Source organism: Lepus europaeus, chromosome 5 (assembly GCF_033115175.1).
Source record: "Lepus europaeus isolate LE1 chromosome 5, mLepTim1.pri, whole genome shotgun sequence".
In the NCBI taxonomy this organism is placed as follows: domain Eukaryota; kingdom Metazoa; phylum Chordata; class Mammalia; order Lagomorpha; family Leporidae; genus Lepus; species Lepus europaeus.
In genome coordinates, this window is record NC_084831.1 from 40,857 (window position 1) to 162,752 (window position 121,896).

At 65.5% G+C, this 121,896-nt stretch overlaps 9 protein-coding genes and 2 long non-coding RNA genes across 24 annotated transcripts; 5 read left to right on the top strand and 6 right to left on the bottom strand.

Annotated features, from left to right (window-relative positions):
- Positions 1-6,795: 6,795 nt before the first annotated feature.
- Positions 6,796-10,588, bottom strand: LOC133759333 (uncharacterized). The gene is made up of 3 exons (XR_009865886.1): positions 8,346-10,588; positions 7,879-7,936; positions 6,796-7,581 (listed from the first exon to the last, which is right to left on the bottom strand). It is a non-coding gene; the product is annotated as an uncharacterized LOC133759333 (long non-coding RNA).
- Positions 10,589-14,618: 4,030 nt separating this feature from the next.
- SAMD11 (sterile alpha motif domain containing 11) lies at positions 14,619-28,747 on the top strand. Of its 2 annotated transcripts, XM_062190232.1 has the most exons (14): positions 14,619-15,150; positions 15,902-15,993; positions 18,425-18,606; positions 18,985-19,035; positions 22,235-22,356; positions 24,624-24,713; positions 24,789-24,923; positions 26,159-26,321; positions 26,941-27,056; positions 27,185-27,263; positions 27,346-27,842; positions 27,986-28,110; positions 28,314-28,424; positions 28,505-28,747. In XM_062190232.1, the coding sequence occupies exons 1-14, from the start codon at positions 14,634-14,636 to the stop codon at positions 28,745-28,747; spliced, it is 2,523 nt and encodes an 840-aa protein (XP_062046216.1). In that variant the 5' UTR covers positions 14,619-14,633. The 2 variants fall into 2 exon arrangements, with proteins under 2 accessions (XP_062046216.1, XP_062046217.1); XM_062190233.1 differs by lacking the exon at positions 14,619-15,150 and adding an exon at positions 15,295-15,394 and having other exon boundaries at positions 24,624-24,923.
- Positions 28,748-28,834: 87 nt separating this feature from the next.
- Positions 28,835-41,201, bottom strand: NOC2L (NOC2 like nucleolar associated transcriptional repressor). 2 transcript variants are annotated; one of them, XM_062190235.1, is made up of 19 exons: positions 40,916-41,201; positions 40,638-40,793; positions 39,378-39,549; positions 39,171-39,299; positions 38,485-38,605; positions 38,318-38,408; positions 37,235-37,313; positions 37,046-37,156; positions 36,577-36,690; positions 35,916-36,104; positions 35,597-35,736; positions 34,686-34,797; positions 33,700-33,813; positions 33,425-33,526; positions 30,751-30,894; positions 30,537-30,650; positions 29,872-30,010; positions 29,554-29,652; positions 28,835-29,291 (listed from the first exon to the last, which is right to left on the bottom strand). In XM_062190235.1, the coding sequence occupies exons 1-19, from the start codon at positions 41,113-41,115 to the stop codon at positions 29,185-29,187; spliced, it is 2,433 nt and encodes an 810-aa protein (XP_062046219.1). In that variant the 5' UTR covers positions 41,116-41,201; the 3' UTR covers positions 28,835-29,184. The 2 variants fall into 2 exon arrangements, with proteins under 2 accessions (XP_062046219.1, XP_062046218.1); XM_062190234.1 differs by having other exon boundaries at positions 29,884-30,010; positions 40,916-41,130.
- Positions 41,202-41,778: 577 nt separating this feature from the next.
- On the top strand, positions 41,779-45,964 carry KLHL17 (kelch like family member 17). Its single transcript, XM_062190236.1, has 12 exons — positions 41,779-41,885; positions 42,015-42,247; positions 42,392-42,513; positions 42,594-42,815; positions 42,961-43,077; positions 43,235-43,448; positions 43,557-43,701; positions 43,779-43,946; positions 44,219-44,307; positions 44,401-44,474; positions 44,611-44,792; positions 44,868-45,964. Exons 1-12 carry the CDS (start codon positions 41,779-41,781, stop codon positions 45,094-45,096), a joined length of 1,902 nt encoding a protein of 633 aa, XP_062046220.1. The 3' UTR covers positions 45,097-45,964.
- A 52-nt stretch (positions 45,965-46,016) lies between these two features.
- PLEKHN1 (pleckstrin homology domain containing N1) lies at positions 46,017-52,673 on the top strand. Of its 3 annotated transcripts, none has more exons than XM_062190237.1 (15): positions 46,017-46,099; positions 46,174-46,258; positions 48,506-48,652; positions 48,740-48,820; positions 48,871-48,967; positions 49,066-49,193; positions 49,270-49,401; positions 49,589-49,669; positions 50,226-50,301; positions 50,441-50,589; positions 51,002-51,157; positions 51,240-51,365; positions 51,525-51,734; positions 51,932-51,980; positions 52,063-52,673. In XM_062190237.1, exons 1-15 carry the CDS (start codon positions 46,017-46,019, stop codon positions 52,182-52,184), a joined length of 1,722 nt encoding a protein of 573 aa, XP_062046221.1. In that variant the 3' UTR covers positions 52,185-52,673. The 3 variants fall into 3 exon arrangements, with proteins under 3 accessions (XP_062046221.1, XP_062046223.1, XP_062046224.1); XM_062190239.1 differs by having other exon boundaries at positions 48,895-48,967; XM_062190240.1 differs by lacking the exon at positions 51,002-51,157.
- Positions 52,633-57,216, bottom strand: PERM1 (PPARGC1 and ESRR induced regulator, muscle 1). The gene is made up of 4 exons (XM_062193049.1): positions 56,019-57,216; positions 54,357-55,361; positions 53,684-53,809; positions 52,633-53,513 (listed from the first exon to the last, which is right to left on the bottom strand). Exons 1-4 carry the CDS (start codon positions 57,214-57,216, stop codon positions 53,368-53,370), a joined length of 2,475 nt encoding a protein of 824 aa, XP_062049033.1. The 3' UTR covers positions 52,633-53,367.
- Positions 57,217-73,443: 16,227 nt separating this feature from the next.
- Positions 73,444-77,723, top strand: ISG15 (ISG15 ubiquitin like modifier). Of its 2 annotated transcripts, XM_062190243.1 has the most exons (3): positions 73,444-73,552; positions 73,757-74,254; positions 77,634-77,723. In XM_062190243.1, the coding sequence occupies exons 1-2, from the start codon at positions 73,550-73,552 to the stop codon at positions 74,246-74,248; spliced, it is 495 nt and encodes a 164-aa protein (XP_062046227.1). In that variant the 5' UTR covers positions 73,444-73,549; the 3' UTR covers positions 74,249-74,254; positions 77,634-77,723. The 2 variants fall into 2 exon arrangements, with proteins under 2 accessions (XP_062046227.1, XP_062046226.1); XM_062190242.1 differs by lacking the exon at positions 77,634-77,723 and having other exon boundaries at positions 73,757-74,269.
- Positions 75,872-102,438, top strand: AGRN (agrin). The gene is made up of 36 exons (XM_062190241.1): positions 75,872-76,091; positions 77,634-77,892; positions 85,950-85,997; positions 90,023-90,238; positions 90,388-90,612; positions 90,698-90,922; positions 91,008-91,214; positions 92,093-92,311; positions 92,382-92,576; positions 92,667-92,867; positions 92,948-93,096; positions 93,174-93,279; positions 93,735-93,851; positions 93,933-94,097; positions 94,183-94,326; positions 94,415-94,539; positions 94,612-94,717; positions 94,825-95,160; positions 95,246-95,383; positions 95,787-95,914; positions 96,005-96,119; positions 96,207-96,326; positions 96,401-96,730; positions 96,842-97,034; positions 97,178-97,393; positions 97,509-97,726; positions 97,814-97,948; positions 98,182-98,278; positions 98,358-98,522; positions 98,634-98,745; positions 99,180-99,296; positions 99,376-99,568; positions 99,655-99,742; positions 100,589-100,813; positions 101,084-101,187; positions 101,397-102,438. Exons 1-36 carry the CDS (start codon positions 75,885-75,887, stop codon positions 101,552-101,554), a joined length of 6,102 nt encoding a protein of 2,033 aa, XP_062046225.1. The 5' UTR covers positions 75,872-75,884; the 3' UTR covers positions 101,555-102,438.
- Positions 102,439-105,941: 3,503 nt separating this feature from the next.
- RNF223 (ring finger protein 223) lies at positions 105,942-108,117 on the bottom strand. The gene is made up of 2 exons (XM_062190244.1): positions 107,897-108,117; positions 105,942-107,009 (listed from the first exon to the last, which is right to left on the bottom strand). The coding sequence occupies exons 1-2, from the start codon at positions 108,107-108,109 to the stop codon at positions 106,278-106,280; spliced, it is 945 nt and encodes a 314-aa protein (XP_062046228.1). The 5' UTR covers positions 108,110-108,117; the 3' UTR covers positions 105,942-106,277.
- Positions 108,118-108,119: 2 nt separating this feature from the next.
- Positions 108,120-119,697, bottom strand: C5H1orf159 (chromosome 5 C1orf159 homolog). Of its 9 annotated transcripts, XR_009865887.1 has the most exons (11): positions 118,224-118,614; positions 117,545-117,693; positions 115,963-116,085; positions 115,772-115,868; positions 113,915-113,990; positions 113,322-113,417; positions 112,130-112,264; positions 111,540-111,565; positions 111,408-111,438; positions 110,708-110,858; positions 108,120-110,590 (listed from the first exon to the last, which is right to left on the bottom strand). XR_009865887.1 is itself a non-coding variant. In XM_062190250.1 (10 exons), exons 4-10 carry the CDS (start codon positions 115,841-115,843, stop codon positions 110,764-110,766), a joined length of 531 nt encoding a protein of 176 aa, XP_062046234.1. In that variant the 5' UTR covers positions 115,844-115,868; positions 115,963-116,085; positions 117,545-117,693; positions 118,224-118,614; the 3' UTR covers positions 108,120-110,763. The 9 variants fall into 9 exon arrangements, 8 of the variants coding, with proteins under 8 accessions (XP_062046234.1, XP_062046233.1, XP_062046230.1 ...); XM_062190250.1 differs by having other exon boundaries at positions 108,120-110,858; XM_062190249.1 differs by lacking the exon at positions 111,540-111,565 and having other exon boundaries at positions 110,508-110,590; positions 118,224-118,619.
- Positions 119,698-120,629: 932 nt separating this feature from the next.
- LOC133760533 (uncharacterized) lies at positions 120,630-121,607 on the bottom strand. Its single transcript, XR_009865990.1, has 2 exons — positions 121,551-121,607; positions 120,630-120,856 (listed from the first exon to the last, which is right to left on the bottom strand). It is a non-coding gene; the product is annotated as an uncharacterized LOC133760533 (long non-coding RNA).
- Between the last annotated feature and the right edge of the window lie 289 nt (positions 121,608-121,896).

Here is a 121,896-nt window from a genome sequence, read left to right on the forward strand (position 1 = left end):
GCCCAGAGGTGCAGGAGAACAGGCCTCAGACCCGCTCTGTCACCTGCCCGCTGCCACCTGAGATTAGGCCTGTGAAATTCCGGGTCCTGTGTGCTGCTGGCCCCAAGAGCCCCCACACCAGGGAGGAGGGGCTGTGTGGGCTACTCGTCTGTCTCCCTGGGCTCAAAACACTGTGCCTGGCACCGAGGCGGCTGGTGATGGCTGAGCTGAACCAGGGAGGACTAATGAGTGTGTGTGGCCCTGCAGGCGGCAGAGCCTGGAGTTAACGAGTTAGGAAATGACAGGTCGAGCAGCGCTGTGCGTGAGGCCAAGGAGAAACAGCAGGACGGCTGCCAGTAGTTCCAGGCCCCAGGGAGGACAAAGGCACACAGGGAGCAGCTAGCTGTGGGGCAGGGGAGGGCTCCTCAGAGACAGCACAACTGCGTCCTGGGCACAAGCTTCTGCCCCTCAGGACAGTGCCTGGCAGGGAAGGAGGCCACAGTATGGGAGTGACCCTGGGCTGCCCGCTCCTCTGAGGTGGCCGGAGGCAGCACTCCCAGCATGGCTTTCCAGAGCTCTTCACTGCTCTTGGCTGCACTGAGGGTGGCTGGCATTTTGGATGGGGGCCTCTTCCCAGGTACTCTCTGGGAAGAGTTTTGCCTGGGGGGCAAAAAGTGTCCCACCAGGGCCTTCCAATAAGAGAAACACAACCAGCTTAAGACCAATCATGAGAAGGACCGGCCTAGAACCAGGAGGACCAACCAGGAACCAGGAAGACCAACCTAGAACCAGGAGGACTGACCAAGAACCAGGAGGACTGACTTGGAACCAAGAGGACCTACCAGGAACCAGGAGGACTGACCTAGAACCAGGAGGACCAACCAGGAACCAGGAGGACCGACCTGGAACCAGGAGGACTGACCTGGAACCAGGAAGCCCAATCTAGAACCAGGAGGACTGACCTGGAACCAGGAGTACTGACTAAGAACAAGGGGTATGCCTTCATGCCCCTGCTCTATCTGTCCACTGCCCCCAGTCCTGCTCTGGGTACCATTCCTGACCCTCCTGCCAGTCCATCTGCACAGCTGAGAGCTGAGGCCTGAGTCCCTTTGACCATCTGAACCAGACCATGCCTGTCCCAGGCTACACCTTTGGCCACAGCACTAGTCCTGGACAGCTCCCTCAGGCCCTGTGTCAACAACACCCTCTCCTTGAGTGCCTGGACATCTGAGCTAAGACCTGAGACCACCTGCTTCAGACGACATCTGCTCTAAGCCACAGACAGATGCCTCCAGCCCTGCTCGTCTCTCCTGTGCACCTGTCCCAGCTGTGTGCCCTGCGGGGCACCTGCATGTGCTCGCCCTGCAGCCCACAAGTGCTCTTCCAGGGAATACAGCATCGGCCTCACCCTGCACTGGGGTTTCTCCAGGACTCAGTTTGCTCTCCCATGGCAGCACCCACGACCAGGGTGGAGCCATCCCTGAGGACGGAGGGATCCCGCTCCAGGGCCCACAGGGCCAGCTACCCTAGGTAAGAGCTTGGTGTACTGTAGGCCACCCGACCCTGGTCCTCCGGCTCCTGCAGTAGTAGCCTCAGGTCAGCTTAGAGTCCTGGAGATAGTGGCCAGCCTGGCAGTGCTGCAGGGAGCCATGGCTCACAGGCCCTGCCGCGGGGCCCCCTCTGACTCCCTTCCCTGGGCCAGCATTCAGGATGTCAGAGTAGTGGAGGCAGCTGGCAGATGATACAGCTGCGGGTTTGTTATTCGAAGCCATGCATCACTCAGAAAGCACTGGGGAGGACCCCTCTGTGCCAAGACCTGTCCCTGGTGTAGGGACCCCGTGAGCACACGTGTGCAGACAGGAGTTCAGCTGCAGCAAAGTAGCCAGACTTACCCTGCCAGAAACAGCAGGGGAGAGGTGAGAGGGAGCCCAGGGAGGTGATTTCCGGCTGTGGTGCAGAGAAGGGGCCCCTAGGGGAGGGTACAGAGTGGGAATCTGGGGATACCCAGGCAGGGAGCGCAGCATGGAGTAAACTCAGGGTCCATAGAGCCCAGGCCAGCCCATGCTGTGCAGGTGACAGGAGAGGCCAGGAAAGACTCAACCGAGAGGATAGGAAGAGCCGTGGCCAGAGCCCGTGCAGGGCCATGCAAGGTGTGCATTGACCTGCCAGGCCGGAGAGCCTGGGCCCACGGGCAAAGCTCTGCAGGGGTCAGTCCTCCCAGCAAGGTCACAGGCTGGACCTGGAAGGGCCAATCCAAGGGTCTTCACGAAGCCAGGGCATCCACTTGGTCAAAAGTCACCAGGGGTGCAGAGTAGCAGATGTGACTTGTAACAAGAAGGAAAACCAGTTGATCGACGCTGGCCCAGCAGTGAGGTGGACAGGACAGTGAGTGGATGGGGACACAAAGGGGCCCGGTACCACCGCATCCAGATGTTCAGAAGCGAAGCACATGTGGCACTGAGACGTGTCTGTGGTGGGGGGCTCTGGCGGCCCCACGCTGTGGGAGGCCACGGCAGCCGGGTACCTGGTGCTCAGGAGATGCCCAACAAACACTGGTTTTGTCTCATTGAATTCTCACTCCCAAGGCCACAGGCACAGGAAGTGCTGCGTGCAGAGCCCAGCCATGGCTCGTCATCCTCACAAACTCGAGGTTGGATTGGGGTTAGCGACGGTCTCCCCAGGGAGCAAAAGCTGCGTCTGGGAGGCCCCGAGAGAAGTTGGGTCCATTGACGCCAGCATCCTGCCGGCGTCTTCTCCCCTCCCAGTGTCCACCCTTGCCTCGGCCCCGGGGGACCGGCTCAGGCAGGCTGGGGACCCTGCTCAAGGGGCTCATTCTTGTAATTCCCACAACTGCCCTAATCACCATCCTGATTGGAGTCCTCTGGGTCTGTGGGCTTGGGGTTCAGCCCCCACCTCCACAGACCTTGGCAGCTCCACTGGGGGTGCAGACAAAAAGCCCAGGAGCACAGCGCAGGCAGCTGCACAGACCTCAGAAGGCTCCCGGCTGCCCCAGCCCAGACACGCCCACCCCCGCCAAGGCACCAGTGTCTCCTGGGCACCAGCCCTGCCTTGGAACAGTTTGCTGGCTGCCCCCTTGCCAAGTCAAGAGCCAGGTCCTGGCACAAGACGACAGAGAAGCCATTCCTGCAGGTGCACACTGGGCACAGGTGCTCTGGATCCCCTGACAGGGGCTCCGGCACGGGGACATTGTCTCACTCAGATGCCACCTCTGCTTCTGACCTGGCCAGGGGTTTGCGGGGCCTTGGAGAGTGGACATGTTGCTGTGTTGAGGACGAGCACGGCTGCCCTGCTCGAGCAGGTGCGGTGGCCAGGGTGTGAGGGAGCCTTCAGACAGGGGTTGGCTTTGCTTTCAGAGACGGCCTGCACCTCAGAGACAGGGCTTAAAGCCCCAAAGCTTCCTGGTTTTGTGTTGGACCAGGGGCTCACTGCAGCCAGCAACCCTGGGCTGGACCCGGAGGGGTCATACCCGGAGGGCTTAGGGGGCCCTACCCTGAGTGTCCCTGACCAGCGGTGGCTGAGAGCCAGGCCAAGGCGGGTGGCGGGGTCTCCGCCAGCTCCTGCCGGGCCCTGGCAGCATGAGCGATGGCGGGCCGAGCGATAAGAAACTAATAATTTATGTTTCCAGCTCCACAGCCGGCGCCGAGGGAGGGCTGAGCCACAGCCTCTCCCTCACTGGTGCGGCCGCAATCTTTTATTGCACAAATTATTAACGACCAGAGAATGAATGACTCTGTAATCAGATCAGGGCTGCCAGCACTTTTTATTTCGTTTATTTGTATAAATTCTGAAGTCGGGGTCTGCCCTGAGCTCAGAATGCCAGCCTTGTGCTGGCAGGATGCCCAGGGAGCCCCTTGATGGAGCAGACCCACCCTCCAGGACCCCAGAGGGTGACAACGACAGAGGGCTCGGGCGAGGTCTGAGCTGGAAGCTGTGGTTGGATGCGGACCCACAGCAGTCCTGTCCAGCGGCGGCCCTGGAACCAGGGTCACAGCTCTGCCTTTCAGTTGCTCAGGGACAGCTCCTGCCTATTCCAGAGCAAGGCTAGGGACAGGGAGAGAACGCACAGCCCCCCTCTGCTAACTCAGCTCCCCAGAGCCCAGCCCAGCCCCAGCCCCAGCCCCACGTGGCTCCCCTGTGGCCCCGGCTCCACTCTTACCTGCCCCCCTTCCTGTCCTGAGGCAGAGCTGGGCCATCCCCTCCCTGGGGTCTGGGGTCTCAGGCTGCGAGGCTTTCTGTGGTGGCGCCGCAGGGTGAGCCTGCCTGTGGTCCCCTCATGAGCCACTTTTAATCTCATTAACCTCTCGCTATGCTACAGAGCATAAATCCAGACTTGGAGATCTTATGTCCATCATAAATTGGGCTGGCAGACTTCCGATCAACGAGATAAAGCTGTCTCCTGTGAGGTGGGTGTTTTATTGGTCTTGGCCTCAGAGCTGCAGGCGGGGTGGGGGTTGGGGAGGGGCCTCTGCTCTGGAACCCTCCTGTGCTGCTCAGGGAGGCCAGATGGGGCCCAGAGCCCCAAGTGCCTCCTGTCATCACAGGCAGGACCCTAACCATGGGCTGCATCAATGCCAGATGCCCAGAGCACCCACTCCCCGAGAGAGCAGCCAGGATGGGCACCTGATACAGTGTGGTCAGGGCAGAGCCCACCCGTGTCCACCTGCAGGGGGCAATGGCCATGCCTGGGAGCAGGGAGCCACTGGGCTGGAGGAAGGGGGGTGCAGAGGGGAGGGGGCTCAGGCCTTGGGCTTAGAGCAGGGACCTCATCTAGCTCCACCTGCCAGTGGAGATGCCCCCCAGAGATGCCAGAGGAGGAGCCAGGAGCTCCTAGCAGCCACCAACCCAGAACTGGCCCTGCCTGCCACTTCCTGCAGGCTGCTTTCTGCAGAAATTCTGCCTGCTGGGGGTGGGCATTTGGCCTGGTGCTTGAGAAGCCTGAGTCCTACATCAAGTGCCTGGGTTCGATTCCTGGCTCTGGCTCCTGACTCCAAATTCCTGCTAATGCAGACCCTCCAAGGCAGCCCCGATGGTTCAGCGGGGTGTGTTCCTGGACGCAGCTCCTGTCTCCCAGCTTCAGCCTGGTCCAGCCCCAGCTGTTACAGACATTTGGGGAAGGGAAACAGTGTCTCTCTCTACCCCTCAAATAAATTAAAAATGTTTTTAAAAATTCAGCCCAAGGGGCCAGTGCCATGGCTCATTTGGTTAATCCTCCGCCTGTGGCACCAGCATCCCATATGGGCACCGGGTTCTAGTCCCGGTTGCTCCTCTTCCAGTCTAGCTCTCTGCTGTGGCCTTGGAAGGCAGTGGAGGATGGCCCAAGTGCTTGGGCCCTGCACCCACATGGGAGACCAGGAAGAAGAACCTGGCTCCTGGCTTCGGATCGGTGCAGCGCTGGCCGTAGCAGCCATTTGGGGGGTGAATCAACAGAAGGAAGACCTTTGTCTCTCTCTCTGTGTGTCTATAACTCTACCTCTCAAATAAATAAATAAAATCTTAAAAAAAAAAATTCAGCCTGGGGCCGGTGCTGTGGCATAGCAGGTAAAGCCGCCTGCAGTGCCAGCATCCCATACGGGTGCCGGTTCGAGTCCTGGCTGCTCCACTTCTGATCCAGCTCTCTGCTATGCCCTGGGAAAGCAATAGAAGATGTCCCAAGTCCTTGAGCCCCTGTACCCGTGTGGGAGACCCGGAAGAAGCTCCTGGCTCCTGGCTTTGGATCAGCGCAGCTCCGGCCATTGTGGCCAATAGGGGATTGAACAAGAGGATGGAAGACCTCTCTCTCTCTCTCTCTCTCTCTCTCTCTCTCTCTCTCTCTCTCTCTTCTCTCTCTGCCTCTCCTCTCTCTGTGTAATGCTTTCAAATAAATAAATCTTAAATCTTAAAAAAAAATAAGAAGAAGAAGGCTCAAGTCCTTGGGCCCCTGCACCCACATGGGAGACCTGGAAGAAGCTCCTGGCTCCTGGCTTCAGATCGGCGCAGCTCTGGCCATTGCAGTCATCTGGGGAGTGAACCAGCGGATAAAAGACCTTTGTCTCTCTGTCTCTGTCTCTGTCTCTCTCTCTCTGCTTCTGTCTCTCTGTAACTCTGCTTCTCAAATAAGTAAATAAATCTTTTTTTTTTTTTTAATTCAGCCTGGCTGGCACCGTGGCACGCTAGATTAATCCTCTGCCTGCGGCGCTGGCATCCATATGGACACCGGTTCTAGTTCCAGTTGCTCCTCGTCCAGTCCAGCTCTCTGCTATGGCCTGGGAAAGCAGTAGAAGATGGCCCAAGTGCTTGGGCCCCTGCACACACGTAGGAGACCAGGAAGAAGCACCTGGCTCCTGGCTTCAGATCAGTGCAGCTCTGGCCGTTGCGGCCATTTGGGGAGTGAACCAATGGAAGGAAGACCTTTCTTTTTTTTTTCTTTTTTTTTTTTTTTTTTTTTTTTTGACAGGCAGACTGGACAGTGAGAGAGAGACAGAGAGAAAGGTCTTCCTTTTGCCGTTGGTTCTCCCTCCAATGGCCGCCGCGGTAGGCGCGCTGCCGCCGGCGCACCGCGCTGATCCGATGGCAGGAGCCAGGTGCTTCTCCTGGTCTCCCATGGGGTGCAGGGCCCAAGCACTTGGGCCATCCTCCACTGCACTCCCTGGCCACAGCAGAGAGCTGGCCTGGAAGAGGGGCAACCGGGACAGGACCGGTGCCCCAACCGGGACTAGAACCCAGTGTGCCGGCGCCGCAAGGCGGAGGATTAGCCTAGTGAGCCGAGGCGCCGGCTAAGGAAGACCTTTCTCTCTCTTTCTCTCTCTCTCTCACTATCAATAACTCTACCTGTCAAATAAATAAATAAAATCTTTTTTAAAAAATTCAGTCTGCTGTCAACACTACCCAATACCTGCAGCTCACCTCTGTCTGACCAGCCCTGAGGCAGAGGGTCCCCAGCAGGAGAAGGGGCACCCAGGGAGGTTTGCTGAGCCCTCAGTAGGTGGTAGCAGGACCCACGTCCCCACCAGGTGCAGCGGGCATAGCACCTGGGCCTCTGGTACTTTTAGAAGTCACAAAAATATCTTAGGTTCAAATTTCCTTAACATCAGAAGAAAAAAAGTATGTAATAATAGTGAATCTGGTATGGATGACATTTTTCTTTATATCAATACAGTTGCAAAATATGATTCAGATTTTCAACTGAGTCAGAAATACCACAGGAGTAATAAGGCCCTGGGCAGCTGCAGGACGCGACACTGGGGGTGGAGCTTTTCGGAGGGGAACCACGCAGCTGTGTGGGCCCTGGGAGGTGCAGGAGGACCAAACCCAGACCTCGGAGCAGAGGTGGGGCCTCGCTGCTCCCCCAAGGAGCCCCTGGACTCAGGTTGGTCACATGGGCCCATCAGGAGGGTGGCCCAGGCACTGGACGATGTGGCAAACTCTGGGGGCATCCTAGAAACAATGGGTGTGAGTGAGCTGGGTTACATCACTGGGAGTGGGGTTTCTAAGAGGCTTGCTGTGGGGGGGACTTAACATGGTGACAGGAGACACAGACGGTTGGCTTGGGTAGGGAGCCTGGGGATGGGGAGATGGACACGCACGGCAGGCTGCAGACACGATCTGTAAAGGAGACCACAGAAATGCACACAGAGAAGTGTGCTCATGCACCCCACTGTCCAGCCACTCCGCATGTCGGTCAGCTTCCTGCCACTGCAGAGAAACGTGGCCACTCTGAAGGGAGTCTACTTTGCTCACAGTTCTGGAGGCTCAAAGTGCAGGCACAAGGGCCTCTGGGACCCTAACCCATCACAGCAGAGTGTGCACGCCCGTCACCTCTCCTGATAGAGCCCCCAGGAGTCTACCATGGGACTCTATCCCAACAACCCAATCCAATCAAATCACTTCCCAAAACCTCACCTTTAAATTCCATAGTTGGATTAAGTTTCCCCCTTCTTGGTACCGTTAACATAAGACTCTGGGGACAAAAATTCTGCATGAGTTCAGGGGCACAAATATTCAAATCATAGCATCCATCCATCATCCACCATCCATCCATCAATCATCTGCCATCCATCCATCTACCCATCCAGCATCCATCTGTCTACCCATCCACCCACCCATCATCTCCCATCCACCCATCCATCCATCCAACCACTCATCAACTCACTCACCCACCCATCCTCTACCCACTCATCCATTCACCATCTATCTATCCATCTACCCACCCATCATTTCCACCCATCCATCCATCTACCCATCATCTACCCACTCACCCACCCATCCACCCACCCACTCACCCACCCATCATCCACCCATTCATCTTCATCCATCCACCCACCTACCCACCCATCCATCATCTTCCACCCATCCATCTACCCACTCACCCATTCTTCTGCATCCATCCATCATCTGTCATTCGTCTACCCACCCACCTACTCAGCCAGTCTGTGTTTGAGGGTCATTCAAGCAAAAGCAGATCCTGAAGAAGGGAATGGGAAAGGAGGCACTGGGGGGCTGAGCTGAAAGGGCATGTGACCACCAGAGCAGTTCACTTAATATGCAGCAAGCACTTAGTACTGAGTCCTACGAAAAATCCCAATGTACCTGGGATGGAATAGAGCAGAAAGAGGAAGCAGGCCATCAGCATCCAGCAGCACCCGGCAAGCTGGCTGAGGACCATGCTCCAAGCGGAAATGTGATGATCCAGCCCACGTGCTGGTTTTGCCCTTAGCACTTAGGAATCAACCTGTCACATCTCTGTGGCCCAGGGGCTTGGGAGGCTGCACACACCACCCCTGCCCCTCAGATATAACTACCCAGCTGCTCCAATGAGACAGACTACAGCAAGGCTAGTCAGTCCAGGAAGGCCCCTGTCTGAGCAGAGCATCCAACTCCTCCAAGAGCTAAAAATACCTTCAGTCCAGCCTCTCTTGCTGGCTGCCTCGGCTTCCACACCTCAGGGGCTTGCAAGCAGTCCGCCTGGTTCCTTATCTGAAAGCAGGAAGCCCCCGGGGCCAATCAGGGGCTCCTGCACACCTTGGGGAAAGCACCAGGTTGTGACGGAGTGTACAGCCCTGTCCCTGCCTGTGGTAAATTTAGGCCCAGCCTCCACACAGGGCTCTGTGGGGGTCTCAGCAAACCCCAGGCTGCCTGGCTGTGGCCCATCCCCTTGTGCAGCCATGCCCCAGGCCACAGTGTGGGGGTTCTGTTCTCAGCTAACAATATCCCAGGCACAGCAGAGAAGAGAGGGTGTTCCCCTGGGAGAGCTGTCAGCCACAGAGACACAGGGACTCTGACACCCAGACAACAGTGACACCACCCACAAAGGACCTGTGCACCCTGAAAGCATGGCACCGACTCGACCTGAGCCAGGGAACGGGCCCACTGGCAGTGGGCGATTGGCACTCGGCCTTGGTCAGGGTCAGGCTTAGTCTGGGACCTTGGAAAGCCAGTCTGAGACTGGATAGACTTGTGGCAAGAAACAGTTTACTGACCCCAAGCTTGCTGACCCTAAAAATACCTGCCTTGACCAAGAAATCCCTGCCAGCCTCCAAGGGACCCCTCAGTGGAGTCTCAATCCCATTCCTCTTCTCAGAGCTGTGCCGATGCCAACCACGTAGTAGAGCCTGTGTGCACTGTGTGGGTGCAAGTCTCATTCCATCAAGAATTAATGGGAACCCAACTGGGGTTCACTTCAGTCTCTTCAAGCAGATCCCACCAAGGCCCCTGACAACAGGGCTGGGGCTCACAGCTGTGTGGGGGGCAGCGTGTCCCACGGCATGCACCTGTGTGTGCACTGCCAGGCTGTGCTGTGCATCCACGCGTCCTCGCTGCTGCTGTGTCACGTGCTGTGTGCTGCTCCCACACGGCCACGCTGGGGCCAGGGCTGTGCACCTGCAGGCTCCCTGGGGCTGGGCCACCAGCTTCATCTTACACATCCAGGGACACAGCCCAGCAGGGAGTCACCAGGCAACGCTGGCTGTTTTTTCTTTGTCCTGAGGCTCCACACCCTTGCCGAGGCCTGACCTCTGCCCCCCAGAGCCCCAGAGAACAAGACTGCTCCACGGATCCTCAGTGCAGCTCAGAGAACATGCCAGGAGGCCTCAGGTCCTCAACACCTGGATGCTGATGCTCAGAGGCCACAGCACGGGCCAGGGTCCGGTCCCTGTGCAGGCATGGCCCCCAGCCACGTGGAGTCCAACACAGGGACGTCAGCATCGCTCCTGAGTTGCCAGCACTGTCCTAGAAACACGGCAGCCATGGCATTTGGCAGCCTTACCGCTCAGCTTGGGCACCACCAGGGGACTCCCTGTGCCGAGCAAGAGGAGACCTGTGGTCTAAGAAGCTTCTGGAGCTGGGAGAGTGTGCAGAGTCTGCTGGGGAAAATGCTAGGAGCCACAAGGCCGGCTTGGCTGAGAATGGCCAGCAAGCCCAAGAGCCCTCTGTGACATGGGGTCCCCAGATTGCATGGGGGTGGTCGGTCCCCTGGTGTAGCCCTCACACACTGACCACTGAGCACCAGCGGGGCCAGGCACATGGGCGTTGGTGGGTGAACAAGAGCTCACAGGCAGCGTGCACCCCAGCAGCAGACGCACAGCCACTTCTGGAGTCCACTGGAAACCCCTATGCAGCCTGAGACTCTCCCTGTGGCTACCTGACCCCACCCAGACTTTTCCCCCCACCCCACCCCCCAGTGCCAGGTCCTGTCAGCAAGGTTTGCTCTGCATCCCACCTGGACGCCTCTCTCCTCTTTCAGTGTCCACCTGGTGTCCCTGGGCAGGAGCCTTCCTGTGCTCATGCTCCCCTTGGTGAGGGATGAGGGCAGGAGCTGACTTCTGTAGCAAAGTCCAGCCTGGCCTCGCAGGACTGTCTGGTGACCTGCGGTCCCGCTGCCTGCCGTTCTGCCCAGGCTGAGGCAAGGAAGCTCAGAGTGGGCGTGTGACAACACAGCTGGGACCAGCCCTCACCTAGGGTACCTGGGATCTGTGCTGGGGCTGTGGCCAAGGCAGGAGGAAGGGGCACACACGTGAGCTCACAGCCTTCCCCTGCAGGCCACCCCTGGAATGTGGGGGTGGGTGGCCCTGAGTGCTGGGCGCTGGCTGTGCGGCCTTCCTGGAGTGGGTGCAAGGATAGTGAGGTGCATGGAGTGAGGACCACCGGGGTCCTCCATTGACTCCTCCACATCCACCCCCAGGGCAGCAGGGGCGTCTGCGTGCATTCTTGGCCCAGGGAGAGCAAGGGCTGAAGCCACGTGCACCTGTTTGCTGGACTGGCTCGGAGGGAAGTCCTCATGTTGGGCCCCTGCACTGCAGGCCCGCTGAGCTGTGCATGCGTCCAGATGGGCACGCGTGTGTCACTGAGCTGTGTGTGTCCAGATGGGCACGCGTGTGTCACTGAGCTGTGTGTGTCCAGATGGGCACGTGTGTGTCACTGAGCTGTGCATGTGTCCAGGTGGGCATGTGTGTGTCGCTGAGCTGTGTGTGTCCAGATGGGCACGCGTGTGTCGCTGAGCTGTGCATGTGTCCAGGTGGGCATGTGTGTGTCGCTGAGCTGTGTGTGTCCAGATGGGCACGTGTGTGTCACTGAGCTGTGTGTGTCCAGATGGGCACGTGTGTGTCACTGAGCTGTGCATGTGTCCAGGTGGGCATATGTGTGTCGCTGAGCTGTGTGTGTCCAGATGGGCACGCGTGTGTCGCTGAGCTGTGCATGTGTCCAGGTGGGCATGTGTGTGTCGCTGAGCTGTGTGTGTCCAGATGGGCACGCGTGTGTCACTGAGCTGTGTGTGTCCAGATGGGCACGTGTGTGTCACTGAGCTGTGCATGTGTCCAGGTGGGCATGTGTGTGTCGCTGAGCTGTGCATGTGTCCAGGTGGGCATGTGTGTGTCGCTGAGCTGTGTGTGTCCAGATGGGCACGCGTGTGTCACTGAGCTGTGTGTGTCCAGATGGGCACGTGTGTGTCACTGAGCTGTGCATGTGTCCAGGTGGGCATATGTGTGTCGCTGAGCTGTGTGTGTCCAGATGGGCACGCGTGTGTCGCTGAGCTGTGCATGTGTCCAGGTGGGCATGTGTGTGTCGCTGAGCTGTGTGTGTCCAGATGGGCACACGTGTGTCGCTGAGCTGTGCATGTGTCCAGGTGGGCATGTGTGTGTCGCTGAGCTGTGCATGGTGGGTTACATGTCAGCATCACAGCACAGGTCTGCATGGGATTACCTGGCAGGTGCCCACTGGAACCCCAACACACGTGTGTCTCAGACCAGGCCTACTGCATCCTGGACTTTGGCTCCTTTGGGAGGCACAGGTTAAGCTCAGTGGACAGACCGGCCCCAGAAACACCTTCCCGTCTCCTAATGCCAGCTCCTAGTCGGCAAAGGCCAGGGGGTCCAGCAGTGCAGTCCTGGCTGGTCTGATCAGACATTCCTGGAGGTTCTGGCCACTTTGCAGGAATGTGTGAGGGGCTCCAGCTGGTTTACCACTGGGATCTGGGTCTGCATGGTGCTGTCTGTGCATGCGTGGGAAGGTACTTGCTGGGGGCCGGGGGCTGCCGCGGGGCAGGCAGGCTGAGGGGCAGCTCCACCTGTGCTCTCAGGGGCCAGCGTCCTCTGCTCCTCTGTCCAAGTCCGGCATGGAGGGGGCAGTCTGCTGGGGGGAGTGGGCGGGTCAAGGCCGGCGCGCCTGGGCAGGGGGCAGCAGGCTGGCCTCGCGCTCCCCCAGGACGTCTCGGGTCACCGTCTATGCAGCGCGCACCGCCCCGCGGTTATTTATGACCCCTCCCCCCCTCCCTGGCGGCAGCGGCGGCTCCGGCCTGAGCCCGGCGGCGGAGGGCTCCGAGCGGGGGGGACCGCGAGCAGCGACGGCGCGGCGCCAAGACCAGCGGTGGGCCAATTCGGTCCACACAGCCTGCTAACATGCAGGCCAATTCTAGGGTTAAACCCCCGGGGAAATTCTAGGATTAAACTCTGCCATTCCCCCCCCCCCCTTCTGCCCTTCTGAGAAATGCCAGAAAGTGTGGGCCCCAGGCTGCAGGGGTTGGGGAAGAGGGGGCGGGCAGGTCCCACAGGCAGGAGACCTGGGCCCTTGGGCAGAGGGTCCACTTCCTCTAGAGAGGTGCAGCCAGCAGCAAGAGGGGCATGAGTGAGCCCCGCTCTGCCCCCTCCCCAGTGCTGTGGACAAGTGGCCACACAGGCCTTCCACCCGGCCTCTGGTCAGCTCTGACCACTGGTTCCCACACCTCCTGGGAGGAGCAACCATGGGAACCTCACACCTGAGAGCCGATGGCAGCAGTGGTGTGGTGAAGGCGTGCGGGAGCTTGCTGGCTGTCACATGTGGGGTCATGCACGGTCTCCGCTGACCACAGATGCTCCAGGAGTAGCCCCAAGGGAAGCAGCATGGGAGAGGGAGCAGGCAGGCATTTGGGCTCTGGTTCCTGCACTGAGGGGAGGTGGGCAGTGCCTGCCCGTGAGGAGCAGCAGAGTGGACACCATGATCAGCTTCCTGGTCACCAATGGCCACTTCATGTAAAGTGGGTGCTGCTGTCTGGGGCTGGGTGGGGGCTGCCTCCTCACTCCAAGCTCCTCCCTTGAAGAAGGTGCTGGTACCAACAGGCTGCAGTTGGCCCAGCTCAGCCCCTGGGGCCCAGTGAGGCTGGAGGTGTGATGGGGTGGGCACAGCCAGGGGTGCACCCCAGGGCACCAGGGGTTCGCAGAACAAAACGTGCTGGCGCCACTTCAGGGACCCCTCCCACCTCTCGGTCCCACCTGTCACTGGAGTGTGCCCCCCCCCCCCCCGTGCAGCAGCCTTTACCTGGCTGTGAGTAGGGGAGGTGCCAGGTGCAGGGTGAGGGGCAGCGGCCTCAGGAGAGGTCCCTCACACGGGACCAGATGCCTCTCAACCCGAAGACCACAAAAGGCCCTCCCCAGCACCCAGGCTCCCGCCCACGCCCACCGGGGAGGTGCCCCCCCTTCCCCGGCCCCACAGCCAGAAGTTTCTAGCTAGTGGGTGCCCGTGTGGAGTCCAGCTGCCCCCAGCAGCGACCCTGGCCACGAGGGGCATCCGTGCGCTCACTCGGGTCCGCCCTGCTCCCGCCCTCGCCCGCCAGGAATGGGGCCGGGGGTGTCGCGCCGCGCCCCCGCCCGCGGGAACCCGGTCGGCCGTCACGCGCCCCCCGCGGGAGCCCGCGCCCGCCCGCCGCGCCGGGGCCGTTTAAATGGGCCAAGTTGTGGCGGCGGCGGCGGCGGCGGGAGTCTCCGAGTCCCCGCCCGGCGGGCGCGCGCCAGTGGACGCGGGGGCGCGGCGGGCGTGTGGGGCGGGGCGGGGCGAGGCGGGGGCTCGGGACCCCCAACAGGGCGGGAGCAGGGCCGGCGACTCCGGGACTCTCCACTGCCCGGCGCGCCAGGCCTCGGGCTAGCGAGCGGGCGCAGGTGGCCGGGACGCGGGACCCCGGGCGCCCCGCTGAGCCCCAGCGCCCCGGAGGCGGCGGCGCTGGGCGAGTCGGCTCCCGCAGCCCGATGTCTCGCCGGCCGGCCGCGCAGTAGTACGGGGCGTCGGGGCGCGGGGACAGGCAGCGTGGGTCCGCCGGCCGTGGCGACCCAACTCCGGCCCCGGCCCCGGCCCCAGCCCCGGCCGGCGTAAGTTGCGCCGGAGGCGGAGAGCCAGGCTCGCGGCCGGCGCGGGCCATGCCGGCGGTCAAGAAGGAGCTCCCGGGCCGCGAGGACCTCGCCCTAGCCCTGGCCACCTTTCACCCGGCGCTGGCCGCCCTGCCGCTGCCGCCGCTGCCTGGCTACCTGGCGCCGCTGCCCGCCGCCGCCGCCCTGCCCCCGGCCGCCTCGCTGCCCGCCCCGACCACCGGCTACGAGGCGCTGCTGGCCCCGCCGCTCCGCCCTTCGCGCGCCTACCTCAGCCTGCACGAGGCCGCCCCGCACCTCCACCTGCCCCGGGACCCGCTGGCCCTCGAGCGCCTGGCGGCCCCCGCGGCCGCGGCGCCGGACTTCCAGCCGCTGCTGGACAACGGCGAGCCCTGCATCGAGGTCGAGTGCGGCGCGAACCGCGCGCTGCTCTACGTGCGCAAGCTGTGCCAGGGCAGCAAGGGCCCGTCCATCCGCCACCGCGGCGAGTGGCTCACGCCCAACGAGTTCCAGTTCGTCAGCGGCCGTGAGACGGCCAAGGACTGGAAGCGCAGCATCCGCCACAAAGGTGCGGGGAGGGCGCGGGCCGCCCGCTCGCGCGCGCTCCCTGGGGACCCGCGGCCGCGACCCGGAGGGGGCGCTGCAGCCCCGGGGCCGCCCTCGCCCCGCCCTCGCGCGGATGCCGGGGTGGACGCGGGCGCAGTGCCCCGGGGCTGCGGACGACTGCCGGCCGGCCGCCCCTCCGCGTGTTCCCCTGCGAGGTTCCTGGGCATCGAGGCCCAGAGGAAGTTTGCGGGAACTCGGGAGCGCAGGTGGGAGGCGGGCAGGAAGGGATGCGGAGCCGCGGGTTACCGCGGGAACGGAGGGGCGTGTGCGCGGGGGAAGCTGTGAGAGCAGGTGCGGGCCGCGCGTTGTGCGCGCGCCTGCGGGAGTATGCGGGCGCCTGGCTCCCAGAGCGTGACCCGGGAGCGCTTGGAAAGTTGGGGCCCGTGCTCACTGCTCCGCCGCCGGGTTCCCGCGGCTCCGCTCACCTGCGCCCCAGCCCGACCGACCTCCTCCGCCCCGCTCCGGGCTCCAGCGCGGCCGGCCTGGAGAGGGTGGAGCGCGGGAGGAGGGGCTCGGAGGCGGCCTCCCCACACGGGGGAGGTGCTCGCCCCGCACTGGAGTTTCAGAGCCCGCGGGTGGCGTCCGGGAGGGCGCGGCGGGCGCGGAAGTTAGAAGGAGGCGGTGTGGGAGGCTCTGTGTGAACGCCCCGCAGCAGCCGGAGGCTCCGCTGCCTGCCCGCCGCCCGCTCACCGGCGCCGCCGCTCGCCTCGCAGGGAAAAGTCTGAAGACGCTTATGTCCAAGGGGATCCTGCAGGTGCACCCTCCGATCTGCGACTGTCCGGGCTGCCGCATCTCCTCCCCGGTGGTAAGACGCCGGCGACGCTCGGGGGCCTGGGTGTGTGTGTGGGGGGGGAGTTCCTGGGAGGGGCCGGCGGGGGAGGGGCTGGGCATTGTGCTCCCAGAGGGGGCGGGAAGCCGGTGCGTGGCCCCTGTCTGGCTGGCTGGGTAGTGGACCCTGCCTGCTCTGCGACCTCTCCCCCTGTCCCCGGGGCAGTTCGGGTTTCACCGCCTCCCCGGGTGGTGTCCTTGGAGCCGGCATCTGGTCCCAGGGTGTGATTGTCCTCTGGCCAGGGTTTGCCTTCCAGGTGGTGCCAGGATGGGGGTGAGTGATGTGTCTGTGGGTGCTGGGCCTGGTACCCCCCACAAGGGCTGGGGTAACCCAGTGTACTGTGGACACAGAGCCTCCTGGGTGTGGGGTCTTTGCATTGTGGGCCTTCAGAGTGCAGAGAATTGGAGTTGTGGGCTGGCTCCGCCTCCTACTGGGGGCAGACAACCCGTGCACATTGTCTCTGGCCTGGGGAGCATGCGGCATTGGGCTGCTGACTTCTGGGCAGGTGTGCGTGGCCCTGGGCAGCCAGGCTGGGCAGACTGGTCTGAGAGTTTCTTCGGGGAGGGGGCAGGATCTGTGCCCTCCCAGGAGGTGAGGGAGGCCCCCCTTGGCTTGCCTACTCTGGACTGGCAGTGAGGGGTGCTGTCTGGGTTCCTCATGGCAGCCTAGGAAGCCACGGACATGAAGAGAGGCTCTCAGACATTTGGCACATTGGTTGGGCACGCCCACACCCAGTCTGACGCTAACAGCCTCGCACACACTGGAGTTCACGCGAGCTCATGACATACACAGGCGCGGCCCTGTGCCCTGGCTGTTCGATGGCTGTGCTGGAGCTGTCACCACCCCTGCCTGGGCCAAGCTCCCTCTCCACTGGAGAAGGGTCCTGTGGGTTCTCATGAGCAAATCATGGGGAAGGAGACGGTGCAGGGCCTGCAGAGGCCCTGGCGCTTGGTCTGCAGCGGGCGGGACTTCCCAGCACAGCATGCTCTGCAGGCCGCTGACTGACAGGCAGAGGCCCGGGCACAGGCAGCCCTCCCACCTGCCGCCTGGCTGTGCCCTGCTGTCACTGGATATCTGGGGCCTCGGCCCTGGCAGGGCCTCAGGAGTGGACACTGGGGCTGTAGGCCTCAGGCTGTGCTGCTCTACCCCACCTGCACCAGTGCTGCTGGCCCTGTCTCCCTGAGCATTGCAGATAGAGAAATACAGGGGCTCCTCAGGCGGGCCCAGTGGGTTCTCGAGGCATGGGGGGGGGAGGCCATGGCTCCTGGACCCTGGAGAGAGGACTACAGCTTCCAGGTTCTCAGACCCTGGAGTGGGGAGTGGGGGGCAGGCCCACCTGGAGGTGATGGACGTTCTAAGTCGCAAGTGCCTTTCACCTGGAGGTCAGCACAGCGGCCACCCCAGCTGACTTCTGAGAGTGGTGTATACTAGCTCAGGTGGCGCTGTGGGGGATGGCGAGCCCCTCCCTGCCACCCCCTCCTCAAGCTCATGGGTGTGGTGAGAAGAAAGGGGTCCCAGGAGGCCCCAGTGACGGAACGGAGGAGACGGATTTAGGTGCTGCCAAGGCCTGTGCTGCCTGCCCGAGCCAGCAGCCCACTAGCGAGTAGGGAAGCGCTGTTATGTGTCTGCTGTGTCTGCACCTGGGCTCTGAGCTGTGCAGCTCTGTTCCTCCTAGCTCAAGGCACCCCAGCTGTCTGCACTCACCCAGCGAGGGCAGGGGACAGGGAGAAAAAACCCACCCACCACAGCCTGAGGGGCAAAGGGTCTGGGTCAGGTGACCTGGGGGGGCCCTGTGACTGGCAGAGGTTCAGCAGGTTCAGTTACCAGTCTGCCCAGGCCCTGGGATGGCCTGAGCTGGGCCCTGCAGGGTTTTCGCAAAAGAGGGGAGGGACTTTGTCCACGTGGGAGTGGACTTGGGTGTTCACACAGAAGGCTGGGGTCGTCAGACTGGCACTCACTGAGACAGCTGTGGGCTGAATGGACATCCACCAGGGGCAGCCCTCAGAACATATGCCCAGGGCTTTCTGAGGCTGCGCAGGTGGGGCTGCCTCACGTGTGAGCCCAGAGAGTGGGCCACACCCGTCCTTCCGGCTGGGCCCTCAGCCACAGGCCCCCTGCATCTTGACCCAGCCCGGGTAGGGTGGGGCAGGGAGGAGCTGGGCCCAGCTGGGTGTCTGCAGGGGTCCAGACCGATGCCTTGTCTCTGGCCATCTGTGGCTCCTGATCAGGAGGTGAGTCCTCCAGGCTTGAGGGTCCCCCCACTGCGGGTAGGGGTGGTGGGAACAGCAGTCAAGGACTGCTGCACACCTGAGCCCTGCGGGGGGCCACACCTGGGGTGTGGGCCAGGGCCAAGGCCCAGGAGGCCATGTCTGTGCAGCCCATCCCCCCTCTCCTCCCACCCACCCAGAACCGGGGACGGTTGGCAGACAAGAGAACGGTTGCCCTAACACCCACACGGGTCCTCAAGAAGGAACGGAACCCCAGTTTCTCCGCCAGCGATGGTGACAGTGATGGGAGTGGCCCAGCCTGTGGGCGGCGGCCAGGCTTGAAGCAGGAGGATGACCCCCACATTCATATCATGAAGAGAAGGTACTCACACCAAGGCTTGGGTGGGACACACTCCCTCCCCTCCTTCCACCGTGCAGTGGTCACTTGGCAGCAGCAGCCCCTGGGGCCTGCACCACCTGGTTGGATGCCCCGCTCCTCCAAGCCAGTGGCTGCTGTAGACGTCACTCTGATCTGGTCCCCACCTGGCCAGCGCAGCGCCGGCAGCTGGAGTTCTGCTTCCCCAGCAGAGGGGCTGCAGCGCCTGCCTCAGCAGAGCTCAGCTCTGAGTGGAGCAGGAGGGCAGTGTCTCAGCATTGTCCTTGCTGGTGCCCCATGCCCGCCCTAGAGACAGGTCCCACCCACCTGTTGTCCAGCTGTCAGTCCTGGAGCCCAGGCTGACTCCTCCTCCTCTCTCTGTAGAGTCCACACCCACTGGGACGTGAACATCTCCTTCCGAGAAACATCCTGCAGGTAGGCGTCCCCAGCCTGGGCTGTGCTGCTCACCCACTCGGGAACAGCAGGCAGCTGGCCGAGCCCCCTCCGGGCTGGGAGTGTGCTGGACGCTCCAGGGTCTCAGTCATTTCGACTGGGTGGTTGCAAGCACTGTAGCAGCACAGGCCCGAGCTGGAGCCAGCCTGGCCCTGGAGCTGGACACGTGCCCTGTCCTGCACGGGACTGGCTATTTCAGCCGTCTGCCCAAAGCCGTGGTCTCCCCTCCAGAAGGTGAGAGTGGTGACGTGTGAGTGAGGAGTTGACAGGTGTGTAGCAGTTCACGAGGGAAAGGCCATGTTTGGAATGAGGGAGGGGGCGTGGCTGGTTCACCTGGATGCTCGAGGGCCTTGGTGCTGGGCTGTTGGACATCGTCCTCCAGGCGAGGGGCTGCTAGGAGCTCCTTAGCAAGGGAGTGACCAGCTTGTTTAGGAGGCATGCGAGTCCCAGGCCCCAGAGGGGCAGGGGTCGGTCAGTCTCCCGCAGAGCCCAGCTGAGGCTTCTGGTCAGTGGGGTCCTGTCTCTCCCCGTGGCCTCCAGGTGAACACAGCAAGGACCCACAGGCAGGCAGTGGGCGCCTGGCAGCAGGACCAGCTCTCTGCGATGCCGGCTATGAGGGGCCAGGTCCTCCTCCTGGCTGTACACCAGATGTGTTATTATTTATGTCTCTGAGGTCGTCTGGATCCTGGAGCCAAATTACAATAAAAACATCTTTAAACTTATTTCCACCTCATTTTGGAGTTGCCAGCTCAACTGATCATTTTTATGAACTGTCATGAACATTGATGACATTTTATGGGCCTTTTACTTGGGATGCTACAGGATAAATTGGTTGGCAAGGTCTGTAGGGAAAGCCAGGGGCCATTCTGCTCCCGGAAAGCTGCTCCTGTCCCGGCCTGGAGTGTGAGGGTGGCACTGATGGCCGGAAGCAGGGCCTGTGGCAGCCTAGGAAGAGGCCAGGCCTGGAGGGATTTGGGCCTTGGTCCTGCGTGCTGGCAGGGGCATGGCTTGCAGGCCTCAGAGGAGCTGGCTGACGGGTGGCATGGGGCCCCCTGCCTGGCTCTGTCCCCCACCTGGCTCTGCAGGAGCTGCCTGTCTGTGCCTCCTTCTTGTGCCCCACAGAGCCTAGCAGGTGTTCCCTGCAGCTGTAGTTGGCAGGTGGGGAAGTGGCCCCCTCCTGGGGTGCTTAGGTGGCAGGGACTGGGCAAGGGCCGCGCTGAGGGAGCCCAGGGTAGGGATGCCCGTAGGGAGTGGGGTCTCTGCCCCTCCTCCCTCCGCTTCCCCAAGGGGCCTCCTGCCATTGTCCTCCTGTTCCCCCCTTTCCCTGCACCGCCTCCCCCACAGCCTCCCCGACAGGACCTTGTGTGTGTCGGGCACAGAGGCTGTTTCACGGCTGCAAGAACCTACTGCTGGATGCCTGGGACGTCCCAACCTGGTGTGTGACAGTTTACTTTGTGGATGTTATTTGTCTATTTGTTTATTTACTTATATATATAAGAAAGACTGAGAGAGTCAGATGGACAGAGATCTCCCATATACTGGATCGTTCCCCAAATGCTTGCAACAGCCAGGGCTGGGCCAGGGGAAAGCTGGGAGCCAGGAGCTCCATCCAGGTCCCCGAGCACTTGGGCCGTCACTGCTGCCTCCCAAGGTGCACGTTAGCAGGAGGCTGGAGTTGGGAGTAGGAGCTGGGACTCATGCCCAGGCGCTCCGGCCCGGATGCATCCTGACCCGCTGCACCACCATGCCTTCCCCTTTGTGGCTCTTTGAGTAAAGCCAGAGAGTGACCAGGTGACCAGAATAGGTTTCAGGACCAGGCCTTCTTGGGGCCCAAGGAGCAGACTCCCAAGATGGAAGCCAAAATGTGGAGGAGCCGGTCGCCTGCACAGTGCCATGGCCCCGAGTGCCCACGCAGTAGGTGGCAGAGCCCCTGGTGTGGGGGTGGCTGCTGTGGACAGAGAGGATGGACGGATGGGCTGCCCCCAGGATCTCAGAGGGGCCGGTTCCCCTCCTGCAGACCCTGGGCACAGTGGGAGGCGGTTTGTGCAGGGGTCTCTGGCAGGCATGGGCCTGCTTCCAGGCCCCCTCAGCCCCCTCCACCTGCTGAGGACAGCACTTCTGGCTCCAGCTTCCCCGCAGGGACGAGACTCCTGCCAATTAATCCCGTAAAGGACTTACCCCCACCTGACGTCCTGCTGCACGGGGGCTGTCTTTCCCGAGGAGGTGGGGGTGGGGAGCAAGGGTACATCTGGGTTTCCTCCAAGACACAGGAGCCCAGCCCGGATGGAGTCTTTGGTGCTGAAACTGATCTGCTTAGGGGCCAGCCCTGGATTAGCCCAGCTCCAGCCAGTCCCAGCCAGGGGGGCTGGGGGCTATTTAATGAGGTTTAGGGTCGGTGCCCAGGTCACTGATGGAGGCTCCACCGGGCCACTAGTGTCACTCAGGAGGCCGCTGCGTTACAGGTGGGCAGGGGCGGGCGTGTGCAAGGGAGGGGTGTCTGTGTGATGGGTGAGACACCGGCCCTGCTGCTCCTGGGTCCCTGACCCTGTGGCACCCTTCTCTGCTGCCCGGGGTTGCCCACAGAACCCCCAGAGGGAGGCAGGTGGCCGCAGCTTCCTCCTTCCTCTCTCTGGAGAGTCTGTGGAAGAAAATCTGGGACAAGAGTTCAGTGCACATTCATTGCTTCCCTGGGGCTGGCTGTTGAGCGCCCATCTGGCCCCACACACCCTGGCCCACGCGCAGCGCGGCGGGCTGAAGGACCTTGGTCTGCACTGTTTGCTTATCTGAGGGGACTGCAGATTCCACTCGCTGTTGCTGAGGAGCCGGCAGCACGCAGGGGACACAGTCCTCTCTGGACCTGTCCCGTGGGGGTGACCCCCATCCCCACCCCCGTGCAGGTTCCCCTCTGCCTGGTGGGCGCCTGGCAAGGAACGGGGCTACAGCTGTTCCCTCTGCAGAGTTCCGTTCAGACAGGCCACCCAGCTCTGCACACACCCTCTGGGGGCAGTGGTGGGGTTTGTGTACACGGTTTGTGCCCCCTTGCTTTGGTCTTCTCCATGGTTGCGCATTCGTGTGGCATCACAGAGGACCCACGTGGCACTGCCTGCTCGCCCGGCCAGGCTGTCTGTCCACACTGGCCCCGGCGGCGCTCAGGAACTCTGCTTCCCGTCTTGCTCTGCAGCCAGGACAGCCTTCCTGCCCTGCTATCCAGCGTGCATCGCAGCCGCCACCTCGTTATGCCGGAGCACCAGAGCCGCTGTGAATTCCAGAGAGGCAGTGTGGAGATTGGCCTGGGACCCGCAGGTGAGGAGCCTGCCCTGCCCGAGTAAGTGCTCAGAAGCCCTGGCTGCCCTGGCCGGCTGCCAGAGAGGCCTGCAGAGGAGGCGGGAGGTGTGAGGCCGGCTGTCCCCTGGGGCCCCATGTGATGGTAATTGTGTTAATCCCAGCCAGCCAGCCCGGCAGGCAGGAGGCTCTGCCCTAGCTGCTGTTGGGGTGGCTTTGGAATTGCGGCTGCCTCCTCACAGGGGCTCAGAAATGCCCCACCCCCACCCCTAGAAAGGCTCATGTGGGCAGGAGTGTGTTCACCCCCATGCACCAACCCCAGAGTTTGCCAGCTCCAGTCCTGCTCCTCCAGGCTCCCAGGAGGGAAGGGGCCTGTCCCCAGAGAGGGGATTGCAGCCCGGACCTTGAGGGTGGGCAGGGGGTACTAGCCCAGGAGCTCGCAGGGAGGGGCACAGCTCAGCTCCAGCTGGATGCAGGGCAGGAAAGGCGCTGGGGAGCTGGACTCGGAGACCCTGGGCTGGGCTGTTGCTGACAGGAAGGCGGGGTGGAGGCCCAGCACCCCCACAGGACGCCTGAGCACCCCCACCAGGGTCCCCATGTGGGTCTTTGTGGGTGGAGCCGTCTTGAGGCGGGTGAGCAGGCCGGCTGATAAAATGTAATTGCCCCATCGATCAGCCAGAACCAGGAGGGCCCCACATGATTGAGATATTCTGTGCCGCAGGCCCTCCCCTGCCGCCCGCACACAGGGAAACCTACTCAGGTGCACAGCACGTGCCCGTGTGTGCACAGACGTGTGCGGCTGCTCCCAGCTGGGGGCTGCATGCTCCATGCTGCAGACACACGTCATCCACACACATGTCACCCTGCAGTGCTCACACGCGCATGCCCCATGTCAATCCCATGCCTGAGGCTTCAGTCCTGGCCCCGCCCCAACACTGATGCCCTGGGCAGGTGGGGCTGGCAGGGTCCTGACGCCACTCCTCAGCAGTGCATCTGCCGTTGGGTGCACGTGTGCGAGAGCACTGTGGCCTCCTCATGGAGCCAGCCGGGGGGCTGTGCCTCACTTGGGTCCTCTCCGTCCCCCAGTGTCACCTCTTCCAAGCTGTGCCTTCCTCGGGCTTTCTAGGAACAGAGAGGAAGCCCCCAACCCCCAGTAGAAGGTCTAGGGGGAACGTCCACTGTGGAGAAAGGGAAACAGATTGTGGCAAACTGAGCTGTCTGGACCCTGCAGGTTGTGCGTGTGTCCAGGTTCCCGCAGCAAGCTTGGGGCACGGCCCCTCCTGCCCGCGGGGCTCTGACGCCTGAGGCCGAGGGACTGACACCGGCTTCCTCAGGGCCCCTGTGCAGCTCATGCCACCTCCACCTCAGCTGGCTCCATATGCCCTGAGCTGCCGATGGGGTGGGGTCCCTGTCTTTGGGGCAGTGCCTGAGGCTGGGGTCGGGGGCCAGTGGCAGTGAGGTGGCTGAGATCAATAAGTTATTAGCACCATTCTGTCAGCTGTAATGTGCAGATTGATCGGGCTCTCACGGCAGCAGCGCTTCCCCAGCCTGATAAAAATGACAGATTAAGGGAATAAGAAGGAGGAATTAGGTTCTGGGGCTGATGGCAGGGCTTCCGGAGGGGGCCCAGGTTTGGAAGCCCCACCCTGCCGAGACCTCCTAGTGGGCTCGGGTCACACAGGGCTGCCCCTCACCCCACCCACTCAGAGGCCTCCTGAGGGTCGGGTGCTGGAGGTCAGACACCCAGACCCTGGGCACAGGGGGTTAGGAGCAAGCTGGGCTGTGGTCTTGGATGTTGGATGTATGACCTGAGACCTGGGGCAGGGCCTTGTGGCCAGGCAGGCTGGGGCTGTGCGGGCTGGGAGGCTGCTCAGGCTCCCTGCAGAGTTTGGAGTCTGGCTGAGCAGTGAGCAGGTATGTGACAGCCAAGGCCAAGTACTGGCTCTGGCAGGACCAAACAGAGAGGGATTTTGGTCTCATAGGGGCCTCAGGGTGCAGGCAATCGGGGTGTGAGCAGTACTTTCTTCCTTGCCTCTCCAGCAGGCCCTGAGCAGGGCTCGCTGATTTGCCCAAGATCCTGGAAGGGCTGGCTGGGGACAGCAGGGCACCTGTGGGGCCCTGAGCTTCTGCCTGGAATTCCTGGGACTCCCCTCAGTTCTGCAAGGGCACCCCAGGGCCCAGGGCAGGGCCCTCTTGCTGTGGCACCCTGAGTAAAGGTGGGCACCACTCAGGCTGAGCCAGGTCCCGCCCAGCCCAAGCCACAGGTGGGGCCACTCTGCCCATCACAGGTGACCTGTTGGGCAAGAGGCTGGGCCGCTCCCCGTACGCCAGCAGTGACTGCTCCGCGGAGAAGAAGGCCCGAAGCGAGTCCCCTCCAGGTGGGAGCCTGACCCGGAGGCGGGGCACAGGTCACTGGGAGAGGCAAGGGCTCCTCACCTCGCTCCCCTGCACAGAGGCCCTGCTGCTGCCGGACCTGGGGCCCAGTATGGCCCCCGAGGACCACTACCGCCGGCTCGTGTCAGCCCTGAGCGAGGCTGGCGCCTGCGAGGACCCTCAGCGGCTGTACCACCTGGGCCTCCCCAGCCACGGTATGTGTCCTGCCCAGGAGGGATCCTCGCAGCCCCCAACACCCATGGGTGCTGGGCAGGGGCCGGCTGTGTGGATGATGGGGTGGGAGGCCGGACCACCTAGGGGTCTGTTTTATTCCTGGGGAGTCCAGGAAGTGCAGAGACAGAGCACAGTGTGGCCGTGGACTGTGGCCCCCAGTGTGAGACTGGGCAGAATCCACACCAGGAAGCCCAGAGAGGCAGCACTGGGCTGCGGTGGTCTGGCCGCTGCGGCCCCAAGGGTTCCCAAAGAAGCCCCAGCTGGAGGGGGGCTGCCTGGCCCCTCCGTGCTGTGGCGACCCCCAGGACGCACCGTGTCCAGCGCCCCAGCGCCGGCTGGCGGTGGGGAGGGGGCAGGAGTGCCTCTCCTTTCACAAGGCGCCGTCCCCCAGGGCAGCTCAGGCACCAAGAGCCTGAATAATTCACCAAATGTTAATAATTTAAAAATCTTCCTTTTTAATTGCTCTGCCTGCCCTGCCTGGGGCCGGCTCGCTGGCCCGTGCGGGGGAGGGGGCGAGGCCGCCGGGGAGCTGCGCGCCGAGCGGGCTGTCAATCTCCGTCCGCGCCGCCGCCCCCGCCGCGGAGCCGACGGTAAATAACCGCGGCCGCCGGGCGGGGGCCCCGCTGGGATCGGCGCGGGCAGCCGCGCCGGCCGGGCTCCGCGGGCTGGCAGCCGGCCCAGGGCAGGACCCACCTCCGCTCTCCGGGTAATTAATTTATAAACAGAGGCGGCGGCGGAGCCTCGGCAGGCGGGGACTGCGGGGGGGCTCGGCGGGTCGTGCTGGGCCGCGTTGTGACCGCGCCTGTTTGTGTGGGCTCGGGGGGGGGGGGGGGCATGGAGGGTTGCCCGCGCCCCAGGCCCGCACCGCGCCCGCCTATGTAGGCGGAACCCCCACGCTGCAGGCCCAGTGCTCGGCCTCAGCGCCCCCTTCATGTCCGGGCAGCCTTGGTCTGCTCGCCTCCTGACCCCAGCTATCGGGCACCGCCTGGCTCCTGTGCGGGGGTGGAAGTGCGGGCTTCCCCTGCCACCTCGCTGTGGTCACCCACGCTCCCGGGCCCTTCCCACGCCGGCCTCTGGAGCCCCGCCAACGTCTCCTCTGCCCTACAGCGCAACCGGCGCCCCCTCTTTTCTCCTTGGGGTCCCTGGGCCACGGATGGGGGAATCCTGGGAGGCCCTGCCTCTGGCCTCTGGGTCACTGCTGTCCCCCCCCCACAAGATCTCCTGAGGGTTCGGCAGGAGGTGGCAGCTGCCGCGTTGAGGAGCCCCAGCGGCCTGGAAGTCCACCTGCCGTCATCCCCAGCAGGCCAGCGCCGGAAGCAGGGCCTGGCCCAGCACCGCGACGGCGCTGCTCCAGCTGCTGCCCTGTCCTTCTCCGAGAGGTACTGGGGTGGGGCTGCCGCCTCTGACTTCCGCGCCGGCAGGCGCCCCGTGACTCCTGTGCCAAGCCCGGCTCGGCTGTTGGCAGGGGGCAGCGAGCAGGGACGGGATGCCCAGGGGAGGGGAGGGCAGCGCCCTAGGCGGGAGGGTCAGGGTTGGCTCTGGTTTCCCAGTGCAGCGACTGGGCACCCTCGCCCCCGCCGCGACCTCGGTCGGGAAGAGGTGCTGGGCTGACCGGGGCACCCGCAGAGAGGCTGCGGGGAATGGCTCCCAGCCTGGGGACCTCCACGTAAGTCGGGGCTCGCAGACGGCGAAGCCGTTCACGGCACAGACCCCTGAGCCGCTACCTCCCGCCGCCCCCATCGCGGCTAATCGCGCACGGGCCCGCGGGGGTCGGAGCAGGCGGGCGGCGGCGGTAATTACTGCAGCAGCCGCCTCCCGCCCGCCGGGCCAGCGCCTCCGCGCCGCCGCCGAGATTAATTGGCGCCGCCGGCGGGGGCGGGGGCGGGGAGCGACCCGGAGCCGCCACGAGCTGCGCTCTGCCTGCCCGCGGGGCCAGCAATTAGCGGAGGCGGCGGCGGCGGGCGGGGGCGCGCGCCGCTGACCCGGCTACGTCCACAGGGAGCTGTCGCAACCGCCCCCCCTGCTGTCGCCCCAGAATGCCCCTCACATCGCCCTGGGCCCCCACATCCGGCCTCCCTTCTTGGGGGTGCCCTCGGCTCTGTGCCAGACCCCAGGTGAGGAGCGCGCGCGGTCCCCTATGTTTACCCGATCCCGCGTCCACCCTGGGAGGGTGTGGAACCCGAGGGTCCGAGTGGCGCCGAGGACGCGCTCCCACGGCCCTAACCCTAACCCTGCCCACTAGGCTACGGCTTCCTACCCCCCGCCCAGGCCGAGGTGCTCGCCCGGCAGCAGGAGCTTCTGCGAAAGCAGAGCCTGGCCCGGTAGGTACTGCCGCGGCCGGCCGACGGGTGGGTGGCGGCCCGGCTGCCCCGGATGACCCCCGCTGTGTGTTCTCGCGGCCAGACTGGAGATGTCTGCGGAACTGCTTCGCCACAAGGAGCTGGAGAGCACGCACCGGCCACAGCTGCTGGCGCCCGAGGCCGCGCTGCGCGCCCCCGACAGCGCCGACGAGCTGCAGCGGCGTGGAGCCCTGCTGGTGCTGAAGCACAGCGCGGCGCCGCTGCTGGCCCTGCCGCCCCAAGGGCCCCCGGGACCCGGCCCCCCAACCCCGCCCCGGGACCCGGCTCGCCGAGCACCCCGGAAGGCAGGTTCGGGCTCCGCTGATCCCAGGCCCAGTGAGTCCAAAGACACCACAGGGTCTGGACTCTGGGCTCAAGATGGGTCAGAGGACGAGCCCCCGAAGGACTCCGATGGAGAGGACCAGGAGGTGGCAGCCGCTGGAGCCCAGGGCTCCACCCCAGGCCAAGCCCCAGGCGCAAGGATTGGAGCAGAGAAGGGGCTTCTCTCAGGGTCCTCGCTGCCCCCTCCATTACCCCTGGGCTTCCCCTACTTCCACACAGGTGGGCACCTTACATCTCAGCCGGGATGGCCCTGGGAGAAGTGGTCTAAGCAGCAGTCTGTGTGTAAACAGCCCAGCAGACTGGCTGGGGTTGGGTGTGGGAGTCAGCAGGACCCCCAGTAACACCACACACCCCTGACCCAGGTGCTGTGGGGGGGCTCTTCGCTGATGGGGATGAAGCCACAGCCCCTGAGGACGTCAGCAAGTGGACGGTGGACGATGTGTGCAGCTTCGTGGGGGGCCTGTCTGGCTGCGGAGAGTATGCCAGGGTGAGGGGGAGCCCCGGGGAGGGGGTGGGGCAGTGCCAGCGGCTAGTCTCTGGAGTGGAAGGTTTGAGGTAAGCCCCCTCCCCTCACCACACGTGGTGCACCTGGCCTGTCTCCACCCCCAAGCCCGCTGCAGGGGAGTGGCCCTTCTTGGTTCTGCCAGGCTGGGCGGAGTAGCAGGTTCTGAGCCTGCTCCCCACTCCCAGGTCTTCAAAGAACAAGGCATAGACGGGGAGACCTTGCCACTGCTGACCGAGGAGCATCTGCTGACCACCATGGGGCTGAAGCTGGGGCCCGCCCTCAAAATCCGGGCCCAGGTGAGCACAGCTGGGCCACATGGGGCAGCCCTGCAGGCTCCTTCCTGGCAGGTGCCCCATCCAGGCCCCTGTCTCTGCAGGTGGCCAGGCGCCTGGGCAGAGTCTTCTACATGGCCAGCTTCCCAATGGCCCTGCCGCTGCAGCCGCCAACCCTGCGGGGGCCCGAGCTGGAACTTGCCACAGGAGAGCAGCCTCTGTCCCCAGCAGCCACCTCCCCTTACGGGGGCACCCAGCCCTCCGCCAGCCGAGACTCACCCAGGCAGGAGAACGGCTCTGGGGCTTTGCTCCCTGGAGCCCCAGACCCCACCCAGCCTCTGTGCTGAGCAGGGGGAGGTGGGGCCACTCAAACTCCCCAGCGCCAACCCCTTCCCCCACCTATTTCTCTTGCTTTTGGACGAAAACACACAGAATCAGAAGAAAGGAGCATGTTTCCGAACACTTTCTGTGGTGCCTGCAGAGCCTGGCGCTGAAGCCTGGCTGGGTCTGCAGATGAACCAAAGACAGAGGTCGACCGGAGCAGGTGACGCCTCCCTCTGGAGCTGGCACTGTCCCCGGAGATTCCCGACCTCAGGGTCAGCTTCCTCCACGAGGCTGAGGGGCAGCAGGCAGACTGCTCGGTGCTGGTCCCTTCCCCCAAGTCCCCACCGGGTCTGCACAGCGCTTGGCCTGCTTAGTCTGTTGTGCTATGAAAATAAAGCCCTGTGTACGACATGCTGCCTCCCTGTGCAGAGATGTGCCAGGGCCTCAGGGCTCTGGACCCTCAGTCGTCCTCAGAGAGCTGCAGCTCCTCTAGGTGGTCTTCAGGCCCCTGGGCCAGCAGCCACAGCTCCCCTGGGGCCAGCCCCGCAGCTACATCTGGGCCTCCATCTGCAAGGAGAGACCCAGGCCACATAAATTCTGCTTTATCAGGAAGAAGCCAGTCTTGGAGGTTACTCATCACTAATTAATCACAGCACTAATTAATTTATCAGGGCTGCTGCCAGAGCCAGTGAGCACACAGCAGCTGGCCTGGCATCCCCAGGGAGGGGCGTGGGCCTGGCTGAGAGCTGCCCTCCCCAGCCCAGCCCCGGAGTCCCTGACAGCTTTGTGCTCAGGCAGCCACAGCCCCTCCTACCCAAGGACCACTCACCCTCCGAGCTGCCGCTGCCCTCATCGTCCTGGTCTCCATCCTCACTCTCGTCCTTGTCCTCACCCTCACCCTGCAGGGCTCTCAGGGACACCAATGTCTCTGCAGGCCAAGGAAAAGAGTCCACGTGTGAATCTGCTCCCAGGAACACCAGCAAAGTGGGGGCAGCTGAAGCAGGAGTGTGGGCTGGGCTCACGGCCGGGCTGGATCCCGATCCCCACCCCCACCGCTGTGCTGTCAGTGGCTGAGGAGGCAAAGGCATGCAGAGGGGCCCAACTTGTTTACTGGACACGGACTTGCTGGCCATACAGCTGCACACACCGTGGGCCCCACCTCTCTCTGGGTCCTGGGCGTCGTCTTCACTGTCCAAGTCAAAGAGGTCTTTAAATTCCATCCTGTCCTCATGCTTCCTGTCTCCCACCTTCCGCCGTTTGACCTCTGGGAAGTTCAGGTCCTCCAGCTGGACACCAAAACCAGAGCCACAGGCTGGGGCGGGGGCAGCCCCAAGTCTCTCAGTCCTGGCCCGAGGGTGGACAGCAGCTGCCAGGCCTTGCTCAAGCCCCTGGCCTTGCTCTTCTTCTCCCCCTCCTCTCTCAGGCCTTGCCCCCATACACCCCCCTCACCAGCACCCTGCCTAGCCGCAGTGGACACGGGTGTGTTCCTCTCAGCACAAGGCTGTCCCCAGCCCACCTGCAGTTGGTCCAGGTGAAAGGCAAAGCCCTCCCTGCCCTCTTGTGGCCACAGGCTGACTCGGTGACAGTGTCAGTCCAGCCAGTCCACTCAGCAGAAGCCCCCAGTCCACCAGGTCTGAGAGGGAGTGGCCCCCAGTCTGAGGCTCTGGGTAGTTAACTGTGTGTGATTTCTAGCACCCCACCAGCCCAGGTAATGGAGCCTCGAGGGACCCCAATTTCTCCCCAGCCACCCCTGCCCTTTCCCAACCTCATGGTCACAACCAGCTGGCCAGATCCGAGTCCAGCCCTGCATACCCGCTCCTTGCCACTGATCTCCAGCTGTATCTCACGGTCCCTCAGCTTGCGCCAATGGCTGTAGTACTTGGTCAGTGGGGTCCCCTCTTCCCGCATCTGCTTCTCCCAGGCATCCTACAGGAGGGCGAGTGCAGGGTCAGGGAAACCCCCAAGCCCCGGCCACACTTCAGGCAGCACCACCTCCCAGGGCCCCCGAGGCTGGCTCCCAGCTGACCACTGCGTGGGGGCTGGACACGCCGAAGGAGACGCGCTGGCGGCGGCTGCAGACGTGCTCTGCGTTCTCCTGCAGCTTCTCCAGCAGCTGGCGCACCTGCCGGCAGTAGTTGGCCACCTTGCATTCCCGGAGGAAGGACTTCAGCTGTAGGAGAGAGAGAGGCTCAGCCACGTCCAGGCACAGGGCTGTCCTGCACCAAGACTGGCCCGGGGGATTCTGCTGCCACTCGCGATGCTGGCACTAACGATCCAGCTCCCAACTGACATGCCTGGAAAATCAGCGAATCATGGCCCAAGTGCTTGGGCCCCCACCACCACATGGAGAATCAATGCAGTTCCTGCCCCCCCGGCTCTGCCTGGCCTATCCCTAACCCTAGGCCTGGTCTATGCCTGGCATAACCCTATCCCTACCCCTGGCCTACACCTGGCCTAACCCTAACCCTAAGCCTGGCCTACCCCTGGCCTACACCTGGCCTAACCCTAACCCTACGCCTAGCCTACCCCTGGCCACTGCAGCCACTTGGGGAGCGAACCAGCGGGTGGAAGACCTGTGTCTCTTTTCTGTCATCCTGCCTTTCAGATAAATAAAATGTATATTTAAGGAAAAAAGATCAGCCTAGGACCCATGGAAAACCATGCTGTTGTCCACCCAAGTGTGTGTGGGAGGAGGGCCAGCAAGGGCAGCCCGGGCGAAACTGAGCCTCGCTCTAGGCCAAATACTGCCGTTACCAAGCTAAACAAAACTTTAGCTCATGGCCGGCGCCGCAGCTCAATAGGCTAATCCTCCATCTGCGGTGCTGGCACCCAGGGTTCTAGTCCCGGTCGGGGTGCCGGATTCTGTCCTGGTTGCTCTTCTTTCAGTCCAGCTCTCTGCTGTGGCCCGGGAGTGCAGTGGAGGATGGTCCAAGTGCTTGGGCCCTGCACCTGCATGGGAGACCAGGAGAAGCACCTGGCTCCTGGCTTCGGATCAGCACGGTGCGCCGGCTGCAGCGCACTGACCGTAGCGGCCATTGGAGGGTAAACCAACGGAAAAGGAAGACCTTTCTCTGTCTCTAACTCTGCCTGTCAAAAAAACAAAACAAAACAAAAACTTTAGCTCATGGCGCTTCTACACCTGCCCCTGGACCTGGAGAACAAGTCGCTAGACCTTGCTCATGTGTAATCGCCTTTCACAGACAGAAACATCAACAGGAAACACACAACCTGCAAAGCCTAAAATATTTACTGTTTGCCTCTGCATCAAAAATGTCTGCTGACCGACGGAGCCTTGAGTCCCAAAACACAGGTGTCCTGACTACTGGGCAACACAGGCCAGGAGGACACAGGCGTGCGTGTGCACAGCTCCATGAGCCTGAGAACAGGTGAGCTGAGCCAGGTGCAGCTCAGGCATGAGCTCTGACTTGCTGAGCCGACTCCACCCACCACAGCCACGAGGTCCACACCCCACCTCAAGACGAGAACATGGGGCCGTCAGAAAGAAGGGCCCCGCCGGCGCCGCGGCTCACTAGGCTAATCCTCCGCCTTGCGGCGCCGGCACACCGGGTTCTAGTCCCGGTCGGGGCACCGATCCTGTCCCGGTTGCCCCTCTTCCAGGCCAGCTCTCTGCTGTGGCCAGGGAGTGCAGTGGAGGATGGCCCAAGTGCTTGGGCCCTGCACCCCATGGGAGACCAGGAGAAGCACCTGGCTCCTGCCATCGGATCAGCGCGGTGCGCCGGCCACAGCGCGCCTACCGCGGCGGCCATGGGAGGGTGAACCAACGGCAAAAGGAAGACCTTTCTCTCTGTCTCTCTCTCACTGTCCAGTCTGCCTGTCAAAAAAAAAAAAAAAGAAAGAAAGAAGGGCCCCAATTCCGCCTAAAGTGAGGCTGACTCAATCCACAGTGGGGCTGGCTGGGCTTCCCGAGCCTGCCCACCTTCTCTCTCACACCAGGAACACAAGGGGCAGGCGGGCATCGTGTGCAATGGGTTAAGCCATCGACATCTACATCCACTGAGCGCCAGCTGAGTCTGCTGCTCCACTTCCAATCCAGCTCCCTGCTCATGCACCTAGGAGAGTGCTTGGGCCCCTGTACCCTCATGGGAGATCCAGACGGAGTTCAGGCTGCTGGCTTTGGCTTCTCCTGGCCATTGTAGTCATTTGGGAAGCGAACCAGCAGATGTTAAGATGTCGGTCTGTCTCTCTCTCTTCCTCTCCCCATTCTCCCCCACCCCCCAACCTCTAACTCTGGCTTTCAAATACACCTTAAAACAAAACAAAACAAAAACCACTAGCAGAGTCATGGAGTCAGAGGAGTGGGCAGCCCAAGCCAGGGTCATGGGGGCTGGCTCACTCCATCCCAGTACCCAGGGAGGAGCCAGCACGTTCCTGGGACCCTCAGCAACTCACCAAGCCCCAGAGTCCCTTAGTGGTCACAGCCTACCCACAATTCCTCCAGGAGGGGTCACTCCCCTCCCCCGTGGTCTCAGGGTGGAGTGTCCAGCTGCCCAGCAACATCAGTGTGGGAGCCCCAAGCTGGCCAGGCTGTGCTGCTGGCCCTGTGAGGCTGGGCCAAGGTCACCTCCCGCTTTGGCCCCTGAGCATGAGAGCAGCTGAGCTGTTACACACTAGATGGTCAGCTATGAAGTGGGGTGCCAGGGGTCTGGGCAGAGGCAGGGCCAGCAGGCAGCAGCACACACCTGCAGGACAGCCGGCAGCACCAGCTCAGGGAAGGCGATGCTGTGGGCGTGGCTGTGCAGGTGCTCCAGGGTGAGGTCACACAGCTGCTCCACCAGGCCATCCTACGGCACAAGAGAGGAGGGGGACGTGGCTTCTCAGGACATTCCCATCTCGGGCTGACAGACAGGAGCCCCAGGAAGTGGCCCACAGCTTCCCAGAAGCTACCATCAGCCTCAGGCAGCTGGGAGGGACGAACCCCTAGGGCCTCACCCTGGACACCCAGAGACAGCCTCACCCGGTATGCCTTCTCCTGCAGGTTGATGTTCGACAGCTTCAGGATCACGGAGAAGTTGATAGGCCTGGAGCTCATGCGGCCTGGCCTCCGATTGAAGTCAACCTGCTGGAAAACCTGCCCCAAGAGGAAGCTGTGTCGCCAACCCCAGCCATATGCTGGTCCTCAGGCCTGCACCCACGCCTCAGGCCCGCACCCTGCCTGAGACCCGCACCTGGGCCTCAGACCCATACCCTTCCTCAGGCCTGTGTGGAGCTCATGTGAACCCTGGGACCTGCACCCAGGCCTCAGACCCATCTGGAGGTCAGGGACAAGCAGCCTGGCACAGCCGCACGGCCGTCCAGCATCTGCCCTGGGTTCCCACTGCCATTGCAGCCTCCCTTTCTAGCGATAACAGAGGCCTGGTCGTGGGGTTCGTGGCTGCAGCCTGGGCTGTAGCAACAGAGGACAGAGCATGGTCTCTGATGAGGGCCCAGGCAGCTTCCTCTCTACATCCTCCACAGAAACCACAGCCGAGCGCCAGGCCGTGGCCTGAGAGCGCAGATCAGCAGCCTAGCCTGACCCTTCCCCAACCCCCAGGAAGCCGTCACTCAGGGTCCTGGGCAGGTGAACCTGGGAGAGCAGGCTGGGGGGTGCCACGCAGGAGCGCAGCTGCCAACAGCTAAGCCACAGATTCACACCCAGGCAGTGACTGATCACCAGGGGTGCCCAGGCTGGCTGGAGGCTGGCTCCCCAGACCTCCCTGCAGGCAGACACAGAGGAGCAGGCTGTGCCCTAAGTGCTGCGGGGAGCCAAGCACATTTCAGGACGAGGACTTCCAGAGCAGGGCCGAGACGGAGGGTGCAGGCCGTGCAGCCAGGGCGGCAGACGGGGTCTCTGCAGAACTGCCACTCGGGGGCCTTGGGGGAGGCGGAGCTTGTCTGGTCTGACTGCACACCACACCCCTTTCCCTGAGTGGCAGGTGTGTACACACGGCCCCGGGCACTCACCTCGAGGATGAAGGGCAGCACTGGGACAAAGGTGCCCGTGTGCTCCGACAGCAGCGTCAGGGCGCGTACGCAGTGCATGCGCAGGGGGTAGAAGCGGGCAGTGGGCACCAGTCTGGGGGACAGAAAGGAACAATAAGCAGAGGCCCCACACAGCCTGACTCCTGGCCCAGAGGGGGCCTCCAGTACTTCTGTCAAAACTAAGACACAGCCCCATGGGCTGGCACCGTGGCACACGAAGCTTCTGCCTGCAGTGCCAGTATCCCATATAGGTGCTGGTTCGTGTCCCGGCTGCTCCACTTCCCAACCAGCTCTCTGCTATGGCCTGGGAAAGCAGTAGAGAATGGCCCAAGTCCTTGGGCTCCTGCACCCATGTGGGAGACCTGGATGAGCTCCTGGCTCCTGGCTTTGGATTGGCACAGCTCTGGCCATTGCAGGAATGAACCAGCGTATTGAAGACATTTCTCTCTGTCTCTCCCTCTCTCTGTAACTCTGCCTCTCAAGTGAGTAAATACAATCTTTAAATAAAAAGAGGGGGAGGGCAGCACCAGAGTCCCCCAAACACAGCAGAGCCTGATTCAAGCCCCAGCGCCAAGGACACACCTCCCCACTCTGCCACTCCTACACGGGCTACTCCCTCCTGCCTCCCTTCCCAGCCCTGAGAAGCCAGGGCTCAGGAGGACAGAGACGCCCCCTCCTGGCCAGAGGGACACACAGGCTGCTGCTCCAGCCTCCTGGTTGCAGCCTCCCAGGCCCTGCCCAAACCATACACTCTGGCCCATAAACCCCACAAAGCTCACTCGGGCCTAGCACCAGTGTGCTGGCCCCATGGCTAAGCCACCTGTGTTGGGGGGGAACCCCGGCCCGTCCTCCTCTCTGCCCTCGGGACAGCCCCACTGGCCCGAAAGACTCACTTGATACAGCCGATGATGACCTGGGAGAGGGGATAGACCAAAGGCTGGAGGGCTTCACCAAGGCCACTGGAGCTGAGCACACGGCACCACAGGTAGAGGCAGTGCACGTACTGCCAGTTGTACACAGACTGGTACGTGTCCTGCTTGGAGACAATGACACCCCCTCAGCAGGGCAGCCCCACACTGCCAAGGCAGCAGCCACACAGGGCATCTCTACCTCGCACAGGGGTCCCAGGCAGCAGCAGCCCCACCCACGGCCCCATGAACACAAAGGCCAGCCCCCACCCAGGACCCCCATAGGCAAATTCCTGGCCTGTACCTTCCTGCGTGTGGTCATGGCGTTGCGCAGGTGGATGGCGAGCTGGCGGATGTACAGGAAGGCCAGCTGGTAAGCCAGGCCAGGGTCCAGGGCCAGCAGCTCGGTCAGCGTGCGCTGCATGAAGGTGATGAGCGGCAGGCTGCCGGGAGACGTGAACCTGCAGTTCCTCACATACGTGAGGTACATGTGCTGCGGAGAGACCCTGGTCAGATGCCAGCCCACACATGGGCCCAGGTAGGGACCACTGCCTGGCGAGAGCCCAACACACGTGTGCCCTCCAGCCTCGGTCGGGTAGCCTGGCGTGCACCGTGAGGAGTGGTCTCGGGGAAGCGGGCAAGGAGAGGAGGCCCTGCACAGGCTGGGCTGTGCGGGGGGCCCTGCGGGTCTCATGCACTGGAGGAGCCCTGGCTCGGACCCCGACTGCGATCCCGCTCTGTGCCCGACACCCTTACCCGCTGAGAGCTGCACAGCAGACAGCTGGCCGACGCCCGAGCAGCCCCAAGGCTCCTCCATCCCTGCCCCAACTTCTCAGTGAGCAGCCAGGATCCAGGGGCCTGTCCTGCCCCAAGCCACAGTGGGACCCAGCAAGGGGCATGGATTGCAAAGGCAGCAGCCGCAGCCCTCGAGCAGACCCCCCCCCACGGACTCTGGCCTGCCTTACCTTGAGCACTGGGCTCAGGAACGGGTCCTTCTTGTGGCGGCACACCCTCAGCAGGACCAGGAAGGCCAGCACACGCAGGGACTCCTCACCCGTGCTCCACAGCACCACCATCCTCTGGGGGCAGGAGGTGTCAGGTGGCCCCCAGAGCCAGCACCAGAGCTGGGCCCCTGCTGCCAGACAGCCCTTCCCCGACCCTTCCCAGAATCTCAGAGAGGCTGGGCCTCAGGTTGGCCAGAGAGAAGCCAAGACACACGACCCCACATGGGCCTTGGGCGGGCAGGGCTCCTCCACCTGCAGAGCCTGTGTGGGCGGGGGGACCGTGTGGGGTGTGTGTGGGGGGTTGTCAGGGCTCTGCAGGGGTGAGGCGTGCATGGACAGGGCTCTATGGGGCCATGTGGGGGCAGGGGTGGGTGGACAGGGCTCTGCAGGGCCATGGGGCCATGTGGGACAGGGGCAGGCAGGCCCCCACCTTGAGCAGCATGCGGCACTGCTTGGGGAAGGTCAGGAAGTAGGGCACCAGGCCACTGACGTGCTGCAGCACCGCCGCTGTCACCGTCGCTTCCGCCAGGCAGGTCGCCAGCTGGGGAGGCGGAAGGGGACAGTGAGGCCCACACACGCCCAGGCCCGGGACCCAGGAAAAGCCAGGGGCGCTGGGCACCTGCACGACGGAGCTCAAGTAGACCTTCACGTCCATGCGGAGCTTACCCCACAGCGGGCTGCTGGATGGCTGCAGAGTCCTGCAGGGAACACCCCCGTCAGCACAAGGCCCCGGAGCTCAGCCCGTGGCGGCCTTGGCGAGCCCACACCTCGGCCCACACCCACGACACACGGGCAGACAGGGCCTCTGAAGTGTGGCCAGGGAATGGAGACCAACCACACCGCGCACTCTCGAGCCCTGTGGGACCCCTGCCCTGGGGGCCTCTTTCCGATGCAGCCTCTTCTGCGGTCCCTTTGCCCCACCCCCACCAGATCAGACACCCCAGCTCTGCAGGGGCCCTTGAGGGTGCTACCCGCAGCTGTGAGCTGCTGTCCTCCGGCCCAGGGAAGCAAGCAGATGAGCCTGAGTTTCTTGGGGCAGACAGTACCCACAGACTGTGCCACATGAAATCCGTGGAAACACATGGGGGACGAGGGCAGAGGCCCCCCCCCCCCGTCTCTCCAGTGGCCAACACTATTTCCAGGGGCCTGAAAGGATCCCCCAGAGGCTGCACCGAGCTCTACAGCCCAGCCACCCCCTCACAGTGACTGCTGCCCACTCAACTCCTTGTCCCTCTGTGTCCCCTGCACAAGGTCACACCCTGCTGACGGCCACTGGGGTCCAACCACTACCAGATGCTCCCAACTCCTGGCTGCTGCTGTACCCCAAAGCCCCCGGAGAACTCTCGTCCTCCCCTGCGAAGCCCCTGCTACTGTGTGGCCGCACACCCCCAGCCCACACACCCTACTCTCCCAGGGCCATGGCCAAGCCTCTACCCTCTCCACCTTCCACTGCCACTCCCGCGCTGGCACCAAGGCCCCTTGCACCTGTGCCGGCCTCTGGGACAGGCCGGCACGAGCAACACGCAGCGTGGAAAACTTACGCTGTGACCTGGGAACACCTGACAGAGTTGAGCACATGCCACCCCCTTTGGGAAACGCAGGGAAAGGAGAGGGTAGGGTCACCCCAGCCGACCCGAATGCCTCTTCCAGGGGTCCCTCATGCCAACGCCCCGCCCCCAGCACGTGCCCCTTTCCTGCTCACCTGCTTCTGTCCCTGGGTGCCCTCCCGAACAGCAGCTTCTGCAGACAGCCACAGAGGTCTCGGATGCAGAAGGTGACCAGGGCGTTGAACACTGCAACAAGAGGGACCCAGACGTCACAGCAGGACGGGGGTGACAGCACCCGGCCCGGGGACCCTGCCCAGCTTACCAGCACTGTCTGTGACCCGGAACCTGCTGCCCTCGACAGCTTCCTGGTCACCTTGAGTGGTGGCCACTGCTGCCCGGAACGCCTGCACCACTTGGCGGAACAGCTTCGGAGTGAGGTGTTGCTGGGGGAGGACATGGAGGACGATGGGCAGCCGGCCTGCAGACCCTGCTCTGGGAGCAGCCCCCCACCCACAGCCAGCTCCTCGTGAAGTGCCAGCAGGCCAGTGTGGCTGGAGCGCCCCAGAGCTCGTGTCCAGAAGCAGAGCCCTCAAAGGCGTGGGTGAACGGGGTCTGGAGGTGCTAACGGGTTAGAAGCGGTCACAGGCAGCTTTGTAGAGGTCTGGGTTAGCACGCTCCTGCCACCCAGGCCACACCCCCCCAGCACCAGCACTGACTGTGTCCCCGCACCCAGAGCCGAGAGCCAGCAGCCTTCTTCCTGCCTGAGACGCTGTCACAGCAACAGAAGCCATCTGAGGCCACCCAGGGAACGGACCCTGGGCACAGGGGCCCCGATAAACAGCGAGGGCAAAGGCAGAGCCCCTGGACCCACCGGGCGGGGGGGGGGGGGGGTCGTAGCCACGAGAAGACTGCGCTGAATGGAACTGAGTGGTCGACTTGGGGCCTCAAGCGAGGCCAGGCAGGCTGCTCAGGGACCCCCGCTGCCCCCCACCCAGTGCCGCTCCTCACCTTTGCTGCCTGCTTCCATCTCTCAACCAGGGCGAGGGTCACAGGGACAGAGCCCTCCTCCCCCTGCGGGCCCCTGGAGGGCCCACCCCCGTCGTCTTCCTCTTCTGCCTCGTCCTCACCGCTCGCTTCCTGCAGTCAGAGGGCCAGGCTGGGGCAGAGCAGAGACACAGGCGCCCCCACCCCAGCCTGGGTCTGCCTGGGCCTCACCTCCAGCCTGTCGGGCAGAGAGTGGGACAGCTCCACCTCGTCCTCGCTGTCCGAGTCGCTGAAGTCCAGCAGGCTCCGGTCGTTTTCCTGTAGGAACTTGTAGAACTCGGGGTCTCTGCTCTCCAGGCGAGACAACTGCTCCTTGTGCTCGGAGGCCCGGCCTCTCCCCCTCCTGAGAGGGTGGTGGTCAGTGGGTCCAGGCGAGACCCCCAGCAGGGGCAGGGTGGGGCCCCTCATCCCCCACACCTGCCCCTGGAGCAACCACGCAGACAGCACCCTAGGAAGTCAGTTTTCAGGGCGCAGACACAGGGTCCCGGGCACTGCTTCAACACGGACACCTCAAGCCCAATGCACGAACACCAAATGCCGCCCCAGGCAGGCTGTGCTGACCTGGGACGTGAGCAACTTCTCCCTCGCAGGGTTCAGGCGACAGGCTGCCCACCACACCCCCTGCACCCCGTTCTCAGCGTCCCGCCTCCCATGAGCCCCAGGACAGGGGCCCGGTCCCAGGTCCAGGCTCCTCCCACAGACACTCGCCTCCACGCTGCCATCCCCACCATCCGCCCTCCTCCCACAGCCACACGGGGTTTGGGGGCGACGCGCGCGGGGAGGGGGCGGCACTGGGGACGCCAGCGTCCCACGTCTGCTCCCTGCTGACGGCCCAAGTGCTTGGACCCCGCACCGCGTGGGAGACCCAGATGGAGCTCCGGCCTCCTTGATCGGCCCAGACAAGCCTGCTGCAGCCACTTGGGGAGTGGACCAGCGGATGGAAAATCTCTCCCTCCCTCCCTCTCTTGCCCCAGCGCTCGGATGAGTGGCAGAAAGAAAGAAAGAAAGCGGAGAAAAGCAGCAGGGGCAGGACGCCCGACGCTGCCTCCACCGCCCGCTGTCTTCCCTCTCGTGGCTGCCGCTTCTCCCTCCCACCGGCCAGCCGCCACCATCAGCCTGAGACGCAGACGCCTGCCCGCTGCAGAAGAGGCCTGCCGTGGAGGGAGGCCGGGGTCGGGACCTCGAGGCGGTGCAGCAGCCTTGGGGCGGAGAGGATGGGGATGGGGACCCCGGGACGGAGCAGCGTCCTCGGGGCGGAGCGGGCCGGGGGTCGCGACCCCGGGCCGGGGCAGCGTCCTCGGGGCGGAGCGGGCCGGGGGTCGGGACCCCGGGCCGGGGCGGAGCGGACTTGGGGTCGGGACCCCGGGCCGGGGCAGCGGCCTCGGGGCGGAGCGGGCCGGGGCGAAGGGGGCTCTGCGCGCACGCCCTCACCTGACAGTGTTACCGCCGGCTGCACCCAGGCTCCGGGCAGCTCCGCGCACCTCCCGCGTCTCGGCTTCCAGCGCAGCTTCGGGCTCTGACTCCGACTCCGACTCCGCATCGAAGCCGGAAGCCAGGAACTCGTCCACCGTCAGCTCTGCCAACCGCCTGCAGGCGACGCTGCCGTCACCGCTCGACCCCAGCCGGGCTCGCCCCATCCCTGCCGTGCCGGCACCGCCAAGGGGAGGAAGCAGCGCTCCCTCGCGCGGGAGGCCGAACAGTCTCCTCATCTCTTACGACTTCGCGACGCGGCCATGACACCGGCCCGCCGCGTGCGCCCGACTTCCGGTCCCAGAAGGCCGTGCGCCGGACGCACTTCCTCCGGACGGCCCCGCCCCAGGCCCGGCCCCGCCCTCGCCCCGCCCCGAGGGCGGCTCTGTGGTTCTCGGTCCACGACACCGGTGGCCCTTGAGTGGGAGGGCGCGTTCATGCCGCGCGCCTGGGGCCGGACTCCGACGGCCGCTCGCGGTTGCTTGTCCTCCTCCGTGGGGGCGCGGCGCCCTGCGAAGGACGACGGCGGAGACCCCCATGCAAAGAGCGCCTACACATCAATAGCAAACGAGGGCCGGGCGTGGACGAGCGCAGCGCGGGGCACCGGCGCAAAGCGCCTTGTGCCCTCGGGGTCCCTGACGGCCAAGCCCCCGTGGCGACTCTCCGGGCGCCCCTGCCCACGCAAGCGCAGAGCGCGGGGCTGCGCGCGGGCGTCCCCTCCTCCCCGTCGGTGCGGGCTGCGCCGGGGCCGTGACGCGGAAGCAGGGAGGCTGGGAAGCGGCCCAGACAGGACCCCGCTCGGGCGCGCCCCCGAGGCTGCGGAGCGGGTGGGATCGGGGGCAGGCAGGCAAGTGGGGACCCTCGGCTCCCCGCAGGGGCGCCCAAGCGGGGCTGCAGCCCGGGGCGCTTCCAGGAGGAGGCGGCGACCCCGGTCCCTTCCCCGGGTCCCTGACGCCGCCGGGAACGCCGCGGCGGGGCGGGCGGCGCCGAGAAACAGCGGCTGCGGGCGCTCGGGCGGCGGCGGCGGGCGACGCGGGGCCGGCAGCCCTCCGGCCGGCGGTGCCTCTCAGCGCGCGTCCTCCGCGGTCCGGCGGCCGAATCCATGCAGCCGCGCAGCGAGCGCCCGGCCGGCAGGACGCAGAGTCCGGAGCACGGCAGCCCAGGGCCCGCGCCCGAGGCGCCGCCGCCCCCGCCGCCCCCGCCGCCGGCGTGAGTAGGGGTCGCGGCCGCGGGCCGAGGGAGCGAGGGTCGCGGGCTGCATGGACTCGCGGCGACCTTGAGCCGGGGCTCCGGGCGGCCCCCCGCGCCCGGCGCTGACCCGGTCCTGCCCGCCCGCAGCCCCGAGGCGGAGCGCGCGCGGCCCCGGCAGCCCCGGCCCGCCGCCCCCATGGAGGGCCACAGCGTCGCGCACAACTCCAAGCGCCACTACCACGACGCCTTCGTCGCCATGAGCCGCATGCGGCAGCGCGGGCTGCTGTGCGACGTGGTGCTGCGCGTGGCGGCCACAGAGATCCGCGCGCACAAGGTGGTGCTGGCCTCGTGCAGCCCCTACTTCCACGCCATGTTCACGAGCAAGTACCGCAGGGGCGGCGCGGGCTCCCCGGGCTGTGCGGGACCCGCAGGGCTTCGAGGGATGAGCGGGCTCCTGGGGCTGTGTGGGCTCCTGCGGGGAATGTGTGGGGCTCCCGCGCGCCCCTGACCCACCATCCCCACAGACGAGATGAGCGAGAGCCGCCAGACGCACGTGACGCTGCACGACATTGACCCGCAGGCACTGGACCAGCTAGTGCAGTTCGCCTACACGGCCGAGATCGTGGTGGGCGAGGGCAACGTGCAGGTGAGGGCCTCTGGCCGCGACCACCGCGGCCCCCCCCCCCCCCGCTCCGGGCCTCCCCAGCTCCTCTCCCCGCCCCGCAGACGCTGCTCCCGGCCGCCAGCCTTCTGCAACTCAATGGCGTGCGGGACGCCTGCTGCAAGTTCCTGCTGAGCCAGCTGGACCCCTCCAACTGCCTGGGCATCCGGGGCTTCGCGGATGCGCACGCCTGCGGCGAGCTGCTGCGCGCTGCCCACAGCTACGTGCTGCAGCACTTCGCGGACGTGGCCAAGACGGAGGAGTTCATGCTGCTACCGCTGAAACAGGTGCGGGGACCCCGTCCTGCCAGGGCCTCCATGCGGGGCCGCTCCTGCCCCTGCACCCCCTCCCCAACCCGCTGACACCCCCCGCCCCTCCAGGCCTCCCTGGGCCCGCGAAACGCTTGGCAACCTGAGGTCTGGGCGCCCCCAGGTGCTGGAGCTGGTCTCCAGCGACAGCCTGAATGTACCCTCGGAGGAGGACGTGTACCGCGCCGTGCTGAGCTGGGTGAAGCACGACGTGGACGCGAGGCGGCAGCACGTGCCCCGGGTGAGGCTCCCACAGCGTGGCCCAGCCGCATGTCCAGGCCCTGGGTGGGGAGCGCCCTGCACCTGTCCCAAGAGTCCGTGGGGGGGGGGGGACATGTCTCAGCTCTGCCCAGGGTCCTGCCTGACCCTGGTGCCCCCACCCCCACCCCGCTTTCCAGCTGATGAAGTGTGTGCGGCTGCCCCTGCTGAGCCGAGACTTCCTGCTGGGCCACGTGGACGCGGAGAGCCTGGTGAGGCACCACCCCGACTGCAAGGACCTGATCATCGAGGCCCTCAAGTTCCACCTGCTGCCCGAGCAGAGGGGTGTCCTGGGCACCAGCCGGACACGGCCCCGGCGCTGCGAGGGCGCCGGGCCTGTGCTCTTTGCTGTGGGTATGCCGTCCCTGCCCATGTCCACCCCGGGGCCCCAAGCATGCACCGTACCCCGCCGCCCCCCACGCTCTTCGCTGCACTGGAGCCATGTCACCACCCCTTCCTCAGGAGGCGGGAGCCTGTTTGCCATCCACGGGGACTGTGAGGCCTACGACACTCGCACTGATCGCTGGCACGTGGTGGCCTCCATGTCTACGCGCCGGGCCCGGGTGGGAGTGGCTGCCGTTGGGAACCGGCTGTACGCCGTGGGCGGGTGAGTACGGGGCCAGCCTCGGGTCAGGGCTCGGCACCGGCCCGCGTGGCCTTGACCCGTACCCGGCCCCTCCCCAGCTATGACGGGACCTCAGACCTGGCCACTGTGGAGTCGTACGACCCCGTGACCAACACGTGGCAACCCGAGGTGTCCATGGGCACGAGGCGGAGCTGCCTGGGCGTGGCCACCCTGCACGGGCTCCTGTATGCGGCAGGTGGCTATGACGGAGCCTCCTGCCTCAACAGGTAGTGGCTGAGGTGGGGGTGGGGGCCCCTGGCTTTCAGGCTGCCAAGGTGAGGCTGCCTCTGCCCAGGGGAACAAGAAGGGATTCCCAAGGCCTTTCCCACCACCTAGGGGTTGAGCACAGGTGCACGCCCGGCCAGACCCAGTGGCTGTGCCCCCCGGTGGTTTCTATGTGTTAGCTCAGGTGGAAAGCTGGGAGCCATGCAGAGGGAGAGCAGGTCCCAGGTGGGCCCGCCGGCTCTGCCGAGGGTCAGCGGTGCTCTGGCGCCCACAGTGCCGAGCGCTACGACCCCCTGACCGGAACATGGACGTCCATTGCTGCCATGAGCACTCGGAGGCGCTACGTGCGTGTGGCCACTCTCGGTGGGTGACAGGGCCCCTGTGTGCTGTGCCTACCCCCTGCCCCCCAGACCCCCACACCCAGCAGGAGCACCAAGGTCCATTGGCTTCCTGCAGATGGGAACCTGTATGCCGTGGGCGGTTACGACAGCTCGTCACACCTGGCCACCGTGGAGAAGTATGAGCCCCAGGTGCATAGCGCACCCCTGACACAGCTGCCCCGCCCAGTGTCCCCCAGCAGTTCCCTCCCCTGTCTGGCAGAGATGCCAGGGAGGGGCGGGCTGCCCAGGGAGAGTCTGCCTCCAGCAGGTGCTGTCCCCGCCCCAGGTGAACGCCTGGACCCCCGTGGCCTCCATGCTGAGCAGGCGCAGCTCGGCCGGCGTGGCTGTGCTGGAGGGGGCCCTGTACGTGGCAGGGGGCAACGACGGCACCAGCTGCCTCAACTCAGTAGAGAGGTACAGCCCCAAGGCCGCAGCCTGGGAGAGTGTGGCACCCATGAGCATCCGCAGGTGGGTCTGCGGGCCAGGGTCGGTGGTCAGGGCTCACCCTGTGCTGCCCCGGGGCTAACCCCCCGCCACCCCCAGGAGCACGCATGACCTGGTGGCCATGGACGGCTGGCTGTACGCCGTAGGGGGCAACGACGGCAGCTCCAGCCTCAACTCCATCGAGAAGTACAACCCCCGGGCCAACAAGTGGGTGGCCACGTCCTGCATGTTCACCCGGCGCAGCAGTGTGGGCGTGGCCGTGCTGGAGCTGCTCAACTTCCCGCCCCCATCCTCACCCACGCTGTCTGTGTCCTCCACCAGCCTCTGAGCCCCGGCGCCCCCGCACAGAGGCCTCCCATGTGCCTTATGTCCCCTCTCCCGGCCCCCCTGCGTTGTCTGTCCGTGTCTCGGTGTTTATCTCTGTGTGTGCTGGTTATTTATTGGTTTATTATTTATTTGCGGTTGAGCGATTTGTTTACTTTTAAAGCGTCACCGTCCTTTGGGTCTGGGGACCGAACCACCCTGGGTGACCTGAGAGCCTGTGCTGGGGGGAGGGCCAACCCTGGCCTGCTCTGCACACCGCCTGCTCCTGGCCCTGGGGTGCCGTCCCCATGTCCTGGGTCTCGTGCCAGGCTGGGCACACAGATCCTACACAGCAATACGGCCGATGTGGACAATAAACATGTTTCTGGGGCTCCATGGGCTTGTGGCTGAGTGTCCATCCCTGGCCCCTTCTGTCCCCATGTCCTGCTCTGTGGGTGGGGTGCAGTGGGCTGTGAGGCCCCAGTGGCTGCCCATACCCAGGCCTGGGTGCAGCTGCCTGCGCAGGGTGGGCCCCAGCTCACCCTTAGGTCCTGGGCACCTTTGAGATCTGGGTTGCAGCCTGGGGTTGGAGGCGGGGGGACAGGTCCTGGTTTCCCCTCCCCCTCCTGTTGCTAGCACACCCTGGCCCTAACTCCTCTCAGCAGTGACTCAGAGACCACCTGGGTTTATGTGGAAACAGAATGTTAGGGGGCCGAGGCTGGAGGCTGAGATGAGGCCTCTCCTCTCTGGGGAGGTGGCCCCTGGCCTCACACCTGAGGCTGGCTGCAGGAGCCAAGTCCCTCCCAGAAGGGTTCCTCCCAGCCTGGCTCTCAGGTAGGGGTAGGACCGCCCGGAACCCCGCCCCCTGGGCAGGGTGGGGGCTGGAGGCTCAGGACAGAGACCAGACTCGGTGCCCTGCTCAGCCTTGGCTGGTCGCTGCCACCCATGGGGAACAGCCAGTGCGTCCCCCAGGCCCCCAGGAGGCTCCGGGCGTCCTTCTCCAGGAAGCCATCACTCAAGGGAAGCAGGTGAGAGGCGGGGCTGGGGCCCCCTGGGTCTGCGCCAGGCTGGCCTGGCTCTGAGCCCCTGGGCTTGTCCACAGGGAGGACGGCCGCAGGCAGCTGGCCAGCCTGCTTGGCGCCGGGGACAGCGCAGCCGACAGGATCTTCCACTACCTCCCTGGGCCGGTGAGCACCCCTCTGTCGCGTGTCCCCGCGTGTGGGCGACTGTGCACTGTGCCGTGCCTGGCTGGGGTCGGCCTTGGAGGGGGGCTGTGGCCCAGATCATGGTGGGGAGGGAGAGGCAGCCCCGCCCTGGGGCGCTCCGGTGCCGAAAGTCAGGAGAGCGAAACTGAGGCGGGGCTGACTCAGAGATGAGCACCCCGCAGGGGCGGGCCGTGGGCGGGGCCTCCCTGCCACTGGACCAGGGTCCTGGGACTGCAGGGCAGCTCGGGCTGGCCAGTGCCTGTGCAGGGCTTCATGTGCTGCAGGCAGCTGTCCACAGACCTGGTGGAGGGCACTGAAGCCCTCCCGCCACCCCAACCCCTGTGGGACCAAGGGCTCCTCAGCAGAAACCCCATCCCCAGGTGGCTGATGTTGGATTCAAGGAGGAACTGGGGACACGCCCACCAGGGTGGGCAGGTTCTGCCTGGTGCCTGGTTTCCCTGGCCCCCTCCCACTGCCCCTCGGAGCTGGGGAGCTTCTGCTGGCTGTGCCAGCCCTGGGTAGGGTCACCCTCTGGGCCACATCCCAGACCCCAAGTCCATCTGTCCAGACCCACGTTACACGGTCACCCCTGAGGGGCTCCCATAGCATGCGGTCCCTACTGACCCTACCTTGCCAGGTCACAGCAGCTGGACCCGGGAGGTGGGGCGCCCAGGGCGAGGGGATGAGCTCTAGGTAGTCGTAGAGCATTTTCTCCTGGCTCAGCCTCGGCTCCTGTGGTCAGCTCTGTGTCAGGCTTCGTCCCCTGTGCAGCGGGGACAGCTGTGTGGCCCTGCCCATGGATGTCCTGTTTATCACGGGTGCCATCCTGGCATGAGCTCCCACTCGACCTGGGTGCAGGAGGCCCCACCCACAGGCAGGGAGGCTGGGGAAGCTGTGTCTGGCTGTCCGCATTCCTGGGCTTGCCCAAGAGGCAGCTTAGTTTGACCAGAGCACAGCTGCTGGGCAGGTGGCCCTTGCCCACACCCAGGGGCACGTGACCCCTGTGCAGCGAACCCCTCGGCCTCCGCAGCCCCAGCCAGGGCCTAGGCCCGGGGAACACCCAGTGGAGGGCTGTGTGAGCACCACCCTCCTGCCCACCACTGGACACATGGGCCTTGGCACCCCGCACATCCTGGCCCTGTCCCAGGTCCTAGGGTCACAGCAGCCAGGAAGACAGGCAGAGTGCCCAGTTGCCATGGCGTCTGGTTGTCACGGTGCTCCCATTGCCATGGCAAGAAGCTGACGATGAGACACAGGAAGTCAGAGTGTGGCTGCCACGGAGGGGACAGTGGGAGAGGGGCTTACTGGGGTCTGCAGAAGCGGAGAGGGGCCCAGGTGGGGAGCTAGGGCTGAGTGGGCCTGTACCTGCATGGGGAGGCAGTGGGGAGGGGCACAGGTCGAGGAGAAGCCCCCCGGCCACTGCCAGGACCCCTGGCTTTGCTGAGACCTGGGGTGCCCCATGGGGAGCTGGAGCAGCGGGCACAGGCCAGCAGGGGCTGACCGGGCGGCACCCTTACTGCTGCGCCAGAGGCTTGACCAGGGCTGTGCCAGGAGTCGTCGCATCTCTGTGTTATCTGTGGGACTCTCCATGTGTGTCGTGTACCTACCCTGCACCTGTGCTGCATGAAAAGAAGGTGGATAGGGTCTGCACCTGCACACGTGCCCTTGTGCAATGTGTGTATTCCCTGTGCGTGTGTGTCCATGTGCACCTGCACGTGTGTCCCTGGGCACATGTATATGTGTGTCCTTGTGTACAGGTGCATCTTTGTACATGTATGCATGTGCGTCCCTGTGCACACACGTCCTTGTGCACATGGGGGTGTGTCCATGTGTGCATGTCTGTGCATGTGTGTTCCTGGGCACATGTGCATGTGTGTCCTCGTCCATGTGTGTGTCCCTGTGCAATATGCATGTGTGTCTTTGTGTATGTGTGTCCTTGTCCATGCATATGTTCTCATGCGCATGTGTGTCTTTGTGCAGGTATGTGCCCATGCACACGTGTGCATGTGTGTCCTTGTGCATGTGTATCCCTGGGTATGTATGTTCCTGGACATGTGTGTTTCTGGGCACATGTGCATGTGTGTCCTTGTCCGTGTACATGTCCCTGTATAATGTGCATGTGTGTCCTTGTACGTGTGTGTACGCGTGTTTTTGTGTACATGCCTGAGCTGCAGGTTAGTGCCTGTGTGTGGCCATATGTCCCCCTGCTGGGCTGCTCTGCCCCCTCAGGACACCCTCGACCCGGAGGACCAGGAAGAGAACCTGGAGCCACCCTTCCTGAGCGTGTACAAGAAGACCAGGCGGAGGGTGCCCGTGAGGGCCCTGGGCAAGGTCGTGCACTACGCAAAGGTCCAGCTGCGGTTCCAGCACAGCCAGGTGGGGGCTGGGCTGGGGGGCCGTGCCCTGGGGCCCAGATGCCTTGCAGCCGGGCCCTTCCTCAGACCTGCAGCACTGCTCTCCCAGGACACCAGCGACTGCTACCTGGAGCTGTTTCCTGCCCACCTCTACTTCCAGGCCCACGGTTCTGAAGGACTCACGTTCCAGGTGAGGGGAGCACCAGGGGAGGGGGCCGTGGCCTCTGGGAGTCCCTGCAGCCCCTCCTTCCTGTGCCCTGGCAGGGGCTGCTGCCGCTGACCGAGTTGAGTGTCTGCCCGCTCGAGGGCTCCAGAGAGCACGCATTCCAGATCACAGGTGCGGGGTGGGGTCTGGCCGGGGTCCCAGGGTCTTTCCTGCGGGTGTCTGGGGGCTCCAGGCTCAGCCCACCCAGCCTGCTCTGCCCCCTTCCCCAGGCCCCCTGCCTGCCCCGCTCCTGGTGCTCTGCCCTGGCGAGGCTGAGCGGAGCCGCTGGCTGTTCCACCTGGAGAAGCAGATGGCCCTCGCCAGGGGGCTGCCCCGCTGCCATTCCGTGCCACCTCAGGTCGGTGCCAGGAAACCCTGCACCTATTCCCCACCGCTACCCCTGCCTGGCCTACCCTAGACCTCCTTCTCCCCAGAGTCCCCCTGGGGATGAGCCCCCCTGGACACTGCACCGCCATCTGACCCGGCTGCGGACAGCGCCAGGGCCGGGACCAGCAGGTGCCCCCATCTGTGCCTCCAGGGTCAAGCTGCAGCATCTGCCCTCACAGGTGGGCAGGAGGGGACGGGAGGGTCCAGGTGGGGGCCAAACCCCCCTCATCCCTACAGGTGGACAGCAGGGGACGGGAGGGTCCAGGTGGGGGGCCCCCCTCAGCCCTACAGGTGGGCAGGAGGGGACAGGAGGGTGTGGGGTCCGAGCCCCCTCAAGGCCCAGAATCCTCTCTGGTCCCCCTGCAGGAGCAATGGGACCGGCTCCTGGTCCTGTACCCGGCGTCCCTAGCCATCTTCTCGGAGGAACCACACGGGTTTAGCTTTAAGGTAGGCCCCTCCCATCCGTGGTGGAGCCACCCAGGGAGGCGCCCGGTATGTGGGGGTGGGAGGGGGCAGCAACTCAGGAGGAACCTGTATTTCGGGGCCTGTTGGGACAGAGCGCATTGGCCCTGCCCACCGGGCCCCACTGCCCTGGTCAGTAAGTCTGGTCTTGGTTCCGGTGAGGAAAGAGGATCCTCACCTGAGTGACCCGTCTCACCCTGGAGGGTGCCCAGCCAGTGGTCTGTCATGCTGGGATGGGGCAGGGGGTGGGCTCACTCCGGGTGCCTTTGAGTGATGTCTTCCAGGTGCCTGAGGGGCATGTGTGTGTATGCATGTGTGTGTGTGTGTTTGTCCTCTGGGGCCAAAGCTTGTTGGTGGTCTGCACTCACACTCAGGGGCTGCTTGTGGCCCCGTATCACGTCCCCACGGGGTGGTGAGGCCCCACCAGGAGGCTGGGTGGGAGGGGGCAGCCTGGCCTCCTTCAGCCTCCATGCCAGGCTGAGTGCCCAGCCCGGCTCCAGAGGGCAGGATGGAGGCCCTGCCCTTAGTCACTGCCCCCCAGGGAGAGCTCCCCCTGAGCGCCATCCATATCAACCTGGAGGAGAAAGAGAAACAGATCCGCTCCTTCCTGATCGAAGGTGGGTGCTGATCTGGACCCTGCCCCTCCTGGCGGGGCCACAGGCGGGTGGCCAGAGCCTGCTGGGGCCCCGGCTCTGCTGAGCGGGCCCTGTGGGGTGCACCCGCCCTGCCAGGCTCTGGCCTTGTGTGTCCATGCAGGTCACCTCATCAACACCATCCGTGTGGCATGTGCCAGCTACGAGGATTATAGCCACTGGCTGCTCTGCCTCCGGGCAGTCTCCCGCCGGGATGGGGCTCCCCTGCTGTCTGGCCCTGAGGGTGTCCTGGGACCCCTGGGGCCTGTGCAGGTGAGAAGTCAACAGGGACCCTGCAGCCAGGTCCTGGACAGTAGTGAAAGCCAGAGGCAGAGGGTGGAACCAGACATGGGTAAGGTGGGGAGAGGGGTCGAGGCAGCTGGCTCATGTCCTCCTGCCCGGGTCACGGGGTGGCCCACGTCACAGGGGTGGCCCAGACTCACGCTCCTAATCCTCCATGAGCCCCCTACCTTCACCAGCCATACTCCACCCCCAAGGGCTTGGTGCTGTCCAGCCTGAGTGAGGACTCCAGGGGGTCAGGAACCCATGAGGCATGGGAGGGGCCTGGGTCCTCCCCCATCTGGACTGGATTCCTCTGGGGGGGAGCTTGAACTGGAGGGTGCTCTAGACATCCTCAGGGACTTGTTGGGGGGGGGTCCCACGAAACTTTGGGGAAATTTCTCAGTCTCCCCAGGACCAGGCCAACCCTGAATGCACCAGCATCGGCTGGCGGAGAGCAGAGCTGAGACGTGCAGGCAGCAGCCGGTTACCCAGGGGGAAGGCCTGGGTGGAGGGGCCGGGCCCAGGCGCACCACAGCACCTGCACCTGGACCTGAGCAAGGTCCAGTCCTACCCTGCGTCCGGCTCCCTTGCACTCTGCCTGCTGGCCACTGTCTCTCAGACTGAGGCCATCTGTCCCATAGGTGAGCAGGCTGGGCCTGGAGGGAGAGCCCCCAGTGGAGGCACCACACTCCCCACTCTATGCCGACCCCTACACGCCCCCTGCCACTTCCCACCGCAAGATCACGGATGTCCGCAGCCTTAATGAGGTCAGTCCCATGCCGGCCATGCCCACAGCCTGAGGCGGGGGAGGACGTGGGGAGCGCAAGAGTTGGAGCCTGGGCTGGACGCTGCACGTCACCCTGGGCTCTGCTGGGAGGCCGAGCAGGTCAGAGTCCACGCTCGAGTCACCCGCGCTCTCCTGGCAGTTCCTCAGTGCCGCGCGGAGTTCGCCGGGACCAGAGCCCTCCAGCCCCTTCCCCGCAGTGCCCGTGTCTGTGCCTGTCTCCGGCCCTGGCTCTGGGCTCCCCAGCTCCCATGTGCCCTCTAAGAGGGGGGTCCTGCAGCCCCGAGTCCCTCAGAGGCATCAAGGCTCCACCAAGGACCGAGGGCCACGGCCTCCAGGGTCCCCTCAGCTCGTGAGTCACAGCCCCAGCCTGGCGAGAGGAGGCCCCGGTCCCTGGGTGCTGGGGTGGAGCCGAGGCGGCCTCCTGGGGCTCTGAGCAGCAGGAGAGGGCCAAGTGGAGGAGGGGCCGCAGAGAGGCTGAGGGATGGGCAGGGAATTGCGGAGTGCCCAGCTCTGCCGGGGCCTCAGACTTGTGGTTTGGGTTCCCAGGGTTCTTCTGCCAAGGAAGACCCGCCCAGCCCCCCACCGCCTCCCCCAGGTGAGTGAGGGTCCCGCCCTGCCGAGGGTAGGCTTCAGGTGTTGCTACCCAAAGGCTGACTCATCTATGCCCTGTCCACCAGATGGCGGGCCTGAGGGCACCAGCTATGACAGCGTCTGGGACCAGGCCCCGTCTCCCTCCCACCAGAAGTGGCCCGGGCTCAGAAGGCCTGAAGCAGAGGGTGGGCTCACCCAGTGGATCTGAGACCCCCTGCAGGGACACTGCCCGCTGTTCCCAGTTCCTGGCCAGCCCCAGCCAGGGACATCTGAGCTACTCCGCCCCTCCCTCCTGCACCGATCCTGAGTCAGGCTCTGGCCCCTGAGTTCTGAAGGCTCTGCCGGGCTCTGCGGGGGAGAGGGGGCGTGTCCTGAGCGCTGTGACTGACCAGGACTCGGGGGAGGCCCTGGACTCCCTCAGCTCTGCCCCCCACGCCCAGGCTCACCTGGAGCTGGGGGGCAGTGAGGGTGAGAAGCAAGGTGGGGAAGCCCAGAGCCTTGGGGTGGGGCTGGCTGGGTCGGGGTCGGGGTTTGTGAGGTTACAGGGCATGAGGGTGGAGAGTGGGTGTGGTGTGACCTGAGGCACGAGGGGGGCTGGGCCCCAGTGTTTCCTAGGCGGGTGCTGGGGGGCTGGGGGGAGATACTGATACCATAAACCAGGAAGAAAGAGATTTATTGGTGCTCTGTTCCCTTCCAGCAGCCAGGGGTCCCTCACCGCCCTGGGCCAGGCCCCACTCAACCCCTGCTCTACCACCACGGCCCTCACCCACCTTCCCAAGCCGTCTCCAACTCATCTAGACCCTCAGCCCCAGCAAGCTGCCCCGAGGGTCCCCTGAGGCCGTCCCAGGGATCCTTCCCCCATCCAATACCATCTTTTCTGCTCGCTCTCTCTGGCTGCAGCCCAAGGTCCCTGGGGGTTCTGGGATGGGAGAGGCCTCAGAGGCCCCGGCCAGCCCAGCCCAGTGTGTGCAGGCAGAGTCCCTGGAACGCACCCATAGCAGCTTCAAAGACACGGGCCTCCCAGCCCTGCCCCTGCCAGGACCCGGGGGCCTTGCTGCTCTGCCACCTCTGCTGCCCACTGCAGGGTGCCCAGCTGAAGTTTCTTTCAGATCAGTAACTACAGGGATTTCCCCAACATGGCGTGTCTGGAACTCAGGTTTAACCGGACACCCGAGTTCCTGCTTGCTCATCTGCCCCCCCGTTCCACCCCTCAGCACCCAACTTCCAAGCTGCCTCCCTTCCAGGTGTGAGGAGCAGCCATGGCCTTGACCCCTGGCTGCACCCTTAAGGCCACTGGCCCCTCCTGGGGTCAGAGGGCAAGGACGAGGACAGCACCTTGTCCGGGCACCTGTGGTCGTCTTGTCCCCGTCTTCCTGGGATAGGGCTGGCTCCTAGGAGCTGGGGCTGTGGCCAGGGCTGGGGCTGCGGCTGGAGCTGGGGCTGTGGCCAGGGCTGGGGCTGCGGCTAGAACGCCCCTGCCCCACCTGCCGACGGAAGTAGCGGATGGCGGAGATGGTGCCGATGTTGGCCAGCAGGACTGCAAGAGGAGCACAGTCTGAGGGCCAGCTCTGGCCGGGGTCGGGGAAGGTCAGCTGCGCAGAGGCAATGGGCCAGCAAAGGCGGAGGTGAGGCCAGGGGGAACCACACCCCCCACTGCATACCCGTCCAGCTCACAGGCACAGCACCCTCTACCCCCGGCCCTCAAACCTGTTTTCCAGGCGTCTGGGGTTTGTAGATCTGAGGTCCTCACAGCCCACGTGGCAAAGGCCACAAACACTAGGCACATGTCTTTTTGGCTGAAGGTGAATGAGGTCAGGGGACCCCGGAGCTCCCCTAGGAGAGAGAAGCAACTTTCCAGGTCAGCTGCTCTGCTGAGACAGGTCTGCCCCGGACACGCCTGCCCCTGGCACTGCTCCCCAACACGTCTGCTGTGGACATGCCTGTCCTGTCCTGAGGCACGTGTGTCCTGGACACGCTTTTCTGAGTCACAGCTTCTCCAGGGTGGGTCATCACTGAGACACTGGGTGGTGACTCGGCAGTTTGGGGGAGTTGCCCTGGGTGCTCCGTTCCTGGCCTGTGGTCATCTCAGAGGGGCTGAGATGTCCTCTCCTAGAGCCTGAGCCTGAGGCTGCTAGAGGCCGGGGCAGCAGGCCGTTATAGACCAACCCCCCGAGCAGCCACAGTGCCGGCCCTGGGCTCCCGCCTGAGTCCAGCAAGCAGCAGCAGCTGGTCCTTCCTTCCCGACCCGGCTCCAAGGCCCTCCCACTGGCGGAAGACCCAGGGCCTTGCTCTGGCCCTCCCCGGTGGCCTCCTGGCTGAGCTCCCTGGACAGGGTGTTCCCGGGATCTGGACGGGGCTGTGGGGCCCCAGCAACACGCACCTGCCTGCCGGACCACCAGGCTGAGCTGCTCCGCTGCTCCAGGGCTGGGCTTTGGAGGGGGCCCAGGCCTCAGTTCCCAGGGGGCCAACCTGGGGGGCTCCAAAGTGTGTGGCTGAAGCAGAGTAGACGGCCCCAGCATATCCCCACATCTGTCCTCTCCAAAGAAGTGTTCATAGGCCTCGGGGATGGACATTGGCACAGGGCTTCCAGGGGGCGGGGCTGGCACAGGCTCGGCCTTCGGGGCCGGGGCTGCCGGGGAGCCCTGCAGGGATTTTGGCCTCTGGCTGCCGCAGTCCCGGAAGAAGAACTCACACATGTCTGGCCACTGGGCCTGGGCCAGAGCCTGGCTGTCCACTGCCTCCTCCTCCGCACCTTCATCCCCCTCCTCGATGGTGTCACAGAAGAAGAACTCGTAGGCTTCCGGGAGAGTCACCGCAAAACCCATCCCAGGCCCCGAGCCTCCCGGGGAGGAGGGGGCAGGGGGCGGCAGGTGCTTGAGGATCCGAGGCTGGGGGGGGTGGGTCCCAACGGCCGCAGCGTCCCAGGTCCCTGGCCCCCGGCGGCCCTCAGCCGCGGTCCTGGCGACTGGCGAGCGTAGGCTCAAGACCCCTCTGGACCCTGGCTCCTCAGGGCTGGGTGTGGCCACAGAGAACCGCACCTTCTTCCTCCTGGGGCCTGGAGCAGACCCCAGGGAGGGCCCCCCCGAGTGCTGTCCAGGAGCCTCTGCCGAGGGCGCCCCTGTGACCTGCTCCCTGACAGCACCCCCCATCTGCTGCCCGGCCTGGGGAGCGGGGGCTGGGGATGGTGCTGCAGCGTTTGCCCTGGGAGCATCTGCAGAAACACCCATGTACGACTCCACCTCGGAAACAGAGTGAGGTGGAGCAGTTGGCGACGCTGCCACCAAGGCAGGTGTAGGTAAATCCTCTGGCTTGACCACAAGGCGAGCTGTAGGCAGGTCCATATCCAGTTTAGACTCGGATGCGGGTGTAGACCCAGCCATGTCAGGTTGAGTCTCGGATGTGGGTGTAGACCCAGCCATGTCAGGTTGAGGCTCAGAGGCGGGTATAGACCCAGGCACGTAAGGTTGAGTCTTGGATGCAGGTGTAGACCCAGCCATGTCAGGTTGAGGCTCAGAGGTGGGTGTAGACCCAGCCACATCAGGTTGAGTCTTGGATGTGGATGTAGACCCAGCCATGTTGGGTTGAGTCTTGGATGCAGGTGTAGACCCAGCCACGTCGGGTTGAGGCTCAGAGGTGGGTGTAGACCCAGCCATGTTAAGTTGAGTCTTGGATGCGGGTATAGACCCAGCCATGTTGAGTTGAGGCTCAGAGGTGGGTGTAGACCCAGCCATGTTAAGTTGAGTCTTGGATGCAGGTGTAGACCCAGCCACGTCAGGTTGAGGCTCAGAGGCGGGTGTAGACCCAGCCACATCAGGTTGAGTCTTGGATGCAGGTGTAGACCCAGCCATGTCGAGTTGAGGCTCAGAGGTGGGTGTAGACCCAGCCATGTTAAGTTGAGTCTTGGATGCGGGTGTAGACCCAGCCACGTCAGGTTGAGGCTCAGAGGCGGGTGTAGACCCAGCCACATCAGGTTGAGTCTTGGATGCAGGTGTAGACCCAGCCATGTTGGGTTGAGTCTTGGATGCAGGTGTAGACCCAGCCATGTCGAGTTGAGGCTCAGAGGTGGGTGTAGACCCAGCCATGTTAAGTTGAGTCTTGGATGCGGGTGTAGACCCAGCCACGTCAGGTTGAGGCTCAGAGGCGGGTGTAGACCCAGCCACATCAGGTTGAGTCTTGGATGCAGGTGTAGACCCAGCCATGTTGGGTTGAGTCTTGGATGCAGGTGTAGACCCAGCCATGTCGAGTTGAGGCTCAGAGGTGGGTGTAGACCCAGCCATGTTGAGTTGAGGCTCAGAGGCGGGTGTAGACAGAGTGACATCTGGCTTCGACATTGCAATGTCTGCGTGGACCTCTTTGACAGGTGTGGACGATGGACACAGCTCAGTCCTGACGGGGGCCCTCAATGGGCCTGCAGGGCCCTCCAGCACACAGTCTGGTGCCGGCAGCATCGAGTCCGGCTCTCGCCGCGTGCTTAGCTCAGGAACTCCTCTGGAGTCTGTCTGCAGCCGGTCCTGCCCGGCTCCTGCTGTCAACGCTGCTGTCCCCGCCCTGAGCCCCTTCCCCTTGGGCCCAGCCAGGCCAAGACCTTCGTCCAGGCTGGCTTCAGTGAGCGGCAGGGAACTCAGCTGGGCAGCACCTGGGCCCAGGGTTCCCATGCGCCCACCCCCCTTGGCACCCATGGTGCGCCTCTTCTTTCGGCCAGGGCTCCGGGGTGGGGGTCCAGGGCTGTCTGGGGGTCTCTGCAGGGTAGTGCTGCATCCAGCCGATTCTGGATTCCTTGGGGGCTCGCCAGGGGGGCCAGGGACCGGGCCCTGCAAAAGTCTCTGCATCTCGTGTCCTGACGCTGGCCCCGGCAGGGATGAGCACTGTCCGGGAGCAGTGGCGCCGGAGCCGAGGGGCGGCCAAGCTCTTGACCGTGCGGACGTGCCGAGTGTCTGCTGACTGGGCCCTGGAGCCAGGGCAGGCTCGCACAGAGACCTGCTGACCAGCCACCGACTTGCCACGTCGTCTTCCTCCTCACAGCCCTGCCAACAGCTCCCCGCTGGAGCCAACTGCCCAGAGAGGAGGGGCAGGGGCCCCGGGGGACTGCTGCCACTGCTGTCCCCTTGGTCAATGTCACTGGACAAGAGCTCGTCTCCAGAGGCCAGGCTGGCCTGCAGAAGGCCACATTCATCGGCAGTGGCTGAGAACTCAGCCCAGTCCTGGTCACTCAGCTGGACGCTGTACTGGAAGTTCTCCATGTCGCATCAGCAGAGGTGTGCCAGGGGCGGCAGCCCCTGGGGCCGGGAGGGGGCTGAGGCCGCCCCGCCTGCCCCTGGGGGCTCCATCCCCCACCTGAAAGGAAGCAGAGCTGAGTCCCCAGGCTTGCCTGCTGGCTTCCGCCCAACTCTTTCCCTATTCCCAGCAATGGTGGCCTGCTGCCCGCCCCTGAGGTCAGGGGTCGCACACGAACAGAGCACGCTCAGAAGAGGACTTTCATCCCTAGCTTTTGCTGCCAGAGGTGTGTTCCCCGCCTCCCTCCCTCCATGTCCCCCTGGACCTTACAGGACAGAGCCGGTCTCAGGGACTGCCACCGGAGGCCGGTTCCCTTGCATGGGCTCCCCAGGCATGCCCAAGAACAGCTGGCCACAGGGAGGGGTGCAGTGTCCAGCAGGTGACCAGCCCTCCGTGACCTTGCAGCAGCCTTGGCAGGGACAAGCTGACCAGATGGCCCCTGTGCCAGGCTCCCTCTGAGCTCACTGAGGTTACGCTTGGTCTGGCAGGAACCAGCACCGGGGTCGGCGGGAAAGGCCTGCGCCAGAGACCATGGAGCAAGGAATGACCCTGCAACCTGGGCCAGGCCTGCCCAGCTGTGCACTGCCCCTTTCTTGCCCCTGTCCATGAGTTGGGCCCCCTGCAGGGGCTGCCCTTTGGCTTTTGGTCACCCACCACTCCCCAGGAAGTCGGAGATCACTCGAGACAGTCCAGGGGATTCCGGAGGCCCCTGGCCCTCAGAGGCCTAGGGGAGGGGCTTTCCATTCCGGGGTGCCCTGGGAAGAAACGCGCAGCTGATGGTGTCCTACCTGGGTGGGCGGCTGGCTGGTGCAGTGGAGCCGGGTGTCTGAGACGTCCCAGGGCGGCATGGTGCTGGGCTCCACCCCCACGGCCAAAAATACCTCGGCCTTGTGGCCACATGGGCCACGTGCCAGAGCCAGGGTGCAGGCCACAAATAGATGGCATTTGAGGGGCCTCCGGCTGAGTGAGGGACGTCCTCCCGGCACAGGGCCAGGCTAAGGTCAGCACAGACATCCAGCAGAGGACACAGCAGGCACCAGCAGCACAGCCTCCTGTGCCCTGGGGTCACTCCAGGCCTCCCCACCTCACCCCACCCCAGCCCTGGAACGTCCCTGCCCTGCTGACCAGGGCCCTGGGCGGGGTGGGGGAGGGGAGGGAGCCTTTCTCCCTGGAGACTGGGGGTCTTGGCGCGAGGCCCCCTCAAGCCCCTCTGCCCGCCTGCTGATGGGATCTGGAGCTTCCTCCTTGCAGAAGCTCTGCACAGGATCGCAAGTCAGTTCAGGGCAGGGCTGGGTCCCCAAGCGGCAGAGTGGGCCCCTGCCCCCACCCCCACCCTCAGCATCCTGGCCTGGGGCTCACAAGGCCCAAGCAGGGCCCAAGCTCAGAGCAAGAGGCCAGCTCAGGGGTGTGGGGGATGGGGTGGCAGCAGGCAGTGAGCACCCAACAAGGGGATTGGAAGGGTGCTTTGCTGAGGAGGGGCCAGCAGGGGGAGGCCGTGGGGTAGAAGCTTACAGCTGCCACGGCATGACCCACCCCAAGGTCAAGTCCACCCCACAGCTGCCTGCAAGCAGCCAGCTTGGCCTGGCCTGGAAGCCGCACAAACAGAATGGAACCCATGAGGCCATGTGCATCTGTGCCCCTCACTCCTACCTCTCTGCCGGGGCTACCCTGTTGTGGATGCTGTGGCCTTCTCATTCCACCACAGACGCCCTCCAGTGGACACTATATGGACACCCTCCAGTGGACACTATGTGGACACCCTGTGGTGGGCGTTATGTGGACGCCCTCTAGTGGGTGCTGCGTGAACACTATGTGGACACCCTGCGGTGGACATTATGTGGATGCCCTCCGGTGGACGCCCTCCTGTGGACGCTACGTAGATGCCCTTCAGTGGACACTCTGTGGTGGACACTATGTGACGCCCTCCAGTGGACGCCCTGCAGTGGGCTCTGCCTGGCTGCACTGTGTTCCATTGACGAGGACAGAGGGGTCTGTGACAAGACTGCAGCTGTGTCTGGCGGTGCTGGGGTGCTGGGGTGCTGGGTGAGCCTTGATGCTGCCTGGGGTTTTCCCAGGGGTGAGCTCTGATCAGAGGCCCTGGGCTTGAGACCCGGCTGTGGCTCCGGACTCCCCTGCTAATGCAGACCCGAGGAGGCAGCACCGATGGCTCAAGGAATGGTCCTTGTGCCCACATGGGAGTCCTGTACCGAGTTCCTGGATTCTGGCTGCAATCCTGGCCCAGCCCTCACCATTGTGGGCATCTGGGGAGTGAACCCGTGGATGAAAGCTCATGCGCTCTTTCCCTGCTCTCAAAGAAAAAAAAAAAAAAAGCCAAAAAAGTCCCTGAGGCCAGGCTGTGGCGCAGAGGGCAAAGCCCCCCAGACAGGCCTTAGCTCAGGGCCTGGCTGCTCCACTTCCAACCCAGCCCCCTGCCGTGGCATGGGAGAGCAGCGGAGGAGCGGAAGTGCCCAAGTGCCTGAGACCCGGATGGACTCCTGGAGCCTGGCTTCTGCCTGGCCCAGCCCAGCTGGCTGCTGGGGACGTTGGGGAGCGATCCATATTCGTTCATTCTCTCCCCCCACCCCCGTGTAACTGCATCTCAAATAAATAAATCTTTTTGTTAAAGGATGGTCCACTATGTAAAAGCCTGAAATGATTTTCTCCAGCATATCTGTGGTGCCTTCTCCCTGGCTCGAATGTCCACTTTCTTTTGACGGACAGCAGCTTTAACCCTAACTCAGCCCAGGGTACCCCTTTTCCTCTGTGGTCAGCACTTATGTTCTGTTTGGAGTAGGAACCCTTTATAACTTTTTCTAAGCCCTTTATATTTTTAATTTTTAATAGGTTCAGTATGGTTTGTAAACACAATTCTGAGGACATAACACTCCTCCCTCCGCCCTCTCCCATTCTTCTGCCCACCCCAAAGTGAAGACTTACATTTTGGGGAGTGCTTCCTAGTTTTGTGATGGGGTAGGGCCAGGCCACACATGCTGTTCCCATGTGGACCCCAGGGCTGTGTCCTGGGTCACAGAGTGGGTGGGCTAGCCCCTGGAGTGTCCATCTTTAAGCTGGCTGAGACCTGAAGCTTTGGGGGGTCTGATCTGATGTCCCCGTGGGAGAATAGGGGCCCAGCTGTGGGAGTGCTGGGAGGAGGAGGCAGAGGTCAGTGTGGGTCTGGCTGGGGAGGCCCCCACGCTCCCATCCTAAGCAGGAGCCTTTGGCAGGTGGGGGGTGTGTCCCCGGGCTCACCCAGGCATTCCCAGGGCACCACCGTGCGTTCTTGGCAGAGAGCAGAGCTGGTGCCGGGGTGTAGCCGGCGGGTGGACAGGTGGACAGATGGACTGCATGGCCGGGAAGTGGGTAGAGAGATGGACAGATGGACAGATGGACCGTGGGACCGGAATGCTATAGGGACTCCAGGACAAGGCTGGAAAGGGGAGAGGCACTCACCTGCCGCCGGGCGCCACTAGAGGGCAGCAGGGCTCCACTGGGACCCGCAAGCAGCTCCCCTGGCCCTGCCCGGGTCTGGGAAATCTAGGGTCCTAACCCCGGTGGGGAGGAACAGAGCGGGATGGGCCCCCCCACCATGAAGCCACGTGGACCTTGAGACCAAAAACCCCAAAACCAGGAGCCAGCTTCTCGGGACCAAGTCTTAGGTGCCAGGCACAGCCCGGCTGAACCTGTAGCCAAGGAGCCTCCTCCCCTGCAGTGGTGTTACTGAGTGAGGAGCCAGAGACACTGTGCACACCGGGGACCCCGCCCACGTACCCCTGCGCCTGCTGCCTGCCGTCCTGGGAAGCTCACGCCGTCCAGAATTTTATTCAGTGTTTCAGAAAGTGTAGAGAGTGGAGCTTGAAGTTGAGTTGCTTTGGATGGACATGGACAGTCCTGTCCCTGGGTCCCACCTTGGGCAGCCCCAAGGTACGGGAAGCCCCCCAGGAGAAGCCAGTCTGCCCACTGCACCATCATCAGGGCCGCAACCGGACTCGGCCTGGAGACCCAGGATGACCACACGCTGTTCACTGCGTGTGATGAGCACTGCGTGTGATGTCCAGGGTGATGAGCACCGGCCAGGCGGGCTAGGGGCCAGCCACTCTGAGGGCCAGGGTCAGGGCTCTGAGGGGCCTGGAGCAGACAGGCTGGTGCGTGGGTGGTGGGCTTCCATGTGTGGACTGTGGGTCTCCGTGTGTGGACCGTGGGCTTTGTGTGGGCTGTGGCTTCCGTGTGTGGGCTGTGGCTTCCATGTGTGGTCTGTGCACTTCTGTGTATGGACCGTGGGCCTCCATGTGTGGATTGTGGGCTTCTAGTATGGACCGTGGGCCTCCATGTGTGGACCATGGGCCTCCGTGTGTGAGTCGTGGGCTTCTTGTGTGGGCCATGGGCCTCTGTGTGTGGTCCGTGGGCTTCCGTGTTTGGATCATGGGCTTCTGTGTGGGGGCCATGGGCCTCTGTGTGAGCACCATGGGCCTCCATGTGTGGGCTGTAGGCCTCTGTGTGTGGACTGTGGGCTTCTTGTGTGGGCTGTGGCCTCTGTGTGTGGGCTGTAGGCCTCCGTGTGTGGGCCGTGGCCTCTGTGTGTGGACTGTGGGCCTCCGTGTGTGGGCCGTGGGCCTCTGTGTGTGGGCCATGGCCTCTGTGTGTGGACTGCGGGCCTCTGTGTGTGGGCCGTGGCCTCCGTGTGTGGACCATGGGCCTCTGTGTGAGCACCATGGGCCTCCATGTATGGACCATGGGCTTCTGTGTGGGGGCCGTGGGCCTCCGTGTGTGGACCATGGGCTTCTTGTGTGGGCTGTGGGCCTCCGTGTGTGGGCTGTAGGCCTCTGTGTGCGGACTGTGGGCTTCTTGTGTGGGCCGTGGCCTCTGTGTGTGGGCTGTAGGCCTCCGTGTGTGGGCCGTGGCCTCTGTGTGTGGGCCATGGGCCTCCGTGTGTGGGCCATGGCCTCTGTATGTGGACTGCGGGCCTCTGTGTGTGGGCCGTGGGCCTCCATGTGTGGGCCATGGGCCTCCGTGTGTGGACTGCGGGCCTCTGTGTGTGGGCCGTGGGCCTCCATGTGTGGGCCGTGGGCCTCTGTGTGTGGACCATGGCCTCCGTGTGTGGGCTGTGGGCCTCCATGTGGGTCGTGGCCTCCATGTGTGGTGCTCCAGATGCTGCCAATGAGCTGGAATCATCCAAGCCGAGTGTGTGTGAGCTGTGAGCACTCAGCTTTCAGAAGGTGCCCTGGGGCCGGCATCCTGGTGCAGCAGTGCAGCCGCCCCCGGCAGCCACGCACCTCAAGTCCCGGCTGCTCCTCTCCCCTCCGGCTCCATGCTAACAGCCTGGGGAAGCAGCCAGTGCTCGGGCCCCTGCACCCACATGGGAGACCTGCATGGAGACCCTAGCTCAGCTCAGCCTGGCCTGGCCCTGTTTTGGCCATTTGGTGAATGAACTGGAGGATGGAAGACCTGTCTCCCCCTGTCTCCGTCACTCTGCCTTTCAAATCAATCAATCTTTTCTGAAATGGAAGCAGCAGTAGCAGCAGCTAGGGGTGGGGAGCGACAGGGAGCCACCCGGAGCCCATCCCCCTGAGGCCCCTCGAGGGTGTGGGAGGGCCCTGTGGGGGGCACCACATTGGGGTCACAGCCCTCACCTCCGAAGCACCCCTGCAGAACCCCACAGGGCCCGCCCCACTCAGCCCAAGCCGTGGAAGGGAAGCAGGTCCCTCGGGGATCCTGGCTGTCAGAGACCCTACCACCCTCGACTGCTGACATGGGCAGCCTGGGAGGGGGCACACACAGCCCCTCGCAAGCTCCCCTCAGGCTGCCCTGTGCTTGCTGAGCTCTCCCTGGGGGGCCCCAGAGCAACCCCTGCCTGCCAGCTCCAGCTCTCAAACTCGCCCATCTGACAGGTTGGTCAGCACTGGTTTTGCTGTCTAAGGCAGGTGCTGAGCACGAGGTGGGGGCACAGCCGGCTGGCAATGCACCAGGGAGCCCCAGGGCAGAGCTCTGCCGAAGAGCAGAGGTGGGGAGGTGCCGAGCACTGTGGCTCCCCAGAGCCTGAGAGATGACAGGGCTCCCCACTGCAGACGGCTTTGGTGACAGCAAGCATGGGGCAGCCCAAGGGGTGCACGAGAGAGGCTATGTGCCCCCCTCTGCAGGCAGTGGAGGGTGGCTGGGTGCCAGTGTCCAGGGCAGACCGCTGGGGGCGACAAGGAAGGGGCACCCCCTTCCCCCGAGGGTGTGTGGAGCCCAGCCATGAGCAGGCCCAGACCACCCATGCCCACGCAACTGCCCGGTGCCAGTGTCCAAGGCAGGGAGGGGATTGGTCAGACAACTGGGCTCACTGGGCTCTTGGGGTGACCGCCGCTGTTGGGGGAGGCATGGACCAGCCCAGGGTGAGTGGTGGCAAGTGCCCCATGGTCTCAGTGCAGCTGGGGTTGAGACCCCACCCAAGCTCCTGTGCCTTGGAGGCCCTCACTGCACCTGCTGCCCTGGCCCACTCACGGTCACTGGCTGGGGGAGGGGTGGGACGCTGGCGCCTGGCCCTGCCTGGTACCCTCAGCCACACCCAGAAGCAGGTGGCTCTGTGGAGGAAGTGGCCCCACACCCTGTCTGCCGACCCGGCCAAGGGATCCTGGCAGGCTCTGTCCTGGCTGTGCAGGCAGCTGGTGCTGTCCAGAGGAAAAAGCAGGAGGCCAATCCCTAACCCTTCTCCTCCGCCCAGGACTGTGGGTCTCTGCCTTCCAGGGCCCTGGAGGCCCCGGCCCAGCCACACAGCCCTGCTGCCTCCCAGCACTGGACAGCCAGTGACAATCACCTTCTGCCCATCTGGGCTGTGGGGCAGGGTGAAGCCTGGGGGTGGCAGTGGCACCGCGGTCTGTCCAAAGACAACACAGCCCCAGGGGCGAGGTCCCGGCCAGAAACTTGGGACAGCCTGGGCGGTGACCACGGTCCCAACCCCAGCGCGAGCCGGGCTGCCGTCTGGTCTGAGGACAGCGCCTCCACAGCCAGGCCCTGCCGAGCGTGCGGCCCCTCAAGCTCAGTCGCAGCAGGCCGCGCCGGAGGAAAGGGCTGCGGGGAGGCGGGGTGGCCGAGCTGGCGGCAGCGCGCGGCGGCCCTGTGCCCTCGCGGCCGGCCAGGAGGCGCTCATCCGGCAGGGGCAGAGGCAGAGGCAGGCTGTGCACCTGCCCCAGGCGGCTGCGGGGGCGGCAGGCGGCTGCGGGGGCGCGCACGAGCCGCAGGGTCTGCGAGGGTCGCACACGCCTCCCTGGGACCTCTGCCTTCCCCGGCGCGGCGACCAGGTGGGAGCGGGGGCCCTGCGCCCCGACTCCGGACGCACGCCCTTCCCGTGGTGCCCGTGTCCGAAGCTGAGCGTGGCGCCGCGTCTTCGGGACCGGCTTGGAGGGCTGCGGGCGGGCGGTGGCTGAGCCCGCGTTCCTCCGCCCTCCCCGCACGCCCCAAACCGGTCAGGTCCCCACCCGCCTTGCGGTGCGCTCCGGGGCTCGTTTGGGATCCTCCCCGCCGTCTGCGGGCCCGCGGAGCCCCCTGTGCCCGGCGTGCGCCCCGCCAGGAGCCCCTGCCCGGCTATTTAAGGCCGCCCGCCGGTTGTGAGAGCCTCGCTCCGCATTCTTTCCCACACTCGCCAGCCAATGCGCGGCCGACCCTCGGCTGGCGGCCACCGCCACCCGTCGGTCACGCCGTGGCTCCCCGCCCGAAGCCCCCGACGACAAAGCCAAGCCGCGCCCGCCCCCCGCAAGGAGGCCCCCTCCTCTGCCGGCGGCTCCGGGACGCGCGCCAGGAGGGGCCGCAGACCCCGCAGCTGGCGGAGGCTCGGGCTCCCTTCCGCGCTGGGCTGGTCGGACGGCGGCGACCCCGGGTTCCCCACCTCCCGCTCCGCCGCCCTGCTCAGCGCGGCCGCGGGGCTCCGCGCGCCGGAAGGTCCCTGGGGAGCGTGCGACGTGCACGGGGATACCCCGCAGCGGTGACCGAGCCTGGTCCCACGGAGGCGCCGCGGCCGCAGGGAGGGCAACGTCGCCAGCCGCGCCGCAGGAAAACGGGGCCGGCTCTGGGCTTTCTCCAGGGGCATAGTGGGAAAAAAGCAGAGCCGTGGTCTTCGTCGTGCTGTTTCACTTTGAAGCACGCCATGGGGACGCCACCGTCTTGGGGTACCCAGGGTCCCAGTCTATCTGCTTCCCTGCAGGCCTCCGAGGGGAACAAGCCAATCGCAGCCCGGAAGGGGGGAAGGGGGTGGAGAAGGGGAGGGGCAGACGCTGCGCAAGGCCCAGGGGCTGCACGGAGTCTGGGGAAGCGGGGGGGGGGGGGGGGGGGGGGCGGCTTTTCTGAGCAGGATGGCAGGGCCCATGGAGTGCCGGAGGGACCCAGGCTGGCAGCTCCCGGGTCTCTCAGGCAGTGCCTGGCCCAGCCCCAGGGTGTCCGGGACCTCACCTGCCAGTCATGGCCTGAATCCTGAGGCTGCGCCGGTGCTCCTGGACCTGTGTGCTGAGGTAGGCAGAGGTGGCCAGCCCCCCCCCACACACCTGGTCTGCACAGTGGTCGGGGTTCTGACCACGAGCAATGCTGCCCAAGCCAATCTGCAGATGAACATGTGGGGAGGGGACCCCAGAAAGCAGGGGGAGGGTCAGGGCTTGGCCAGAAACCCATGGAGGTGCCCCTGCTGGCACCCAGAGCCCAGGGAGCACCCGAGGACCTTGCTCGCTGGCGGAACCCTTGCTCAGGCCCCCCCAACTGTCAGGTGGACACTTCAGGTGGCCCCGCCTCCTTACGTGCAAGTGGGTTCCTGGGAGCAGGAATAGGATCCCCACAGCCAACTGGCACAGAGCACAGGTGACCACCAGAGCCAGGGATCAGACTGGCCTGCAGTAGCGGCCAGTGCTCACCTCTGCCTCAGAGCCAGCGAGCAGCCTCGTGGGGCAGCCGGGAGACTGGCCTGCAGTGGCTGCTGGTGCTCACCTCTGCCGGGCACCCCCTGGAAGGGGACAGATGCCTTCACCCCAGCACCAAGCTCTGGGCAGAGCAAGGTGAGCTCACCTCCACCCACCTGCTGTCCTTGCAGTGCCACTGCTGGGATTCTGCCCAGACTGTGCCCCTGCTGTCAGCCCCTCAGCTCCGCCCTGGCCGCCTCTCTAGCCGGTGCTGGGAGGAGGGTCCTGGTGCTGACTCCCTGGGACCCAGTGTCCCTTGGTGAGACTTTGCAATGGCCTTGACCAGTAAGGGCAGGGGCAGGGGCAACAGCAGAGTTACAGAGGGAGACAGAGAACCATCTTCCATCTGCTGGTTCACTCCCCAAATGACTGCAACAGCTGGGGCTGGGCCAGGCCTAAGCCAGGAGCCAGGAACTCCACCGGGGTCTCCCATGTGTGGGCAGGGGTCCAAGCACCTGGGCATTGTCCACTGCTTTCCTAGGCCATCAGCAGGGAGCTGGATGGGAAGTGGAGCAGCTGGGACTTGAACTGATGCCCATATGAGGTGCTGGGATTGCAGGTGGAAGTTTAACCTTCTATGCCACAGCGCTGGTCCCGAGACTGGGGTTTAAATTAAAGATGCTGCACACGTAGGCTTTGCTACCATGCTGTGAGGAAGCCCATGGAGAGCCCGCTGCCCCCCGACAGCCATTGGTGGTCCCAGCCAACAGCAGCGTCAGACCCAGACATGGAAGGGGGGCTCCCCAGGGCTTCCTGGCTGTGGCTGCTGTCCCCACCTTCCAGGCTTCCCAGAGGAGGCAGTGTGCAGCCTCTGTGCCGGTCCTGATGTGTGAGCCATGGAATAGGACTGTGGCTGGCCAGGATCTGGAAGCCGCTTGTTGGCGTCAATAGCCGGAAGGGGAGGAGTGATCCTCGACCCCCAGCAGCCATCCTCACTGCCCGGTCCCCCTTTCTCCAGCAATGTCCACTCCACCCTCTCCCACCTGTGCCCCAGAACCCAAGAGACCTGTGCTCTGCCCTCTTCACTCAGGGGCCGGCCCTCCTGCCAGGGGCAGCTGGCAGTGGACCTGGGAGCGAGCAGCACTGAATTGGCTCCGTCTTGGGGAGCAGGATGGATCCCAGCAGGGGCTGCGGGGTTCCAGGCCCTGTAAAGTGACAGAAGTGAGGGCTGAAGGAACCTGGGACACAGGAGACAGCGCCAGGCCCCCGGCAGCAGCAGCCCCAGGCGGCCGATGTCCAGGTTCCAGCTAAGTTCCCCAGTGGGCCAGGGGGTAGAAACGCCCCTCCCAGCCTGCACAGCCTCTGGGCAGTGACTGTACCTCCCCCACAGCCTCTCACAACGGCCCCCCTGTCTGTGGGCTTTGCTGCCTGCTGTCCTGTGCTGGGTGCGAGTCCTCCTGCTCAGCCCCACACAGGCTCCCCCTCCACATGAGCCCGCAGACCTTGGCCGCTTGGAGCCAACCCTGCAGGCCCCTCCTCCCCTGAAGGCACTGTCCCTGGCCCCTGGCCACTGTGCCCAGCCTTGCCCAGCCTTGCTCTCTGCAGCCTCGGATGTCCTCTGCTCAGCAGCCCTGACCCTAGCCCACTGCTCCCCTCACACTGAGGCCCAGTCCCCAGACCTGAAGACCCTGCCCCAGGCCCCGGTGTCCTCCCCTGCCCTGGTTACGAGAAGCTGACGCCTCTGCACATCCATGTGGCCAACCCAGCACCCTCTGCGGCTACAGTGAGTGCATCTGGGTGGTGCCAGTGGCTGCCCAGGGCCCCAGTCATGCAGCCGCCCCCGGCCACAGGTCAGCTGGGCCTACAGGGGCCAGTGTGGCACTGCCGGGTGCTTGCTGCTGTCCCCGGGCCTCCCAGCTCCCCATGGGGTGTCCAGGAATCCTGCCGACTCCCTCATGAGGCTTGGCCAACATCCTGGGAGCCTGCAGTGGAGGCCTGGGCTCCCACTCACACAGCGAGACTTTCTCCACACTGTCCACCGGAGCAGGCTACAGGCCAGCAGGACGCCAGGGGAGGAGCCACAGGCCACCCCGGGCATTGGTTGTGTCCACCACAGGGAGCCCGCCACCCCTGCAACTGCAGGTGCCCAGAGGGGCCTGCAGGCCAGCAGTGGCCTCCCGTCAGGCCACAGCTGTGATTGTGCACGGGATTGTGACTTCGGGACGGGGCCTCGGCGCCTCCCCCCCCCCCCCCCGCCCACGGCCGAGGGCCTTCCCTGCTCAGGCCAAGTGCTCTGCGAGGAAGCTGCAGGTCGCCCCCCCCCCCCCCCCCCAGTACTGCTGCCGCTCTTACAGCAGGACTTCTACCGAGTTTGGCTCACTGGAACCCGCCCGTCAGGAGCCCGAGGCTGCCCGGTGCCTCCATTGCTCTGCCTCCCACCAGCACCTCCCCCTTCCTAATTCCCTTCCCTCTGGATTGTATTTTTTTTTTCCAATATTTATTTATTTGCTTTTTTTTTTTTTTTTGAAAGGCAGGGAGAGAGATGGATCTTCCATCTGGTGGTTCACTCCCCAGAGCTGAGCCAGGCACACCACCAGGTCTCCCACCCGGGTGGTGGGGCTCAAGCACGTGGGCCATCCTGTGTCCACGCATGCTGGGCAGACACGGTCCCTGCAGTGGAAGCTCCCTGTTGCCCTGGACACTAGCGCACCCTGGATTGAAGAGCGAGTGAGCGAGTGAGGAAGTGAGTGGAGGGCCGACGATGGAGCCGTGGTCCCAGCTCCCAGGCAGTGGTGTCATCTGGGAACCTCGGTGGAGACGGCGTCCCGTGGACATCGAGCGAGGTGTGTGTGACGGCTGCGGCCACACAGGTCTGAGTCTGAGGGGGTGGCCAGGAGATGGCCGCTGATTCCTTGGGAGAGAAACCTCTACTTCATCCTGTCAGACTCGGGGCGTCCCAGTGCAGGGGGCTCCTGGCCTGGTGCTCAAGTCTGGGGTGATTTTCCCTAATGCTGGGTGCTACGGCCTCCTGCACATCTGGCAGTGGAGACCTTGCCCCACAGTTGTGGCCATGCTCTAGGCTGGGGACTCTGGCCTGAGCCCCTCCCAGGGCAGCAGGGCTGGCCCCCTTGTCTAGGGGCGGAGCTGGCCTCTGTGCTGGGGCTCCCGTGAGCAGCCCTGGCCACGTCAGGCACCCCAGCAAGCACGAAGAGGCTGCAGGAGGCCAGGGGCAGGAGATGCCTTTGTGGCCTGGGCTGCCCACTGTCCAAGCTGCAGCTCCCCACGGCAGCGCCCCCAGTACAGCCAGACCTGCATCCCCATGGGAGTCTGCATTCAGAAGACGCCTAGCACCCAGTGGTTGGGCAGGGTTTGGGGGTGTGCGGCCCCCAGCTCAGCCTGTGCTCACGTGGGGTCCGATGTCCAGTCTGGGTGTCTGCAGCTCTCCCCCTCCCTGACCAGGCTGCTGCAGGTTTGAACCATGGGTCCTCCTGCCCAGGGCCCTGGGCTCTGGGTACCACCCCCGCCGCACCCTCCCACACCTCTGCAGCCTCCCCAAGGGCCAAGCCCCACCAGGGCTGCTTTGTCAGGAACCAGACAGCAGGTGCCGGCCAGGGCCCCTTGCCCACCTCAGGGGCTGTGGCTGAGGCGCCAGCATGAGGGACCACAGGGCCCGAGACATGGACGTGAGGCCCACAGGGCCTGGGACTGTGAGGCTGTGGAGTTAGGAAGGGAGTGCAGGCCGGCACTGCCTCACGCAGGGCAGCACCAGGTCAGGAGCAGAGGAGGCAGGGTAGGAGCCTGCAGCCGACTAAATTCATTCAGAGCCAACAAGCCCGCAGAGGTGAGCAGTTGCCGGCACACTCACGGAACACGAGGCAGGAAGCCCAGACCCCAGGGCAGGGGCCGGGTGTCGTAATACCTTAGGAGGGGTGGGGGTGAGGGCATGCGGAGGTAGGCTCCTCCACACTGGTCTTTCAAGTGGCCACTGGGCCTCTGCACCTGGAGAAGAACGTGAGGGTGGGAGACTTGGAAGAAACTCCAGGGGCCACGCTGTAGTGTAGCGGGTGAGGTCGCAGCCTGTAGTGCCAGCATCCCATATGGGCGCTGGTTCGAGTCCTGGCTGCTCCACTTCCAATCCAGCTCTCTGCTGTGGCCTGGGAAAGCAGTAGAAGATGGCCCAGGTCCTTGAGCCCCTGCACCCACGTGGGAGACCTGCAAGAAGCTCCCGGCTCCTGGCTGCGGATCGGTGCAGCTCCTGCCATTGCGGTCATTTGGGGAGTGAACCAGCAGACAGACGACTTCTCTCTCTCTGGCTCTACCTCTCTCTGTGACTGTGTCTTTCAAATAAATAAAATAATGCTTTAAAAAAGTAATAAACAAATAAATGAATGAATTCAAAAGTATCCTCCTACCTCTCTGTTGAAAGCCACAGACCTAAGCACTTCGCCCCGGCTTGTCTGCAGGTGGCTCAGCATCCAGAAGTGAGCTCCAAGCCGCACCCCACAACCCACAGGGCTTCGCCTTTCTCTAATTCCAGCCCTGGCAGGAAGACGCTGAGGCTTCTCTGTTAAAGCAATGGCCCTGTCTCCCAGGAGCCAGGGTGATGCTCGCAGGGGTGAGTCCTGTGTGTGCAGGACTGGGGCCCCTGGGCTTCGGGGGGCGTCTGAGCCGTGCCTGTAGTGGCTGCTGTGGGGATCTGACCTCCAAAGCTCAGGACCAAGGTTTTTCCCTCGGACAGGGGTCTGCCTTGCTTTGCCCATCAGCCGCTCTGGTCTCTCATGGCCCCTGAGGCCCCCATCCCGGAAGGCAGCTGAGTAGCTGAAGGCTCAAAGGCCACTCGGGCGCCAGGGCGGGGATGGCACAGCAGCAGGGGCAGGATGGGCTGGCCTGGGCCTCAGACCTCTGACTGCGTCATTGCTGCTGAAGAGAACCAGGCTGGAGACCCTGGGCTGGCCACGCTGCTGGGGACTGCGTCCCAGCTCGATGAGACAGGCAACCCCCACCCCCACCTCCCCCCCACCCCCCCACCTCCACTGTACATTCTTGCATGGAGAAACGCCCCTCTCCTATGCCCCGTCCCGGACCTGCCGGAACAAAGACATAAGCCTCAGCCTTTCTCGCCCATTGCCGGAGAGATAGGAAAATCTCGGAATTCATCCCCTGAATCTCAGTTCGGCCTCACGCCCTGTTGTCTTTGCACCCCACCCTGCATTCTTGCCCAGGTGCAGAGGCCCTGCGGCCACTTGAGAGACCAGTTGGAGGAGTCCACCTCCGCCTGCTGCCCCCACTCCCACCCCCTGGGGTCGGGCCTCTACCCTGTGTCGGCTGTGCACACCGGCTGTTGGTCATCCACCTCTGCGGGTTTATTTTCTCTGAACGAATTCAGTCGCTGTGACTTGCGTGCTGCGTCCTCGCTGCCCCCTGGGAGGCGGTGCCCACCTGCGAGCTTTTCCTCACAAGCTTGACCTCTCGGTGTCACGGGACCTTCTGTGTCCCCAGTGGTTTTTGTTTTAAATATTTTATTTATTTGTTTGAGAGGCAGAGTTACACCCAGAAAGAGGGAGAGACAGAGACAGAGAGAGAGGTCTTCCAGCCTCTGGTTCACTCCCAAAATGGCCACATTGGCCAGAGCTGGGCCGATCCAAAGCCAGGAGCCAGGAGCCAGGAGCCAGGAGCCAGGAGCTTCCTTTGAGTTTCCCATGTGGGTGCAGGGGCCCAAGCACTTGGGACGTTCTCCATTGCTTTCCCAGGCCACAGCAGGGAGCTGGATCAGAAGTGGAGCAGCCAAGACTGGAACCGGCCCCATACTGGACGCTGGCACCACAAGCATAAGCTTAGCCGACTGCAAGCCACAGCACCAGCCCCTTTGTGATGCTCTGTCCTCGAGATTTCTTTGTCGATGGGAGGTGAGACTGGGGACGTGGGCAGTGAGACGGTGGACATGGGCAGTGAGACAGTGGATGTGGGCAGTGAGACAGTGGACGTGGGCAGTGAGACCGTGGACGTGGGCAGTGAGACGGTGGACGTGGGCAGTGAGATGGTGGACGTGGGCAGTGAGACCGTGGACGTGGTCATGCCTGCTCCCTTCACTAAGTGTCTGTGCTTTTTCTCTGTTTCCCCTGTGACTGACAGCTCAGCGGAGATGGTGCCCCGGGGAGTTCTGGGCCGGGGAGGCAGGGTCAGGGTTGATACTCAGAATCATGGCTTGTACACTTTGCTTTTCCATTCTTAAAATTTCATTCACTTATTTCTTTCTTTATTTAAATACCTCATTTTTATTTAGTCTTAGCCAACTTTGGTGTGTGCTGTTTGTGACAGCAGAAACTTGGGAACAACCTAGACTGGACGTCCGGGGCTGGCGGGACTGTACTCCCGGCCGTCAGTCCCGTCCCGCCTCGGGAGCTGGGCCACGCGCTGGTGCCTGTCGGCAAAGGGTGCCGTCGATGACCTGCTGCTCCACAGGCGGTGAAAATGGCGAGAGCTCTCGTTTTGTTTTTTAGGTGAAATTCATGTAAAAAACATTTTAAATGTTTATTTATTTTATTTGAGAGACAGGGAGAGAGCTGTTTTCCCTCCACTGGTTCACACACCAAATGCCTACAAGAGCCAGGGCTGGGCTTGGCTGAAGCCGGGAGACAGGAGCTCTTCCTGGGTCTCCCTTGTGGGTGCAGGGGCCCAGGTACCTGAGCTGAGCACCAGCAGGGAGCTGGCACTGGAGATGGCGTCAGCAGGCGTTCCTGTGTGGGCATCTCCACTGCTCCCTTTTAAAGTGTGGTTTTCTTCACTGTTGAACTTGTAAGAATTCTTTACGCCCATAGAGACCCTCATCAGACACATGTGCAAACATTCTGAGTTCACTTCGAAAGGCAACAAAATGCACTTTGTCTTTCATTGAGAAACAACCTGACCAGAGGCCGTGTCCTGAGCCCACAGAGGTCTCCGTGGGGCCGGGGGGCGGGGGGCTGGGACTGTTGGCGTCCTATGTAGTTCTGGAATTAACCGCCGTGACGTCTCCTGGCCTCATTAATTTTGCAATCTGGCAAATGGAGAACGAAAGTTTCCAGTCCCCAGCCCACGTCCCTGTGAGCGCAGGGCATCTTGCCGAGGATGCCGGGTGCTGGTGTAGGGCATTGTTGGGCACGGCTAGGCAGGCTGCCGGGGCGCTGTGGGGGCCCCTTGCCGTGCCCCCACCCCTGGAGCTGTGCCGGCTCACATCGGTCTTTCTGTTTTGTTTCTCCTACTCCCTCTGGAGCTCGCCCTGGGAAAAGGAAACCAAAACCGAAGCCTGCTTGGCCCCAGGCACCAGCTGGGCGGCAGCACCGCCCCCTGACGTCCGCAGCCGAGGCCCATAAATGGCGGGGGAGGCTGGCCGGGAACGCACTGGAGGCTGAGGGGTAACGGCCTTGCCCCGGACTGAGCAGCACCAGAAGCAGCCACGGCCATGGTAAGGTGGGGCGCACGGTGTCGGGGGGGCGCGTGGTCCGGCCGGTTTCCCTCCCCCTCGTCGGTCTGGTGGGATTTCCCAGGGTGGGGACAGGAGGGGCGCATCGGCGGACGCAGGGGGCAGGGGGCTGCACCTGCGGCCAGCGCCTGGTGTGCACAGACCCTGGCCTGGCGCCGGGTCTCTGAGTCCCGGTGATGCCCACAGGGGAAGGACCTGAAGGTGAAGATGCTGGGCAGCAAGGAGATCTCAGTGCCCCTGAGCGAGTCCATGACGGTGTCGGAGCTGAAGCGGCGGATCACCCAGGAGACTGGAGTGCCGGCCTTCCAGCAGCGCCTTGCTGTGCACCCCGGGGGGGCGGCGCTGCTGGAGGGTGTCCGCCTCGTCGACCAGGGCCTGGGGCCGGGAAGCACGGTGGTGCTGCTGGTGCAGAAGTGTGACAGCCTGCTGAGCATCCTGGTGCGGAACGACAAGGGCCGCAGCAGCGCCTACGAGGTGCTGCTCACCCAGACGGTGGCCCAGCTCAAGCTGCAGGTGTCCCAGCGGGAGGGCCTGCAGCCGGACCTGTTCTGGCTGAGCTTCGAGGACAGGCACATGGAGGACCAGCACCTGCTGGGGGAGTACGGCCTCCAGCCGCAGTGCACTGTGTACCTGAACCTCCGCCTGCGGGGCGGAGCTGCCGGGACCCAGCCCTGCTAATAAACGGTAGTGCAAGCAGAAGTAGCTGCCTCCCGGGTCCCCTCTCTGCCCATCACCCCTGCTCTGTGTGTCCCCAATTCTGCAGCCCTGTGGGGGCGGTGGGCAGGGGCCTGGTTGCCAAGTTATGGGACAAGGGCTTCATGGTAGGGTCACGACAGGGACAGCCTCACATAGGAAAGTCACGTGTGCCAGAGCCGAACTGGCCAGTCTGAGCCAGGCAGCCCCTCACTGCTCACCCCACAAGCTCCCCGGAGGGGGCGGGGAGCAGGGCCCATTGGCCACAGGGCAGGCCCCATCCCCAGAGTCCCTGGAACCAGTGAGGTGGGGAGAGGTCCACACCCCATGGGGCAGGGGCCAGGAACCTTCCGGACTGCCCAGTCCTGCCTGCCTTGGCCCTGGGAGGCGTAGGGCAGGGCCTGAGCACTCACCATCAGGGTCCGAATCACCCCCTCAGGAGAGTGTGGACAGTGCATGAGGGCACCTGGACCCGGGACTCACCTGCCCTGATGGGGCTTGGGGGTGGGCGGCAGCTAATTAGGCAGAAGCCACAGGGGACGCCTTCCCTCCCCAGGGGGAACGCCCGGGGACGGCGCAGGACACAGCTGAAGCAGGCAGACCCCGAGATCCAGGGACCACCAGATCCCTCGGGAGCTGGCTGGAGAACCAGAAGCCACTTTTCTGATCCGTGGGGGTTCGTGTCTGGGCCGGGGACCCCAGGCCTGGCCGTGCCAGGACCGCTCCGCAGGCTCCAGGAGCAGAACCTCGAGGCCCGCACGCGGCTGCAGCTTTCCAATCCTCGGCTCTGGCTCCGCCACCGCGGACCGGCCCAGGGGAGGGCGCGGAAGCAGCCTAGGAGCACAGCGGGGTCCCTTCCGTCGCCTCCATCTTCAGGGGGTCGCGTCCAACTCGGCTTCCCGGAGCCCGAACCCACCCAGCCCTCCCCACCCCGCCGAGCCGGGCCGCAGAAGCGCCCGCAATTGCGCCGCGGGACGCTAGGAGGCGCGCGCCTCCCCGCGGCGGGGCCGGGCGGGCCGGGCGGGCCCGCGCCCGGGGGACCAATCGCCGCCCGCACGGTTCTTGCGGCGGGGGCGCGGTCAGAGGCGGCGGACTCCTCGCCGGGACCCGCCGGGGGGTGCGGCGCCCCGTTCTCTGCGCCGGAGGAGGGGCGGTGGGGTCCGGGCCCCCCGCTTCGCGCCCGGGGAACCCCCGCCGCCCCCGGCTGCGGCGCCTCCTAGGACCCCTTGGGAGTCCGGTCACGTCGCCGGCAGATTCCGCATTAACCCGACTGCAGCCGCATTTCCTGGGGTGGGGATACGCGGGCGGGGGCGGGGGTCGCTTGGGCCCGCCCCTCCCCCCCGGCCCCCGCCCCGCGCCGCGGCCCCTGCGCTTTGTTCGCGGCCGGCGCGGGTCTGCGGGCGCCGGGCGAGCCGGGGCTGCCGGGCCGGGGAGGGGGCGGTGGAGCGGGGCGGGGCCGTCCCGCGCCCCGCCCCCGGCCCGCCCCGCGCCGCCGCCGCCGCCGCCTCCGCCACCGCCGCCTCCGCCACCGCCTCCCAGGCTGCGTCCCGTCCAGTCCCGTCCGCGGTGCGGCCCGGCCCGCGCGCTCTCCCGGCGGTAGCTCGCCGACCTCGGCTGCGCCATGGCCAGCCCGCGGCCGTCCGGCCCGGCCCCGCTGCGGCCGCTGCTGCTGCTCCTGCTGCTGGCCGCGTGCAGCCTGCCCGGCGCCCGCGGGACGTGCCCGGAGCGCGCGCTGGAGCGGCGGGAGGAGGAGGCGAACGTGGTGCTCACGGGCACCGTGGAGGAGATCCTCAACGTGGACCCAGTGCAGCTCACCTACTCGTGCAAGGTGGGCCGCGCGCTCCGCGCCCCGCCGGGGGCTTCCCCCCGCCCCCGGGACCCCCGCCCCGGCCGTGGGAACCGGCCCCGGACGCCCCGCAGCCCCCGCTCGCGCTCCCTCGGCTCCCGCAAAACTCGCGAGCGCCCCGGAAAGTTCCTGCTGTGCCGCCGCGGGCGCCCTGCGTCGCCCGGATCTGGCAGAACCCCCCTACCCCCGAGCCCACACTGCATCGGGAGTGTGTGAGCCCCTCCCCCGCGGTTGGAGAGGAGGGGTAGGGACGGGTGGGGGGCTCGGCCGGGGTCGGAGCGGCCCCTGCCCTTCCCGGGGCCTTTCCCGGGCCGAGGGGTGACGGGGGTGGGGGGGCGACCCGCAGTGGCTGGGGGCGGGGCCGCAGCAGAAGTGGGCGGGGCCGGGTTGAGCCCCGTGTTTAGGGGGTAGGGCAGATGCCCCATCCCACTCTTGGGGGGGCCGTCACCCCGGCTCCGGGAAGGGGGTGCTGGGACCTCCTGGGGCGCATTACTGGTTCATCCCTACCCCGGGCTGTCCGTAGGGAGGGCTCGGGAAACCCCGGGCCGCCCTCCTTGGACCCCCCCCCAAGCCGCGTCCCGGGACCAGAGCTCGAATCGTTCCCCCTCTGGGGAGATGGGGAGGGGCAGCAGCCTGTGTCCCAGAGGCCTGTGCCGGCCACAGCTGGGATCCCGCCGCCGCCCCCTCCCCTCCGCCACCAGGGCACTTTGCCAAGCCCCTGCAGGATTTTCCCGACTTCCTCCCCGCTGCTCCTGGGTGTGGCTGGGGTGGGGGGAGGTGATGGAGGCGTAGGCCCTCCCCCATGCCAGTGATACCCCTCCCGGGCTCAGGACTGGACGGGTGCCCATAGAGGCTGCAGTCCTGAGGCCGCAAGTGCTGGGCAGGTGGACAGGCCACCCATTGTCCCCCACAGCCTGTCCCAGTAGCCCCAGCCACCAGAAGGGGGCTTCTTCCCAGGGAGTGCCAGGACCCCAGTCTGCTGGACCGATGCTCCAGGGAGGGCTGCTTGGCCCCGGGCGTGTCTGTCAGAGCAGGTGCCCTCAGGGGCCCCAGAGTAGAAGGTGGAGGGTGGGGCTGCCTGTGCTGCCCAAACTTGATTCTGTGGCTCATGGGCGGCCTGACTGCACACCCCGCAGGCCTGTGGTGGAGGGTGTCCGAGCACCCACAGGGCTGGCCCCTCACCCTAAACCCCTCCAGGTAGGGTCGGTGTTCCTAGCATTGGCCAGGGGGAGCTCCATGTTGGGGTGGGGGCAGGGGGAAGAGGAGAAGGTATGGAAGGCAGGCCCCCCCCTCCCAGGGCGCTGGCCACCTCCCAAATCCAGCCTGAGTGGAGATGTGGGTGTAGGAGTTGAGGTGGGGGGAGCTGTGTCCCAGAGGAGCAGTCAGAGGCTGCATGTCTTCATGGGCGACTGCCCACCGCCTGTGGGTTCCTGCAGCTCTGCCCATCTCTGAACATTTGCCCTGAGCCTGGGCCCCCAGCCCCCAGGGCGGGAGAGAGTGACACCTGCCCCACGTCCACTCCAGGTTCGGGTCTGGCGGTACCTGAAGGGCAGAGACGTGGTGGCCCAGGAGAGCCTGCTGGACGGTGGCAACAAGGTGGTGATCGGCGGCTTCGGAGACCCCCTCATCTGTGACAACCAGGTGTCCACTGGGGACACCAGGATCTTCTTTGTGAACCCCACGCCCCCCGACCTGTGGCCGGCCCACAAGAATGAGCTCAGGCTCAACTCCAGCCTCATGCGGATCACGCTGCGCAACCTGGAGGAGGTGGAGTTCTGTGTAGGTGTGTGTCTGTCGGGCGTGGCAGAGGGCCTCTGGAGCTGGGGTGGGTGCACAGGAGGCCGGGGGTGAGCTGCCGACCTGGTTCCCTGCTTCTCGGCCGTGCCTTGTCTTGGCACTGAAGCCCAAGGAACCTCTGCTTCCTCCCCTGCCCCTGGCTCCCACCCCCACCTCCCCGGGGCCCTTTTCCGGGTGGACGCTGGGGCCAGGTGAATGCACACCAGCTGTGTGAAGCCCAGACATCTGTGTAGCCAGGCGCGTGCGTTTGTGGGGGGCAGGGTAGGGACCGAGGGCAGGGGGAGCCTTTTGTGGAGGAGTGCTTCCAAGGATGGGGTCACAGGTGCCTCCTCTCAGCTCCTGGTCTGTTCAGGAGAGCCCCGAGCTCACCCCCCTCGCCAGTCACGTGACCAGGACAGTCCTGGGGTGGGGGGGCTGAGACCCGAGGTGGGGGTGGGGGCAGGGAGTCGCCCCCACATCCTGTCTTCCCTCATAGCCGCCTGGGAGGGACAGAGCAGGCACTTCCTCCCCAGGGCAGTGACAAGGGTCGTGACTTCCTGTCTGATCGGCTGCTGTCCACCACACTGCTGTGGTGCTGGCTCTGTGGGGGTGCCCGGAATGGGCAGCCTTCAGCCTCCCAACCAGGGCTGGCCCAGGATCAGCAACCCGGTCCTGCTCTGGGAGCTTGTGGCCTGGGGTATAGATGGGCTGAGGGAGGCCATGCCCGGTGGTTTGGGATGAGGAGTGGGGGTGAGAGCCAGAGGAAGGCCAGGGCACTGCGGTCTGCGTTGGTCTGCGTTGGTCTGCGTTGTCGGAGGGCCAATCATTAACCGGGAGCTGGGCGGGCCCAGCCCGAGGGTCCGTGACTCAGTAACTGCAGCCTTGTGTGGGGTCAGAGGGCGTGAGGGAGGGTCAGGCCCTGGCCTGTTGCAGGTGTCTTTGCCCAGGCTGAGCAGAGGCAGCTGGGACCTCGCCCCCAGCCAGACCCCCAGCTTGCCTGGGTCCCCCAGGCCTGTGTGCAGCCTTTGGGGCACCTGGGAGGGGCAGGCTAGGGGGGCACCAGACAGGAGGGGGCAGCAAGGTGTGGCCTGTAGGGGCCCCCAGGCCTGAGGGACATGGTTGCTGGAGCCAGGGCCAAGCTGGAGAGGGGACAGTCCCTGGATGGGAGTAGGAGACCAGGACATCCAGCCCCAATCCTTGTGGAGGGGGCCGGGAACCAAGCCGACCCCTCTCCACCTGACTGTGACCCTGCACTGCCCAGAGGGTGCAGGCTGAGGTGTGGGTGACCCAGCCTACCAGGTTGCCACGAGGCTCACCTGGTGCGGGAGTCAGGGCTGGTCGATGGGGGAGGGGCCCCCCTAGGAGCTGGCCAAGGGGCACTGCTGCTGGACCACACACCTGGTACCCACTCTGCTGGGACTTCCCTAGCGGCTCCCTGGGTCCTGCCTTGCCCAGGCCCCTCCCCCAGCCCCCAGGAAGGCTCCTCCCCCTCCTCCCTGCCTGGGGAGCCACATTCCTGGCATAACTGAGACAGGTATGTGCCCCTCCCTCTGCGCCACCTTTGGATAAGCTGGGGGGGGGGGGGGGGACAGCCCTGCTTCTTCAGGAAGGAGACCACAGCCCCTTGCTCGTGCAGGGAAGTGCCAGCTGCCCACGAGGGAGCTGGCTCTGGGCACCTCCCCCAGCCTCTGCCAGGCCACCTTGTGCTTGTCCAGGCGCTGCCCACACACTCCCTCTCCCACCTTGTGAACGCTGGTCTAGCGCCTCCCTGAAGCCCCCAGCAGGGACACTGCCTGGCTGAGGACCACCAGGGCAGCCTGGGGCCCCTTCTTCTCCACAACGAGCCGAGCCGAGCCGAGCCGAGCCAGGAGCAGAGAAAGGAAGTGTTGTCTAACCCCGCCAGGAATTGGCACGGGAACAGGGCAGGGGGCCAGGGTCAGAATGAGCCTGGTGCCCGCCCTGCCCTGCCCAGCTCTGTCCTACAGCAGGGGCCAGGCTGATGGTTTCTGACCCTCACCCTTCCTCCTTTCTGGTCAGGCCAGCTGTCCTGGCAGGCCTGGGCTTAGGTGGGCAAAGTGCTGGATCCCCGGGCCTCATGGGGCAGGGCAGGTTTCTGAGCGGCCTGAATCTTCCCCTTGTCTGCCCAGCCCCCTGCACCTCCCTTTGTCTGCCTGCTCCCTGTAACCCCCCTTGTCTGCCCAGCCCCCTGCACCCCCCTCTGCCTGCTCCGCCCCCTGCATGTGCACACACATGTCTGCTCTGCCCCCTGCATGTGGGTGCACACGCACACACACCTGCCCTCCCCTCCACAACCCCCCCTCTGCTTCTCTCTTAAGCTCCCTTTCCCTCCTGAGCCAGATTCTCACTCTGCCCCTGTGGACCCCACCCAGGCCCCATGAGCCCCTCCCTCTCCCTCCCCTAGGCAGGTCTGACTCTGGGCTACTGGGATCTCTCTGGGGGCGGGGGTCTGCCCAGGTGGGGATGGCATGTGTCTGTCTTCCCCCTACCTGGGGGTTCTGGGGGAAGCTGTGTGCTTCCAGCATGAAGGAACTTGTCCTGCCCTTGACATTTGGGCAACTGCCTGGGCCGGCTCCGGGTAGGGTGGGGGATCCTGTCCATTCTGGGGGAGATGACCTCCCCTTGGCGGGTGACTGCTGTGGAAACAGCTCCGGGTTTTCCAGACCCACCCTGCCCGTTCTCCCCTGCAGACTGGAAGGAAAATTGGTTTTGAAACTCCCCTCGCCTCCCCCAGGGGTGCTGTTGGGACCTGCCTGTGCCCTCACAGCACCACGTTGGGTTCTGGTGGGAGATGGGGGGTGCAGCTCCACGCAGGAGCACTTGGTCAGGGCATGCTGGCCCCTGGACACAGCCAGGGGGAGCAGGCTCCACAAGGTACTGGATGAGGCTGCAGCCCCGGGGATGTTGGGGGGCAGGCCCCACACTTCAGGACCCCAGGCCTGGGCCAGGTCCACCAAGCCTCTTCCAGGAGGCTTCGCCGTGGGGGTGGGGGACAGCTGCCCCCACCTCAGCTCAGAGCTGCAGGGGCTCCCAGACTTCCTGCCCTCTCTCTGTGGAGTGGACACCCCACAAATGCCTGTCACTCATTGGGCGTGGGGTCTCAGGATGGGGGGTGTCAGGTGGGGGGTATCAGGGGCCTCAGATTGGGGGCTCAGGAGTGGTCCTGGGAGAGGCGGAAGTGTGCCTGGGGCTTGGGAGGAGGTGGAGCCTCCAGGCAGGGCCCTGGGAACTTCCTCTGAGGAAGGCCCCCTGCAGGGCCTGCTTCCAGCTGGACCTGGAAAGGGGAGCGCCCCTCCCCCGCAGCGTGGAGGCGTGGGAGAGGGGGAGCTTTCTGGCCTCGGAGGCAGCCGGCTGTTCCCAGCTGTGTGCGCATGATGTGTGGATGCCCACAGCTCTACATGTGTCCCCACGTGCACTGGGGGTTCTGGGTGCTGCCGCCTTCATGTCTGGCTCGGCCTGGGTGGGAGGTGCAGGCTGGCAGTGGGCAGTCTGTGTCCGTGTCCGAGCCATCCTGGGACTGGGGCCTCTATCCTCAGGTGCCTGTGAGCGGCCAGCCTGCTTACTGTTTCGTCCATCCCTGCCCGCCCTGTCCAGCCAGTGAAGAGAGGAGTGTCCTGGGGGCCCGCCCTCCCTTGCCCCCTGCCCTGAGCTAGGTACCTGGAGTTTTGCTTGTCCCTCGCTGCAGCCGCTGCTGACTGGCAGCCCGGCGTCGGGGCCTCCATGCCCACAGGTGTGGGTGTCCACTGGGGACAAGTGGTGGCTCAGCCTGATGTGTGGGCTCTGGGAAGGTCCACTTACTCGTCATTACTGCGCACCCTGCTGCATCATTACTGCCACCCCCACCTCCCGCTGGGCTTCCCCAGGAGGCCAGGGGTGAGGGTGGGAGCCCAGCCTCTGGCTGCCTGTCTCTGCTTCCTTCTACCCTTAGTTGTTTATCCTGGCACCCAGCTGGCCACCACCTCTGTCAGACCTGGGGGCCGGGCTGCCTGTCCCCAGCTGCCCAGCTCTGCAAGGCTAGACAGCAGCCACTGACCACACCTGGGCACTCACCTGGCTCCACCAGCATTCTCTTTGTTCTCGGAGGAGGGGAGGGACAGAGGCAGGGACCGGCCCCCCCACAGGTGTCCCCTCTTCACCTCTCCCCTCAGCTGCACCCTCTGCTGGCCACAGCCCTGGTCCCGGCCACAGACTGAAGCTCAGCCCTGCCCTTGAGTACTGTTCTTCCAAAGTCACACTTGCATTCCCTGGGCCACCATTCTGGCGGCAGATACCACCCGCTCGAACCCGCAGCCCAGTGCAGCCCCTTCCCCCCACTAGATGGCTACTGAGGGGCCCTGGGTACCAAGGGCTGCCCGATGAGCCAGGCTTGCTGAGCCCCCTCCCCAGGTTTGCATTTATGCCCCAGCACCTGCAAAGCAGGTGAACTGGCAAAGGTGGGGACCTGAAGGTGGCAGGGCGCGGGTGGGTGGACCCAGGCTCTGACCTGGGCACCTCCGGGGATCACCTGGGAGGGCGACTGACCCTGGGCCCTGGGCGCAACAGCTCCGGAAGGAAATGCCTGGCGGCTGGCTCGGGCCCGCGCGAAACGCCCATTGTCTGCGAAGGCCACAGGGGCGGGGAAGGCGCAGCCCGATATCAGACACCGGGAGGCAGGCTGCGGTCTCCGCCTGGCCTTCCACTCGCTAGTAGGGGAGCCGGACACCTGTGCTCTGGCTGGCCGGGCTGGGCTCCACCGCGGCAGCTCCGTTTCCCTCCGGGCAGAGCAGCCCGCTCTTGGTCCGACAGAGGTCCGACTGCAGGTGGCGGCCGGCCAGGCCCCTGCGGTCAGGGGCCTGTGTGCGCATGCGCGCGGGTGCCTGCGTGCGGGATGGGCGGTGCCCCTGGCGGACTCCCGGAGACCCTGCGGGATCCCCAGCGCCTCCGAAGCGAAGGGAGGGGTCGTCTGCCTGAGAAGGGGACCCTCCGCTCGCCCCAGGCTCCGTCCCCCTCCTCAGGGCTTTGGGGGACATCCCTGTGCAGAGGCGCCTGAGCAGGTGACCCTCGCCGGAGACCTGGCCCGCCCGGGGCGACAGCGCAGTTGTGTGACCCAAGAACAGGAGCTGATTCCTACGCACAGAGCGTAGCCGGGCGGGAGCCTGCGTGGGTTTCTTGGGGCCGAGTTTATCTGAGGATCCCAAAATAGCTGCAGTAGCCTGGGCTCCCCAACCCCCGCTGGGCCTGGGGCCTCAATGGCCCTTTGTCTCTCCCAGGGCATCCCGCCCCTGCGGGGTGGGCGGGTGGGGGGCTCGGACGCCGGAGGGGAGTTGGGCGGGGCCGGGCTCTGGCTCCGCCCACTGCGCCCTACACCGTCCTGGTGTGGCCGGCCAGGTGGGGTTGGGAGCGCCGGGAAGGCCAGCCAGATGGCTGAACCCAGGGTCTCTCCTCCGTGGGGTTTCCAAACTGTCAGGCAGTCTGCTCTCGCACGCCCCGGCTCTGCCGGAGGCTGCACAGGCTGCGGCTGACCCCGGCTGTGTCTCTGGGCCTCTCTAAGCCGGGCAGTGAGCGGCCACTGGGAGGACGTGGTAACGTCGCTGGGCTCCACGCCAAGTCCTTTCCTCCTGACTCTGGGCCAAGCCTTGCCCCAGGAGATAAAAATTCAGGCCCTGCCCTGGGTGCTGTGGGTGCCAGCACCTCCCGGCCGCCGCTGGCGTGGCGCGGCAGTGCCAAGGTCCAGTGGGAAGCAGGGAGGGGCCGGACTTCTAGGGTCCCGGGGCTCACACCCTTGGCAGACACTTTGATTTTCCTGCAGGGTTTCATTGGAACTGTGGGTTCAGGGCCATTAGAGATGTGAGGACCCCTCCTGTGGTGGTGGGTGGTCCAGCCCTGTAGGAAGGACTGCCCCTGAGAAAGGTGGGGTCTGTGGGAGGGGTCTGGTGGGGGCCAGGACGTGGGGAGGGGGGACCCAGGGAGGGCGGGGTGGGGGGAGCTGCTCAGGGTGGTGGGCGTGGTCAGTGCTGCTGTTTGTGTGTGTGTTGGAGGGACTGAGAGGAGGCCACAGTTGGGCTGGAAGGGGGGTGCGGGTGCCAGCGTGTGTGGCAGGTTCACTTTGGGGACTGGCAGGGAGGGGGCCTGGGATCCTGGTGGCTCTCACCTGTCCGGGGGAGGGGGCCTGGCTGGGCCCCTTGAGACCGCTGCAGGGGCAGAAGGGACTGTGTGGCCAGGTCCTGGCTGGATGGGAATGGTTGTGGACAAGGTGGATGCTCTGGGTCTCCCGAAACACTGTAGGTGGGAAATGGGGACCCGGCTGCAGAGGGCGGACTGTGGGGAGCTCACGGGCCCGCGGTGCCCCCAAGCTTGCAGCGACCTCGGAGGTCGAGGGGGGAATGTGACTTCTGGACAGGTTCCGGGCGGGCGGCGCCCCAGCGCTGTGACGTCACGGGCCCCGAGGTTCCCGGGACAGCCTCTGGGGGGCGCTCCAGACCCGCGGGACCACCGGGGAGGCCCGGTGGCTATTTGCATAGGGCTCATTTGCATGGGTCTCATTTGCATGTTTCTCACCACCCCCGGAAGGGAGTGGGGGGCGCGCGGTGGTTTCGAGATGTTGCTGTCAGCTCTTAGGTGAAGGCCGGGCGATGTGATTCCCGGGCCCTCCACGTTAGCTGCAGCTTCCGGCGTGTACCCCATGCGGGGACCCCATGCCGCACCCCACAGGGTGGGTCCCACTGGAACAGGAACCCCGCGGGCGCGCGCAGAACCAGCCCCTGCGGCGGCTCCGATAAACCTCACCGCCACGCCGGCCCCGCGCGCAGGGTGAGAGGGTCCAGGACCCGGCAGCTCGGTCCTGCCCCGGCCTCGGCCCCGCCTCCCGCTGCCACTCCCACTGCCCGCCGCACCTGCCTCTGCCCAGGCCGCGCTCTCCTCCGGCTCCCGGCCCCCAGCCCCACCTCCGACCCCTCCCTGGGCCTCAACCCCTGCGCGCGCCCCCAGCCCTACCTCCCGCCCCTCCCTCTGCCTCGGTGCCTGCCCCGCGCCTCCTTTTGTGCGGTTCTCCGGCTCGGGCTCAGCCTCCGCCCGCGCCATCTCGGCTCCGTGAGCTGCGCTCCCCGCGGACGGACGCCTGGGTCCCCGGAGGCGGCTTCCTTTGTCTTGGCTCCGCAGCGCCCCGCGCCCGCAGCCCCAGCCCCGGCCAGGGCGAGCGGGCCGGCGCCGCTGCGGGAGGTGGGAGCGCGGCCTGGGCGGCGGCTCTGCCCCGCGCTGTGCGCCCGCCGCTCCGCCCCCGCCGCGGGACCCCGGCCCCTCCTCCGCCTGCCTGAGCCCGCATTTGGGCTTACCGTCCGCGGGGAATCCCGCCCGGTCTTCTCCTGAGGCTGGCGGGCCGGGCGCGGGGTCTGCTGCCCCTGGGGCTGTGACAGGCCACAGCTGCTGGCCGCAGTCCAGGGGTCCCGCGATGGGGAGAGCAGCCCCGAAGAGGCCCAAGGGCGCTCCGTGAGGACCCCCACGCGCGGAACGCGCCATGCCTCCGCTGCAGCTGGAGCGGGACCCCCGGCGGCCGCCCGGCGTCTCCCTGCTGGTGCGCTACTTCATGCTCCCCTGCAATGTCTGCCTGATCCTGCTGGCCTCCTGCACTCTGGGCTTCGCCGTGCTGCTCTTCCTCAACAACTGTAGGTGGCCGCTGGGCGTGGCCACCCCGCCGCCCGCGGGCTGGGGGCAGGGTGTCCTAGTGAGGCTGGGGGCTGTCCCTGGCTCAGGTGGGTCATCCAGGAGCCCTGGGCCCTTGTGGGGCAAAAACTGCTTAGCGTGTTGGAGGGGAGCAGGTAGTCCCGCCGCCGCACCGCTGACAGGTGACAGGTGTCAGTTGTGACGAGGCCACCGGAGGATGAGAGAAAGGCCAGGGTCTCTGCTTTCGTCTACCCCAGGCCTCAGCCAGTCTGGATGCTGGGCTGGACACCTCCACAGCCCGGGTCTCTGACCCGCTGTGGGTGTGGCCAGGCAGGTTGTGGGTGGAGGAACTACCCAGAGGGATCTAACTTCCAAACGCCAATTTTTTTTTTTTTTTTTTTTTTTCAGATAAACCAGGGACTCACTTCACACCAGTGCCCCCAACACCTGCTGATGGTGAGTTGGCTGGATGTGGGTCTGTGCTGGAGTCCCCACGTTGGGACCCAGTCGGGGTGGTGTTGAGCCGTGCGTACCATGAAGTTGGGGGCTGGGGTTGTGGAGGAGGGGAGGGCCTCTGACCCACAACAGCTGTCTGAGGGGCCTGGAGGGCTGGAGTTTGTCCCTGGAACTAAGCAGGCTCAGGTGGGGAGGGCGCAGAGATGGAGGGGCAGGCTGACCTTGGTGACCTGCCTTGTGGGTGGGTCCAACGCCCCAGCTGCCTGCTGGCGGGTGGGCCACTGTCATTAGGCTAATGGAGGGGGGGGTCACGCCAAGGCCACACGCACTGCAGGGGAGGAGCACAGCCCTGGCTGCCCTCAGAACGGCTCCATCGCCGGGCAGGTGCTGTCTGTGTGGGGCAGGGCTGGAGGCCTGCTCTCCCCTAGGGCGTGCCCTGGGCGGCACCGTCTGGTCACAGGGGTAGAGGCGGGACTTCCCCTCCCTGTCCACAGCCCTGTGCTGAGAGGGGAGGGCAGCACTGGGGCAGCCAGAGGAGCCAGAGGTCCCCCCCCCCCGGGCATGCAAGGTGAGGGCTCTCCCTGGATGTACCTGGAGCAGGAGCTGGGTTCAGGGGTGTGAGATGGAGGGGTCACTGTCTTTGGTGGCCATCGGGTCATCCCTGAGGCCGCAGTGCTCACAAGCTGGCAGCGTGTCCCTGACACCTGGACCCAGGAGCTGGGCTGTGGGGGCTCCTGTCCTGGCCCTCGGAGGGCTGCTCCCCATAGACCCTGGGGACGGCCCTACACGGTGCCTGGGCGTGGGAGTGGGTAGCGCACCACGGCCAGGGTGGGGGTGGGGGCCACACTGCCCCTCCCTGAAACGCAGGAGCACTTTGGGTCAGAGCAGCACCTGCAGGGACTCGTGCTGGCCAAAGAGGTGAACACGTGAGCTGACTGTCCCAATGATGCCTCCTTCCTGCCCACCCCAGAACCGGGCGGCGAGGTCTACAGGTGGAGCGGGCAGGTCTGCGCTGGGCTGGGCTGGGGCCAGTACTGAGTGTTGGTCTCCTGGAGCAGGACTTGAGGGCTGGGCTCAGGTTCCTGGAGCCCTGAAGGCTGCAGTGTGTCCTGCTCCTACACCCACTCGCCCTCTGCGCAGCCGCACTGGGGGGTCCCCTGTCCACCCCCTGCTGTCCCCCACTCACCTCACACATCTGTGGGCACAGGCAGACCTCAGGGCATCCACTCCATCCCCCCAACCCATCCTAGCCCCAGGCGGGCGGGGGAGTTACATATACCCATTCTAGTGGCAGCTATACAAGCCGCCGCCGCCTCCAGCATCCCCACGAGAGAGCTTGGGAAGCCAAGTGGCCAGGGAGAAGCCTCCAAGGAGGCTGGACAGGGACAGGTATGGCATGGCAGGGTGCCCAGAAGTGACCTGGCTGGGACACGGGGCTCGCAGGGGCCAGGTGTGTCACCTGCCCATCTGAGGGGCAGCATGGACAGTGACCTGGAACGTGGACTGGAGTCAGCCCGGCCTGCCAGGCATCCATGGTGTGATGCTGCGCGAGCTTGGGCCAGACGCTATGTGCTCCTGGCTGGGGGGGGTCTCTGCCCGTGCTTGTTCCTGTGTTCCAGGACCCGTCCCATCCCTGTGTGGTGGACCTCAGCTGTGCGCAGGAGCCTCTCCCTGTTCTGACCCTTGAGTGTGGGGCAGGAGGCCTCCTGGAGGCGGTGGCTCCTGAGCTGAGGATGGGTTCCTGCCTGGACTGGGGGCAGAAGCAGGGAGCAGCAGAGCCACTCCCTGTGCACTCTCCACACGGACGAGGGGCTGGTGCTTGGGCCTGGCTTGGTGGTCTCCTCACGGAGGATCTAAGCCACGTGCAATGACCCATAGTTGGCGCTGCCCTAAGACCCACTCGGATCTCATGCCCCGCCCACCTTCCACGCACCTGCCCAGTGCCCCAGCCTTGTTCTCCGTGGGTTAGCGGCCACCCACCACCTTCCTCTCCAGGTCTCTGTGTGGCATATGCAGCCAAGGTTGGGCTGGGCTGTGGAGGGACATCTGGGAGGAGCTGCCCTTGGTTGTGGGGCCAGGACCCCGAGGGCTGAGCCAGGAGCCTGGGTGGGGGAGGTGGCCCACTCCTCGGCAAGGGGGCCAGGACCCTGGCTGAGCCTCTGGTCAGAGGACAGCTGGCCAGGCATCAGCCAGCGCCTGTTGGATTTGGGTCTGGGAGTCCTAGGGGCCGTGGGCAGGAGAGGAGGGGCTGTGGGTGGACATGGCTGGAGTTCCCTTTGTGCCGAGGCAGACAGGAGGCCGATGGTAGCGATGGCTCCTTTCCTGTGCTCATGGTGTGGGTACTCCCAGTGGTGCTGTGTGCTGGACGCCCAGCAGATGCTGGCCCAGTAACCCCCTAGCTCTGGGGCCCAGCACGGGGGTAATCTACCCACCGTCAGAGCCAGGGGCAGGCTGAGCCCTCTGAGGTGGGGGTGGGGACACCCAGACAGACTCACAGAGGCTGGGGGAACAGCTGGCTCCAGGTCCCCTGCCTCCTGCCCTCGTGGGAGATGGGGCGTGCTTCGAGCCTGCTGCCCTTCCTCCCCACAACTTGGCGAGGCTAAGTGGACCCCACTTAAGCGTTTGTTAGATGCAGACAGCTGAGCCCCAGATGCCCCACCCCATCCCTGATGTGGGGCCTCTGTGCTGGGGGTGGGGGACTGCTCCAGTGGCCACAGCCAGCAGCCCTGGGTTCAAATGCTCACCCCGCCTTCCTGCTGGGGGGACCCTCACCAGGTCAGCTTTGGGAGCCAGTCCAGGTTCTGGTGGTTCTGCAGCTGCTGGCACTGTCCAGAAGCCAAAGTGATGGCCACAGTGCCCATGTGAATGGTGGGGGAGGCTGCGCGGGTGGCGGCTGGACCAGGAGTGTCTATATTGTGTGTGTGTATAGTTGTGTGTATAGTCTGTCTCTGTGTATGGTATGTGTGTATAGCATGTGTATAGTTTGTGTGTATACAGTATGTGAGTGTATATAGTGTGTGTATAGTCTGTGTGTCTGTGTATGGGTGTGTGTATAGTTGTGTGCATGTCTGTGTATAGTGTGTGTATAGTATGTGTGTATAGCGTGTATACAGTATGTGTCTGTGTATATAGTGTGTGTATAGTGTGTATAGTTGTGTGTATAGTGTCTGTATGATGTATGTATATAGTGTGTATATAGTGTATGTGTATAGTGTGTATATACAGTAAGTGTGTATGTAGTGTGTATAGCTTGTGTATAGTCTGTGTGTATAGTCTGTGTATGGGTGTGTGTATAGCATGTGTATGTATAGTGTGCGTATGGTGTGTATAGTATGTGTACATTGTGTGTATAGAGTATGTGTATAGTGTGTGTCTAGTATGTATAGCATGCATCTACTGTGTGTAGCATGTGTGTAGTGTGTCTAGTGTCTAGTGTGTGTGTATAGCATGTGTATAGTGTGTGTGTGTGTGTGTGTGTGTATAGGAGCCTGGGTGATGACACGTCCTGAGCCTGGGCTCAGAGGACAGAGGCACTGGGAGGGAAGCCACAGTCAGCTTGAAGTGGGGGTGGGGTTGGGGGCAGCAGTGAGGGGTGTGGCTGTGGGCACTGTGAGCTCAGGTTCGTGGGAGCAGGGCCACAGAGTGGGGTCTGGGGGAGAAGAGGTGGTAGGGGGCTCCTGTGGTCCCACGCCAGCTCCCAGGAAGCCCCAACCCCACCTAAGCTCATCACCTGGGGCATGCAGGCTATGTGGGAGAGGGCACCTGCTACTGGGGCGCCCGCGGGGGCTCTGGCGGGAGCTTGCTCTGGCGCTGGCAGAGATCCTGTGCGGACGCTCTCCTGGGACACAGTACATGTGCAGACACTCCAGGGTGTGCAGGAGGAGAGCGGGGCCTCCTCTGTGATGCAGGCCATCCCTGCGCACCCATGGGCATGTGTGGAGGAGCTGTGCGCCCCCCCCCCCCACCCAGAGCTGGTGCACTGAGGGTGGCCGCCGACCCTGACGCCCCCTGTCCCTGCCCCGCAGCCTGCCGAGGGATGCTGTGCGGCTTTGGCGCCGTGTGCGAGCCCCACGCCGATGCACCGGGCCGGGCCTCCTGCGTGTGCAAGCAGAGTGCGTGCCCCGCCGTGGTGGCGCCCGTGTGCGGCTCGGATGCCTCCACCTACAGCAGCGAGTGCGAGCTGCAGCGCGCACAGTGCAGCCAGCAGCGGCGCATCCGCCTGCTCAGCCGCGGGCCCTGTGGTGAGCGCCACAGCCAGGGGAACGGGACCTCCCCCCTCCCTGCCCTGGAATTCCCCCCATGACCCCGCCCCGCCCCCGGGGTCCCCCACGGCTTCGCCCCGCCCCAGGATCCCCCAGGACCCCTGTGACTCCCAGGACCCTGCCTACAGGGTCCCGGGACCCCTGCTCCAACGTGACCTGCAGCTTCGGCAGCACCTGCGCGCGCTCTGCCGACGGCCAGACGGCAGCGTGCCTGTGCCCGGCCACCTGCCACGGGGCCCCCACCAACACCGTCTGCGGCAGCGATGGCGCTGACTACGCGGGCGAGTGCCAGCTGCGGCGCCAGGCGTGCACACGCCAACGGGATATCACCAAGAAGTTCGACGGCCCCTGCGGTGAGCGGGCTGGGGAGGGCGGTGCCCGGGGGGGGGGGGGGGCGCGCAGCGCACACGGCCCTGACCCCTCCCCCTCTCCCCGCAGACCCCTGCCATGGCGCCTCCAGCGACCCGAGTAGCGTCTGCCGCGTGAACCCGCGCACGCGGCTCCCGGAGATGCTGCTGCGGCCTGAGAGCTGCCCCCCGCAGCGGGCGCCCGTGTGTGCTGACGATGGCGTCACCTACGACAACGACTGCGCCATGAGCCGCTCGGGAGCCGCCCGGGGCCTCCTTTTGCAGAAAGTGCGCTCTGGCCAGTGCCAGCCTCGAGGTGGGCAGCGACCCAGGAGAGCCCCCGCCAGGCCTCCCGCTGACTGCCGCTGGCCGCACCCTCACCTACCCCACTCTGCCCCCAGACCAGTGCCCGGAGGCCTGCCAGTTCCATGCCGTGTGCCTGTCACGCCGTGGCCGTCCCCACTGCTCCTGTGACCGAGTGACCTGCGATGGGGCCTACAGGCCCGTGTGTGGCCAGGACGGGCACACGTATGACAGCGAGTGCTGGCGCCAGCAGGCTGAGTGTCAGCAGCAGCGGGCCATTCCCGTCCGGCACCAGGGCCCCTGTGGTGAGCACCGCCGCGGGGTCAGCTGGAAGCCGTGCTGGTCCCTGCCCCGCCACCATCACATCCCATCCTCATCCCTGGTCATGCTCCTCTTGGGATCCTGGGCTGGGGGGGGGGGGTCACTCGGGACACCTAGGTGGGGCCGGGGCACCAGAAGCCCTTGTGCCGCTGCCCTGGTCCCCACTTGGCCTCTCTGGCCCCTGCGCGTCTCCGGGTCCGGCCTGTCCGCTCAGATGGCTCTGCAGAATCTCTCGTACCACCTTAGGGGCAGAGTCTTGGCTGGGGCTGAGGGCCTGCCGAGGCCCCACCTGTCTCTGTGTCCACCTGGGGTCTATCCGTCTGTCCATCTTTCTGGTCTTTCCGTGGTCTGTCCCCTCTCCTCCTCGGTCCTGCCTCCGCCTCTTGTGTCTTCCAGTCTGACCTTCTGGCAGGACGAGGCGCCGCGCCTGCCCAGGAGCCCGCAGCCCGAGGTCTGCGCCTGTGGTGGGGTGGGGGGTGGCTTGCTGCTGCCTGGCCATGTGGTCCTCAGAGCAAGTGGACAGACACCTCCTGCCCCGTGAGGCCCTGGATGTGGCTCTGGGGTGTGGCTCCTCCCACCTGCGGAGAGAGCCCCCCCCCACAGACTTCCCAGGGCTGTTGGTGGTCGGGGAACCCCGGGCTGGGTGAGCCGGGTGGGCCGTGGGCAGTCGGGAAGCCCGCCCTGGGTGGTCCCTGTCCCCGTCCACATCTCTGTGTGTCTGTCCCTTTCTCAGCTGTGTCCTGTGCATCTGGCTCCCCCTCCACCGCCCCCACCCTGGGAGAGGCCTGCTGCGAGGGGCCAGGGGCCTTGCCCGCCGCTGAGGGCAGCACAGGGGCCTGCTGACCAGCTGTGTCTTCCCCAGATCAGGCCCTGTCCCCATGTCACGGGGTGCAGTGTGCGTTCGGGGCTACCTGCGCCGTGAAGAACAGGGCAGCCGTATGCGAGTGCCAGCAGGCGTGCTCGGGCGTCTACGACCCCGTGTGTGGCAGTGACGGTGTCACCTATGGCAGCGCCTGCGAGCTGGAGGCTACAGCCTGTGCCCTGCAGCGGGAGATCCGGGTGGCACGCAGAGGACCTTGTGGTCAGTGGCGGGCCGTGGGGCCAGTGGGGGGGGCTCCCGGTTGCTGTAGTGACCACAGCCCCCTCTCCAGACCGCTGTGGGCAGTGTCGCTTTGGAGCCCTGTGTGAGGCCGAGACAGGACGCTGTGTCTGCCCCTCTGGGTGTGTGGCCTCGGCCCAGCCTGTGTGTGGCTCCGACGGGCGCACGTACCCCAGTGAATGTGAGCTGCATGTCCACGCTTGCACCCACCAGATCAGCCTGCACGTGGCCTCGGCCGGACACTGCCGTGAGTGAGGCCATGGGGGTCGGGCGGCCAGGGATCCTGAGCCTCCCCCACAGAGGTTGGCTGAGCCCTGCCTGGCACTGTTTCCCGCAGAGACCTGTGGTGACACAGTGTGTGCCTTCGGGGCCGTGTGCTCGGCAGGGCACTGCGTGTGCCCCCGGTGTGAGCACGCCCCTGCTGGCCCAGTGTGCGGCAGCGACGGCCTCACCTACCCCAGTGCCTGTGAGCTCCGGGCCGCCGCCTGCCAGCAGCAGAGGCACATCGAGGAGGTCCGGGCAGGGCCGTGCGAGCAGGGTAGGCCTGGGGCGGGCAGGAGCCACGGGGAGGGCAGCTCCAGACCGGGACCCCGTGGTGATCCGGCCCCCTGCCCACAGCTGAGTGTGGCTCGGGCGGCTCTGGTTCCGGCGCGGGTGGCGAGTGCGAGCAGGACCTGTGCCGGCAGCACGGTGGGGTCTGGGACGAGGACTCGGAAGATGGGCCGTGCGTCTGTGACTTTAGCTGCCAGAGCGTCCCAAGGAGCCCGGTGAGCCCCCCCCCCCCAGCCCCAGGCTGGCAGTGAGGGAGGGGCTGGGGCTCCCCACGCTGATGCCAGTCCTGCAGGTGTGCGGTTCAGATGGGGTCACCTACAGCACAGAGTGTGAGCTGAAGAAGGCCAGGTGTGTGTCCCAGCGCGAGCTGTACGTCGTGGCTCAGGGAGCCTGCCGTGGTGAGTGCACGTCCCAGGTGTGGACGTCTGCTGTGAGTGTATGTGTGTGGTTGTGTGTGGCACATGTGCACCTGCCGTGTGCCAGGCTGAGAGGCAGCAGTGACCCACATGGCCCCCACCTGTCCTTCCTGTGTTGGTGGGGGGAGGCGTAAGTGGTTTGTGCACCTGCCAGCCACCGAGTGTTCTGGAGGGTCACTCGGAGAAACGTGGGCAAACGCGTGTGTGTGTTTGCAAACACACTTGCTGGGGTGAGTGGCTCTGGTGTGTGTGTGCATGGGGTCGTGTGTCTGTGATCTACAGACGTGTCCTGGTACATGACTTGCCAGGGCCCTGTGCACAGTTGGTGGGTGTTGGTGTTGGGAGGGTGGAGCCGTGATGACACAGAGATGGGGCAGTGGCTGGCACAGGGTGGGTAGTCGGCCCCTCGTAAGCCCCTGACCCCAGCCCTCCCTCAGGCCCCACCGCGGCCCCACTGCTTCCCGTGAGCCCCCAGCACTGTGCCCAGACACCCTATGGCTGCTGCCAGGACAACATCACTGCCGCCCGGGGTGTGGGCCTAGCCGGCTGCCCTGGTGAGTACTTGGGCCCAGCCCTGACCCTTGGCCTGCGGGAGCCTTGCAGCTGTGGTGAGCCTGTCCCCTTGGGCCCTGCAGGTGCCTGCCAGTGCAATGCCCACGGCTCCTACAGCAGCACTTGTGACCCAGCCACCGGCCAGTGCTCCTGCCGCCCGGGCGTGGGGGGCCTCAAGTGTGACCGCTGCGAGCCCGGCTTCTGGAACTTCCGTGGCATCGTCACAGACGGCCGGAGCGGCTGCACCCGTGAGTTGCAGGGTGCAGGGCAGCTCCCCCTGTTGTGGGCCCTGGGGGGGGGGGGGGCTGGGGGCTGAGAGTTTGTCCTCCCCAGCCTGCAGCTGTGATCCCCGGGGTGCCGTGCGGGACGACTGCGAGCAGATGACCGGGCTGTGCTCCTGCCGGCCGGGGGTGGCTGGCCCCAAGTGCGGGCAGTGTCCCGGTGGCCACACCCTGGGCTCCACTGGCTGTGAAGCAGGTGAGGGCGGAGGCTGGGGCCGACCTGGGCGGGCAGAGCTGGGCGGGGCTGCCCTAGCCGGCAGGGGTCTCCCACGTCCCTGTCACAGACTCCGCAGTGCCCGCTTCCTGTGTGGATTTGCACTGTGAGTTTGGTGCGTCCTGTGTGGAGGAGGATGGCTCCGCCCGCTGTGTCTGCCCAGCGCTCGCCTGCCCGGAGGCCGATGCTACCAAGGTGAGGGGCGAGGACGGTGGAGGGTGCTGGGGAGGGGGAGGCCTCCGCTGAGCTCCCCACCCTGTGCCGCAGGTCTGCGGGTCGGACGGCGTCACCTACGGCAATGAGTGCCAGCTGCAGGCCATCGCCTGCCGCCAGGGCCTGCACATCCGCGTCCAGAGCCTCGGCCCGTGCCAGGGTGAGGCCCGAACGCCTCCGCCCCGGAGCTGGCCAGGAAGACCAGGCCCTGCCTTGACCCCAGCCCCAGCCCAGCTGGCCCGCACCCCAACCTCCCTCTCCTTGCAGAGACTGTGGCTCCCGGCACCCGTCCACCACCTGTGTCCGCGACCCCCCCGGGCCTCGTCCCGAGCGAGGCGCAGCCGCCGCAGCCCCCCGGCACCCTCCCCCTGGTTCCCAGCAGCACCCTCCGGAGCCAGCCCACGCCTCTGCCCTCATCACAGCCTCGGACCACCGCCAGCATCCCCAGGACCACGGCGCTGCTGGTGCTGACCGTGCCCCCCACAGCGCCCCCGGCGGCAGCCGGCCTTGCCACATCTGCCTTTGGTGGATCCGGCAGCACCGACGGGAGTGGCGACGAGGAGCTGAGTGGGGACCAGGAGTCCAGTGGCGGGGGCTCAGGGGGTGAGCGGAGGCTGGGCGGTGGGGCTGGGGGAGGAGCAGGACCCCAGAGGGGCCCCTCAGGCTGGGCTCAGACGTACGTCCCTAGGGCTGGAGCCCCCTGAGGGCAGCAGCGGGGTGACCCCCGGGCCGCCGATTGAGAGGGCCTCCTGCTACAACTCGCCTTTGGGCTGCTGCTCGGACGGCAAGACACCCTCGCTGGACGCACAGGGCTCCAACTGTCCCGGTGAGTGGGCGGCCGGGGCAGGGTGGAGCTGGAGGAGCAGCCTGGATATGGCTCAGGGTGCCATCCCCACCGTGGCAGCAGGTCGGTACTGGCCTCGACACATGCGTGTGCAGGTCTTGAGGACCCAGCACACGCATGCACACGTGTGGGTGCCCAGGACCCTATGCCTAACCCGTCTCTCTCGTTGCAAGCCAGCCCGGGGCACTTGGTCCCAAGGAGTCCACCTGGTAACTGGTGCCAGCCCTGTCCCAGGGTCCCCACTAACCTCATGACCATCCGACTAACCTCCATGGCCTCTGCACCCACCTGGCCTGCTGCTGGGGCCTGTGCCCGGGGCCGGCCTGGGAGGCCAGGCGGGTTCCAGGCAGGTGCCATGCTGGGCCTAACTGCCACTCCCCCACAGCCACGAAGGCGTTCCAGGGCGTGCTGGAGCTCGAGGGGGTGGAGGGGCAGGAGCTGTTCTACACCCCAGAAATGGCCGACCCCAAGTCAGAGCTGTTTGGGGAGACAGCCCGGAGCATCGAGAGTGCGGTAGGCAGGCGTGTCCTCCCAACTTGGCCTGGGGGAGGGGCCCACGGGGCAAGACGGCCCCCAGAGCCCTCGCCTGCTCCCTGCCCGCAGCTGGATGACCTGTTCCGGAACTCCGATGTCAAGAAGGACTTCCGGAGCGTCCACCTGCGGGACCTGGGGCCGGGCAGGTCTGTCCGCGCCATTGTGGACGTGCACTTTGACCCAAGTGAGCCCCCACCCTACGTCCCTCCTGGGAGGCAGTGGGTGGGGGCTGCTGGGGTCCCCGCCAGGCTCAGTGCCGGCTCCTCCCCAGCCACTGACTTCAGCGCTGCCGACGTGGGCCGAGCACTGCTGCGGCAGCTCCAGGCGTCCCGGCGCCGGGCTCTGGGGGTGAGGCGGCCACTGCAGGAGCACGTGAGGTTCATGGACTTTGGTGGGTACCTGTCCCCTGCCGCCATCCCACCCCGGCCCCCTCCCACAGACTTTGACTGCTTCCCTTCCCCTCAGACTGGTTCCCTGCCTTCTTCACGGGAGCCACGGCAGGAGCCACGGCTGTTGCAGCCACAGCCAGAGCCACCACTGTGGCCCACCAGCCTCCCTCTGCTGCGACGCCTCGGGCTCACACCAGCCGGCCAGTGGCCCGGGGCACAGCACCCCCCACCACACGCCGGCCCCCCCCCACCGCCCCTGGCCGTGTGCCTGGCCCCCGGCCTCAGCCCCCAAGGCCCTGTGACTCTCAGCCCTGTCTGCACGGGGGGACCTGCCGGGACCAGGACTGGGGCCAGGGCTTTACCTGCAGCTGTCCGGCAGGCAGGGCCGGCACCCTGTGTGAGAAGGGTAAGGATCACCCCTGCTGGGGGGGCGGAGCCTGGGCTCTGGGAGGGGAGGGGAAAATTTCAGGGCGATGGGGTCCTCGCTGTGCCTCCAGCCTGCCCCTGTCCCCTGCAGCTCTGCGCCCCCCTGTGCCAGCCTTTGAGGGCCACTCCTTCCTGGCCTTCCCCACGCTCCGCGCCTACCACACGCTGCGCCTGGCCCTGGAGTTCCGAGCGCTGGAGCCTCGGGGGCTGCTGCTCTACAATGGCAATGCCAGGGGCAAGGACTTCCTGGCCCTGCTGCTGCTGGATGGCCACGTGCAGCTCAGGTGGGCAGGGCGGGGGCGGGGCTTGCAGCTTGGTGATGAGGGCACAGGCAAGGTGCAGGCAGCTCGTTGGGGCAGGCAGGGCAGGTGCAGCTCGGGGTGGAGGCGGGCAGGGCGGGGATTCTGAGCACTTGCTTCCACCCCAGGTTTGACACAGGTTCAGGGCCTGCGGTGCTGACCAGCTCAGTGTCCATCCAGCCGGGCCGGTGGCACCGCCTGGAGTTGTCACGGCACTGGCGCCGCGGCACACTCTCTGTGGATGGCGAGACCCCTGTTCTAGGCGAGAGCCCCAGCGGCACCGACGGCCTCAACCTGGATACAGACCTGTTTGTGGGAGGCGTCCCAGATGACCAGGCTGCCGTGTGAGCAGGGGGACAGTGGTGTGGCCTGGCCCTGACCTTGGGGCTGGCACTGCTGGTGTGCTGAGAGGATCTGCCTGGTCCTGACCCCTGGCCTCAATCCCCTTCCTGCTTGCAGGGTGCAGGAGCGGACCTCCGTCAGGGTCGGCCTGAAGGGCTGCGTCCGCCTGCTGGACGTGAACAACCAGCGGCTGGAGCTGGGCGGCGCTCTGCAGAGCGCCGGCGTGGGCGAGTGTGGGCCACACCCCTGCCTGCCCAGCCCCTGCCATGGTGGGGCACCGTGCCAGGCGCTGGAGGCCGGCGCATTCCACTGCCAGTGTCCACCTGGCCAATTTGGTGAGGGTGGGGCTGGTGAGGGGGTGGGAGGCCAGGTGCCTGTGGGTGGGTCTTGGGCCACCTGGGACCCCACTTGTCTCCCTCCAGGCCCCACCTGTGCTGATGAGAAGAGCCCCTGCCAGCCAAACCCCTGCCACGGGGCCGCCCCCTGCCGTGTGCTGCCTGAGGGCAAGGCCAAGTGCGAGTGCCCCGTGGGGCGTGGGGGCAGCCTCTGCCAGACAGGTGGGCTGTGGGCTCTTGGGAGGGGTGGGGGAGTTGGGGCCATGTGTCCGGTTGAAACTGTGTGTTGGGTTGGGGCCGTGTGTTGGGTTGGGGCTGTGTATTGGGTTGGATGGTCACATTGGGGCTGGGTGTTGGGGCCGGCATTTGGGTACCAGTTAGGTGGGCTCAGGGCAACTAGGGTTAGGGTTAGGTTAGGTCTCTGTGACCTTGGACCCCCATCTCTTCCTCCACAGCCTTGGCGCAGGACAACACCCGGCCCTTCCTGGCCGACTTCCATGGCTTCTCCTACCTGGAGCTGAGAGGCTTGCACACATTTGATCGGGACCTGGGGTCCGTCGGGCAGATGGGGGAGGTAAGGGAACAGTTATGGAGGGAGGGGCCCTGCTGACCCCAGCCCCGCGTGAGCCAGGGAGAAGATGGCGCTGGAGGTGGTGTTCCTGGCCCGCAGCCGCAGTGGTCTGCTGCTCTACAACGGGCAGAAGACGGACGGCAGGGGGGACTTTGTGTCCCTGGCACTGCACGACCTCCACTTGGAGTTCCGCTATGACCTGGGCAAGGGGACTGCGGTCATCAGGTGGGTTGGCGTGGCCATGGGGTCTGCACCAGGCCCGGGGCCTGTGGCAGGTGTCACTTGGGTCCTGGGATGGTGGAGCAAGAGCCTGCTCATGGTGCCCCTCCCTGCCAGGAGCAAGGAGCCGGTCACTCTGGGCACCTGGACCAGGGTCTCGCTGGAGCGAAACGGCCGCAAGGGTGCCATGCGTGTGGGCGATGGGCCCCGTGTGCTGGGGGAGTCCCCGGTGAGTGCCCCAGCATGGGGGGGGTCTCTGGTGTGAATGGCCACCTGGGTGTCATGGGCAACGGGCCCCGTGTGCTGGGGGAGTCCCCAGTGAGGGCCCCCGTGTTGGGGGGCCGGGCGAGGGTCTCTGGAGTGAATGGCCGCCTGGGTGTCATGTGTGCCACGCGTGTGGGCAAGGGGCCTGGTTGCCCTGCCTCTCACTGGGCTGTTCTCTTCCGTCCGTCCTGGGCCTCTGTCTGTCTCCTCTCTGCCCCACTGCTCTCTGGCTCTTGCTCTGCAACCCCCACCCGCCCTGCGGACCAGAAATCCCGAAAGGTACCGCATCCTGCCCGCCGCCTGCACCTGCGCCCCTAGAGCAGCTCCCCCTCCCCGCCCTCTGCGTCCTGCGCTCTGTGCCCCTCTGGCCTCCCCTCACTCACCCCATGCCCCCCGCAGGTGCCCCACACCGTCCTCAACCTGAAGGAGTCGCTCTACGTGGGGGGGGCCCCCGACTTCAGCAAGCTGGCCCGAGCAGCTGCTGTGGCCTCTGGCTTTGACGGTGCTGTCCAGCTGGTGAGTGGGCAGAGCCCCATCCCCCCGGGGCGAGCACCTGGCCGGACAGGTCGGGGCCCTCACCGATGTGCCCGCCTAGGTCTCCCTGAACGGCCACCAGCTCCTGAGCCAGGAGTACGTGCTGCGGTCCGTGGACGTCTCGTCCTTCCTGGACCACCCCTGCATGCGAGCCTTGGGCCACCCGTGCCTCCATGGGGCCACCTGTCTCCCCAGGGAGGCCGCCTACGACTGCCTGTGTCCAGGGGGCTTCTCAGGGAGGCACTGTGAGACAGGTGAGGCCGGGGGCAGGGAGCTGCGGCTGGCGGCAGGGCTGGGGGCCCACAGCTGCCTGGCCCGTCTCACCCTAGCTGCCCCGCAGGGCTGATGGAGCGGTCGGCGGGGGACCTGGACACACTGGCCTTCGATGGCCGGACCTTCGTCGAGTACCTCAGTGCTGTGACGGACAGGTAGCGAGCCCCCCGGACACCAGGCACGCGTGTCCTCTGCTGTCCGTCTGTCCTGTCTGTTTGCCCCCTCGGCCCAGTGTCCACCCCACCTCCTTCTTTCTCACTGTCTCTGTCTTTGTTTCCAAGCGAACTGGCCAATGAGATCCCAGTGTAAGTAGCACCCAGTCCTGCGCCCGCCCCTCACGCTCATTTTTCACTGTCCCCACTGCCCCCACGCCTGGGTCCTGAGCCCACCCAGGGCAGAGGGTCCTGCCCTGGTGCAGGAGGAGCTGGGGCACTCCTGCTGAGTGGGCAGCGGGGACGGTGCCCTGGCTTAGCCACTTCGTCCGTGCCCTGCGTCAGGCGTGTGTGTGTGTGTGTGTGCATGCATATGTTGGGCATCTGGGGCCAAGGCAGGAGAGCCCTCAGCTTCCACTCCACGCCACCCCATGCCTCACTCTTTGTCCATCCAGCCTGGGCCATGCCTACCGGCTGTGTGCACATGCGTGTTACATGTATGTCGTTGCCAGGCTCCCTGGTGGGTAGGGCCAGTGGGTCATGCATGCCTTCGGTGGACTCCTGCTGGTGCCCCCTCCCGTGTGGGGTCTGTCCCCTCCTCACTGCTTCCCTCTCTTCCTGCCTCTAAGCCCTGAGACTGCAGATTCCGGGGCCCTCCACAGGTGAGCCCGTGGCAGTGCCCGGCCTCGCCCTGCCGCCTGCCCATCGCCATCGCCCTGGGGTCACCTCTTGCCACGCCGTCCCTCTGTCTGTCCCTCTCCTGGGCCGCGCTGTCCCTCTGCTCCCCCCGTGGCCTCTGCCTCCTGCCCCCGCCCGCCCGGAGGCCTGACCGCCCCCTCCCGCCCACAGTGAGAAGGCGCTGCAGAGCAACCACTTCGAGCTGAGCCTGCGCACGGAGGCCACCCAGGGGCTGGTGCTGTGGAGCGGCAAGGCCACGGAGCGGGCAGACTACGTGGCCCTGGCCATCGTGGACGGGCGTCTGCAGCTGAGCTATGACCTGGGCTCCCAGCCGGTGGTGCTGCGCTCCACCGTGCCTGTGAGCACCAACCGCTGGCTGCGGGTGCGGGCACACAGGTCAGTGCAGAGCCCCGAGCACAGCGGGGCGGCAGCAGTACTTGCCTGGCCCCTGCCTGGCCTCAGGCGCCGCCATGGTACCAGGCAGGGCCGAGTGGAGTGAGGAAGGTGGAGGCTCCTGCTCTGCTGTTGCCCCGGCGTGGCCTCTGCCTGAGCCTGCCAGGCACTTCCCCTGCCCCAGCCACCAGGGCCTCTCTGGGATCAGGCTCTGAAGGAGGTGGGAGTCCCGATGGAGCCCCTGACCATCTCATTCCGCCCCCCCCCGGCCAGGGAGCAGAGGGAAGGTTCCCTGCAGGTGGGCAACGAGGCCCCAGTGACCGGCTCCTCCCCTCTGGGCGCCACGCAGCTGGACACAGATGGAACCCTGTGGCTTGGTGAGTGTCCAGGAGAAGCTGGGGGACAGGAGCCAGGAGGGACTCTGGTCCCCTGGGGTGGGGGCAGAGTCAGCCCCATCTGGACAGCTGACAGGGGTGGGGCTGTCCTCCCTTCCATGGCCTGCAGTCCCCAGGGTCCTCACATAGCCGTCCGGGGGCAGGGCCATCCGCCTGCCCACCCCCAGGACTTCCTGCTGTCTGTCCTGCAGGGGGCCTGCAGAAGCTGCCCGTGGGCCAGACCCTGCCCAAGGCCTACGGCACCGGCTTCGTGGGGTGCCTGCGGGACGTGGTGGTGGGCCAGCGCCCCCTGCACCTGCTGGAGGACGCGGTGACCAAGCCGGAGCTACGGCCCTGCTCCGCCCCCTGAGCTGACCCTGCAGTTACCCCTCCCTGCTGTAATTATTTTCTATTTTTGTAAACCTGTTGCTTTTTGATATGATTTCCTCGCCTGTGTGTGGGTGGAGGGACTGCTGGCGTGGGCCGCCTTCCGTCCAGCAGCTGAGCCACAGAGGCGCCTGGTGCCGGGGACCTGCGGGGCCGGCTCAGCCACGGCCTCGGCACAGGGCTGTGTCCCCGGGCCAGTCATGTGTTCTTGGGCCCCCACATCACCACTGCGTCCCGGAGCAGGCACGGCCACACCAGCCCTGATGCACTTCTTGGTTCTTGGTGAAGCTGCTCCTCCGTCCTCCATGGGCTGTGGGCCAGCCTCGGCCCCAGGCAAGCCTAGACCCCAGGGCCTGGCTCTTCCCTGGCTCCTGTGCCAATACTGTGACCTGAAAACAGCATTCCTGTTGGGGTCGCACTCCACCCGCCTCAGGGTGCTGGACAGCCGAGCCCTGGCCCAGCCCATCCAGCCGCCCCTGCCCAGCAACCTGGATGTGTCCGTGCCCCCTACACACTCGGGAGCCCTGGAAGGGAGTGGGATGAGAACCCCGGGCCGGCTGGCATCCTTTGAGGGACCTCGGCCTGCCCACCAGCCATGGGAGCTGTGGGTTGGTTTTGATTGACACGTGGAGCAGCTGAGGGACGGTTGTCCTTACGGCAGGACGACCGGGGCCGTGGCAGGGCGGCAGCGCTGGCTGCAGAGTCCCGTCCCCTGCCCCTGCCCTCGACCCCCAGGCCAGTGGTCTCGGGAGCAAGGCAGGAAAAGGGGGGTGGAGCAGGGGTGGTGGGGGCCGAATGGTGTCATGTTACTAACACCCCCCATATGTGTCTGTGTGAATCACCATGAAATAAAGTATGGAAACTTGAGAGGTGGGCTTGCGTCTCCTCCCAACCACCAGGCCCCTGTCCGTGGCTTTTTGCTCAGCCTCGTGGCACGGCTGTGGCCTGATGGACTCGGTGGCCCTGTGCTGGTGGTTGCTGGGTGCCCTGCTGTGGGCACCCCGGGGGCCTCCCAGTGCACACAGACCCACCTCGGTCTGTCTGAAGGGGGGCAGTCAGGGCTTGAGGGGTGGCAGGCAGCGTCTCCACAGGCCTTGCTGTGCAAGTGGACACCTGTCCAGGACTGGCCTCGACCTGCTCCCAGTGGGGGAGGGCTGCCCTCAGACTCCTGTGGGCCGAGCAGCACAGGTTCAGTGAGACGCCCGTGAGCCGAGCCCCCGTGACATCCTCTCCCCTTTCTTGTTCCTTCAGTGACTGCTCTGAGCAGGCAGGTGTCAGGTGTGGGGGCGGGGGGCAAGCAGGAGAGCCCAGCAGTGGGCACCGGGCAGGCAGCTGCACTCCAGGCAGCTGGGCACAGGCCGACCCTGGCCTCAGGGAACAGCCGACATTCAAAGCCAGACCTCCGTGGAGAATGGCAAGTACCCATGTCCTGAGGCTGGGCCCAGTGTGCCTTTGTCATAAAGAGGACACACAGGCGTGGCCACTGGTCAGGGCAGGGATGGGGCACAGAGCTCGAGGTGGGAGGGGGCTGAGGGCCCAAGGAAGAGGGCATCAAGCGGGAGACCAGCCCAGACGTGGCCATGTGAACGGGGGGCCGGGCAAGGCCCGTGTCCTGGCCTGGAGGGGTCCCCTGCTCTGGGTGGGGCCCCAATGTGGGCCACGAGGCAGGGCTTGGGCAGCTGTGAGCCCCAGTGTGGAGTCCAGGAGCTGAGGGCACAAGGAGAAAGGCAGGGGCTGGGCCCGAGGCCAGGGGAGTGGCTCCAGCCCAAGGGACCACCAGGGCAGGTGCAGGTCAGGGGTCAGAGGCTGCAGGGCCCTGTGAGAAGGGGCCTTTGTTTCCAGGTGAGGACCTGCAGTGCTCCTCCGAACCCCCAGGGGCTCAGGGCAGGGGTGTGTCCCTGGCTAGCCGGCAGTTCCCAGTCCCATGAAGGGGCCCTGCGCCTGGGTGGGTGATCCCAGCACACAAGATTTATTAATTTACTTGAGAAGCAGTGTTAGAGAGAGAGAGGTCTTCTATCCGCTGGTTCACTCAAATGGCTGGAATGGCCAGGGCTGTGCCAGCCAGGAGCCAGGAGCCAGGAGCTTCCTCCAGGTCTCCCACATGGGTGCAGGGGCCCAAAGACTTGGGCCATCTGCTGCTGCTTTCCCAGGTCATAGCAGAGAGCTGGATGGGAAGTGGAGCAGCCAGGACTGAACCAGTGTCCATATTGGATGCTGGTGCTGCAGGTGTGGCTTAACCCACAGCGCCACAGAGCTGGTCCAAGGAGGGGTCACCGTATGACTCTGAGTGGCTGTCTCCTGGGTCATCTCTGGGTACTTGCAGCTTTTCCCTGCCCAAGCTCAGGCAGCGAAGGAGACCCCTGCCTCCCCACCACCTCTCCAAGCAGCACTTGGGCGTGAGGGTCTTCGGGTCCCTGGAGGGCGGGGAGTGCGGCTAGAGGGGCAGCTGGCGGCCTGACACGGGGCCTCACGGGGACCTGAACCCATGGAGTGGTTTTGCAGTGGAGACAGGTGGGGTGGGTTCTTGTCTTGGCCCAAGAAAGAATTCGGATGTGGGGCCGGCACCATGGCTCACTTGGTAAATCCTCCACCTGCGGCGCCGGCATCCCATATAGGCGCCAGGTTCTAGTCCCGGCTGCTCCTCTTCCAGGCCAGCTCCCTGCTGTGGCCCGGGAGGGCAGTGGAGGATGGCCCAAGTGCTTGGGCCCTGCACCTGCATGGGAGACCAGGAAGAAGCTCCTGGCTCCTGGCTTTGGATCGGTGTAGCGCCGGCCATGGCGGCCATTTGGAGAGTGAACCAGCAGAGCAAAGACCTTTCTCTGTCTCTCTCTCACTGTCTATAACTCTACCTGTCAAATAAAGAATTCAGATGTGAGAGAGCAGTGGTCAGCAAGGCAGCAAGGTTTAATGGGGTGGGGCGTCCACCAGAGCAGATGCGGCAGAATCGGGGGCGGGGAGAGAGCGGGCCGAGCCTGCTCAGACAGGGACAGCAAGGCCGCAGGGTTAAATGGGCAGAGTGCACCTGGCAGGCCATGCGGGCGGCTCAGCAGAGAGCGGAGTGCTGCGACTTCAGACCGGGCTCACGAGGGCCTGGGGCCCAGCTCTTCCCGCGTTTCTCCTGCAGGACACAGTGTTGGCTGAGTGGCAATCAGGTGAACGTCCTCCCAAGGGTCAGTACTCAGTGCTGTCAGACTGGGGGCCCACCTGGCAGAGGTGTGCCAGGAGGACCAGGGAGGCTGAGCGAGGCCGGCAGGAGCTCCGTGCGGCTCCAGCCGGCCCGGCCAGGACGCCACCCTCGCTCAGGGCATGGGGCTGGTGCCTGCCAGGGAGGCGCACGCGGCTCTCGCCCTAGAACCAAGGCTTCTGGTTCGTGGCCGCGTGGGCGGATGCAACGGGTCCGAGCGCAGGCCAGGGCCGCTGTGGGAGCCGCGGCAGAACGTGCAGGGCCCCCGCGGGGCTCCATGCTACTCCGCTGCTTCGGTGGCTGCCGTGTTCTGCCCCTCCCCCCAGGGGGCACACTCGGGCCTGGCTGGGCAGCGGTCACTGAGGTGGAGGCCCCGCGTTGCCGCACACCGCTCCCTGGGATCCCAGGTGGACCCCGCCCCCAGCCGACCCCTGCGCCCAGCTGCCCCGGGGCGGATCTTCCCAAAGCTCAGGGTCTCCGAGGGCGGCCCCGGCGCCTGCGCACCCCGCAGCCGCTGCCGCGACCACGCGTGCGGCCCCACCGCCCGCCAGCGAGCCGCTGCGCCCACGCACGCGGGAGGCGGGATCAGCGAGGCGTCGCCATGGTGACCGGAGGCCGCGCGCCAGAGGTGGGCGGGGCCGTCCAGCCGGCGGGGTTGCGGAGCCGCCGCCTCCCCTCCCCGCCCTCCCGCGTCCCGGGCGCTAAGGCCTCGGGAGCCCCGCGTCGGAGCGCGCCCGCGACCCCCGCCCACGCCGGGCGCCCCTGGCCCTGCCGCTTTCAGACTCCCAGGTGAGGCGAGGACGGCGTCGCCCGCTGGGACGGGCGGCCCCACTGGCGGGGCCCTCGGGAGCGGCTCCTCGTCTTGGGGCCGGGGTTGACGGGGTCCCGGGGTGTGGCCGCAGCGAGGGCCTCGGCGGGATGCGGTGATCGGGACACGCCCTGCGCCTTCGCTGGCCTTGGCCCCGCGGGCCGCCCCTGCCCACTTTCCCTGAGCCTTGCGTTCCCGCGCCCGGTCTGCGGTGTCTCGGGGTGTGGCCTCCCCTGGGGCAGGCGCGGGCCCCAGACTGTCCCCGCACACCCGCAGTCCGCATAGCGTGGGAGTTGGGCTCGGAACCCGGGAGTCTTACCCGCAAGACCCCTCAGCAGCTGACCATGGCCTGCGCACGGGTGAGAACCACTCCCCAGATGTGGATAAAAAACTATTTATTTAAAAATGTTCAGTTCCCAGGTGGGAGGGCGCGGGGGCTGGCCCGTCCGGCAGGGAGGGGGCCAGCCCTGCTGGGGAGGGGTCTGCGGCGAAATGTGAGAATGGAGGGCGGTTCACAGTGTGCACGGTGAGAGGGGCCGGGGCAGGCTCTGGGCCCGAGAGCTTGAACTTCTTGGTGTTGGGAGACCCTGCTGCCCATCCCGCCGGGTCTCCGGGGACGTCGGGGCTCCCTTGCAGTCTTGGAGGGGACTGAATTCCTGCGGCTGCCAGTTCGGAGCTGAGGAGGGGAAGACAGCTGTCCCAGGCGGAGCGGGCCTAGGTGTTGGCCAAAGGCCCGAGAGAGAGGGCCGCCGAGGTTGGGGGGGCTGCCGGGTGCCGGGGGAGGCAGCGCAGGCTTCCAGTCTTGAGCGCGCACTGCACGGGCCAGAGCACCACACAGCTCAGCAGCAGCAGCAGCAGCGACACCAGCGCCAGGCGCCGCCAGTCCCAGCAGCGCGCCCAGCAGCGCTCTAGACGACCGCGGCGGGGGGCGGGGCCGGGCACAGGCGGGGCACACTCGGGAGGCTTGCGGAGGCCCACATCCACGCACACGACGCCCGGGACCGCGCGGCCGGGTGTGGCAGGCAGTGGCCGGGAGCAGAGCTTGGTGCCCTCGAGCCACACGGGCTCCTCGCGCCGCAGGTGCACCGGCATCTTGGCCTGCAGCTCCTGGCTGGTGCGCAGCGCGGGCGCCCCGGCGGCCGGCACGGCCGTGGGCTGCCTGCAGAATGGGCAGGGCACGGTGTCCCCGCCAGGGCGGCCAGCGGGCTGGGCGGCCGCCAGCCGGGCCAGACACTCCAGACAGAAGACATGGGTGCAGGCCAGCTCCTTGGGCGTCTTGAAGACGTTGTCGTAGCCTGAGAAGCAGATGGAGCACTCCAGCGGTGAGGCCACCTTCTCTGAGCCAGGGGTACCAGGGGACCCGGGCTCCCCGGCTGTGCAGCTGCTCTGGCGTGGGGGTGGCACTGCCGTGTGCCACACCTGCTGGCCTGAGGCCATGGCTCTGAGCTAGGGACAGAGACCACAGTGAGTGACCACAGGCTGCCCTCTCCCTCCCCACTTTGCTCAGCACCAGCCCCACAGATCCCAGGGAAGGGCACTGCCCACCTAGGGGCACTTCTGGAACATTCTGCTTGCAGGTGCCACACCGTGGGTCCTGTGCTGTCCCAGGCAGAGAGAGGCCTTGGGGATGGAGGCAGGGGGCGTCGTGCAGATGCCCCCGCCAGCTCTGCCATCCAGGAAGTCCTGGCTTTACTGTCCTCTGAAAGGCTGGGCCCAGATCATGGTGCTTAAAGCTTGGGGTGGGGGGCGGTGCCTTAGCACAGGACCCCCAGCCCAGAGCCAGCTGGCCAGGGGCTCCTGTGGGGTGTGGCTCACAGGCAGCCTGTGGTTCTGGGTCTGATGAAGTCAGCTTGGACTCCAGTGTGGGCCTGGTTTGCGGGCAGCTGTGTGTGGAATGGATCTGGGGTCCGAGCTGAACAGGGGCGGGAGAATGGTTTAAGCCTGGAGCCCACAGGACCAGCAGGACTGGCTGGCCGTAAGGGTCTGGTACCAGCAAGGGGTCAGGCCAGTCACAGAGCTGCCTGTCAAGGAGGAAGGGGCTTCCCCCTCCTCTGAAGGGTGCCCCCAGCCCCCTGCCTGTGCCCAAGTCTCCACCACTTCCTACGGAGGATCCCCAGGGCAGCCCTCACACTGCCCACTCATTGGAAAGTCCCAGGTGCTGCCGAGTCACCTCCGTGACTTCACGTGACGTCACTGGTGTCACGGGGCCCCAGGCATCCAGCATGTGGAGTCACCACACCCTGGGGACAGCAGCAGCCACCTCGGAACTGTCCCCAATCCCCCCACCCTCAGCCCGCACAGGTGAAGGGGGGCACAGGCTGAGCTGAACTTACCTGGTGGCCGGGGGTCAGTGGCTCCTGGGCATTGTCCGTTCTGGCCACAGCTGGGCTTTGAGGCTCTGGGCTCCTGGGCTCCCCCGGGCTGGGCCTGGCCTCTGCTCCACCTGGCAGGTGTCCCTCCAGGAATGGCCGGCTGCCAGCAGCTGTCCTGTGGCACTGGTCTGGCAAGCCACCCTCTGCCGTGTGTGCTCCGCCAGTTCCGGGCATGCGGCTTGTACCCGAGCCAGGTGGCTTCTCAGTAGGGGTATTTATACCCTTCGGGTCACGCTGGCCAGGGTGCGGCCCAGCCCTGGGATTGGCTGCCACCTGTACTCTCCCAGGAGGCGGGGAGCCGGCGTGAGCATCGGCACCGGGGCTGGGGCCAGCACAGGTGTGGGAACAGCATCTCCCAGAGTGGACGCCCCTGGGGCAGGCCCCTGCTGCCCACAGGCCTCCCTGCTCTGGGAGTGGGGGTCAGGGGTCAGGACTGGCTGGTGGCCCAGAGCCTGAGGAAGCCCCCTCAGCCAGCCAGAGCCCCTGAGACTTCCGGGGGAGGGGCCGGCTCCAGCCAGAGTGGGGTCCCGCAGGCCAGGGCGTGCCCCTGCTCCCCAGGGTTGCTCCACCAGGCACAGCGGCCCCCACACAAGAGTGGCCCGACTCAGCTGGGGACCCCACACGTGGGCCTGGGTGGGGGCACACACTGAGTGGAGCTGCAGATGTCACGACTCCCAGGAGGCAGAAGCAGGCTGGGGAACAACACCCTGTGGGAACTGGGGTTCAGAAAGAGGCTCCCCTGCCTGTTCCATGAGGAAGGGGAGGGGTCCCAGGGAGGGGGCGGGGCCTTGCTCCCATGACCATGGTGACTCCAGGTCAGGTGCTGCCTCCAGGAAAGCCCTGGGTCCCCAGAGTGCTGGGAACATTCTCCCGAGGTTCGTGGGAATATCCGAGCTCTGAGGTCACCGAGCTCCTCAGTGGACAGTCAGTGCCCTGGGGCAGCGCCTGGGCTGAGGAATGTACTGGGGCCTGCCATGCAGCAGGTGGGGTCAACCCCGCCCTTCTCCACTCCCATGGTGACCGGGGCACTGGGACCTGCAGGGACGGCAGCCAGAGCGTGTGGGCATGTGCCCGTGTGCCAGGTTACTGAGTCCTCACGAACCCTCTTCAGACAGGGAACTGCACACCTCTCACTGCACTGCTGGGTAAAGACCCTGGGCGCCGGTCATCCGGCAGTGCTCAGGCCGCCGCAGGACTGCCCACATCCCAGATCCGAGTCCTCGGTCTGGGTCCCTCTCCACTCTCCACTCCAGCTTCCTGCTAACGCACACCCTGGGAGCAGCAGGTAACGACGCCACGTGGGGACCCGGACGGAGCCGAGCCCCAGCTGCTGCAGGATCCGGTGAGTGAACCAGCGGATGGGAGCTGTCTCCAAATTAAGTAAACTTAAAACAGTGAGGGGCAGGTGGGCAGTACAGTGCTCTTGGCTGCTCTCTGGGACCCTGTGCTGTCAGTGCCTGGGTCCAGTCCAGGCTGCCTCCAGCTTCCCACGGGTGGCCTGGGGAAGTAGCAGGGGAGGCCCCTGCTCCACATGGGAGACCCAGAAGCTCTTGGCTTCTGGCTTCAACCTGGCCCGGGCCATTGCAGCCATTTGGGGAGTGAACCAGCAGATGGAAGCTCTCTGTGACTTTCAGTAAATAAATCTCTTTTTTAAAATAAAAGGTGGACCAGTCACAGGGGCCTCAAGACTCCCTGGGGATGGGCCGCCCTCATTCTGTGTGCACCAGGCCAGGAGCTCATTTGGGGCCAACTGGAAGCACAAACCTGCATCTGGCCAGGCAGAGGCTCCCATCCGCCCGCGCCCGGGGTCTGCCCGCTCCCATCGTTGGGTCACTCCCAAGTGCCCAGCTGAAGGCAGGGGCCCGAGCACTGACCATCAGCTGCTGCCTCCCAGAGCGCGTGTCAGCAGGAAGCTGGGGTGAAGCCCAGGCCGCGCTGGCTCAGGCTACGGCAGCCCCAGGCCCCCTTCTCACAAAAAGGGGCAGAGAGGATGGTGGTGCCCGCACGGGGCTGAGGGCTCTGCTGGCCGCCCTCCCCTAAGGATTACGGTCTGAGGGGCTGCATTCGGGGAGGGGTCCTGGACTCATCTCCCCATGCAGGAACAGGTGATCCTTGGAGCCGTGAGGAGGGTGGCTCCAGTTTGTCTGACGCCAACCTTAATTGGCACCCCCTCCCCACTGCTGGGTGAGCAGGTGGTGGACACAGGGTATGGTGGTGCACATGGTGTGGGGGCCCTGACCCCTAAGGGACACAATGCCAGTGGCCAGCACCCAGTCCAGTGCCCGGAAGGCAGCTTTGAAGGCTCCATCCTCTGCAGGAACTCTGGCTGCTGCCACCAGGTCTGGGCTGAACACCTCACGGCCAAAATAACACCAACCTGCAGGCACTGAGGCTGGACATGTCTTTGGGTGCTACGGCCATGGGCTCCAACAGCCTCAGACTGATGTGCACCGGCCAGTGCCTGCTTTGGGGTGGAAGAGCGTCCACCACGCCTGGGACCCCCCAGCATCGTGGAAGACTTTCTGCTCACAAAGATGCCCATCAACCCAGGAAGCTCAACTGTGACTCCCAGAAGCGTGTGGTCGCGGGCTTGAGACGGCCACGGCAAAGCGGGCGGGCATCTGTCGGGTAGCTGGTTCCCAGGCCACATCCTCCCTGCCGGTGGGGAGGTGCTGGAGGAGTGCAGCCTGCCCTGGGCTCCCTGAGGCCGCACCACTTACTCCCAGCGCGTTTAGGCCAAGCAGCGCGGCTGGGCACGGCTGCATTCAGCACCTGTCAGCAGGAGGCACGCGGACGGCAGTGCTGGGCTCGTCTTGGAAGGCTCCAGGTCACACGTTGCTGATGCGGGCCTCCACCGCGAAGGCAGCAGGGTCCGTGGTCCTGGCCAGGGGCCGCTCCCGCCTGATGTAGCGTGGCTTCCGCACTGAGACAGAGCAGAGCCAGCCGGTCAGAGGCGGGGACGGCCCGGGCACTCAGATAGGGTCAGAGCCGGGCTGGGCAGAGGCGGGGACGGCCCGGGCGCTGAGACAGAGCAGAGCCGGCTGGGCAGAGGCGGGGACGGCCCGGGCACTCAGATAGGGTCAGAGCCGGGCTGGGCAGAGGCGGGGATGGCCCGGGCGCTGAGACAGAGCAGAGCCGGGCTGGGCAGAGGCGGGGACGGCTCGGGCTCAGCCAGGCCAGAGGCTTGGAGCAGTGGGTGCGGAGCCACACCAGGGTCTCTTCGCTGCAAGCTTGTGGAGGTGCTGTTTCCTCCTGGTCCAGACGCCCCGGGAGGCGGAGTCAGAAGCCAGAGGAGCCACATGGGTTGATCAGAGGGTGGGGGCCGCAGGGCATCCACTGAGCCAGGCCCTGACGCTGGCCATGGAACACCTCCCTGGGATGCCGGGACGCCGGCTAGGACCTGGAGACGCCACACACCCCAGGTGGGCACCATGCCCAGGACAAGAAGCTGAGATGCGGCAGCGGCCCTTACCTGAGGACAGTGGTGTGGGGATCATGGCAGCCTGGAAGGGAGAAGCGGCGTCGTGAGAGCTTGGGCAGCCCTGGGCGGCCTGCACAGCGCAGGAGGCCCCGCCCGGCCCACACAGCACAGGGGGTTACTTACAGCTTCACCAGGCTGCACGGCTGGGGCTGTAGAGGGGGGGGGGGGGAGCCACAGTCACCCCAGACCCTAAGCAACTGCACCCACCACTGCTCAGGCCCGGCCACCGGTGCTGTTTCTCCCTCGCACACTGTGATGGTGCCAACTTGGCTTCTCCCTGTCGCGAGGCCCTGGGGCTCCAGGGAGGCAGAGATACTGAGCAGGGAGAGGGATGGAGCTGCCCATGCCAGCTCTGGGCGGTCTAGCCTCTGCCCCTCAGGGTTTGGGAACCACCACCACCACCCACAGTGCCCCGAGTTGGCTGAGGGAGGCTGGACAGGGGTCTCGGGCTCTGATGGGCCCTTGCCCGCTGGCCCTGGAGGATCAACCCTGCTGGCTGGATGCAGAGGGCAGGGCCCCGTGTCTGGAACCCCGGAACTTCTGAACGGCGGGGTCCAGGCCCAGGGGGTGGCAGGTGCAGCATGGACCCTTAAGGAAGGCTCTGGGTGCTGGGGCAGCAGCCATGCCTTCTGTGCAGAGCCCTCCCCCACAGGAAGTATCTCCCGAGGAGCCCTGCCCCTTCCTGCCCCAGCCACACCCCAGGAAAGCAGTACCTTTGTCTCCTCTGAGGAAGATCCGGGGGAGCTTACTGGAGCGCTTCAGGTAGAAGAAGCCGGCAACGGAGAGGATGAGGCCCGAGCTGACGAAGAATGTCCCCAGGAAGAGGGAGGCAGCCACGGGGGGGCCCCCTGCGGGAGAACAAGGGCCCCTGAGGGGGCATGGCCCAGAGCTCCCGGCCCACCACCCTGCACCTTCACGGTGGCCGGCACAGCAGGGCTCGGCCCGGGGGCCTCAGGCCTCTCCAAGGCTTGGGTGAGAGTGCTAGAGGCGGCGGCCCTGGCCAGTCCCATGCCAGGAACACCGGACCCTCCCTGCTGTGGCCCTGGACAGGCTGCAGGTCACCCTGGCCTTGCCTCCTGGGCAGGTGATCTGGGGAGGACCTGCTGAACCAGGGCTGTGGGCCTTGCTGTCTGGCCAGCACTGGACACAGGAAGCCAGGGCCCTATCTGAACTGACCCCACCCTAAAACGCTGCTGCTGTGTGGCCACTTTGGCCGTCCAGGCCTGAGGCCTCCCTGTATGAAGTGAAGGGAGGAAGGCTGGGCCCTCACACCCTGCCTACGTCACAGGCTCCCCGGGAGACAGCTCACACCCCCGAGGACCAGGCCAGCAGTGTGGCAGGAGTTTCTGTTCTGGCCCCCAGAACAGGACAGCAGAGACCTCCGAGCAGCCTCCGTCCCAGTGACCAGCTTGTTCTGTGTTCTGGGGACAGAGCCCATAAGGCCAGCACTCACCTGTGAAGCTGGTGTGGACAGAGGATGTGGGCAGTGGGCACGAGCAGTGGGTGTGGGCGTGGGCAGTGGGCTGAGAGGTGTGGCAAGGATGGACTTGCCCCCGCCATGCACACTGGCCCCAGGGCTCTGGACCCTGCTGGGCCTGGCTCACGAACCAGCTCTTGGCCAGGGTCCAAGGTTGATCTGGACCTTGGACGTGCCCTGCCATGGCCACATCGGTGCCCCTTCCTCCAGGACTCACCGGGTCAGCCCTGCACTCCTGGTCGTGGGCAGTCGTGGGAGGCCCAGCCAGGCACAAGACCCACCGAGAACCCCGTGTACAAACTGAATCGGCGACTCGAGTGGGGACTGTGGTAGAGCAGCCCTCGCCCCCATGGGGCATCCCGAATGGACACAGGACCCTGGGGTTCACCCTCCCCAGGTGTGCGAGCCATGAGGGGCGGGGCACGTACAGCCTCTGCACGCGGAGCCGCCGGGGGCTGGCACAGTGGCGTTCCTGCAGCGGGTGCAGCTGGCACTGCCGTCGGCATTCCAGCGCCGGTAGCAGCCTGTGCGGGTGGTGAGAGCGGAGCCCTTAGGTCAGCGGTCTTCTGGGAATTCCTACGTATTCTGAGTTGGTAAAACTCATTCCAGAACACGAATGCATTCCGGGCACTCTGGCTGACCCACAGGGCCCAGCGCCAGGGCTGGACAGCTGGAGGATGTGGGAGCCCCACCCCTCGCGGCAGCCGTGAGAGGAGCTGGAGGGGGCTCATCTCCCCCACCCCGCTGCTCCCTGCCCCCACCCCCTCCCCCCAAGGCCTCCACACCTTGGCCAGACGTGAACACCCACGAGACGCCAGTAGCCACCACCCGACTGCGGTGACCACCAGCGACGTCTCCCGAGGCTGCTGGACGGGGCTGTGGGGAGGGCGGCCGAGGGCATGGACACTGCGCAGCCTGCACAGGGCCACAGGCTCCTCACGCGCCAGGTGGCCCAGAGCCCGGGGAGAAGAGGCCCTGACAGGGCAGCCCCACCCGAGCCCTCCGATGCTCTGGGACTCACCTGGGCCACAGAGGCTCGTGCCTGGGCAGCTGGCGTTCACGTCCACCACGTCCACACAACACTCGGGCTGCTGGGCCTGGGGACGGGGACGCGTCCGTGAGGCTCCAGCGTGGGCCCACCCGAGGGGCCCCCTTGCTGGCACCTCAATGCCCAGAGGCAGCGTCAGGACAGACCTAGGGAGAACCTCAGCCCCGGACAGAACCCACAGGGCCTGCCTCAGACGGAGGGGGGCTGGGCTGTCCCTGTGTGCCTGACGACAGTCTGGTCACCTCACAGTGTCAGTGTCGCTGCCCTCACCCCTCCTCGTGAGCCTGTGGCCAGGAGCATGGGAGCGAGGCCTGTCCAGCAAGACTCCAGGGCTGGGCCAGAGCAACCCCAGGGGCTGGATCTGAGCACCAGCTCTTGCGTCCACCCGGAGGTTGGAGTGGTCAGAGGCTGGGGCTCAGGCCCCCACCCCCACACACGGCCTGTGGGCAGTGGGCAGTCAGCAGGTGCAGGAGGGCGTCGGCCCCTCCCACCCATCTCCTCAAGCAGGCTTTTGACCTCTGCCTGACCCGGGGGGCACGCAGGAAGCCCCTTGCCTCAGCTCCCCGGATGCAGGACGCAGAAACAGGTGGTCATTCCTGCGTCCAGCGCTGGCTGTAAGATCCGCAAGCGTCCGGAGTCCCACAGACCCTGTCCTGCGTGAAGCTGGCGAGTGCCGGGGGAGGGAAGAAGTGTCCCCCCAACAGCCCTCGGCACGGGCAGGGAGTGTCCCAGCCTCACCTGGAACCTTCGGGGTGGGGTCTTCCTGCCCCACCCTCTAAAGTCCCCTGGGGAGGGTGGAGCTCAGGGCCTTTCTCCAGTACGTGGGTCTCCCTGGCCTGGGGCAGAGCTGCCTGCAGCCACGGCCTCCCACCTGGCGGGACCCCAGTGGGCAGTGCTGTGAGCCAGTAACACCCACAGCAGGGGCGGGGGGCTGCACCCAGGGTCTTCTTGTGAGTTTCCAACGTAACCCACAGAGGAAGTGCCGGGCCAGGCCTGCATTCTGGGGCGGCTCAAGCCGGCACCCAGTGACCACGGGGCTGGCTGAGACTTCAGCTCTGTGGCTCCCAGGACCTGGCTTCTGTCTCTGAGATGGGGATGGGCATCTGAGGAGTGCCAGGGAGGGGGCACAGCCAGTGAGGAAGGCCCAGCCCTAGCTCAGGGTCTACTGCCCGCCAGCCCCAACAGCTACTCCCAGGCAGCGTGGGCTCTGGTCAGCTGTGGGAGAGGAGACTCTGTCTTGGCTAAGGTAAGGGGCCAGAACTGTGGCCCAGTGGGTAAAGCCACAACCTGTGATGTTGGCATCCCATATGGGCGCCAGCTCAAGTCCCAGCTGCTCCACTTCCCATCCAGCTCTCTGCTAACGCACTTTGGGAAACCAGTGGAAGATGGCCCAAGTGCTTGGGTCCCTGCACCCAAGTGGGAGACCTGGAAGAAACTCCTGGCTTCAGCCTGGTGCAGCCCCGGCCGTTGTGGCCATCTGGGGAGTGAACCAACAGATGGAAGATCTCTGTCTCTGCCTCTCCCTCTCTCTGTATCTCAGACTTTCAAATAAATAAGTAAATCTTTAAAAAAAAAAAAAAAAAAGCCAGGTTTAGCAGAAAGAAGCTTCCCCGGGGTCGAGAGGGACTCATGCGGGAAGAGGAGCCAGCGTCTGCTGCCCTCAGCACGGCCCAGGCCCTGCGTCCAGGACAGTGAACCCAGTTCGCGTCCCTGGAGCAGGGGCTCAGGTACTCCCGTGGCTGAAGGGAGAGGCCCCGGGGGAAGCCCACCGCCCCACGTGGAGGTTCTAACCCACTCGTGTCAGCGACTGGGGCCACAACGGTCACTCACCATGCTTTCGGTGGACTTGCTGGCCACACCTACCAGAAGGCCAGCCAGGAATACAAGGCACCGCAGAGCCATGCCAGGGGGCGCGAGGAGGTGGGGCCTGCGAGGAGGAGGCGGGGCCTGTGAGGGGGCGGAGTGCCATACGGACTGGGCCTGTGGGGCAGTGGGTGGGCACAGGTGCAGGGACCCCTTACCTGCCCCTGCAGGACAAGAGCTACAGACATCGGATCCTCCCTTCCCGGGCGGTCAGTGGTCAGCGGTCAGCTACGCTGAGAGGTCACGGACTGGCCTGTGGCCGCCATGCCTAGCTCCAAGGCCTGCAGATCAAGCGGCAGGTGAGGCCCACAGCCAGCAACCAGAGGCCCCACGGGACTCCTGGTAGACCACACCCACGTGGACACTGGACTCAGCCTTGTGGACATCTTCCTATCACCCCCAGGTATGGACCACGCCCTGCCCTTGCGAGGCCCCTCACACTGGCCATCACCCCGAGGATGTCCACTGGCAGCTGGGAACCTCCAGGCCACAGGCAGCTTCCCTGAGCAGTCACGGGCACAGGGGGGCAAACAAGCAGCCCCCATCTTGTGGAGGGCTTAAACCCAAGAACGCAGAACTCGGAGACCACGAGACCCAGCCCCAGGCTGCATCTGCAGCACTAACAACGCTGACCCACCTGTGTCGGGGAGAGGCAGACAGGCAGAGAACTCTGCCCACTGGGTCACTACCCAGATGCCCATAGTGCCGGGGCTGGCCAAAGCCAGGAGCTCCACCCAGGTCCGCCACGAGGATGGTGGGACCCACACACTGGGGCCATCACCTGTGGCCCCCCAGGGCACAATGAGTCAGGAGCCAGAGCCTGGAACCCAACCCAGGCACCGATCCACATGGGCTCCGGGGTCCTCACCACTAGGCCACACGACCACTCCGGAATCTGCAGTTTTAACAGGTTTAAGTTTAACAGTTTTAAGCAGGTCAGCCGACCGGGGGCTTCCAGAGGCCTCTCTCTGCCTCACTCGCTCCCGCCACCTGCAGCCTGACCCTGGCTGGCCCATCTTGGGGTCTGGGAAGGGCTGTCGGCCCCTGAGCCAAGGTGGACACAGACTCCAGCACCCACATCAGAAAGGAAGGTGGGTGGGGGATTCACACGATGCCCGTGCATGAGGGGCCCCACCCTGCAGGAGGCCGGGCTGGGGAGCCTGGCACAGCTCAGGCCCCTGCAAGCATCAGCGTCTACCCACAACAGCCCCGCTCTCCCCTGCTGACAACACCTGCTGTCCCAGCCACCTCCCGCCTTCTACCCTGCAAAGATGGCCCCTGGAGAACCACAGGAGGTCAATCAAATGTCACAGAGACCACACTCGCCATGGGTCAGGGACCACTCTGCGCTCTCTGAGAGGCGTCCCCAGGGCCACAAGGGACAGCAAATCCAGCCCAGGCACCAGAAGCCCAAGGTTGGGCACTCGGATCTGGGCGCTGCTGCACCCAAGGGAGACCTGGAGGGAGCTCCAGGTTCCTGGTTGTGGCCTGGCCCAGCCCTGAAGCTGTGGGCACTTAGGGAGTGAACCAGCAGACATGACATCTCTGTCTCTGTAGCTCTGGGTTCAAATAAAATAAACACATAAACAAATAAACTTTAAGAAGTCCTGAAATCAGAACCTCAGCTCCCACATAGGAAATGACAGCTGGATCAGGAGGCTGAACCCAAGAACCAGAACCACAGAAACCTCTGAGCCATGGTGGGGCGGCGCGGGCCGACACAGCCCCCTGCCAACGCACCTGGGGAGGGGGCGGTCCCGCGCTGGGTCCCCATCAGGGACGGCCCGGCCCAGGCACATCAGCAGGAAGCAGGACTGGCAGTGGGGCTCGAGCTGGGGTCCACATGGGCAGCGGCTTCACCCCTGCACCAACACCAGACCTGTGGCGTTCTAGAGACCCAACCCGATAGACTGTGAGCACGCGGGACACGCCCGGCCTGGAGGCTGACAGCCCAGGGCGAGCCGGGGGTCCCCGCGGGGCGGGAGGCTGACAGCCCAGGGGGCGCCCGGGGTCCCCAAGGCAGGTGCGGGCGGGGCAGGGTCCTGCAGCTGTGGAGTTGTTCTCTGGGAAAACTTGGTCTCTGCAGCTTCTCTGAACCTGAAGCAGTGACATCCTCAGGCGTGGGCTGGGTCGCCTCCCCCGGGGACGGAGGATCCCCGCACCCGAGGGACAAGAACGCCCGGATCCCACACTCGCCAGGGTCACAAACGCTAGGAGCCCACCCGACCAGCCGCAGCAGGAAGACCCTCAAGACCAGGGCCTGGCACTGAGCAAAGGGTGGGAGACACAGGGGGAGGGGCACCGGGCACCTCCGCTCCTTCCTGGGGGTGGGGGGTGGGGGGCGGCTGACGGCGCAAATCCACCTGGATGTGACACCTGGGCAACCCAGACCGCGCCCCACCTGCTTCAAAAATCTTACCCCAGACAAAAAGATAAACCGCGGGGCAAAACGAATTCCTACAACGCGCTGGAAAGCTGTGCGTTCCCACGGCTCCCACGGGTGACCGGTGCCCACGAGGGGTCAGGGGCCGGCAGCTGCAGCCGAGACGGGGCGGCACAGCTCGACTGACGCGTGAAGCCGCTCCCAGCCCTACAGGCAAACCTGTCGCGCTTTGATGGAAAACCGATGCATCGGCTCTGGCTGCACAGGAACCGCGCGGCTCTCCCTGCAACTCCCCCCGCCCCGGGACGCTGGACCAGCCGGAGCCCACCCAGAGGCAGCCAGTGTTCTTCAAAGGAGGCCCGGCAGAGCCAGGCGGACAGCGGGCGAAGCGGCGAGGGCCGGGACGCGCGGGCAGGAGACGCCCCGTGCCCTCCGCTCCCGGCCGGGTGCGACCCCGCGCGGCGGCTCTCGCGGACAGAGCGCCCAGCCCAGCCCGGGGACCGGTAGCGCCCCGAGGTCCCGCGCGCGAAGCTGCGTTCCTCCCCTTCGGGGCGCCCACCGCGCAGGGGTCTCGCCAGAGAAAGCGCGCAAAGCCACGCCGGACAGCCTGGCCCTCGCGTCCGCACCGGCGCTGTCCGCAACCCGCGCCCGCGCGGGGACCGCCCGGGGGCTGCTTTCCCTGGGGACGCGGGCCCTGCGCTCCCGCAACGCGGAACTCCACCCACTCCCCGAGCAGGGGAACGCAAGCGGAACGCGAGCGCGCGGGGGCCCAGCCGGCCGCCCGCCCCACCTGGGCCGTCCCCAGCTGCCGGCCCAGAAGCAGACCCGCCGAGCCCCTCAGCCTCTCGCCCGCCCCGGGGCCCCGCACTCACCTCGCAGCCCTTCGGGGTCCTGGTTCGTACCCCCCGCCCTTCTGGTGACCACGCCGCGCCCCCTGGGACTTGTAGTCTCGCCTCCGCCCCAGCCTGGGTGCCAGGGAGCGAGTCTTCCAGCAAGAAACTACAAGTCCCAGCAGGAATCGCGAGAGCCCGACCCATCAGGTGGGTCCCGGCCAAGAGTCTCGCGATGACGCGAGAAGCACGCGCAAAGCACCCAGGGAAGTGTAGTCCAGCGCGACTTAGCTGGATGCAAAGGACTACATTCCCCAGGAGCCCTCGCGGAGCGGCCATGTTGGGCGTTGCTAGGAGACCAGGAGCGGTCGGGGCTGCAAAGGTGCCCGGGGTCAGGCGCGGGTCCTGAGCGGCCGGAGCCGGGGTGTCCTGGGCGGCCGGAGCAGGGGTGTCCTGGGTGGATGTCCTGGGCGGCCGGAGCAGGGGTGTCCTGGGTGGACACCCTTCTGGGACTCCTCCGCGCTCTCTCCTCAGGGCGGCTGTGACGGAACCTCTGGGGCGCACGCGCTGTCTCGCAGTCCGAGCGCGTTTGGGGTTGGAAAGTTCGAGTCCCGCCGGGCAGGCAGCGCTCGCGACCTCGGCTCCGGCTTCCTCCCGCCGGGCCCCGCTGCCCACCCGAGCCCGTGCGGGGGCGGGGGCGTCACCGGAGGAGGGCGGGGCCGGAAGGGAAGGGAAGGGGCCGGGAGGGAAGGGGCGTCATCGGGGTGGGAACGGGGTGGGAGGAGCGGGGCGTCACCCGGAGTGGGGCGGGGCCTGGGAGTCACTGGGGCGGGGCCGGGAGGGGCGGTGTGGAAGGGGCGGGGCCGGGAGTCACCGGGGAGGGGAGGGCGGGGCGTCACCCGGGTGGGGCGGGGCCTGGGAGTCACTGGGGCGGGGCCGGGAGGGGCGGTGTGGAAGGGGCGGGGCCGGGAGTCACCGGGGAGGGGAGGGCGGGGCGTCACCCGGGGCGGGGCGGGGCCTGGGAGTCACTGGGGCGGGGCCGGGAGGGGCGGTGTGGAAGGGGCGGGGCGCTGCCGTGGGGCGGGACTGGGGGACGGGGCGCGTGGCTGAGGCTGGTCCTGCGGGGTGACCACGCGGTGCGGCCTCCCGCTGCCCGCCCTGGAAGCCGGACATCAGGCAGCGCAGCGGAAGCGGCACCTGCGCTCTCTGGGCGCGGGCGTGCTGGGAGACACAGGGTGCGGACAGGACCCGAGACGGCCCCGCGCTCGACCGCCCGCGAGGGGGGAGCGTCCCCTGCCCTCTGCGTCTCCCGTCTAAGTCCACGCCTGGCCAGCTGGCCGCTGCCACGGGGACGCTGGGTGCATGGCGGGCACCCTGCCGGGGCGCGTGGGCGGCCGGGGCCACGTCCAGCCTCCGCTGTCTCGGGCCCTGCGCCGCCCCACCTTCTGCATCTTCATCGTCCGCTGGGTCCGCGCACCCTGTGCGGAGTCCGCTGGTCCCAAGGGTCCCTGCCTCATCCGTGGGCGTCTGCAGGTCCTGGCCTTGCCCCGGGCCCGGCAACACGGCCGGCTCGGGTGCTGGGCTGCGTTAATGGCACGGTAACGCCTCTGTATGGATTTTCAGATTTCTTTATTAATTTTAAAGCCAGAGTGATGGAGAGGGGGAGAGAGAGAGAGAGAGGTCCTCCATCCGCTGGTTCACTCCCCAGTTGGCCACAGCGGCCAGGGCTGGGCTAGGTCAATGCCAGGAGCCAGGAGCTTCTTCCGGGTCTCCCAAGCGGGTGCAGGGGCCCAAGGACCTGGACCATCTTCTGCTGCTTTCCCAGGCCACAGCAGAGAGCTGGGTGGAAAGTAAAGCAGCCGGGACTAGAACCAGCGCCCACGTGGGATGCCGGCGCTGCAGGCAGAGGCTGAGCTCCCCCTCCACAGCCCCGCCCCACCCCTGCGAAACTGCCCTTGGCGGGAAGTTGACCCCGCCAGCGAGGTAGGCTGGTGGGACCCCGATGGCTGCATTTGGAGGTGGGGTGCGGGTCGCCCCTCTTCTCGGCCGCCCCCTGGTCCCCGCAGGTTCCGGGGCGATGCCAGGGCTTGGTGCAGGTGCCCCGCAGTCCAGGCAGCAGCCCCAGGTGCAGAGCGGGACCCGGCCAGCAGGTGGCGCGGCCCCTGCCGCGGCGTGCACCAGGCTGCACACACCCCAGGGCGCCAGGGGTGTCCCGGGGGCCGACGACGCGGCTGGACACGGCACGGGACCTTCCGAGGGAGGGGCAGGAGGCTCCGGACGGCAAGTGGAGCGGCCCGGCGCCCGCCATCCCAGGGCGCTCGCTGTGCGAGGCGGGCCGGGGTCCACCCGGCCCCCACTTTAGCTTTTACGCACCTTAAATCCCCGCGCGCGTCTGGCCCTGACAGCGGTCACTCGGGGAGGGGGAGGCCGAGCCCGAGGGTCTCCACGCGCTCACGAGACCCGCCCCCCCCCTCGCCCCAGCCTGCGCGTCTCTCCTCTCCCCTGCCTGGTGCACGCAGACTCCCGCGCTAACCTCGGAAGCCAGGTTTTGCGGGGTGGGGGCTCCCCAATGCAGTCAGGTCCACACCGGAAGTGGACGCAGGAGGGCCCGCCCCGCCCCGTGTCCCGATGGGCTGGGCCCAGGTCTGTGACCAGGACTTGTCCTGTGAGGTCAGTGCGGCACCGCCCTGGAAAGGGTTTAAACCTGTTTATTTAAGATTTATGTGTTTACCGGAAAGGCGGGTTAGAGAGGGTTTGTCCGCTGGTTCACTCCCCCGGTGGCTGCCCTGAGCGGGGAGTAGGTTGGAGGCGTCACGGGCGCCCCACTCGTGTTTCTGGGCCAAGCTGCGCGTCCACTGAGGGGCTTCTCTTGGCTCAGT

Coding starts and splice junctions, on each gene's coding strand:
- KLHL17 (XM_062190236.1), top strand. CDS start 41,779: ATGCAGCCGCGCAGCGAGCGCCCGGCCGGCAGGACGCAGAGTCCGGAG. Junction 42,248..42,391: donor CTTCCACGCCATGTTCACGA/GCAAGTACCGCA, acceptor CCATCCCCACAG/ACGAGATGAGCGAGAGCCGC. Junction 44,308..44,400: donor CGTGCGTGTGGCCACTCTCG/GTGGGTGACAGG, acceptor GGCTTCCTGCAG/ATGGGAACCTGTATGCCGTG.
- NOC2L (XM_062190235.1), bottom strand. CDS start 41,115: ATGAACGCGCCCTCCCACTCAAGGGCCACCGGTGTCGTGGACCGAGAA. Junction 38,409..38,484: donor CCGGGTCACAGACAGTGCTG/GTAAGCTGGGCA, acceptor CTCTTGTTGCAG/TGTTCAACGCCCTGGTCACC. Junction 33,814..34,685: donor TGCTGCCCTTCATCCTCGAG/GTGAGTGCCCGG, acceptor CTCTTGGGGCAG/GTTTTCCAGCAGGTTGACTT.
- SAMD11 (XM_062190232.1), top strand. CDS start 14,634: ATGCCGGCGGTCAAGAAGGAGCTCCCGGGCCGCGAGGACCTCGCCCTA. Junction 15,994..18,424: donor GCCGCATCTCCTCCCCGGTG/GTAAGACGCCGG, acceptor CCACCCACCCAG/AACCGGGGACGGTTGGCAGA. Junction 26,322..26,940: donor GCCCTGTCCTTCTCCGAGAG/GTACTGGGGTGG, acceptor CTACGTCCACAG/GGAGCTGTCGCAACCGCCCC.
- C5H1orf159 (XM_062190249.1), bottom strand. CDS start 115,843: ATGGCTCTGCGGTGCCTTGTATTCCTGGCTGGCCTTCTGGTAGGTGTG. Junction 113,991..115,771: donor GCAAGTCCACCGAAAGCATG/GTGAGTGACCGT, acceptor CCCCGTCCCCAG/GCCCAGCAGCCCGAGTGTTG. Junction 113,418..113,914: donor CACGAGCCTCTGTGGCCCAG/GTGAGTCCCAGA, acceptor CCACCCGCACAG/GCTGCTACCGGCGCTGGAAT.
- RNF223 (XM_062190244.1), bottom strand. CDS start 108,109: ATGCCCGGAACTGGCGGAGCACACACGGCAGAGGGTGGCTTGCCAGAC. Junction 107,010..107,896: donor CACTGACCCCCGGCCACCAG/GTAAGTTCAGCT, acceptor CTCTGTCCCTAG/CTCAGAGCCATGGCCTCAGG.
- PLEKHN1 (XM_062190237.1), top strand. CDS start 46,017: ATGGGGAACAGCCAGTGCGTCCCCCAGGCCCCCAGGAGGCTCCGGGCG. Junction 46,259..48,505: donor TCCACTACCTCCCTGGGCCG/GTGAGCACCCCT, acceptor CTGCCCCCTCAG/GACACCCTCGACCCGGAGGA. Junction 49,402..49,588: donor TGCAGCATCTGCCCTCACAG/GTGGGCAGGAGG, acceptor GTCCCCCTGCAG/GAGCAATGGGACCGGCTCCT.
- PERM1 (XM_062193049.1), bottom strand. CDS start 57,216: ATGGAGAACTTCCAGTACAGCGTCCAGCTGAGTGACCAGGACTGGGCT. Junction 55,362..56,018: donor CTCTGAGCCTCAACTCGACA/TGGCTGGGTCTA, acceptor CCGAGACTCAAC/CTGACATGGCTGGGTCTACA. Junction 53,810..54,356: donor CCTGGTGGTCCGGCAGGCAG/GTGCGTGTTGCT, acceptor TCTCTCTCCTAG/GGGAGCTCCGGGGTCCCCTG.
- AGRN (XM_062190241.1), top strand. CDS start 75,885: ATGGCCAGCCCGCGGCCGTCCGGCCCGGCCCCGCTGCGGCCGCTGCTG. Junction 85,998..90,022: donor GCCCCCAACACCTGCTGATG/GTGAGTTGGCTG, acceptor CCTGCCCCGCAG/CCTGCCGAGGGATGCTGTGC. Junction 93,280..93,734: donor GGCTCAGGGAGCCTGCCGTG/GTGAGTGCACGT, acceptor GCCCTCCCTCAG/GCCCCACCGCGGCCCCACTG.